General features: G+C 40.7%; 1 protein-coding gene across 7 annotated transcripts; it reads right to left on the bottom strand.

Annotated features, from left to right (window-relative positions):
* Positions 1-4,508: 4,508 nt before the first annotated feature.
* On the bottom strand, positions 4,509-98,341 carry arhgap23a (Rho GTPase activating protein 23a). 7 transcript variants are annotated; one of them, XM_053616018.1, is made up of 24 exons: positions 97,951-98,341; positions 47,177-47,374; positions 41,280-41,304; positions 38,618-38,710; positions 34,164-34,242; positions 33,856-33,910; positions 29,364-30,924; positions 19,804-19,962; positions 19,246-19,357; positions 17,764-17,803; positions 16,587-16,718; positions 15,855-16,163; positions 15,584-15,645; positions 15,103-15,215; positions 14,892-15,010; positions 14,611-14,763; positions 12,683-12,761; positions 12,484-12,557; positions 12,144-12,233; positions 10,173-10,298; positions 9,997-10,038; positions 9,712-9,805; positions 8,422-8,453; positions 4,509-7,660 (listed from the first exon to the last, which is right to left on the bottom strand). In XM_053616018.1, the coding sequence occupies exons 1-24, from the start codon at positions 97,957-97,959 to the stop codon at positions 6,227-6,229; spliced, it is 5,190 nt and encodes a 1,729-aa protein (XP_053471993.1). In that variant the 5' UTR covers positions 97,960-98,341; the 3' UTR covers positions 4,509-6,226. The 7 variants fall into 7 exon arrangements, with proteins under 7 accessions (XP_053471993.1, XP_053471985.1, XP_053471959.1 ...); XM_053616010.1 differs by lacking the exon at positions 97,951-98,341 and adding an exon at positions 80,330-80,607; XM_053615984.1 differs by lacking the exon at positions 97,951-98,341 and adding an exon at positions 53,997-54,267.
* Between the last annotated feature and the right edge of the window lie 10,881 nt (positions 98,342-109,222).

Genomic DNA, 109,222 nt, shown 5'->3' with positions numbered 1-109,222 from the left:
TTGAAAAGTGCCGGGTCAAATTCAAACTCACCCCTGGTGCTCCAGCGACCCTAAAACCAGGGATCCTGAAGTTGTGTGGTGACAACGCTACCCACTGTACATACTCCCCACCCCTATATTACTGTAGAACCAGGTTTGCCAAAAAAGTTGTTCAAAAATTTTAAAAACTATATTTAAAAAAAAGATTATTCTGGCAAAACACAATTACGCATGCATCGCTTTGGTTATATATAATTTATACTTGTGTAGCCTATTCATGTGTTCGTGTGCATTTATTTTTATGAATGTTATTATTTACTTGTGAAATTAGTATTCATGTTTTTTTTTTCCTTCTGAGGTTTTATACATTTTTTTAAAAAATTAGGTCTATTCGTTTCAGAACTTGTGTATTAATATATTTATTTTTGCATTCGCACAGCTCCTGACCTCAGGTTATTGTCTGTAGTCTATATGTGGAGGTTTTCTTCCTGGTTCTCTGGTTTCCTCCCACCTCCCAAAAACATGCTAACAGGTGGACTTGCTACTGGAAATTGGGTCTAGGTGTGAGTGAATGTGTGCATGGTGACCAGTGATGAACCGGCATCACATACAGAACAGGATGCATTCTTGTCCTTTGCCCAGTGTTCCTGGGGTAGGGCATAAATCGATGCAATCTGGCAACCCAACTCCAGAAAAGGACCTCCATGTGAGTGATGAAAATCACAGCAGTGTGTCTGAGAGTCTAAGCTCCCAGGCTGCCAGCTTGAATCTTATTTTTCTTTCTTCCCAATGCCCAGTCATAGTTTAAACCTTGCTTAATTAAGTACAAACATGCACAAATTGCACATGTGCTAAATTTTAATCCTTCAGCACAAGGCTGCTTGTAAAATGGTGCACTCTGGCAACACGCCGAAATGATTGTTAATCAACGTTTTTAATTTTTGCTTCTATGAAAATTATGGATATTTAATGATCATAATGTTGAACTCCAGACGAGGTATGCATAAAAGTACAGGTCTGAGACTTTTAGAAGAGCACATGGGGTTAATAACAGGCAGAAAAAATGCATTATGCAGAATTGTACGTGTTTTTTTTTTTAAATCTTATTTACGAGTGATAAAAAGAAAAGAAAAGAAAGAATGAAAAACAGTAGCCTATTGTTTTTCCTGGCGCGCCTCCTGCTGGTGACGTGAAGAATCACAAGCCGGCACTAGCGGTTACTTTAGAAGTTTACAACAGGGAGGCATAAAAGAAAGTAAATTACTGAGATTACTTCTTTTGTCTAACTTGAATTACTGTCCTCTATATTTGCTGTGTACTACAGTGTGAGAAACACAAAATACAAATCATTTTATAAGTGGGTTTTGCAGTGATTACAGTGCTATTACAGTTTTTCTCAGTTGCTTTGGCACACAGAATTCTTTCATTTCATTGCTTTCACATAGAATTCAGTTGTATGCATACAGCTGTCTTCCCCTGACCACGTGATGTAGTGAATAGATCCTGTATGGAGCTTGGAACCTAACAAAAGCACTAATTTCCTATATTTAATTATATACCCACCACCAGGGGTGTATTTACTGATTTTGGGGCCCTCTGCAAAATATAGGAATGGGGAAATCGTTTCAGTCTTTTAACACTGATATTTAAACAATTCTACATCTACATTTTTGTCCACTATTTGTCAACCAGGACATTTCAACTGTCATCTATGTGAGTGTGATGTTTATGCCCCAGTTATTCATCGCATATAATAACCATTTCTGCCTATATTGATATCTGTTGTAGTTGCATGCATTTTATGCTATCAATTCCCATAGGAACTACTAGATGGTGCATCACTCCATCACAATAGCAGATCAAGCCTTTCATTCACAATTGAAAGTTGAATACTTTGAGGTAAAGCAGATTTTTCCAGACAGCATTCATTACTGCAATACTTTCCTGGCAATTATGTAAGTATAGAGTTTTATTAAGTAGTGCTCATCGTAATTCACTATTCCACTGGCCATGTCATAATCTGCACAGGTTGTCCTAACAGTGTTGTTTATCCACCAAAAGCATGAGATTTCCTCCTCACTCTCACCCACACAGCATGCATCTTTACTAAGCCAATATACCGACTAGGTAGATTTCCAGTATAGAGCTGGATGTGGCTGTTTTCTGCAGCAGAACAGATACTGAATGAGGGTCTGGTAAGGACTTGAGCTGTTGAGATTGCAGAGAGCAGATGGAGGTTTCAGATCTAAAGGAGTAGTGTGCTGTTCAGACCTGCATGAGGCAGCAGGTGAAAGTAGACTCTTTATATATATGAGATTAGGCATTGGTTATTTGATATACGTGTAACATGGACAACATTCGTATAGTGGTCACATCAGTAGACGTGGTTTTATTTTGGCTTAATACATCTGCATTGATTTTGTTCTTGTGTCTATAACAGATATATTATCTCTCTTATCTCTGCATGGAGAACTTTGACCTGATTTAAAAAAAGGTTATGAAAGGTTATTTGAGTCCTTATTTGATTTTATGTTGTTTGTTCGTTTATTTAAATCTGTTTGCAAATGTACTATCTTATTACATATCCGAGAGGCATGTATATGGGTTGTGTTGTGTTAAATGAATGAATGAATGAATGAAGCATATTTATGTTCATTATATTCACAAAATAATTTTGTGCTGTGATCATAAATTTACACTGAAGGTGGAAAATGATTGAGAATCCCTGTTTTATAGTAAACACATCCTACAGACAGCAGACTGGGTGAATAAGCTGATGAAAAGCAGACAGGTAATTAAGATCAGAATGCGGCTGTGGCTCAGGCGCAGGTTGTCCGCTTTCTGCAGACGATTCAATGTCGGATTCGATCCTTGGCCCACATGCCTCCACATGCCGAAGTGTCCTTGGGCAAGACACTGAACCCCAAGTTGCTCCCAATGGCAAGCTAGCACCTTGCATGGTGTGTGTGTGAATGGGTGAATGAGAAACAGTGTGAAGCACTTTGTAGAACTGCTAAGGTTAAAAGGTGCTATATAAGTACAGAATATTTACCATTTAATAATGCATGGTCCCAGCAGATCTTGCATAGATTCATTTATCCATTTGTTCATTCATTTTTTTTTTCTTTTAAAGAATGATAGTGGTTACGGTTACTGTGGATCCAGAGAATGTCCCAGAAATGCTGGGTGCGAGGAGTACTAATCCACTTGCCATTATGTTTTTAGGAGGTGGAAGGAAACCAGAGAACCCAGAGGATCCCCACATGGACCCAAAGATGGACCTTGAGCCTAGGATTGAATGAGGAATCCTGGAGCATCGAGACAGCTACCCAATATACTACCATGCTACCCAATGTACAACATAAGGAAATAAAAAAAATATTTTTTTAATTTCATTGAAGTAAAACAATTTTAAAAAACGACACACATCTATATGTCAGTAAAATATTATATATATATATATATATATATATATATATATATATATATATATATATATAATAAAAAAGTTTTTAGCATTCCTAACTCTTTAAGTTGCTATTCTTTTATCAGGTGAAATCTGATTGGCTGATTGAACTGTCACGTGAATTGGAACTCTTGTTTCTTTGTTTCAAATCGCGTTTTCGTTAGCAACTGATTCGACTAAAAGACTCGTTGTCCATGAGAGGAAATGACTGTGAAAAGGGAGAGCAGTCGGTGTAAAAACGATTCGTTCCCCTTCAATACTACACAGTGGACTAAATAATTGTGTTGTGAGGAGTTTACACGACGTTTAGTTGTATTTCTAAAGCAACGCAGATTAGGGTAACGCTAGCTACTTCTGGATCAAATGTAAAGAGTCGACACCGGCGTGTGATGAGTCGACACCGGAGTGTGGTACAAAACTGCGGGTTAACATTGCAAGTGTTAAGGATGAGAAGCTCAGCATTGCAACAAAAAAAGAGAGAGAAAAAAACGTTAGACACATTTCTTTTAATTTACATGTAGTTTGAGTTTATATAGTCATACTGAACGCATCAGGGCATGAGCATGTCAGAATCGGACCTTTATTTTTATATTACTCCGAATCTTTCAGATAATGATGGGAGTCAGGCGGCCGCCAGAGGGCGCCATTTAGACAATCAGGATTTATACAACTCAAATTCTCATTCAGTACATTGTTATGATACTTGGCAAATTTATTATTCACAAATGCAAATTTTTGGGTAAGATCCCACTACTGTCAATTTTTCTGGTAGACTATAATTCCTTTTTTTTTTTTTTTTTTTAGCTTTGATGGGAATAAAAAACAAAAACATCTTTGAAAATTCAAAGAATGCATTCAATGTTTAACCTTGCATAATTTTATTAATTTATTTTTTTCTTCCCCTCTGGCTCTTGGTTATTTTATTTGTATAGTTTTCATCCACCGTAATGATAAAAGATGGCAGCGCAATTGCGGAATCAGCCATAATCTGTCCAAGGAAAGATGAATCAATATGCACTAAACAGTACTCAAATAAATAAAGCAAACCAACACGACAGCGCACTGCAATGCCCAGCAATAAGGAATTTATTATAGCACGTGACAGGCCGTTGGACAGACACTCTTCTGCAGGTTAAAGTTCTTTTCTTTGCATTGAGGTGTATGGAGTTCTGCATAGTACTGGTAAGTCACAGAGAAAAGGCCATTTACGAGGAAATAAACAACAGTCTATCAGAGGTTTAGTTCTGGTTGTTTTGTTTAAAACAAATAACACCCCAAACAAAAGTACTTATTATATTCATACAAAATATATAATATATATATTTTATGTATACTGTATACAAAACAAAAAGAAACTTTAAAGAAACGATTTCAAGTAAAATCTTAAAAGAAATGATCGTGCACCTATGTGCACGTTTTTGTAAACCATATAAAAAAAAAAACCCAACAAAAAAACAAATATGATATTATATGCATATTTACAAGATTAACTTAGCAAGGCTTTGTACAAATGTTACAAAATAGCTGAACGCACATACACACTATACACAAACCGTTTCAGACACACAAACATACACAGATGAAGAAATACTTAGAACGAGCAGTGTGTGCTCGGTGTGTGTTTGAGGGTTGTGAACATGCCACAATTTGTCTTGCGAGGTTATGGGGTCTAAGGTCAGTTCTCGACACATCTGATATCGGCAAACGCTGCCTCGCTAATACTGCATTAATACTTTGTTGAAGTCTGTAGTCGAGTAGACAAAAGAATGTGTGTATTTGTGTAAATGTTTGTGTAACCTTTGTAGGATCTGATGAGGCAGCATCGTCATGGTAACAAGAAAAAGGTAAAAAGCGGGTGAATTTAAAAAAATGTTTGTTTTTTTTTTCAATTTGGCATTCCCTCCATTGGACACAGTGAGAGAATGAGGACACGTCTTAAGGGAGGATACAGAAACACACAATGACCCCAGTGTGAGTGTGTGGCAAGAATCCTGGCAGTTCTTTAAAATGTTACATAGAGACCCTGCTGCTCTCTGGCGCTTTCGTAACACCGTGTTAAAAGAGCACTCGAAAGACTGAAGAAGAGAGAATAAAAACTTTGGCAACGTTTAAAAGAAGCCCTGTGCCGTGCAAGCAGAGCAGCTATGAATGAGAAAAAGGAAAACACAGTAAGCGAACCCGTTCATCGATACCCCTCTTCCACCAACTAGGTGCCGGTGCTGATTCCCGAGTGAGCGTATACTCTCAAAACAGTTGGGGAAATTGGTGTGGTTCCAGCACTAAAATGCTGCTTGTCTGGAACCAAAAATGGGTGATTTTAGGGCTTTGGGTTGGCGCCATTTCCTCGCCGTAACAACAACTTGTCGAGTTATTAACATGGCCAAGTTCTGAACAGAGGGATTTTTGAAGGAATGACGAGTTGCTGCTGTGACTCAGTGGTTTGACGAGAACCACTAAGAACCACTAAGCAACTAAATAGTAGCTACGTTGCTAAAGCTAATGCTAGCAAAACTGCAGACTATGTTGCTAAAGGTAAGGTGTCTTGGGTGTTATCGTGGTCTATGATGATGCCTCTGCTCAGTTCACAGACTTTGTTGACAAAACGAGGTAAGAGGTATAAACATTAGCTCTTACACCAGTGGAAATGTTGGTCGGCTGTTTACGAAAAGGTTCCCAGGCTCCCAGAACAAGCACCATGTTAATGGAAAATAGGGTATTGGTGTGAAACCTCCACATACACACTCTGTACTAAAGAATCCGATCAGTCCAATTCAAATGCTATCACAAGCATTCCTGGAACTGGGAGGTAGTATGGGCCCGGAGCGATGAAGAGGTGTCGACTGCAGAACGCTGGGGACCGGGGATAGGCTTATCCCCAGGACGTCGGATTAAAACGAAAGGTTTGGGGGGTGGAGCCGGGGGTTTGTTGTTGTTGTTAACGCCAGAGGAGACTTGAGCGCTTTTGTGCGAGGAGTCAGAAGGCGAGACCACCACTGTGTGTCTCCTCCAGGCCCGCCTACGGCGGCGGGTCTCAGGCGAGAGAGGTTTCCTCAGCCCCACAGAACGCATGTCCTCCGCTGAACCGAGCAGACGTGCACGCACCTGCTCTGCTAGTGATGCCTGACTTGTCGAGCCAGAGGTGGAGCCCAGGGCAGGGGGTGGAGCTAAGAGGTGACCACTGGATGGGGTGAGTTTGGGTGAGTGAGAAGCGGAGGATTCCGGAAGGCTGGTTCTTGTTCGCCCTTTGTTGGACTGTTGTTCCTCCTCGGTGGGTGAAGCGCTACAGACTTCTAAAGGATCTAGTGAACGAGCTTTGGCCTTATCTGCTTTTAGCCGCCGGCGCGCTAAAGTGTCACACTGAATGAGCCGATGGGAGTTGAAGGAGGGTCGGTTTTGGAGGCGCTGGGAGGCAGTGGAGGAGGAGGTGGATGGAGTGGAGGAGCGTGCTACACTTTCGGTTCCTCTTTCTACAGGCTCAGGGGTGGGGCGTTTGGACAGGATGGGAGGAGGTGCTGCTGTGGGAGCGGGAGCGGGAGTAGAAGTAGGTATGGAGGGTTTGCAGTACGTGTACAGGAAGCTGCGTGGTGTGGTCGGTTCTGGTGAGGTGTGTGTATTTGATGGAGGTGGCGTGCGTTTCTCAGGACGCTCCTGCGTGAGAGAGCGTGAAGCAAAGCCGCTTTCGTTGTCCGTCTCGCTCACCAGCTCGCTCCGCTCATCGTCTGCGTCGTCGCCCCGCCCCTCGGATGCTAAACTCCGCCCCAGCGTAGAGAGAGTGGAGTAACCCGAGACAATAGAACGTGCATCATCCCCTCTCCAGCCGCGACCTTTCATCTCTGACCTCTGGTCATCTTCCTCACTCAGGATCACTGAGTGTGCTTCTTCCTCACAAGGCATTCCGGGTTTGTCCTTACCCGGTGAGGCCACAGTCACTTCCACATTCCCTTCGTCGTCTTCTTCCTCTTCCTCATCTTCGTCCTCTTCTGCCTCTGCACGCGGAGCCGTGTCAGATTCACACCGCTCCATCTCCTTTCCCTCCCCCTCCCCCTCCACAGTGAGATCGGCTCTGATTGGCTCCTGTTCGGAGTCGTCGTCAGTGCTGCTGCCCAGGAGGCCGGCAACAGGACGTTTTCTGCGCCTCCGAGTCACAGCAGACATGATGGCCAGCGTTGTCAGGAAGTCCTTGGCTGTGAGGTCACGTTTCGACCCTCCGGAGCCCTGACAATGACAGAGGTCTGACCGTCATTACAGGATGTCAAACAGAATGATCAGAATAGTGTTTAAAGACGCATTACTTAAAAGGGTTTATTTTTGTTGTTGTTATACGGTGAACAGAAAGCCAGTTTGGTCTAACTGTGCACTGGGAAACCCCTTTATTTTATTTAGTATTTTTTTTATGCCTAATGTCCAATATAGCGCAAAGACAGCAACAATAAAACTTTACTATTAATAAAAAATTGTGCTGTGACATGAACATATAACATCCATCCATCCATTTTCTGTACCGCTTATCCTACACATGGTCGCGGGGAGCCTGGAGCCTATCCCAGGGAACTCGGGGCACAAGGCGGGGGACACCCTGGACAGGGTGCCAACCCATCACAGGGCACAGTCGCGCACACATTCACACACAGCGGACAATTTGGAAATGCCAATCAGCCTACAGTGCATGTCTTTGTTCTGGGGGAGGAAACTGGAGTACCTGGAGGAAACCCCCAGAGCACGGGGAGAACATGCAAGCTCTGCACACACAGGGCGAAGCAAACATGATAACCACTAAGCCACCGTGTCCCGTTCAATAATATATCCTTTAAGCAAATAAAATATGAATGCATTTTTACAGGACGTAATAACAGTCGCTCGCAGTTATTCCTGCCAGAGAGGTCTCCAAATCCTTAAAGTCTCAAATAGTATGTATACGTACAGCTTGAAAACAAATAACACAAGCGTTTGAACTGCAACTCTTACTCAAGCCTTACCTTAGATTTCGCTGAATCACTGTTGGTTGAGTCTAAAATCATAATAAAATAGAAAAAGAGAAAGAAGAGAGAAAGAGGCCAGGATGAATACGTATACAGACATGTTCCTAAGAAATGAGAGGCACAGAGGCAAGTAAGACACCTTCAAGCAATGAGCGAGAACTGTATCGTGTCTTCCTGACTCTGTGACTGTCATTCAATATGAAGCATCCCAACAAGAGACAATGTTCACACAAGAGTCAGACCAAGCAACATGTGCACGACGAATGGTTATTGATTGTCCTGCAGTGATGCTCAAATGTGAACAGGGTCTCCAAATCTGCAGCGTTAAAGAGGAACCGACACACAGTTGACATTACGTCACATACTGAGGACATCGACCCATCAGAGAAGCCATGTAGGAGGCGAGAGCAGGAAAGGGCATAAGGGCAGGGAGGATGATTTCAGAGACATGGGGTGAGGGAACATTGCATTGACATGAGTCACATAAGCACACCCAGTCACCATCAGAAAGTCGCTCACTCTCACACACACACACACACACACACACAGAGAGGCTACGCCAGGCGAAACCCATCCTACCGCAGTGGCTGCTCCACAGGCTCAGCTATGAGAAGGACGCAGAAACGTATAGAGAGAGAAATTGGAAGAGGAATACAAAAACAGAGGGAAAAAAAGATGAAAAATAAAAGAAAATGGAGAAGTACAGAGCACTCAACATGCAAGAAATCTAAACACACTTTTATAATCGTTTCTACAGCCTGTAGTGCCACATTCCGGGAACACCACTCATAATAAGGGTGGGCAATATAAGAAAACGATCATATCACGATTCTTGATTTCTACAGTACATGCTACAGTATGTATCACAATATATAGGTTTGTGTCACATATTGGAAGGAACTACAGTAGTGCTGCATTTTAAAAAAAATTGATTTTGATGCCATTTTATTTACCGTCTACAAAAATGTAACATCTTTGTTAATAAAAAAGAAAACAAATAAAATGGCGCACTTATATAAATAAATATTTTAACACTCACCATGTTTAGGATAAAATTGAATGTTCAAATTTGGCATGTCAATATAGATATTACGATATCCCCAAAGGACGTATTACATTATATACATTATATCGTCATATCGCTCAGGCCTAACTCAAAATATTTCAAAATCCTACTGGTGTAAAATCAGAGGAGCTCTTGAACGCAGCATCAGTCATTTAAAACAGACTTGAACAACTTCAGTGCGGTTTGTTCTTAGACAGTAGACAGGTTGGGAAGGCTCTCACCTGAGATCTCGCCCAGGACGCCAGCTCGGCCAATGTTCAATAAGAGGTGATCTATGTTGGGGGCGGGCTGAACGTCCTCTGTGTCCACCGGCGTCTGACAGAAACAAGAAACGAAAGAAAGAATAACTTCAATACACAGTAATTCTAGGGCTCATTCTAGGGCTTCTAACGACTCATATTTAATCATGATTTTTAGCTTCCCCAGTGAAATGATGTGATAAACATCACATAAAAATAATAATGACTATCAGAGTAATCATTGTTATCATTTCAGCTCTAACGTACCTTTTCATCCTTGTCGTGTTCCTCACTGAAGAACCAGGCGCACTGCACAAGCAGCGAGAGAGAAAAAAGAACGGGCAAATGTGTTTCGAATTCAAAGTTTAAAAAAAATAATTAAAAAAAACTGAAATAAAGATAATTAAAGTTTAGTTGTGGTGTTGAGCATGAGAAAGCTTTACGTGTTGGATGAGAGTCTCGATGATCTTGTAGCGGTCAGGCATGTGGGTCACCATGTCTGTCATGTTGTCCTCCGATGTTCTCACAAGAGTGGGCCCAAACACTAGCGCCAAGTTACGAGGCTGCATCTGCACGCACGCACACACACACACACACACACACACACACAATACATATCTCCGCAGGTAAATTTAACACTCCTACACAAATACAATATATCTTAAACCCCAATATAAGGCAGTATTTTTAACCTAATCTCTACACCATCTGTGTTTTATTTGATTTATTTATTCATAGGCCAGTGGTGGCTTATTGGTTAAGGCTCTGGATTACTGATCGGAAGGTCAGGGGTTCAAGCCACAGCACTGCTAAGCTGCCACTGTTGGGCCCTTGAGCAAGGCCCTTAACCCTCTCTGCTCCAGGGGTGCTGTATCATGGCTGACCCTGCGCTCTGACCCCAACTTCCTAACATGCTGGGGTATGTGAAGAAAAGAATGTCACTGTGCATTCGTATATGTGATCAATAAAGACTCATTATCATTATTTCATTCGTAATCTATCATTTAAACAGGATCCAAATGAGCAGTTTAAGATCAAGGGCCTCATTTAGGGACAAAACAGTGCCGACTTGATCGTATTGGGATTTGAACTCACAGGCCAAATCCTAAAGCCTTAACCACTGAGTGAATACCATGAACAAGAAAAAACAAAACTATATATCAACACTGTATGAAACTTGCATATAACAGAGGTCTAAGGGCAGTTCTTAGAGCATCAGTAAACATTATTGCACACGTTTGTAGAATGCGTTCATGAATTCTTCAGAACTGAAACATTAAATGTGTATAACACACTTTTGGAGATCTGACTACTATTTCAGAGGGGATAATTTGTGATGGACACATAGACTATGTTTACATGGACAGCAATAATCTAATTATTGACCTTACTCTGAGTAAGACAGTATTCTGATTAAGGTGTTTACATGAGTTGCTTCCAGAATATTCCTCTCATGTACCCGTTTTACACGTTATAGAACATAGTTCGATTAACGGCACGTCATTACATCACTGCGCCACGCCGTCCGACGTCCCTCCAGAATTTCACGTATCAACATACAGTTCGTCTTCGTTATGGAACCGTATACAGTTCTGGGTGTTTTTATTAAATTTTTTTTACGAACGCTTCAAGTGCGGTTAATTATTTGTCATGCTGTACGTGCAAATAGACGACTGGTTGAAGCCGTGGGCTGCGTCCCAAACCGTGTACTTACCTACTATAAGTAGTATAGCCGAGATACTACTACAGGCCTATAGTAGGCAAGTACACGGTTTGGGACGCAGCTGTGCTCTCTTGTTTGCCGTAAAACGGTTGAGCGCTGCCGTCTGTGATCGTGTCCCGTCGCAAAATGCGGTGAAAACTCTCACACGATGTTAATAGTGTGATTAAGGTGTGTACATGTCTGTAATACACATCTATAATGCGACTAAAACAGGAATACTCCACATGTCTTAATTCCATTTGTGTTTACATCGAGTATGACTTTACTCAGATTAAGGTAATTAAAAATTGCTGTTTACATGGTAATTTCTTAATCAGAGTATCGTCTTAATCGGGTTAAAAGTGGATTATTGTTGTCCATGTAAACGCACTGAAAGACACGGAAGTGCCTCAGCTGTTTTACCTGATGGTGCATGGACCCCACAAATTCTTCAAAAAAGTGTTTCCGGTAAAAATGTTCTCTCATTTCTGTCTCAAACTAAAAAAAAGATTTTCTATTCTTTCTTTTTTTTTTTTTTTCAGTACAAAGAAATGTAACAAAATTCCTGTCTGTGGTAATCACACCTGCAGTACAGTACGCTTGTGGTGAACAGAGATGGATGGAGTATTCTTTTAATAAAGGATTAATAACTCGCACTCTGTCCAGGTCAAAAAGTAACACAAGCAATATGTACACGTTAGACGGAACTGACCTTGTTCTTCTCCGAGTGATTGGCTACGGTCTTCAGATGACCGATTAGAAACTTCAGAGTGTGGAAGTAATGATCTGGCAAATCTTGGATCTGCAGAGAAATACGACGTGAGAGTCTTTAAGCAAAGCGGTGTAGGACGAGAGGGACAAAAACGCTCAGGTACCTGCTGATATCGGAAAATAATCAACAAGGCCACGTCGTATCACCCTGTTGTTGATTATTTTTCCATAACGGCACATATTCGAGTGTTTTTATTCCTTACATTAGGAACGTAGTAAAATAAATGTACAAGTTAAAGAGTGTGTAAGCGAATACACCATTAAAGACTGCACACTCGTACCAGTTTTTTCAAAGTCTTCAACCGGTCACTTGGATTCTCCATACGATTGGCGTCGATGAAGTCGTTGTACTTGTCTATCAGAGAAAACGAAAACAAGTAGACGCCAGCTAATTGTGTTAACGAGTTATTTCAACACTAATGACTTCAAATCTTTATAACAAAACGCCTCACAGTCTGTAGGTAATTACTAAAGTCTCACCATCAGTAAAGAGGGGCTCCGGGAGCTTGCGGAAGAAAGATTTGAGCAGGCTGCTCACCACGTTCAGGTCCTGCCACCGCTGGATCAGACAGAAATACAAGACACCACAAGATAAATAATCATAGATCATCTTTGTCATTCAGGATATTTACATATTGATGCTGACCTCAGATAAATGCAGCACTCGCTATAATATTTATCAGTTTGCATGTATCGGATTAGTTCGTATTCATGTATGAATGGTGAGAAACATTTTAATGTTAACAGTACGAGTGCGTAACTGAAATTTAATTTGACGCCAAAATAAAATAAAAATAGGGCATTCCGAAAGAAATAATCACATGACTACATACTGACATATACATACATGATTAAAAAAAACCTGTGAGAAATAATTCATTGTTTTGATGCTATAATGTCATTTACTCTTATCTTACATCACTTTGTCTGTCAATCAAATCTAGTGAGTGATCACTGATTGTCTAATATGATGTCAATAACATCTGGATACCAGCCCACTCATGAAATTTTCCAATCAGGCTCACCAAACCTGAGCAGATGAAAACTGTAAAAAGACCAGGTGATGTTTTTCTTCCCCCAATCATCAACCATCTAGGGGGCATAATGGCTTAGTGGTTAGCACGTTTGCCTCGCACCTCCAGGGTTGGGGGTTTGAATCCACCTTGTGTGCGCTGAGTTTCCACGTTCTCCTCGTGCTTTGGGGGTTTCCTCAGGGTACTCGGGTTTCCTCCAGTCCAAAAAGCATACACTGTAGGCTGACGGGCATTTCCAAATTGTCCGTAGTGTGTGATTGTGCCCTGCGATGCGTTGGCACCTCGTCCAGGGTGTCCCCAGCCTTGTGCCCTGAGTTCCCTGGGATAGGCTGCAGTTTTGATGAGTCTGTGCCCACTGTGGCCTCAGATTCCTGTTCTTGGCTGACAGGACTGGAACTCAGTGTTGTCCTGTACTGTTGTAGCTCTGACATGTTGTGCATTCTAAGGTGCTTTTTTTGCTCACCACGGTTGTACAGAGTGGCTGTTTGGGTTACCATCGCCTTCCTGTCAGCTCAGACCAGTCTGGCCATTCTCTGGCCTCTCTAATCAACAAGCCGATTCCGGCATAAGAACTAATGCTCAATGGAAGTTTTTTGTTTGTTTATTTGTGTTGCACCATTCTGTGTAAACTCTAGAGACTGCTGTGTGTGAAAATCCCAGCTCAGCAGTTTCTAAAATACTCAAACCAGCACATCTGGCACCAACAACAACGCGATGGTTAAAGTCACTGAGATCTCACATTTCCCCCCAATTCTGATGTTTAACGTTGGGCAGCTGTGGATCAGGTGGTAGAGCGGGTTGTCCACTAATCGTAGGGTTGGCGGTTCGATTCCCGGCCCACGTGACTCCATGTGCCGAAGTGTCCTTGGGCAAGACACTGAACCCCAGGTTGCTCCTGATGGCAAGTTAGTGCCTTGCATGGCAGCTCTGCTACCATTGGTGTGTGAGTGTGTGTGTGTGAATGGGTGAATGAGACACAGTGTAAAGCGCTTTGGATAAAAGCACTATATAAGTGCAGACCATTTAATATGAACAAAAGCAGAAACTCTTGATCTGTATGATTTTTTTATATGTATTTTTTGCATTGCTGACAAATGATTGGCTGATTGGACAATTGCACGTATATACCGTATAATCTATTTATGTACCATTTAATGCAATTAATAAAAAAATTATTTTATACAACGTGCCCTAGCACTTATGGTTACATAACAATCACTTAAAAAGTCACGTTATTTCTAGAGGTACTTAGTAAACGCTGCACAATAATAAAAAATCAATATCTTTCATTTATGATTCATGTGCCGATAATTCTTTTACAATATAATTTTAATTGTAATTTTTTTTTTTTATAGGAATGTGTGTGTGTCTCACCTCCTCCGCTGTGTTAATGTCGCAGCCCTTGTTGAGTTGATCCTGCAGGCTGGACACCACAGCGTTGTTACCTGGCACTCTGTAGATCCCAGTGTACTCCAGACCCATCTCCTCCACCAAGCCACAGCAGATCTCCACAATCAGAGGAACAAACTACACACACACACACACACACACACACACACACACACACACACACACACATACAGTACTAGTAAGCTGGGAGAGTCCTCATAATTATTCTCTAAAGAACCGATTCAGACCAGCGCTCCCATTCAGACCTTGTTATTGGAGGCGGGTTGGCAATCCTCCAGCCGGACTCCAAACGCTTTCGGGTCCGCCTTCTTCGTTTTCTTCATGAAGTTGATGCCCCATGGAGACTTGGGAGGACTGCTCTCCTCTGAGAGTGGGAAGGGAAATGATTACAAACGAAAACAAAGAGAAAAGATAGAAGACATTATGTTTGGCTGCGCGTGTGTAAAAGAAGCTGACCTTTGGCTTCGTGTTTGGGGGAGCGTGGGGGCGCGCTGCTGTTGTCGGCCTTGGGGAGCAAGAAGGTCATGCGTGGCACTCGGGGAGATGAGTCAGGCTTATTACCTGTCGGACTAAATGGAGCCACGGAGAGACAACAACAATGAGAAACCACTCTTTTCATGAAGAGCTTTTTATAGTGAAGAGTTCGTCACAAAATTGCACACATCAGTGTTCAAACATAAACACTGAACTATATCAAATATTATAACACACTGAATAACCCCATAAATAATATCGTCAATTCAACAAAATACATATGTGGAATTGTAGCTCATGCATTTCGAAGTGCGTCATACGACCTCTATATTAAATAATGTCATAAATAAACACTGACTTAATGCATGAGCCATGTTTAATACAACATAATCGACATAATGATGATTATTCGAAATGTTTCACGTCCAGCTCATATCAAATCCAGCATGTTATCTAGACTTACCTCTGCTTCCTGTAGTCATTCAGTTTCTTGTTGATGAGAGCTTGTCGAGAGAATCCCAACTCCTACAACACACACATGAGCAGTCTATCATCTTTATACAGCAAAAAACCCCGAAACAAACAGAAACCGGTACTATTTACCGAATTAATATCTCAGCAGACGGCCTAAAGAGAAAATAAAAGTACTTCACTGTACATCTGCCAGTGATTTTTTCTGTTGTCCATAACTACGTTTTTTAGTGTGTGTGTGTGTGTGTGTGTGTGTTCTTCACCTCGCTGTCAGTCTTGCTGCTTTCCCCGATCACTCTGATCCACTCCAGCATGTCGTCTCGGTCCTCAGCCTGCAGCAGGTACTCGCAGAAGTCCTGCGTGGTCAGTCGCAGAACGTTCTTGTGCTTCGTCTCGCTGTACGCGATGTCCACCAGGCAGCCACGGAGGCTGATTGGTTGCTCGTCTTCGGATCCGCCTCCCAGGGCGGCACCCTTCAGCAGCGCCTCCCGCTTGTCTTTATAGAGGTAGAGCGCACCGAAGCGCAGCACTGAGAAAACCCGCCTCCAGGGACGAATGGCACTGCCCACCTTCTGAAACGTCAACAGAGAGATGGCAGAAAAATGAAAAGAAGAGAACGAGAGAGAGAGAGAGACAGAGAGAGAAAGATGAGCGGAAAAGGGAATCCATCATGTAAAGACGGAGCTGAATATGAGAATTTAAAAAAAAAGAGGTAAAGCCATAATAATACTGCTAAATCATTGTATCTCACACAAAAATATGAGATTTAACAATCACAGTGAATATATTTAAACATTCTGTACAGTATCACAGAAATGACTCAAAGAGCCTGAGCTGCTCCGAGTGAAATCTCTGAGGCGTCATCACGTAAGTCACATTTAGATCCACAACACACGCGCACACATTTTTGCATGTGTAATCTGAATTGTTTTTAAAGCAGAGTGAATCTCTCCTGCATGTGTGATAATACTGTATGGCCCTACTTCCTGTCTCACCTTGCCCTTCTCAGTATGGATCTGTTTGTAGTGCAGCCATCCTTCTTTCCTTACGTCACTGTAGCTGATGCTGCCCAGCTCCGAGGCAGAGTGACGCTTCGAGCGAGCCTCATCAGCCAAGCTGTCCAGAGACTACACACACACACACACACACACACACACACATTAAATAAAATAAGTTATACCATGGTCCGTCTGAATACTCGATTCTGATTGGCTGGAAGGTGTGCATTCCAAAAGTTTCAGTCGGTTAAAACTACCGTTCTAAATTAATGCGCTGGCTATAAACAACTGTAACCATAGTAACATATAGTTACAGTTGCATACAGAGGTTAAACTCACAGCTTCATTATTAGTAGAGAAGCACAGACACGGGTAATTCACACACGCATAATCTCTCTCGCTCTCTCTAATAACTGTTTACTATAATTCATTCAAATAAATGTAATCTTATCGCACTACTTTATCTCTGGGAATGATTAGGAGCGGGCAGAATTCTAGATCTAACAACCCGTATATAAAATAACGAACAGAAATGAACCGTTATTTTGATCCTTTCTGTAAATTTTGCGCTGTAAACATTAACCAGAGCTTTAACTTGTCAGTGCTGGCGAGCGACGGTGGTATCAGCGGGATAATCCACGGCTAGGTGTGCGTTACATGATTCTAATGCACTCCGCCGAGTCAGGTGCTTCTTTGCCTCCATGTCATGCAGTAAAATCGTGTAACGCACACCTAGCCGTGGATTATCCCTTACATATAGAATCACAGCGCATTCATCTTCTATAATGGCACATATCTCTAAATGAAGCAGAAAAATATGTAAGGTTTCAAATGCCGGACTCTGATTGGTCAAAATTACATTCTTCCGTGCCAGTGTGTGAAGCTCACGTGTAAATTCCATTCAGACTCGTTTAACTGCTCTGTCATGCTATTGTCATTTTTTCACTCAAAGTAGAACTACTATTAAACATCTCTGTACTTAACTCACACTCTCAAACGGGGATAACTTTTAAAGCCGTGCTTACATTACAGATATTATATTCGGCTCATTTCGACCTGGAATTTACGAGGTGGAAAACAGTTTGCAGGAGGATCAGGAGGATCCTCTACTGGCTACTACTGGCTGGTTTTTTGGGGGTTTTTTTTGCATACTACTTTAGTGGGCTGTACTTACCCCATCACGGAAGATGCTTTTAACTCTCTTTGGCAACCTCCTGAAAGGAATTAAATAAACAATATGAGTCAGTAGGCATGCAAACAGATCATCTTGTAGCATAAATCATCAAACTGCAGCGCATCAGTCAGAGGAAATATCTTTGAAACAAAAACCATCTATGCATAGAATATTTGCCAATCTCTCTCAGCGGTTCTAATACGCGCTTTTTTCTCCCGTTATTAGCCCAATTACCAAATATTCAGCCTTTCCATATTGCTTTCATGCATAAATTATTTTATGTCTATCCAGATTCTTTCATTTTCTCTCTTTTTTTTCCCCTTTTACTTAAAATACAGTATACAAATTCTGATTGTGTTTAAATGTCAAATATTCAAAAGTAAATGGATTGTAAAGTTTTTTTTAAAAATCTTTGAATATCCAAAATGTTTAACATTCAGGTCAGAAATATGTAATGAAGACAAAGATTTTTAGAAAATATAATTTTGGACATATACAGCTTACACAGTTTGGGATTATTGCATGATGCATAGAGGTACAAAAAAAATAAAATAAATAATAATCCATCCACCTACACTAATTTAAAACAAACAATTTTTTTAAATGTACGGCATGCAGTGAAGTCTGACACACAAAAAAACATTTTTTACAGTAAATTTTTTTTTGGTTATTTATTTATTTAAAAAAAAAAAAAATTACATAGAAAGTTGTTGACGATAGAAATCGACAAATAGTCTAGAAACCTACAGAAGTTAACGTTAATTTACATTAATGATCTCAACCGATTTTGAGATGATTTAAATCTTATATTTTGCTAAAATGTAAAAAAAAAAAAAAAAGCCTTAAATGCATTGTTCATGAGTGTGGAAACTATGCATGAAAGGGTTAAAGAAGGTTTTTCCAGAATTCAGTTATGCTTTTTGTTTCATCTTCTTCTTCTTTTTAAAACACATGACAATAATGGAGATGACTATTGACTAGGATCAGGGTTATTATGGTTATTATTTAGTTATCATAGCTGGAAGCCTAACTGACAGGTCACTTGAAACGAACTGGACTAATCTAAACAATACTTTAGGGCTTTAATCTAACTCTAATCTTAAGTAAAGATGAATAAAATGTGTTGTTAATATGATACACCGTGTTTCAAATCTACATCTGGATGAGGGGAAAGTTCTGGAATAAAAATCTCTAATGGGTCGAATAAGTGTATATGATTATATGATCGATATTTCAGTTAAATCTATGCTGTGATCATGAGAGGGTCCTTAGAAATTATTTTACACTGAAAGGGATCGCTGGCTGCGAAACGTTTGCGAACCCCCGTCTTAAAAGTATATTTGAATTCAAATTCCTCACATTTAGAGGCAGAGCAATAAATATATACATATAATGCAGGAATCAACTCTGATCAGCAACACTGAATAATAATTCAGACGTCTGGTGTAAAGCCAAACGCTCTCATAAATCCACGGCACTCACGAGAAGACCCGGCCGTCGTCTCTGAGAGTGTGGAGTCCCTCGTCACATGACTTGGAGCGCTCGGTGGTGATGGCCAACAGGTAGGAACAGCGGCGACTGGACTTGATGCTGCCTGCTCAGAAAGATGAGAAGAGAAGAAGAGCTGATTTGTACTGAGTGAGGAGAAATGGGACGGCGTGAGACGGAGAGTGTTAAGCGACAGGATAAGACAGCGAGGAGGAGATGAGAGAATAGCGAGCGGGGTGAGAAGGGGATCTGTAGGAGGGATGCAGGGCGGATAGAGGGATGTTGTTCCAGAGCTTCTGGGTCTGCTGTAGATCGTTCGGTCCAGTTGTGGTTCGATCGTGTGCACATGCAGGACAGCATGCAGACACAGTCTATCGTTTCTGTCTCATGTTCTAATACATGCACGAGTTTAGATGTGGATGCAAGAACCAGTGGGATGCGTATGTGTCGTAAAACTCTCAAATGTACGTGTGTGCTTTTCAGTGGGGTGTGTCTGAGCATGCATCTCTCTCTCTCTCTCTCTCTCTCTCTCTCTCTCTGTGCGAGACTCACTGCAGTCATGGGACGAGAGGCGGCTGAGGGGGAAGGTGAAGGTTGGGGAGGCGGGGCTCGTCCCCACAGCGGTGGCGGACTTAAGGCCGCCACTGGACACGACGGATGAGGCGGGGACGTGACACGCCCGCAGATCTGCGCTCGGGCTGGTTGGCTCATCTGTTGGAGGAGCAAAAAGAAGGGAAGAAAGAAAGGAAAAGAGGATGGGAAAATGAAGGGAAGGTGAAGGATACAGAGGGGAGAGGAGAGGAATAGAAGGAAATCATTAGACAACAGGTAAAAGCAGGGATGAGCAGAAAGAAACGAGAGGGGTAAAGGAAGAGCAAAAACAGTGCTGCAGGGTTAACTCATTAAACATACGTGTTCTTCTCTCATCCACAGAAACACCGTACAAAACCGACTTCGTACAAGTGAAAAGAATGGAGGTTCGGAGAGGAAAAGAAAGTAAAGAAAAACCAGTTCGAATCGGAAGGACGTTTTAAAACCAGAAAACTAAAATAGCAAAAGAGAGAGAGAAAAAAAAGATGATATAAATCAACTCTGATCCTACCTGAATCTTTATCCTCCATGAGAAACGTGTTCAATGTGGAAATGAGACGGGTGAGACGTGTTTGTACTAAAAACAAAGTTTCAGTTCTTTTATGAACCTATGAATGTGTGCTTGTTTAGGTTTCTAAACGGTGCTTTACTTTATAGCAGTGTTTGTCAAGTTATAGATAAAGCCAAGGAACACGTCACGGGAGGAGTCCCGAGCGTGCCATTTTAAATTCACTAAAATAATCTGTGGTGATTGTTTAACGCCGCTAACGTCCATAAAACTGCTAAAGTGACATAGAATGGAACCATCTATACAGCTTTTACCTTTATTACAAATCCAGATACTGTCCAAAACATTTGCTAATTAAATATGCTTACAATATTACTAAATATGCACATAAACTAGCTGGGATTTCAGTATCATCGTCATATTCTTAGTGATTTATATTATAGTATACAAATGAGTCAAAATATACTATAACACCCGTCATAACGTTAGCTAAGTCAGCTAGCAAGCTCGAGTCATACAAAGGGTCTTTCCATGTACCACGTCGTCCTCTTCGAATGTTATTAGTTCAAACTACACACTACATGGCTGTTCATTTTGTTATGAAAGTGATGAAAATTCTCCAAAGACACAGCGTTCGCACTGTTGTGCCAATCTGATCCAAATTGTCCACCAATCTATATCTAAAGTTACTGTAAATCCTCGTTTAAATCCTGCACTTGATTATTAAATCAGTCTTCCACAATGCTAACTACCGCTATGAAACCCATTCCCCAACAACATAAATGATTTTTTTTTTGTATATAAAGTGACAATGCCCGCTTACAACACTTCTGCTTTCAGTTCCCTCGTGACCTCTGCAGCAGCAGAAACAAGCTCTGTGTGTTAATTATTTATCTCTGTGCATATTTCTTCTCAGCACCAGGCCTGACCTGACTGTGTGAAACTGCCAGTACTGGAAATCAGTCCCATCTGACACACTGCAATACTAACCCAAACCGCCAGATGGCAGCAGAACGCACTGCTACAAAAGCCAAGAAAGGATGGTGTTTTCCCATTAACCACATTTGATCTAAGATTTTATTTGAACCTTTTCTCGCTTCATCTCGTCATATATAAATCTATATTCACTAATCACGACAACCTCATTCATTTTTCATCCCTTTCACCCACCTTCTTTCGCTCTAGTTCCTTTTTTCATAATTTCCAACTCTGTCAGCTTTCTTACGCCCCATACAGCCGTTTTCCTCACGTCCCTTCTTGTCATCGTCAGCAGGTGTAAGTCAACTCATCTCAACCGGAACTCCATCATTCTTTGTTCTCTTCAATCCCTAATCATATCCCTTTTTTCCCCCCCGTTCTAAATTTCTGTTCCCGCTCTCGTACTTCCATGCCAGTACCGAGTTAACCGTTCTCTCATGCTCAGTTCTGGAGGTGGATGAGAAACCAAAGAGAGAGAGAAAGAGAGAGAGAGAGAGAGAGAGAGTGCAAACATTCCCAATCACTCTCTCACACAGAGAGAGAGAGAGAGAGAGAGAGACTGCGAGAGAGAGCGCAGGGGCGGAAACATTCCCAGTTTGGGATGCAGAATCTGGACTGGGCCTGTTTTCCAGCCACTGGCAGAAATAGCTGCACTGTGGGTTTAACAAAGGCGCTTATTACTGCAGGCCGAGCTCACACACGGAAAAGCAGCACCATTAACATACAGAACATACCCTTTCCATGAACACTGTGCATTCACAGTATAGACATCACAGACTGGTCAGGCGTCTATTTTTTACTGCTGCTCAGTAATGCAAAAAAAAACAAAAAACAAAAAAAACCACAACCAGAATTAAAAGAGAAACGCCAACATTTTCAACTTGCTTTTCTTTTTACTATACACAGTTTCCACGAGCAATGATTTCAAAACCTTTCCCTGTACTGAGAACAGATCAAATACATGTTTATACAAAACTCACTCATAATACTCTAAGGGCTGTTCTTGAAGTAGCCAGTAAACATCTTTACATCCCAGTGCTGCAGAAGTCTCAACTCTGATTGGTCAGATGGCGCTGCTTCATTTCCACAGGTTTATATTAATGCATTCGTTCTCATATGTTGTCATTTTCATAGTAACTTACAGTGCAACTTGTATGGCGAATGCTCTGTATAAACAAATTTAAACATGCGTATAATTCTGTGAGGAGACATTTCATTAAGCATTCCTGGAAGGAGTCTCCAGTGTCAGCCAAACGTAAAGCTGTTCCTTGAACTTTTCTGACATAGGAAAGTCTTCAGGACGGAAGGCGTGTTTCTTTGTCTTATTAATTCAAAAGAGAGAGAAATTCTATAGACTGAGTGCTATAACACAAGTGATAGGGATATAAACCTCAGGACTCTAATTGAAATGTGAGAACTTTAGATTTTGGGGTGGAAGTACCATAAGTTTGTGAATAATCACCTTGCAAAACCTTTTAAATATATCCATCTTTCCATCCATCCATCCATCCATCCATTTTCCACAGCGCTTATCCGACACAGGGTCTCGTGGCACAAGGTGGGGCACAAACATTCGCACACTACAGACGTTTTGGAAATGCATGTCTTTGGACTGGGGGAAGAAACCCCCAAAGCACAGAAAGAACACGCAAACTCCACGCACGCAGGGCGGAGGTGGGATTCGAACCCCCAACCCAGGTGGTGTGCGGTAAAACGGGCAGTGGTGGTTAAGGCTTGGTGGTTAAGGCTCTGGGTTACTGATCAGAAGGTTGGGGGTTCAAGCCACAGCACTGCTAAGCTGCCGCTATTGGGCCCTTGAGCAATGTCCTTAACCCTCTCTGCTCCAGGGGCGCTGTATCATGGCTGACCCTGCACTCTGACCCCAGCTTCCTCACATGCTGGGGTATGCGTAGAAAAGAATTTCACTGTGCTCTAATGTATATGTGATCAATAAAGACTCATTATCATTATAACCAGCATGCCTCCCACCTATTAAATCAGTTTTGCCTTTGAAATCGATGCACTGATCCAAATCGTCTTGATGCACCACTAGTAAGTAAAAACACGGACTAACTTGTTTCAGGGACATTCCACAGGATTAAATGTATCTATAATTGTTAGTGCTGACAAATTTCTGTTTTATAAGAGAAATAAAACTCTTCAGAACATGATTTAATGGCAAAATAATCAACTTTGGGAAGTGACCAATAATAATAATAATAATAATAATAATAATAATAATAATAATAATTCATTCCCTTTTTTGGGATAGTGTGTTACCAATGAAGCAGAGGTAGATCAAGGAAAAATGGTGTCTACATTTCTTCTTAATGCCACATGGATGCCACAAATGTAACCAAAATGATTTTTTACTGTATTGCTGCAGTGTTTTGGAAAAGAAAATAAAAAATGTAACAACCACTGTTATGGGGTAATGGTTGTAGTTTGACATTTCCATCATGTATTTTAAATCTTTCCTGCCCGAGTTCAACAACTGCCCTAAGACTTCTTTTATAAGTGAGTTTTCGAGTAAACATTTTCTTTTCGTTTCTCTTCTTTCATATCTGTGTAGTCCCCCCAAAAATAAAATAAATAAATAATTAAAAAAGCTTCTGTGCGGTGGACAGAGATTCGTTTGAAAAACGTTGGTGTATTGATCGAACTTCTACATGCCTTCTTACGACCAGATCCATCTACACACTTTCTCTAACCGCGATCCATCCAAGTAAGAAGACACCAAACACAGAGGAACTCTCTGGAAACTGAAATCAGGCGAGAAACAGCAGAGGGGTGATCTCAGACAGGAAGTACACAAGAACAAGGGGACATCAGAAGTTTCTGAGAGATGTTCACAGGTCCTACTGTTGTGTGTGTGTGTGCGCTTGTGCCCTTGAAGACCCCTCCTCTTTGCAGACATGACACAATGGTACCATTGAGGGTAGAAAGAGCTGAGTGTGCTGATTGTGTCCGATTAAGAGTGTGTCTCACCCCCTCACTCCAAAACCCCTGAGCTCCCTACCCCTTTATTCCATCCTTCCGAGTCCCATGCATCTGTGCCACACCACCGCAGTGTACCCTGAATGCACCAGATCCAACAGTACTGTGTGAGCTCCATAATAACCAAAAATAGAGGTATAACTTTGGACCGATTTAGTCAATAATGTTGCTTCTATGACTTTAAATAATACACTGATGACCACATGCAAACACAGTAAACCCCTAAAATTTGTCTGAGAGTGTCTCTGCTCACCCTGACAACACCACCGGCAGTGGCTGGAAGCTGACACGTTGTTGTGAATTTATTGTCTTGTTTGACTTGGTTCAACATAAATCAATTGTAATTTTTCATGGACGTCACATTCATAGTTTACAGTGGATCTGGTCACCAGTGATGTAGTGTGGATTTCATCAGCGTTGCCAAAGACTGTCTACTTTCACAACTTGGTTTAAACCATGGTTTAGTTTGGCGCAGTGGAGGTTGAGGAATGCTGTGTTGTTAATGCCAAAGAAATTTTTGTATAAATATTGTTAACAATCCAGTAAGTATGAGTGTCTCTGAAACGTTTAAAAAAAAAAGCTGCCTCTGAGTTGAAATCCTGATGATGCCACAGCCATTCATTGCCAAAATTGGTCAGAATCTTTGGATAGGGGAGATGGCATACTCTCTTTCCCCTGTCAATCACAGCAACACTGGCCAATTGTGAGCATCTTTGAGCTCATGTATGCGGAAGAAGGCAGAAAGTGTTTTCCTCTAAGTGTGTTACGCTGCTTTGTGACACAGAATAGCCAAATGTGGTGGGATGACTTCATGAGTCTTGCAATCACCAGCTTTAGCTGATGTATAGTAGGGGAGAGCTGGCTGATGGGTCGCTTTTTGGAATTGTTTTGAATTACTCGGTGTAGGCACAGAATATTTGTTGTACTTTATATTCCAGCATGTCGAAAAGACTTTTGGGGCTAGTGACCATCGGTGTATAGTGTATATAAGGGTTCTTAACCCGGGAGTCGACCCTGGGGAGTCATGAGAGTAGCACTAAAATAGATAAACAAAATCATTTTCAGTCCGTACAGGATTTCGTAAAAGTTATTTTGGGATTATTGCGGCCAAAAATGCTTGATTTCGCTGAGTTCTTTGTGCTTCTGTTGTGGGAAAACTACTTGAATTGGCGAAATTGCACTCGCATGAAAACGTTTTGCGTGGTCTTTCACCATGATGTTTGTTGGTAAATGAGACCTTTTAGCTGTACTCATGTCCGACGCACGTGAATCGACCAGGGCTTTGGCTGAATGCGCGTTCTGATGACGTCACATGACACGTCTTGGCCCGAATCTGTGGTAATTTTGAAAAATTGCGAGCGCCTCCAAATACTGCAGAGTTTGCTTGATTGTGCGAAATCCTGGAGGGACGGCATTTTGATGGGTGTATGCAAGGCCTGGCTAAAGGCACCATCTAAAAGAAGGCACCACAGACTAATGTCTACTGTCCATTAACAGACAAACATGATCAGCTGTTGCAACACAGCAAAGTTCCATAGCTGTCCTGGGGTAACATACCGAGTTGCCTTTATGAGGGGGGTGAGAGTCGTGACATATTTTTAACCCCAAAAGGGGGTTGCACTGGGAAAAAGGTTAAGAACCCCTGGTGTATATCAATATCATAGCAACACTGTGATGTATTGCTGGGTCTGAAGTGTGTCTTGGGTCCTAAGGTCCTGTCTTCTAAAACACTGTACTATGAGACACCGACAGCAAGCCTATGTATTACTACATATTACATGAACCATAGCCATGTGACACAATGAGCTTTTCAGAGAAAGATATAGTCATTTGACTGAAAAAATTACAACAGTGGTGACTAAATGCCACTAGTTTCACTCAGTGAAAATAGGCAGCCATGCTATTTATCAAAATGAATTAGAATCTCATTGAGAAACGTTGAGGATTGGTCTACAACATAACTGCAGCTGAGACTACCGGTGATAAAACATTAACCAGTACAGTAAACTAGATCTAACGTGTGGCAGTTCTTATTCACAAAGGAATTCATAAAGGAAGCGATAATCTTTAAAGGTTGACTCTGGGTCAGGCCGTGTTTCTGACATTTTAAACAGACCGAGGGAACAGTCCAGGCTGGAAAGCTCCGAATAATGGCTTGACATCTATTAAACTGGCCTGATGACCTTAATCAGTGCTCAGGGTCAGAACCAGAAACATGGACCTGATTTATCTGCGAACGAATATAATCGAAGTAAATAAACGTGACCGCTCAGTGGCAGCTGCTAGGGCCGTGCTCCTGTCACTTCCTGCTTTCTGTGAAATGTTTCATTCAAACCCACAGCAAAGGCTCCAACTGAAAGTTGCTGATGGCATGCAAACAAGTTCTGGGTCTGTATTAATGAAATTCACCACACCCAGAAGGAGCAGTTATTTCTATTCACTGGTTTCTATTTTATACTAAATAATAAAATAATAATAATAATAATAATAATAAAAAACCCACAAGACCCAGTATCATCTCAATACTGAATAGCTAATCGAGTCCAAATAGTAAACCAGTCACCAGTGTCAGTGTATGTCAGAGCCTTAAAAGAACAAACCGTGAAAAAATGAAACCGGAACGTGTTCGACTTGTTATGCGGATTCATGCAAAACAGTGATTCGAACTGACATGACATCTAGAGATCTACATATGCTCCTGACCTGACATTTACCTAAAAAAGTACCGATTATACACACATGCTGTCTCAATAGTGGCGCTGAAGTTAAGCACACTTCACACACACCCTCACATACACACGTCTCGATCGATGTGCACTTCTCTTTCATTTTAACCGTACATGGAATTTACACAGATGATCTCTTTAACAGGATAATTAGGCTTTTTAGTTGGTTTTTTTTTATTATTAAAAAACCCTCCATGAATGTGGCACTAATGTAGACACTAACAAAACAGCTTACTAACACTGCCACGAATCCACATACTCTCAAGTCTGATGTTTACATAAAGACTCGAGCACTGGTTCACCTTTGTTTCCACATATTCTGAATGGATAAACTTGACTTTCTGACTCATCTAGAAAGACTTCCTCGGCGGCTTACACACAACAAAAAGCACTAGAACTGGATGCCTGGATGCAAAACACAGTTTTCCAACTGCCCAGAGATCTGATTAGCTTGTGGGTGTGCATTCTGTCATTTCATTTTCAGTGCCCCGGCATGTCCCGGCTTGCAAACGTGAAAGCACGTAGATGGTTGTACATTATCTATGTACCTGTCCTTCTAACCTCAGTTACTTGTCCTTTAACACACACAAACACACACAGATTTGAATTGATTTATTATAAATAAGTAAGTAAGTAAGTAAGTAAATAAATAAATAAACACAAGTCGTTGTCACTGCTATCTCTAGGTTGTGCAGATGAGTGTTTAGCTATTACCAGCAGTGTGACTATTGCTGCTGGGCATTCTAGGCTTTCATACATATTTGTGTGGAATTGAGGGTGTGTTGTTTTATGCAAAACAGGTTGTACTCCTGTCAGGCTGAAACTCTTCACTCAGTTGTACACTTTTCGTTCCCAGGTTCTTACACTTCTTTCTCCAGCTGAGTCTTAGCAAGCGAGTCGTATTTATCTGTTCGGATTATGTGCATTCATAACATTGTGTCCGAAAAAGAAAAGAGAGATTTTTATATAAAGCTCTGTAGGTAGCATGCCCAGAATGTGTGTATGTGCGTGTGTGTGTGTGTGATGCAACGTGTATATACACTGCTTTTATCTCCTTTGCTTGGCATGCCTCACATTTCGTCGGCCATTTTATTTCAAAATCTCCTTTACTCTTGCACTCTTCCCCAGTAGCAGGCAAGCCGGGACACGATACAGGATAAAATGCACTCACACACACATGTTATTCTGTCCCTCTCTCTATTCACATGCTTGGATTGATTAGTCAAATGAATGTATTATTAGTAAAGATCCTATCTCACAAGTTCCTCTCGCGTCATCAGTCATCAGTAATCAGCTCCTGTCTGGTAGTACACAATCAGGATGTACCAGTCATCTTTAGCTCCTGATAATGAAGTATTTCACCAGAAGTTCTTAATGTTTGATTCAGACACACATGGTTAATAGTGTCTACATGATTGTAGAACAGCCCACACTACTCAAGCAAACGTGCAAACACACACACATCAGACAGAGGAAATGAATGGCAATACCAGTGGGTTTGCAAGTTCTTATGACAGACAGTCCAACATTCCCGTCAGTTTATTAAGTGTCTGGCCACTTCATTTTTCTGCTTCCTTAACAACTAGCCTATGAGCCAGAACAATACATGCCTCTGAGTGCATATGTGCATTTATGAATGTTTTATTAGAGGCTTACTGCTTAAGTAAGCCCTGACATAGCCTCACTAACCAAGACTTCTAGCTTTCAGTAAAGAGTCTGATATGTTTTATCATTAAATATGGTCAAGACCCGTCTACATTCAAACACTTTTTCCGGAGACTGTCAAACGAATAACTTTTAAAGATTGGCTACGTTGATTTTTTTTTTCCCATAAAGTAACTCTTATCTTGTTTTTAATCTCAATTAGGTCATTGAGTCACGGTGTTCCAAAGTATGTTTTCACATCTGAACACAGCACATTGAACTGTATATACACGGAAGTGTGGAGAGCAAATCAGATTGCAATCTTCAATATCCTGAAGCTTGTGACCGGTGCTAAAAAGATATCAGATGATACATGGCCCATGGGCGGAGCATTTGAGGTTAAGTTTAATGTATCTGACACGCAACAAAACACACCAAAAGAAAAACTTAAACTGCGGCCTGGATAAGTTAACACGAAAATTGTAAGAAAAGTGAAAACAAACGAGAACAATAGTTACAATAGTAGAGATATAAAAATATGGATGAACATAACAGGACCTGTATCATGGGCAAGAGGCCAAAACAGAGAAAAAGACACAAGCAAAACAACAAAAATGGAGGATGACTTTAAGCAGAAAGGCAGCACCCAAGGAAAAAGAGAAGCTCACCAATGAAGGGAATAGAGGCCAGCGAGTCATCCTCCACAGAGAGCGGTGCTAGATTACCATTCGGATGCCGTTTGGAGGAAGAACCCTCTGACTTGAGCAGGGCTTCCTCAGGGTCCGAGGTGAAAAGTAGAGGGTCACTGTCGTCAAGCGCCAGAGGGAGTCGGTGAACATGGCCAGCCCTTCGGCCCATGGGTGGCTTTTGTCTTAGAACCACCTCTTGGACCTGCGCTTGGATCTCCGGCTCTGTCTCCCCGCCCTCTCTTTCATGGTTAGTCGGACGATGAGTTCCATCCTGTCCTTCGCCAGACACTGAGCAAGTAGGAGGGGCAGGTGATGGAGCAGGAGATGGAGCCATGCCCTCTGGAAGACTGGTCCAGCTGAGGCGCGGGCCAGTGTAGGATGGGTCCCGGAATGATTGAGCATGCTGCAGGATTCGTCCACTCTTGCGGTTAAATGACGGACTGTAGCTGCGGTAGCCAATCTGCTCCTGATCCACACTCTGGCACGAGGTCAAACGGCGGCTCTGTGGTGGATGTTGTGATGAATGCATTTGATTTTGATGCTTTGGTGAGTGTTGGTGCTGTTGGGGAGGGTGTTGCTGACAACGGTGCTGCTCTGAAGATTGGGATTGCTGTTGGCGATGAACTTGCACATGACGGACACCAGGTGGCATCTGTGCCGAGCTAAAATGGCTTACCTGCCTCTGGGGCTGTTGCTGCCAGGCTTGTCTCTCGTGGTGTGGAGACAGGGGACAAAGTACCTGGTCTAGAGCCTCTAATGAGCGACCCGAGTGCCCGAAGCGACTGCGGAGAAGGTTCTCGGAGCGAGAGCGGTTCTGGCAGGCAGAAGGCAGGACCTGCATCCAATGAGGATGCTGCCCAGGGTACAGCAACGTGTCCTGAGAGGCACTCTGGGGAAAATTAGTCCTATTCGCCCGTCTGGTTCGGCTTAGCTCTCCCAAACGGTCGTGAGAGAAACTGCGTTGTCGATGATGTAAAGATTGGACATTTGAGCGTTCCCGCTCCCGTTCCCGTTCTGACACCTGGTTGTAGTACCAGTTAGTGAGGGCTTGTTGGGTGTGTTCGCTGCGGCTTGAACTTGCCACTGGCGCAGGTTTTGGCGGACTGCCCCATGACAAATTGTCCTTGCTGTTGTTCCCGTGGTGAGTTTGGTGCGGTGGACTTGTGGAAATCGAGGAAGAGAATGATCGTCCTCTCTCAGTCATACCATACCGGATTTCCTCTGTGCGATGGGCGGGGCTGCTGTGGCCGACACCCCCTGCTTCACGGCCCTCTGATGCCCAGGCCATACTGGTTGTGGTAGGTGCGCCTGTCCGGTTGTCAAGTGGTGGGGATGGGCTGGAGGCGGAGCCGGGCCAGCGGCTCCAGTTGTCCAGCTGGTTCTGTCCCATATGGGGGGACAGAGAAGGGGCAGGGCAGGAGGTGTGGCTTGGATGAGGCTGGGAACGTGGTGGGTAGCAGAGAGGGGGTGGCGTAGGAAGATTTTGGGCCTCTCCTGTGAATGGCGCGTTCCCTTTCAGGTAGGCATCATGAGAGTATGCCTGTGACAGAAAGCAAAGAAAGAAGAGATCAGGAAATGGCTTGTAAATGATTAAGTTATAGTTTTTAAGACTAGTAGTTTGGGTGATTTGGTGAGACCCAGCAAGTGTGTATCACTCACACTGAACCTGATATGCATGAACGTGACCGTATAAGGCATGTCTCAATTCAAATACATTTTATTTGTATATCACGTTTAACAATATATCTCACGACAAAGCAGCTACACATCTCACCTGTTCTCACAAAATACTCTCAATAATTCTACGATACTATGGCATATACACATGGTGACACCAATAGTGAATTTTTTCACACAGAGTAGCACACCTAGCCTCTTATTGGTTATACAATCTTAAATAAGCCATTCATGCTGTTAACACACAATACCATCAATACAAATGGCACTACAACATTTCACGTAAAGGACATAAAGCCAAAGTAAGCCAAATTCCACAATCAAAATGTACACACAATATTGACTGCTTCAGACAACATTCAGTTAACATTCAGTTACGCTGGAAGTTGTTATTTTCAATGCGATCAATACGGTAACTTGTCCCATAGCTCAGTATCACATATTGTCAATAGAGACAAATGAACGAGAAGCAGAAAAAAAAAAACTGTTCAAATCGAATGTTCACACAATCCATGGCTCATGACAACAAATCACATGGCAATATCTCGTCCCAAGGCAAAACAATCAACTGAAGGTTATAGTGATGTTCCTAACTAACGATATTATTTTTACGCATATGAAGGACAGGAAGCTAAGGAAATGCACCAGCACACCATTTATGCAAAACCACAGAACAGTCCAACTGTCTGTGAGCAAGAACAACAACAGCTACCGACTTGCCCAGTGGATGATCTGATTCACTTCGAATTGGCAAAAAAAAGCTGAGTGATATCTTATACATTAGACAGGAAGATCAATACACAAACTCAAGTCCACGAATATTTCATGCACATGCATGCACACACGTAGCCGAGTGCATGTAAACAGACCAACACTCACACAGTGTGAAGAATTCCCAAAGAATTCTCTTAGTTTGCTGAGAGCACCTCAGTTTCTTTCTCACTCCTCTTCTCCCGAGCTTGTCGTTCTCTATTTGTCCTTTCGTGCTGTCCTTTTCCTGGTCCTTGACTTAGTCTTTCTAATCACTGCCCCTTTTTCTTTAGGCTGTTTCTCACTGTGTTTCTTCTCTATCTGGTATGGTGTGTTGAGAAGAACCCAACCCAGCACTTCTGAACTCCCTCCCTTCCTCATCTCTCTCTCTCTCTTTCTCTCTATCCACCCTTTGAGAGTGTGGGAGGGGCCACACCACTGGTGATGTCATCTCTGGAATGCAGATGATGCGGGTGTAAGGAGGGGTGTCTGGCGCAGCGAAACAGAGCAACAGATACAGAAAGAGCGATATGAATAGAGGAAAAGAGACAGACCGGGGAGCTGAGTGAAATAATATTTCCTAGAATAAGTAGATAAAAGTGTCTAGCTAATGTGTTCTAAATTGAACTAGTGTGTGTTGTGTGCGTGTGTAAGTATATGTGTGTTTTCCAGTCTCTCGGTACTGAGTGCTCTTGCATGTCTCATCATGTGAACGACAGGGTAATTAAGGACCGATATGAATATGGGAACTCTGGCAAGTCTGAGTGGGTGCTGTTCAAGAGGAATGTGTTTTAGTGTTTGTGAGCATTTATCATGTGACAGTTTTGTAATCTCTAAAGAAACTGACAAATCTCTGTGTAAAGCCTGAAGTAATTCGATGAGTCACTGAAACACTGTTTATACCAGCATCGTCCGTGTCTTCCCGTGTTTATAATTTTTAAAAATAGTTTCTTCGATTTTAATATACTTTCATTCTTGTTTTCTTTTACAAACTATCTTAGATTGTTTCTTCAGAGTTTATTTATTCTTGTTTTTCTTATGTTTCTGCTCATATTATGTCCATATTTCGTTCACATTTTTTGTTCAGTCTCTTTTATTGTCTATTTGTTAGTTTATTAGTTTTTTATTCTTATTAGTCTGTTTGACTAGTCACGTGAATTGAATTGAGTTTAATCCAAACCTCAGCAACTCAAAAAGAATTGTTTACAGTCAACGTTAAAGAGTGGAAAGTTCAGCACTAAACGCTCTATGGCTTCAATAAATAGTCAAAATGTTTCAAGAATGAGCCTATTTGAACAAATCTGTGTTGAAGGGATCCATTGTATTTATTTCAAAGTTAAAGGGCTCCCTGGCTACCAAAAGTTTGAGAACTCCTGGTATAACCCACAGAAGGAAGGTAAAAATTGTGTCACAAAAAAATTACATTTTAAAATGTTTATCACATGAATTTTAATGTTTCAGATTCTTTTTGGTCTGTTTGTTTTACCCACATTAATATTTTCTCCCTGCAGATTTTGCATCACAGCAGAGACCAATCCTCTGGTTCTCTACAGGACATACTATATGTGCTTACTGCATAGGGTATGATAACTGTAGAGTACACTATATTTTACATTTTGATGGTATTTGGCAGACGCCCTTATCCAGAGCGACTTACATTTATCTAATTTTTTTATACAACTGAGCAATTGAGGGTTAAGGGCCTTGCTCAAGGGCCCAACAGTGGTTGCTTGGCAGTGCTGGGGCTTGAACACCTGACCTTCTGACCAGTAACCCAGAACCTTTAACCACTGAGCCACCACTGTACATCCAAGAAAACTTCATTTGAGATTCAGGCACAGAAAAAGAGCCATTCTAACAGGTTTCATCTTGTTTTGATAGATTAACATTAGGTGAAGGCATGTTTCTTCATATTAGAATATGGATTTTTAAAACGTTTGATTACATAAATATTATTAAGCAACATTTCAATATTCAAATGTTTTGACCGCCCTAGTGTGTGTGTGGTGTGTGTGTGTGTGTGTGTTAGGCATGTAACACTTACCAGCTGCAGTACATCCTCATCCTTTGGCATTATGGAGAGCTCCAACACACTCTCACTAGAGTAAGAGAAAAAATGCAAAGACTATATTTTATTTTACATGGACTAAGCTAGGACATGACCATTTTTACATTCCATGCACATATTAAACAGGATCTGGAATGGGATTACAGTAATGACCTCAGATATTCAGCCCTTATATTAAAGTATGATCCCTGTAGCATCAATCAAGTTTAACAAATTATAAGTAATTCTACAGATGAAGCAATGCAAAACCTAATTCATTAGAAATCCTTATAATAATGACTCACCTGTTCTGAATTAGTGCTATCACCTGGGAGTATGTCTTACCCAACACACTCTCCCCATTCACCTTTACTAATCTGTCACCTACAACACACACACACACACACACACACACAAAGCTGATAAAGACATCAAAAGACATCACAAACAGATTACAAAATAAATGGTAGTAATACTGTATGACAAATAAGAACAAAGATATGAATTAAGAATGCCACAAACGGCTCCTTCTTTGAAGGCATAATAATGCCCATTTGATATATAGAGCAGTCAAGTAAAATAAAGTGAATTCAAATATACAGTAGCAAATGACCACTCTGGAGTATAGCTAGATCTTTTAGACACTTTCTCCTTAAAAGATACTAAATCCTAGCCTAGTTTTGGCATTTATGTCAAAGAATGTAACATGAAAAACGTCTGGGTTACGCATGTAACCCTGTTCCCTGAGAAGGGAACTAGACATTGCGTGTGCTTCACGCTGTGGGAAGGCGAGTGACCAGTATCTGAAGTTTGTGTAACATCATACCTATTTATAGGCCTGCCGTGATCAGGTGACGTGGCAATTAAGCGTGTCGCGTGATATAAAAACGGTACCTGTGAACCGCGCCATCAGCCTCTATTATCTGAAGCAAAGGCGCAATTCACAGGCATGCCCCGATATGACAAAACTACGCAACGTCTCGTTCCCTTCTCAGGGAAGCAGGTTACATGCGCAACCCAGACGTTCCCTTTCAAAGGGAACTCAACGCTGCATGAGCTCCACGCTGTGGGAACGAGAATACCCACTCCGTTATATTGAGGGTACGGCCTGTTTAAAAGATCCGAGCCAGAGGGTCAATGCAGGATACTTGAGCCCGTTATGGAGCACATATCCAGCTTGTAATATTGAATGAATGTGTGCGGCGTAGACCACTCCACCTCAGCACACACATCCTGTAAGGGTACCACTTTCCACCACTTTTCTACCACAACCACCTTCGAGGAGATGACCCCCCCATAGTGGAATGAGCCCTTATGCCCAGAGGCGTAGCGAGACCGCGTGCCTCATAAGCAACAGACACAGCATCACCTCTACCGTCACCGCCAAAGCAGACTAGCAGCTGCTCCGACTTACGCCACTGGCCGGAATGGTGGACTTAGGTACTGGACACAGGAGGTGCAATTTCTCTTGCTCCAGTGTGAGGAACAAAGGAGGGCAGAAAGCCTGCAGGACTACCGGCTGAGCAGCAGACGTAGGCACTTTAGGAATATAATCCGGCCTAGGATATAGGAAGGCCTTGGCCAATCAAGGGTCAGGAATTCAAGACAGGAAGGGGCAACAGAGAACACTTGCAGCTCTCCTACCCACTGTAAGGGCCAGCAGAAGAGCTACCTTTAGAGTAAGAAGCTTCTCTGAGGCTGACTATAAGGGCTTGAATGGGGCACCTGACAGACCTTCCAGGACCACAGAAATGTCCAAGGAAGGTAGTCGTGGTCTGCAGATGGGCCTCAGCCACTTGACACCACACATAAACCTTGATGTTAGAGGATGTTGCCCCACAGAGGCTCCACCATTAGGGGCGTGATTGGCCAACATAGCAGCCACGTAGACCCTGATTGTACCGTAGAAGGAGCCAACCCTGCTGAGAAACATCCTAGTAAGAACTCCAGGACTGTAGCTATTGCGCAGTTCATTCCTCTAGCTGACATTCCTCACGCCACGAGACAATCTTACTTCCTGTACTAAAGTGGGGCTCTGCTCTGTGTGACTACTGTGTTGAACACACCTCTGAACTGGGGGAGTTGAGCTCTGAACTGGACCTGGTAACCCTTTTCTATAGCATACAGAACCCATGGAGACACATTTGGCAGTAGTTTCCACACTGCCAGATGGTCTTTTAGTGATGATAACTTCTCCACATTATGTTGGCGGGAAAACATCAGATTTTCGTTTCCTTATGACAAATCGCTGACCAGAGAAGACCGATAACTTGGGATGGCCTTATTTAGGGGAGGCCCTACAGTAGTACTGGAGGATAACCACCCAAACAACCTCATGTCCCCTGATACGTCCCTCCGCGGTCCTACAGGACCACTCCTTCTTTGTCTGCGTTGCTTTTATTATCATTCTCAGATCAGGCCTATTAGCAGGCTGTCTGGTCCCCCTGGACTCTCCATGGTGGGCCGCCACACTCGCCTTCTGTGCCTCCCTCGCACTAGCACTGGCCTGGGCTCCACTCGTGGATGCCCGGTCGAACTCGACACGACGGGGAAGGAACTGGCTGAACACCACTGTTTGCTGTTTTTCCTCATGAAACCTGTCGTGATGACATTAAGCGTGCCGCCAAACAGGCAGGAAGGTTCGACAGGGGCATTCAGCAGGGATACCTTATCTTTGTCCCCATCCCTGAGAGGTTGAGCATAAGGTGCGTCTCTGCCACAACAAGCTACCCACTGAACGGCCGATGATGGGCCATCTGCTTGGGAGTTTTCTGCTGTGTGAGGGGGATTTATTTTCACTGGGGAGACAGCAATCTTCCAGGCTGCTACAAGCCACTTACTCTTCCCCGGGCCAGTCTAAATTTAGTTTTTCAACTGCCCTAGTAATCACTTCAAGCAGCTCTTTATATTCTTGAGAGCTGCTCTCCATTTTAGGTGCAACGGCACCCCCTACTGGCTCCTCCAGGTAAGAGAGGGTGTTTTTGCTTTCCATAGCGGAAGTAGTCGCCGTGACGCAAGCTCCAAAATCCGGCAGAGACACGGACCCGGAAGACAGAGTGAGGGATAGAGCAGCGCTCATCTCTGGCTCCTCTTCCAGATCCATACGAGATCCCCAGGACCTGAGGCTCTGAAACCCAACTCCCTTCAGCCAAGCAGAGAGTGAGCCGCAAGCGGAGCTGCCAGATTGTAAGGCGTCCACAATGCACGCAGTCAGACCACCCAAGTTGGAGCATGCCCTGGCATGCTCCAACCCTAGACACTTCACACAGAAAGTGTGTTCGCCCCCCCCCCACCCCGACATGAAGCGGTAGGAAAGCGTGACATACTTCCTGAATTCTCTCTCTCTTACTTTTCTATTTTTTTAAAGAAACATAAAAGTTAAGAGAGTTTTCTTTCTTTCTTTTTTTTAAAAGATAGAGCGTAAATTTTAGGAGTGTTATACAAATGACCGACATGCAGTCTCGGTGAAGATAATAAGGTTGATGGCACGGTTCACAGGTGCCATTTTTATATCACGCGACTCGCTTAATTGCCATGTCACCTGATCACAGCAGGCCTATAAATAAGCACGATGTTACACAGCTTCAGATACCGGTCCCGCGCGAAGACACTTCCCACAGCGTGGAGCTCACGCAACGTTGAGTTCCCTTTGAAAGGGAACCCAAAATATCTATTGAACAAGATGAGTTGGATTTGTTCGGATAGTGTCTGCAATTTTCTCCTTTCAAATGTAACGATTATTATAATGGATATAGATATTGACGGAACCCTGAGACACACCCGTGCATATGTTCATACTTTCATCCATACTTTCAGCACATCAATTTACAGGCATTCTAAACATCTAATCCTTTACCAGGAAGCCAGGAAGATGTCCCTTAATGCAGTGGTCAACTGGACCAAAGTCAACCACAGGTCAATAAAAAGAGCAAGACAGAATTTCCTGAGGTTGAGATTTTAAGTAATATCTATTCTTACCTTAACACTAAGAAGTCTGTGCCTGCCTGCTGTGCCCTTGATGATCATATGCCCTTCAAGTTAAACAGTCAATAAAAGCTGTTGCATTTTGGTGTTTTATACTTTTTTAGGGCGTAGTTATGTGTGTCAGGTGATTCAAAATGACCAAGCACTATGTAAGCTCTTTCACTACTGTGTACTACGCAGCTTTCTGAAACTTCACTGGTATTCAGATAAAATGCCATTACATGTGAGAAACTCCTCCGGTTGCTCACTAACCAGTTTTTCTAGACATGGACTACAGTTATTAGCTATGGTTGCATAAGTTGTTTTTGTTTTTTTTTTAAGTAACGACTACATACTCACATTTCCTCATCTTTGGCATTTCAGTTTGTGCGCATGTGAACATGATCATGATTAGTACGACTGTGAACGCAATTTTAAAGTTAATCCTTTGGCTTACCAAACAGAATGAGTTAAAGCAGATAGTGCTAGGATAACCTGTGTGTTTGCATACACACCAACACATTAATTCTTTTTATGCTTCAACATGCCTGCATTTGCAGGAGTTGCGTCCATATATAGGGCAGATAGGACACCTGCACATGTGGAGGTGTAAACATTTAAATGTAACCCAGAGTATCAACACTGTGTCACCTCGAACCCTGTCTCTCTTTTCCATAACATCCAAATGCCAACAGGCCAATCATCTTCAAGGGTAATGCAAAGTGATTTCCATGGCAGCATACCCAGACTCACACTCCCTGCCCAAATACACTGTGTCTTCTGTTTTCTTTCTCACCTGTACACAGACCAGCCTGGTGAGCAGGGCCTTTCTCCCTCACATTCTTAACAAATATGGTGTCCATTGGTTCCAGCCGACTTTGCTGTAGACCTGTGTTAGCACACAGCATAAACATACAATCATTGCAGCATCAATTAAGACTAGGGATACAGAGATAGCATTTTTCCAAACCTAATATAACTATGAGTACAACTGAGGTAATAAGTTTACCTGAAAACATTCACTGATGCTCAACACACAACACACAACGCACATTAAGAGCCAGGGGGGTGTAAACTTTTGTACAGGATGATCGGTTTATATTGTTATAATTTTGTTTAAAGATCTTTTTTTTTTTCATTTAGTACTGCCATTCAGAACATTTACATGTTTCCCAAGTGACAAAATAATAACAATTCACACCAATCATCCTGTTCAAAAGTTTACACACCCTGGCTCTTATTGTATCATGTTGCCTTCTTGGGAATCAGTGAATGTTTGCACCTTTTGTCAAAATCATATATTGGAAAGGGATCAAATATGCAGAAGATGCTGGAAAAACAACTGATGTGCAGGACCTGTAGGATTTTTCTGAGGAAATGTGGGCAGCAACTATTCAGGAAAGGCCGTTGATCATCCAGGTAAGGACATTCAGTATTAAGAATCGAGCATATATAAACATTTCAACTGGTTCATTTGTGTAAATTTAGTTATTATTGTGTCATGTGGATTATTTAAAAAAAAAAAATTATTAACATTTTGTAGATTCTGCAAGGCGTATATACAACTGTACATGTTTTGTTTTGGTAATCGTCAATACTTTGATACTGATACTGAAAAGAGTAAGCTGATTAATAATTTATTCAGTACTGTTTATGCCAGTGATGCTGGCAATGAACTCGATTACTCTTGTTTTTGCTTATTTTCAACATATACTATGCTTACTTAGTGCATTCTCATATCAGAAGAGGAATATGTAAATGATCACGGTATCGAACTGACATCCAAAAGCAGTACTGGTATCGATGCATGCTTAATCAAGCCACATGCACTCTATCTTGTAAAATAAAGAACAAGGACAAGAACGAAAAGCATAGAGTTCACATTCTTACTAAAAAGTTACTATTAGGATAGGTCGAAATGGAGGATTGACATGACCCGCCTTAAATGTGGCCAATTCCATGTACTCACCTCCGTCTAGATTTACTGCACATCGCAGGTGTGGGGATTTACAGCACATTACAGGTATGTACAGTATATGAGTGCAAATTCCTATACAAGGACTCACAGTGGTACTGATGCAGTGGGGTCTTTTATTTGAATTTACACACATATTTGTTAAATATATATTGTTTTGTGAGATCTACATCCCCTTGTAGAATGTCTAGTTCAACCCTAATCCAACACACCCACTCCTGATGATTATCGATGAGCTGTGATTGGCCACTGTTCCAGTGCTCCCCTAGCACATTTGAGTGTTTTCTCTAAACAGTAAACAGTGATGCTGTGTAGCGAAGAATTGAAGCACATGCCGGGAAAGTGCAGCACTTTCAGGTGAAGCTCTGTATCGATTCTTGTTTGGTTTTCCCGTAATGACATCATTGAGGAAGACCTGAGGCCTTGTTTAGGAGCTGCTTCAAGCAAGAATGATTCGAGTACTCTACGTTCTGAGCATGTACAAGCATATTCAATCTCAAAGCCCTGTTCGCTTAAAGAAACACCATCACTGTCCAGGTGAAGCACATTTTACTCGTTTGTAGATTTTAATCTTAAACACATGAATGTAAGTTACATACCGCTTGAAGAATCTGCAAAATGCTAATCTTTTTTTTTTTTTAAATAAGAGGGATCATAAAAAATAGCATTTTGTTTTTTATTTAGTTCTGTCCTGATGAAGCTATTTCACATAACAGGTGTTTACATATAGTCCACAAGACACAATAATAACTGCATTTACACAAATGAACCAGTTCAAAAGTTTACGTACCCTTGATTCTTAATACCATGTGTCGTTACCTGGATGATGAACGACTCATGTTTTGTTTTGTGAGAGTTGTTCATGAGTCCATTGTCTGTCCTGCCCACTGTTCTACAGAAAAATCCTCCAGGTCCTGCACATTCTTTGCTTTTCCAGCATCTTCTGCATATTTGACCCGTTTCCAACAGCGGCTATACAATGTCGAGATCCATCTTTTCACACCGAGGACGACTGAGGGACTCGTACACGACTATTACATAAGATGCAAACGTTCACTGATGCTCACGAAGGCAACACAATACATAAAGAGCCGGGGGGTGGGGGGGGGGGGGTGGTGTACATTTTTTAACAGGATGATCGGTGTAAATTGTTATTATTTCATTTAGTACTGCCCTTCAGAAGCTACATAAGATATTTACATGTTTCCCAGAAGACTACGTAATAAACAACTATCACAAAACATAAAAAACAGTCGTTGATCATCCAGGTAACAACATGTAGTATTAAGAACCAAGGGTGTGTAAACTTTTGAACTGCTTCATGTGTGTAAATTCAGTTATTATTGTGTCGTGTGGATTATATGTAAACATCTGTTATGTGAAATAGCTTCTTCAGGGCAGGACTAAATAAAAACAAAATGCATTCTTATGACCCCTCTTAGTTTTTTTTTTTTTTTAATTATAAAAAAAAAAAGTGACTCACCCTTCCCGTTTCCATTTTCATCATCCTAGTAAAAAAAAAAGAAAGAAATGAAAATGAAAGAAAGTTTAAAAATGTAGTTGAGACATAGAATCACAACGGTATGTGACGGCATTCAATGACCATTCAAACAACATTCAATGACCGAATTAAAGTTTGCTATAAATACATGGAATAGTGTCCAAAGCTAACTGATAAAATGTAACCAAAAAAAGCGTGATCAAACCAATCAATCCAACGATGAATGATTTTTTTTTTTTTAAATCTATCAAATGATGAATGATCTCTTCTTAACGCTCAGTATTAAAGTATATACGTTTCTAAATATCTAACACGTTTGTACCCATAATGATCACTGCATACTATCCTCAAAATCTCCTCAAAACTGTAGCACCATGGCTGCTTTATCAGCTTCAAACTGTAGAAATCTACCATTTGGTTCAAATGTTTCTGTATTTGTATTTGATATCTAACATGAGATGAGATGACTGGAGGAACTTTTTACAGGACTGATTTGTTACTTTCTTTCACTTGAACTCAGATGAAGCCTTTTTTTTAAAAAAAAAAACCTAAACTAGCTTGATTTACAAATGGGGTCATGGGAGAAAATCACAATCTCCTCTGGTTTTGTTCATTTATTTTACAAACGAATAGTAAACTATAAAGTAGAGATGCACCGATGTAAAGGCTACTTTTCCCAATATGGGCCATCGGCCGAAAGTTGAAAAACATCCGATGATCAGGGCGGGTTATAACCTGTCAATCAAAAGAGGGCGGGAAAACACATTGATTTCGTGCTGTGTGTAAAGAAGATGTCTCTTGTGTGGAACGACGACAGAACTGCAGTTTGTAATCTCTGTAATCTCTGCACTGATCAAATTTTACACCGGACGCTGCAGCAGTGAAGCGGGAGTTTCAGCGTCGAGTCTAATTTTGTTTTTCTTTTGCCGCGCTGCTCGTGCTGAATTAAAGCACCAGTACACTGTTGAAAGATTTAAATGAAGATGAGTTGATAAAAAAGTATATATATAGCACGGAAAAATATATTTGTAGAGTAGTATATTTCATATCCAGTTAATGTTAATATATAAAAAGTTGATATTATATATTAGCAGTTTGCTGTTCAGTGATGAAGTAGAAATGCTTGTGTTTGTGCTGAGTGAATGTGAGACTAATAACATTCAATAAGTTAATAATCTTACTTTAATCTTCAGAATGGAGTTCATGTGTTCATGTTAATTAGAGTAATGTGTGTTCTGTTTATGAGACCAGTTACTGTGAAACAACTTGCTGAAATGGAGAGAATAAAGTTTTTATTTGCATTTCCTTCAGATTTGTGGAATTAATTATTATTCATTTAAAAGAAGTTATAAAAGGCAGAACTATCGGTATCGGTTATCAGTATCGGCCAATATCACTCTGAATAATCGGTTATCGGTATCGGCCGATATCGCTCTGAATAATCGGTTATCCATATCGGCTGAGAAACTTAGTATCGGTGCGTCTCTACTGTAAAGTGATTTTGTGCGCTACTATTTTGAAATCTTCCCCTGGAGTCACATTCAAACAAGCCCCATTTAAATGAAGACTACACATGCTTTTTCACTGTACTGACATGCTGCACTAGTAATAAACATGGGAACATTGACCTCTGCTAGTTCCTCGACAACACGGAGTGACTCTTGACTGAGAGGAACGACAGAAGTCAAGCAAACGAACACGAAAATATACAGAAACATTTACTGAATATGGATTTTCGAGCAGGATGGCAAATAATGAGGGATAAAAAGGAAAGTCCCCACATTTCTTTGCAGGTACTCAAAATGATGGGCCCCTTTACAAGCTCCTATGTGTGTGAAGCTAGATTCAGAGCATTTTCTATGGTGAGAATGTGACGTTCCCAGTCAAACACTCCTCCTGACTTTGTGAAGCCGTGTCAAGAAATGCAGATCAGTAAGTCAGTGCAAGGAATATTCCTCCGTTGTAGTTGTCACTTATGTTACATATGTTAATGACATACACTCTTAGAATTTTTTTTTTAAATAAATATATAATTGGCCCAGTCCCGAAATGGCAAAGTATTAACAACAAATCATTGGTCAGGAAATTATCAATTAAGTCTATTAAACAAATAGATAGAGCGGCTTATTATGGGAAAGCTTTCTCCTTTGATTTCTTTAAATGTTTAAGCCTTGTGGGTAAACTTTTTTTAAAAGATAGCTACACCCATACATGTGTTAGTTTTAGATTTTACACCAAACATTTGAATCATTATCATGATTTTACATGATTTTACTTTTTCGTTTCTAGTTCACTGCAGCAAAAGTAAACGAGCAAATATGTGGCACAGGAGGTCTCAGGAGTGCATTTGTTCAATACTTGCTAATTTTCTGACCAATGATTTGTTGTTAAGACCATTAAAAGCTTAATATTTTTGCCATTTGAGGCTTGGCCCATTTGGGTTTGTTTTTTTGTTGTTGTTCTTTTCTTTCCAGGAGTGTATAATAAAATGTTCAAATGTTACAGTAGTCCAAAATTATAAACCTGGAAAAAGATATGTAGAGGCTCAAATCTTGGGGTCACAGAAAAATCATAATGTCCATTTAGGCAAAATCTTTTGGCAATTCGAATGCTTGTTCAACCTTATCAAAGTACTGCAGTGTCTTTATGAAACACTAGAGGGCAGCATTAAGCAAAGAACACCAAGCTGAAGCAAACAAAACGTTCAGTTAATGCTATCACTATCTGACAGCTATATTATACCAGGATCCTTGCTAACAAACACAACTCCTCAATCAGTAGGCCAAATCAGTGAGGCCACATTGATACACTCGCTCACTCACACACACACACACACACAGGATGCTGATCAGGCAGTTCGAGGTGAGTGTGTAGTGCTGACAGCGCTCATTCCGCACACACACTCTCACAATACTGAGGCTTTACCATTCCGGATGCAGACTTTATGTCCAAATACAGACCTTACTTAATACACCGTGCACTAATGAAAGAGTTTTGCAGCCAAATGCTATAGAGAGGTTGATTCCACACGTATAAACACACCTATCAGGGTTAATATAATTATTTTAATTATATTCCGTTAGCTAAATTTGTTTAAACCAGGCGTCACGTTTTTATTTTCAGATCCAGAGCACCCATAATTACAGATGCAGGTATGGATTAGAATCATAGTGTTATTGGCACTGGATCAATGCATACATGTGATCAACATGTGAGTTCTGATATTTGATGACGCAGTTACCGTATTCTGGAAAATCAAAAGGTTTCGCGTAACAGGAAGTGTTATTGAAGTACAGGAAGTGCATTTAAAGTTATGGACCAGGCAGAGAGTGAGACATGCTTGCTTTATCTGGAACGTTTTAACGATTGGTCTTCGATTCAGTTGCATCCCATTTTCTATATTCTATAAGTTGGTGTGTAAGCATCAACATCAGTTTTGGCATCTATAGTGTATTAATTCATTACTAATATCCCATTAAAGTCATGATCATCTGCTCACATTCTCTTTCACGTCATCCTGACTCGTGCAGGCAACCTGTATGCAGTGACACTTACTGTAACTAGACCAACCTTTCTGGGATAAAATTGGATTGGCATGTTGTTGAGATGTACCAGCTTTAGTGGTACCTGGTGGTTTAGGTTCGACTGATCAGTTCACGTCAAACCATCCTCAAGATCTAACAACTGTTTTATTTTCTAGCGAAGACAATCATATGACCTGCCAGGACACTGAACAAAAGAAAGCACACAGGAGTGGGTCGGGACTTGGTACAGCCCGACCCTGTGTGTGTGTGGTACCAGTCAAACACAACACAGGCCTTTTCACGGAGGGAAAAAACTGGATCTACTCAGGAATGGCACACACAGGGATAATAATAGGACTTTGTTTCACTGTGCATACGCAAACACACTTCACTTTAACATCTGCAGCTTGTTATCATCACTTCACACAGCGGGAGATACACTCTTTTACAATTATGCTGACACAGTACCATACCATGCGCCTAGATAACTGGATAATCACACTTGAAAGGTATATTCTTTTTCTTAACAATATCAAGGATGTAACATCCTTGGAAAGTTTGTTAGTCTGTTGAAGAAATCATAAGGAAGCATGTGGCAGTGCAGAGGTCTCTGTAGCACAATGAACTTTTTTTAAGCAGAGTCTTCACATTTCCTGCAATGTCAGGATTCTCGTTCTACTTATTCTTTTATTTCTCACTTCCTCCCTTTTACTTTCACAGAACCACTTATTTATTCTTCATTTTTTTTCTCTTTCTGCTGACTTGTCTTAAAATATTAAGCTCATAGTGTTCATAAGCAGTACACCACTACTCACTTTCTTTTGCTGACAAACCAATCAATCAAACCAAACACCAGTCCTAGAAATGTTAAGCCCTCTGTGTTTATAAGCATTACGTCTCCACTCTTTTTTTTTTTCAGACAACCAAACCAACCACCAAAAAAAAAAACAAATAAAAAAAATCAAGAGACGTAAACAAATCATCCATCCATCCATTTTCTGTACCTCTTATCCTACACAGGGTCATGGGAGAGTCTGGAGCCTATCCCAGGGAACTCCGTGGACTGGATGCCAACCCATCGCATCTCACACTCACTCACACACAACGGACAATTTAGAGATGCCAATGAGCCTACAATGCATGTCTCTGGACTGGGGGAGGAAACCGGAGTACCTTGAGGAAACCCCTGAAGCACGGGGAGAACATGCAAGCATTACACACACAGGGAGGCAGGAATAGAACCCCTAACCCTGGAGGAGCGAAGCAACCTAAGGCAATATGCGAGGCTACATGCTAACCAATAAGCCACTCTGCTCCTCTACCAAACAAACCAAGCAAACAAAATCAAACAATCAACCAGTGCACCAACCAAACCAAACAAATAAACCAACCGTCCTAAAAAAAAACAACCTACAAAAATAATCAATCAACCAACTATTCCAATCCCAACAAACCAACTAACTGACCAAACTACCAAGCAGACCAATCAAACCAAAAGAAATCAACCAACCAATAGTAACCCCTTCAAACCCCTAGCAAAGCTCACAGAGTTAACCTAACAACCTAGGAAAGCTCACAAAGTTAAGCTAACATTCTCCTTTTGGTAGGTCCAGACTAGTAGACTAACTTCTGCTGACTGATGAGAAACTCAGCATAGCTTTTTGCTGCATTCACCCTCCTGATATTTATCAGAAACCTTTTTTTTTTTGCTGTAAATTAGGCATAGTGTTGACTATAATTTATTTTTATACAACTGGCTGAATATTCGTATTTGTTTTGGTACTAAAACTGTTAAGATACTGGATCTCATTAATAACCTTTTACTTAATATACTGTATCTACACATGATATATGTAACCCCAGTGGTTCCAAGGGCTTGAGTGTTTGATATTATTTGACAAGTTTTTCAAAAATCAATTAAGCCGCCCTAGTTTTCTATTCATTTTCCTTCCCAATATGGGCGATGAGGATTGGATATTTATCAGCCATATCTGATATCCGATTACACTGTGTTATTGCCAAGCTCTAGTGCTCACAGAACACACCTGTCTTGTGGTTTCCCCCATTTCCACTTTCCTATCTTTATCTTTCCAGATGCTAAAAACCTTAATTGCTTAGGTTGAGCTGAGGTTGCAGTGCCTCCTAATGCTTCCTGTCAGCTACCAACTTGCTATTATGATTCCTGGAAACCTCAAAACCCACATCAGTGGTGCCAACACTTAAAGCATGACAGACAGTGGGAATCCACTGATCGTGACTAATGCCATAACAAACCATGTGTGCATTTTGTCTATGTAAATATTGGCTTCTATTTCCTAGTTGCTATGAGGGTGTTTACAGTAATTGGCAGTTTACCTTGAGGCTAGTGTGCAACGCAGACTCAGGCGGATATACAATGAAGTGCCGCAGCGTGAAGCCGAAGCCCTGAGAGTTCTTATGGAGCACCAGCGTCCGCGGGCCCTGGCAGGACACAACTCTGCCTTCAGCTCCGCCCCCCAGGACCGGCCGTGGGTTATCACTGGACGACGAGACCCCATCTCTTCGCCCCTTTGTCTAGAACAAACAGAAAACAGAAATGAAGATCTGGTAAACAAACATGCACTCACATACCAGGAAGCAAGTTGTTTAATCTATACCAGAGATAAGACCTTTCTCAAGAAATGTATTCGCTGTCATTGACTGCATCTTGAAAATGGAATGCGATGAAAATATGAAATGGGATATGTATTAAGCAGAAAAAAAGGGAGTATCTAAAATAGTTTGAAGACCTTAGTGTAGAGCTCAACTTATTTTTAGTGCTTTAAAATTCTAGACTTTTTCAGTGTTTCCAATCCTGTGTAGGAACCCTGTAACATGTGAGTTATCAGTGCTGGTTATTCCTGAACTTTCCACTAAGCAAAATCGTCAACGTGTCACAGACTCCCTCATTGCGTAGGCGTTCCCAATGGAGACAAGCACCATATGTTGCTCGTGTTTGTTTTTGTTTCTGTTTCGATCCTGTCCTGTCCTGTCCTGCTTGTTATCTTACTGTGTTCATCTGTTTTGTGTTAGTTCTGAATTTGTTTGAACATTTATAACATTTATGTTTTGTGAAATCTATTTGTGCCTTTTGTCCATTAAATCTAAACCTCGTTAGATGTTTCCTTGTTTCCTGGTTTTGACCTTGCTCGTGTTTTCGTTTTCGAATGACAGATTATCCTTGTGTGATGTTGCCGCCTGTGTTCTGACCCGTGCTATGGACTTTTCATAGTGAATATTGGATTTACCCAATTAAACAACATGCCAAGTATACGGTCCAAACTGATCTTATTTAAAAGCCGGATTGTTTTTGAGTTATTGAGGTTCGGATTAAACTCATTCGATTCAAGTGATCAGGATAATAGCTCTGAAAACTAAATAGCAAATATAATAACTTAAATAACTTTGGTGGGTTTGTGCTTGCTTCCACTGTAACAAAATTCATAATTCACTAGCGCCCTAGCTATGCTTCACGGGCACGGTCAATTTTATCAGACCATTCAACCATTCTGTGAGACCTTGGATTATTAAAAGAAAAGATAAACTCCAAAACTGTACGTTAACATGCAGTCTAAATGACTATAATGAATAATACAAACAAAGCAAGCAACACTGCCAGTTTCTCAGACACAAAATAATACCCACTTTCTTTGTTTGCCCAACAAACATGTCCCATTTCAGCTCAAGACTGCGAATACTTTTTCTCAGACATACACAAGAAGCAACAGCCGACCATTCTCTACGCTTTGTCCCACATCTGTCAATCAATCAGCCGGCACCACCTGAGCAAACAGAGCTCCAGTGGAGAAGGAAGAGGGGGAGGAGGGGTCTGGGATATTCTCAACATGGCCATGAAGGCACATTTTTGCCACCAACCAGGCACTGTTCCTCTGGGAATATCTGCTCAAAGGCAGCTTGGGAAAAATGTCTGGAATCACAAAAAAAAAAAAGGGGGAAAAACAGGAAAATCCCTCATTCCAGTCAGGTCATATTTGATTTGGGTTCAGACAAGGCTCTGACTCTGTATCAGTGTACCACAGAACCGCTTACGAAGTACGTGGAACAGAAGAAGAGTTCTGGAATAACATAAAAATCTACTCTTTGCTAAGCTAATTGTATAGAATTAAGTTAAAATTATGCTGTAATCATGCCTGAACCCTAACCCCATGGAGAAGCATGGAGAAAATCAAAGCCACACATGTGCTATTCTTCGTGTACGGTGTATGTGTTGTCTTGCTATATATAGGATAATGAGGTGAATGTTACTATGTTTCTGTAAGTGGGCACAAAATCCCCCTTTCCTACCACACAAAAACAAGAAGTCTGTGCTTGGTTTGTGGCAGGAAGTGTGGTGAGATGAGGATTACACCAGCTGTTCAACCGAAATATATATAAATATATCTCATGTACACATGAGAGACATGAGGAAAACTTTTTTGGGTATTTTACTGAAAGTGAAAAGTGCCCCTTCTTTTATGTGTTCTCGCTATTCTGTGATCCAACATCCCTAAACTCGGCCACCTCTTCATTCCCTTACACACACACACACACGCACACACACACACACACACGGTTGTCATCTCTCTCTTCTTGCATTTCTCTCCATTTCTGCCTCACGTCATGTTCCATTTATTACGCTTCCGTCTGATCTCACCCCTTTCGCTTGCCTCTGGCTCACTCACACACTTTCGTTCTGTCTCTTTCTCTTCAACAAACCTGAATACTGTCCCGGATGATGTAATCCTGTTTTCCCATTCCACAATTCCCTGACTTCTTTCTAACCTTTCAAACTGGCATGGATGGAAATGCTAGCGAACGCAAGGAACAGAAAGTGATACAAAGAGCTCCAAGTGACAGCGAAAGAGCCGGACGCAGACATGGGCTGAGTGATGTGATAGGACGATATCATTATTGCGATATTTGAACGTTATAAAAACTGTTCTGAGGTGTAGGTGAATTTAAGGCTCCGTTGTTAACGTACGTTCACGCATACAGTGACTCGCAGCTACAAAGCGACCGGAGACCGTTCATTTTCAACGAGAGATGGTAGGAGAGTTGGTGACCAGTTTAACAATACACAATGCACCGCCGCTGGACGTGGGCGTGTCCAGTGACGCAACAAAGTTGGGAAAAGTTTAACTCTAGGCAAATTTGGAGCGACTCGGTGTAGCGACCACCAATGTGAGTGAAGACGGTAGGGCGCACGCGATCCGTGACGCTGCCTGCAAGTCCGAATTGTTTCGTGATTTTCGTGAATGCGGAAACGAACACAAAAGCAAGCAAACTCTGTAATATTCGGAGGGGTTTGCGATTTTTCAAAATTACAGCGGATTTTCCGCGCATTCAGCCGAAGCCCTCTTCGATTCACGTGCATCGTGCATGAGTACAGCTAAAATGTCTCGTTTACCAACAGACATCATTGCGAATGGCCGCGCATAACAATTTCATGCAATTCTCCAATTCGAGTAGTTTTCCGCAAAAATAAATAAATAAATTAGGAAGATGCATCGCAAATTTTTAAAAAGCCGCAGCAACGTCGAGCATTTTGGCCGCAACAATAAAAAAAAAAAACCTCTGCGAAATCCTGTACGGACTGATTATATGAAAATATGCTTTTCTCAATATATTACGGATGAATATCGGCGTGTCTTCAGGGTGGTTACATTAACACCACCCCATCTTTTATTATTTTCCTACAGCAGCACACCTCCGAGTGTTTTATTCCTTACTCGTGATTTTTTTTTTTTTTTATGAATAGATTTTAAATAAAAAAGTCCATTGAAACTGTAGTTTTTGAAATGTGGTTCAAGTGTTTTGATTCTTGTGAAAATGCCTTCAAATATGATATGTTTTACCACTAGTAAATACTGTGATATATAATATATAACGTATTCTAAAGTTTTTAAGCATTGCCGTATGAATTGTTTGCCCTATCGCCCACCCATAACCTGGGCATGAAGGTTTAAGGAGATCTAATGGTAGAGAAAGATAGAAAGAAGCGAAGACAGAAGTGGGAATCAATGAATGAAGGTAGGCAACAATAACGGTAAATTCCATAGAGCTCACTGCTAGGTCTGGGCATGCTCAGATAAGACGACAGACAAGTGAATGCTTAAAAAAAAATGAGTAAAAGACAGAAAAGAGTTCAGCGTGCTAGAGCATGCCAAGTTTCGACCACAAGGTTCCTCCCGTTGCTGAGAATACCAAAGCCCTGTTATTACCCCCAAAACACACATACACACACCCCTGCAGGCTCAAAAACTCCTCCGACCCTGTCCCGCTCCAGCAACATCTCTCTATCTATCCATTCAAGTCCTTCTTAACGCTGCTACTCCTTACAATGTTTTCAAACCGCGACATGTTCAAGTTCGAATGTGTGTATGTGTGTGGGATGTGAGCAAAGCCTTCTGCAAAATGATGTTGTTTCTCTTTATCCTTACTGAGCACACTCAATGCTGTGGATTTTCTCATAATCTCACAGGAAAGTGACATCATTTATTACTGACACTGATGATGAATCGCACAATACCACAAAGCGATTATAATGTCGCAATGGATTCTCTTCGCACTGTGTGCAAGTTCATAACAGCACTGTGGTATCATAGGATCACTGTGGTGGAGATAACTTTCACCTCAGCGGAGTTCACGGCGTCTTTCCTGTAGTCGCCTGGGGCACGTCTCGGCTTGTAGCTCAGCCACATCCGCAAAGGTTTCCCTTAAAATGCGTAATCAATTTTAAATAGACAGACTTGGCGAAAGAAAATATGGATTCCGTTAATCCTCTTATGTGAAGAATAAAGCTAAGACAGACTGATTTATTTATTGACAGGAGCTTTATCCTGTTCAGGGTTGAGGTGGATCCAGAGCCTACCCCTGGAACACAGGGTATGAGGTGGGAATACACCCTGCATGTTATGCCAGTCCATTACCGTAAATTTAACATCACCAATCCATTTACTGACATGTTTTTGGGTGGTAGAAGGAAACCAGAGAACCTGGGAGAACATGTGAACATCCATGCAGAACAGTACAGGAGTGCTCAGGATTGAACTGTAGACCCTGGAGCTGTGAGGTGGCAACACTACCTGCTAAACCACAATACCACCCAACATCCAATCAGCTACCAATCATAGTTTGTTCTCAGTGGCTGGTCCAGTGGCATTTAATATCGCAAACCCCAGTTTCCAGCATGCTGAGGAAATAAAACCATGGTAGATTCTCTTCAAGAGATGGCCTAAAGCCTCAACCGAGCTGATAGTAGTGAGAAAAAAAGTCAAAACGTGCATATTGTGATTATACTGCTACACATTGTGAAGGCAATCCGTCTTAAATTATATAGTAAAGCTGTAGTGGTTCATTGAAGATTTTGAGTTCAAATCCCAGGAGTCAGAACCTTCAGCTTCAGGTCCCATTACAGCCTGGCTACTCTGATCTAGCCATGACTCAAAAGTGAGGTTTTATTAGTCCTGACCAGACACACACATACACACAAAGGACACAACAGACACCCTTACAGCTTTAAAACAGGCACCTGCAACTCTACAGCAAAAATAAAGTTGTCCATTTTACTCACTTGTAAACAGGCACGAACGTATGAAGATCCAAGAGTGGATCACATCGACCTGTTTTTCTGTTCTTTCGGTTGAGCGCGAGACCGTTGAACTGGGTTTTCCACTTGTCCAACAGTATTTGTAATGCAGAATTAAAATAATGAAACTAGAAGTACCAAAGGATGAGATAAGGAAAGTGTCATCACAGGTATGTACAGAACCTGCTCCCTGAGCTGTTAGCAATTAAACAAACAAAGCCGTTTCTTGAGCGCCTTTGGTGCTTGGAGCCCTAAAACCATAGCAGTGCATTGTGTATTGTTAAACCAAATGCACTAGGTGTCTGTATGTGCAGCTGTGTGTCTGAGGATGCACACAGTTTTCTCAAAAGGCTTACCACCTGCTCACCCTCTAAAACATGGCAACTCCTTCACAGTTAACCTAATATATAACTCAAGATCTAAAGAGCAGGCAAGCTTTTAAGATGAAGCTATAGCTTAATTCAATACAGCTCGGAAACGACATTTATAGCCTTCTCCACGGATGATGATGATGATGATGATGATTTTAAAAACATTTTAGATCCAAGTAACAAAACAGCACCATTTTGGAACGGAAAAAAAGAGCATGTCATTTTGGTTTGGCCCAGTGGGGCACCACAGAGAGCTGTGGTCATGAGGAATCATAAAACCCATGTGGATTTTAGGGAACCTGATATGGGAACACCATAAGGACAAAACACAGAGTCTAGATAGGAGCTCTAGAGCCATAGTAATGGCTTTGTGTCTGTGTGTGTACAAGCTGCGTCTGTGTTTAGAGTTGTGAAACTGAGTCCCTCCCAAACTGCCATGTCCTGCATTCCACATGCATACTGTTCAGGTTTGCCGAACTATATTTTTGAGGAACTTCCATCGCCATAATTATTAATGCAGGTAATTAATGCCATGCTGCTCTTAAATCGAACTCTAACCTTAAGGTCATTGACTAAAAGGAAACCTTTTAGCTCTTTTCAATAAAAGCTGCATTTTTTTGCCTGTTTTTATGGAGAGGAGGCCAGCAAAATGTCCTCAATTTCTGGGGAGATTTGGTGACCACCATGATATAAGGAACATGCCCACACAGAGACTCATTAGAAGCATAAATTTCGACCCCTTCACTTATTAATTAGCCTCTTCAACCCATCATTAGGGTTGCCATACTGGAACGTTCAATACATAAACCAGTCCAAAGCATAACTTATTACATACTATATCTGTGTTCCTTTATAGATATCTGTCTCATTGGACAATATTTCAACTTAGGAAGTGCCTTCTGACTGGAACATAATACATACTTAACTTCCATAAGCCAGAATCCAGCCATCAATTTCCGGTGTGGTAGGGTGATATACGCTTATCTGGCAACATTAGTCATCACTTTTCAGTGAGAGCAACTACGCAATACACTACACTGGTCCTTTCCCAAGAATTCAATTCAGCCGGATTTACTGTCATTCATTGTGTTTCAAAGTTGGTGCAAGTGTGTATGAATGAAGGGTACACCAAGATACTGGAGCAGGTACTAACACACACACACGCGCACACACACACACACACACACACACGGCTTACCCTGTTCTCACACGAAGCTGTTCTTGGTCGAGTCGGTGCAGACTCGGTGTTGGGAGTGTGTGTGATGAGCGAGTCGTCCCTGAACACGGCCACCCAGATGCAGCGTGGCTCAGGAGCGCTACAGTCCACCCCCACCACATCCCAAAAACTCCACTCTCTAGCATCGAGTCGTGAACACGCAGTGGCAGCAGGCATTACCAGAGGCAACCCGCCCGCTGTCAACATCGCAGAGCTACACACCTAACGCTATTCACACTCACACACACGCACATACACGCTTCCACGAGGACGCGCTTGTTGGAGTGTCAGTCATAGAGAGCTCGTCCCAGACTGCCAGACTCCAGACTGAGCAGAAACGAAAATGAACGGCCTCAAAAAGCCAAAAGCATCACCGAAGGAAGGAAAGAATTCCAAACTCTTCGACTCGTTCCACCATATTCCACGGTTTTCCTGGACGGGAGTCGCTCAGCATTCCACGGTTAATCCGACAAGTTCCATGTCACTCTGAAAGACTCACAAAACACACACACACACACACACCAGACGTAGACGTGTTCTGACTGTGGTGGCACATCCGGAGATGAAAGCAGATCCAGCCTTCAGATCAGAGAATCCAAGCTGGCAGACGGCGTTTATGCGGGCGCGAACGTGCGTGCTTGTGTGCGTCTGTGCTAGTGTGTGTGTGCGCCTGTGGCGTGTGATGGTATAGTAAATCCAAAAGAGCCGTTCATCAGCTGGAAAAGCTGGTCATCCAAGTTAAACTAAATGAATCAGACTCACTGACTGGATTAGGATAGCATCACACACTAACTGCCTCTCTCTCTCTCTCTCTCTCTCTCTCACTTTCTTTGTTTCATTCTTTTCCTCTTACTCTCGTCAGTCTTCTGAACCTCCTCTTTCCTTCTCTCCTGACATACTGAGTCACTCAGTCAGCTCTACTGTGTCAACGCAGGACCGACCCCCACCCCCTTCTCTCTCTCTGTCTCTCTCTCTCTGTCTCTCTCTCTCTCTCTCTCGCTGTTTTGTTTCTCTTTCAGTGTAGAAAACTCAGAACTGCTAATTATACACCAAGCTGTAAAGAAATTATGATGCACAACTGCAGTTTGACTGGAAGGCATCTGAGTGGCAGCTGACCACTGTGTGTGTGTGTGTGACTGTATGTGGGAAAATAGACAGCGTGGCACAGCTGCTATCCGTACACTCCAAAAACTCCACATAAGAAGCTAGGACTAGGTTTAAACACGACAGAGGAAACAAACAGGGCTTGGTGTTGTGATGTCATGATATTGATACTGCAGTTGTTACTCAGAGAAACCAGTTGCTGAGCATGTTTCAGTCTTTTTTGGCAACCCCCCCCCGCTCCTGTAATATACTAGACACAGGAAAATAATTGTTTGCTTCATCTTTTAAAAAAATGTGCTGATTTAGAACAATCATAGATAAATAAATCACTTTTATAATAAGTTTTCCACCACAGGAAAGTCTTCAGGATTTCTCAGTAACATGACGTGTGGTTTTGTGTGTGTGTGTGTGTGTGTGTATGTGTCTTATTGACTTTAAAAGAGAGGTAAAAGAGACATTGGTGAAGGAACATCTGTTTTGCAGATGTTCCACTACATTAAATGTAACGATAAACGGATAAAAAGTATGATGTGTCATTGTATAATAAGTACGTAATTGTTGGCTTTGACAAACTGCTGTGATGTAAGAGGAATAAAACACTTCAGGATGCACGTTAATGGGAAATAATCAACTTTTTGGGTGGTAACAGTACGTCTGTTTCATTTCAAGCCACAGCACACCACCCTATTGTTGGTTATTTTCCTATAACAGCACGCTCGGCTGTGTTTTATTCCTTACTTCAATGCTGCAAGGGAAAATAATGAGGAAAAAGAGTGTATTAGATGAGATGTATTCATATACATATAGGAATGGATTTATAATCACAGTGACATCCTGCATCTAAATGGAATTAATTATAAATTAAATTTAAGGGGAAACGTCCCATTTTTTCAAAATTCTGCACTGATGTTTCGCTCGTGAGCTTCACATAATGTGATTTTTTTTTTTTTTTACCCACATTACACATTCCTAAAAGCAAATCTTTCATTCTCTATTCTCTTTAGGTCTCTGTCTCAGCGCATTCCTCGTGTCAAAAAGACAGAGAACGAAGAGGATCTGCCAGGTAAGCAAACACAGACGCGGCCGCAGACAGACGCCGAAACGAAAAGGGAAAAAAAGAGAGAGAGAGACAGAGAAAAACTCAGGGTAGAATGAGTACCGCAAAGAACTTGTACCAAACAAACACATCCTTATAGCTGCTCACTCTACTGGCCAACATCTGCAGCAGACCATCTCACACATTACACACATGTATAAACACACACACACACACACACACACACACAAGTCTATAGAAAGGTCTGTAAAACGCATGAACACGCACGGACAAAAAGGTTTGTGGAAAATCTCACCAAACCGTCATGTCTCAGGTGTGTGTGAGAGACAGACAGGCAGGTGGCCATGGCAGAGCTCCAGTGCCTCTCAAGAGGGCGAACGGGTTTCACCGGCCGCACAACTGGACAAGCGGCAACACGAAAAACAGCAAGCCAGAAAAACGTGTGCTAAAGAACTGAAATCAATGTCTCTCTCTCTCTCTCACACACACACACACACACACACACACACACACACACACACACACACCATAACGCATCCACATTTCATGAACACACCAATGCCCTGTGTATTCCCTGTGAACATAGCAGTAGAAGCATCACTGCAATTCAAAGGATTATTCTGGAAAAAAAAAAGCATTGATGGTTAAACTGTGAGTCACTAAACTGGCAATATGACTCAACCGCAAAACAGGTTTGAGATATAAAAAGTACAAATCGACTGCTTTCTATTACTCGTCTGCACTTTAAAGGATAAGAAGGTTCCGTCTGGGATCCTAAAGGTTCTTCCTAAAGGTTTGTCCCTCTCAGGAATACTAGGAAAGATCAGGAAAAGCTCCAAGCAGAACCGTTAAACATCCAAAGAACCCTTGAAAAGATCTTTATTATATATTCCTCGAGTGTGACGCGTATAAGGTTGGGAATACGGCACTGATCAAAGCCTTCGACAGTCACTACAATTTTATGCTGATTATTCATCACTTACAATTATTATTCTGAATCCATCCATCCATCCATTTTCCATACGGCTTATTCCACACAGGGTCGCGGGGATGCCTGGAGTCTATTCCATGGAACTCAGGGCACAAGGCGGAGGACACCCTGGACAGGGTGCCAACCCATCACATACCCATTCACACACTATGGACAATTTAGAAATGCCAGTCAACCTACAGCACATGTCTTTGGACTGGGGGAGGAAACCGGAGTACCTGGAGGAAACCCCCTAATCACGTGGGGAACAAACAAGCTCAGCGCACACTGGGCAGACATGAGATTTGAGCCACCAACCCGGGAGGTGCGAAGCAAAAGTGCTACCCACCCAACTAAGCCACCGTGCCCTCTATTATTTTGAATATGAAGTCATTTTGTTTAACATTATTGCTTGATCATTTTTCTGATATCAGAGAATATTAATAAGAGAACCACAGTTATTTCTAAATATTATATAAATACTGTTTTGCAGGTGCTTAGAATTATTTTCTGTAGTACATCAGTACTATAACATACAGTATAATTATAACGTTGAACTTTATTATTAACCCAAATGTTATGAGTGTTTTTGGAAAATTAAATAATATTGATAAAGGTACCTACAGTAATATAGTAACAAACAAGCATGAGTCAAGAGTCAAATGTCTCTCTCTCTCTCTCTCTCTCTCTCTCTCACACGCGCACACACACACACACACACACACACACACACAGCATGTTGAATTCCTCACATGTAGTTATAAAGAAGCCTGACCCCTGCTGGAGACTGTAATCATTCCTCTCTCTCACACACACACAAGTCCTGATCAGTCCGAGACACATCAGTGTCATGCTCACATGCCAGTATGATTTCTTTTTTCAGTGTAAACAGAGATGCCTGCAGAGCCATAAAACATCAGCAAAATGCAAAAAATTTTATCTGACTCCACTGAGTGGGTGGAAGAAACAGTGTGTAGTTACTCAGCTGGTTCATTTTAGCTGTAATCCTCAGAAAGCACTGACCCGCAGAGGGCCGAGTTGGATTCAACACAATCACAACAATAATAAATAATAAAAAAAAAAGTATGAACATGTATTTAGGAGCTTAAAATGATAAGATGGTGTCAAATCTCCTCGCACTCACCAAAAAAATACACCAAAAAAGAAAAAACCCTAAAAGAGCCTTCATATTTCCTTCTGGTTAGACTTAGGGTCAGGTGTAGACAGTGCATTAATTAGACAATAAACAAGGTGGGACCGAAGAAGGATTCAAATATCTGAAAATGTTGACACTGTGAGGACATCTGGCTTGTCCCCAAGATCCTCTCGAGAGTAGTAAGACGTACATCATCGATGCTCCATGCTAAACGACAAAACTTGCTTGCAACTCTAGATTTAAGAAGGACCGTTTCTTCATGCACTTTTAATCCTTTTCATGCATCGTGTTATGTTTTCCACTCCATTTCTGATTAACAGCTTTAGACACAAGGCACTCAATTATAACAAAGTTTGAAAAGGAAAAGTACTTACTCATCTTCCCAGAGTGTTAACAGACTGTAGCAACATGGGATGTAGCCAAGCAACGGCTGTTAATGGGAGGCAATGTAACGGTGCTCGAGCGGGTAAAAAGTAAGTGTTTACACCTGTGTGTGTGTGTGTGTGTGTGTGTGTGTGTGTTTAATGAGAATATTAGATATCTGCTCTTGTTTTTCATAACAGAAAGCTGGCACTGCACCAAGTGCTTTCCTACATTGGACAATGTTAAGTAGATTTCTTAAACCGTTCAGTGGATTCAGAGTTAAATTCCTCACACCTGCAGATACAGTGATAAAATACTAGACTTCCTGCAAGTGTAATTCATCTTTAAACTGGCGTTATACATGATGGATAACTGAAATAATTCCACTTGTGCTCATTTCCTTTCAGGTCTAGCACTTATTTCTAGTCAGTACTGTCCTTGGACTGGAGTCAACCTCACTTTCTTCCTTTTTTTTTGTGCTCTGGCTAAAATGAATAAATGTTAAAGTGCACCTATTATGGTTTTGAAACAAAAGGTCTCAGACAATAGATTTACATGCATCGAAGCTCAAGAAACACTTTAACGCGCTCATAATTTAAACTGCAGCATAACCTTTTTTCCCCCCCGAGTGTCACAAACGACTCGTTAAATGATCCGTTCTAAAGGATTCAACTCCACCTTTCAGAGAGAATACTCTGCTCTGATTGGTCAGATATCCCAGTCTGTTGTGATTGGTCTACAGCTGTCAGCGTGTGTAGAAAAGGAAACGCCCACTACCAATGAAGACCAGAGGCGGGGCTTTTTGTTACAAACCTACGTCGGTTAGTACAGGAAGTAAAGTCTGGAATCACTAACGACTCATTTCAGCTGTTCAGAATCGATTCCTTCTTTTGGGAATCGATAACCCTGTTTGTCGTGCGCTTTGATTTTGGAAACTTTGCAGACTTTTTTACATTCACAAACAGCTCCATAACTACACTACATGAAAGGTAATATTTGGAAAACCATAATAGGTGCACTTTAATGCATAAAAAGGAGCACGCATTACCACGTCACCTTAAACAATGCTGCTTCCTCAGCAATGTTTTACCTGCACTCCAGCCAAACAAAGTCACCGCGTGCTAAACAAGCAGTTGGAAACGACAGAAGGCACGAATTATCCAGCCGAATGTTGAGAAAAGAGAAGGGAGAAGAAATGACTATGATCTAAAGCAGAAACCAAAAAGTTTCCAGATGGGGCAAACACACAAAACACCCCACATTACAACAAGCAACACATGCACACATATACTAGGCATGCTCTCATAATCAGGTATAGGATATACAGCGATAAAAAACAAGCACAGTAGTATAATTAACCCCCCGTTTAGATTAAACGTGTCCTTCTTAGACAGAACAATCCCAGAATTCAGTTCAGATGAGATGAGGTTTTTTTGGGAGGAAGCTACCTAACTGTGCTCCAGATTATAAAGTCTGTCCCGCACTTAAATTAAGTGTCTTAATTTAAAGAAGCATAAGAACATTTCTCCTCCTGGAAACATGAGCAGAGTAGGACTGTAAAAATGTACAAGTCTACAGTGTGTTGACGTTCTACACGCAGTGTGTGAGTGTTTTATAGCCCGGGTTTGTTCAAGGTGGGGTAGCTCTGCACTGATTACGTTCTATTAGGATCGTTGATCTTTTTCTGAGTAGCTGCATGTACGTGCACGCGTGTCCGTACCGATGATGTCATCCATATATGGAGCAATATCACAATCATAATCAGGGCTGTAAACATTACCACGCTAGACTAGCCTTGATTTCCACATGGACATGAAACCCCCGATGGAATCCACCGAGTCGCTGTGTCTTTGTTTGTTTTAAATACACTTTAACCACTTGCAACTGCAAAACCACAGAAACGTGACAACACGGGATCTACTGCAGAATAAACCACTGTAACTTCTCAGTAACAGCGCCGGGGGGGGGTTTTCTTTAAAAATTCAGACTGGCTTCAATTTTGCTCAACTTTATTCTACAATAAAACTGTATCTGTATCTCGTTGTATGTAGTGTAATATCCACATCCAGTGCTTCACTTCCTCTCTCCGCTGCAGTGAAACATGAGACTTTCCTCTTTGTGTTTTTTTTTTCTATTCTGTCCATTCTGTTTTGGTCCATGTGACACTGCCACCTACTGCCCATGTTCACATAAAGAAATGTTGGCAGACACGTCTGCAAACGTCTATGCATGACACGTTTACACATTCGCAGAAGGATCTCAGACGAATAAACCAGCTCGAATAGTCCCGGAGGGGGAAAAAAAAGCAGTAATTACACCCCCGGTTGAAATGAATTCATTAACCTTGTTCAAACATTCGTAGGGTGAACGATCCTTCACACACTACAAAATTCTAGCTACTAACTGAAACTCATTACAGAGTAATTATTATACACATCATGATCAGTTAAAGCTCTGAAGATGGAAAACGGCTGAAGCTCTCCCCTAGACAGGCAACGCAGCATATTCCCTCGTCATAGCCTTGCGATTTCTTTTCTTCTATTAATCCCTCCATCTTCTTCCTCTGCACGGAGTTTCCATCTCGCCGTCTGTACCGCTCCACTCCGCTCGGCCTCTGTATAATTAGCAGCGTTTAAATTATAATGTTGGGCTGCAGGGATGACGTTCTTCTTTCCTTCTCTGTGTGCAGGACTGCGGTGGCTGGAATGCTTGTCATTCGAGAGTGATGTGAGGAAAAGGTTGACGAGCCAAAGAAAAGAGGGCACAAAGAGAGATAAAATAGAAAAAGGAGGAGAATTCTGACGTTGAAAGGCAGTTTGGGAAAGCCCAGAGCATTCTCTGGTCAGTCAGACCACCTAAGTATCCACTGGATATGACTCTAAAAGAGCTTCATATACACACACACACACACACACACACACAGTGCCAGGCCTTGGGAATGTTTAGCTCTTTGGGTTTGCCTAATCTTGTGATCCCTCTTCCCAAATCATTAAAGTGACCGTGAAAGAGAGATAAATCATGCATATGTCCGTTTACATCCCAGACACGGGGGTCATTCTTGGTGGTGAAAAGAGACAAGACTATCTAAGACAACGTTTGCTCATTAAGCCATAGCCGTCACACACACACACACACACACACAGATATATACACAGCTATGGGAATGTTTTAGAACCACAGCCATAACCATCATTTCATCTCTACTGTTTCCTGTTGATACTCCTTACTGAACAGAGCCAACTTGTGTGTGTGCGTGTGTGTCTGTGTGTGTGTGTGTGTGTGTGTGTGTGTGTGTGTGTGTGTGTGTGTGCATATCATCTCAACCCAGGGTTAAACCAAGTCATAAGACATAAGATCTTGTCGAGTGGACAAACGATTCTGCTTCTTTCCTGCTCACTAACCCCCCCCCCCCCCCCCCCCCACGGAAGTATTTGGTTGCTGCAATTCTGTGATTTTACACAGATACACTTTTAGCTATCATTCAGTCAGCTGGCTAACACTGTGCTAGCCTGACAGAATATACTGTGTAGGCTATATGGGTATTTTCCACATTCTGTTAGCTACCATGAGCTAGCCTTACAGGATTACTGACAGGACTTTCATCTTAAACGCTCATGATAATCACTAATAACACTGGCTAGATAGCTAGTATGACCTTACTTGCCAGGATATCTTAGAGGATTGTTAACAAATTCTCATAAATATTTATTATCTTTACTGTTAACACTGGTTAGCTAACCTGAAAGAATTCTGAGCGGACTTTTCAGTCACATTCATTAAAGTTTATAATACTAGCTAGCTTTTTAACCTAGCCCTAACTTGACAGGATTTTCGGGACAATTCTTTATATTTATACAGTTCTGTATAAACAGTGCCCACCATCCTGATTTGTTATAGTTTTGTGTATATCTCATTCTAAATAGTTTTAGGTCTTCAAACGAAGTACAACATAAAACAAAGACAACCTGAGTAAACACACAATACAGTTTTTATTTATTTATTTATTTTTATTGAAGCAAAATTATTAGTATTAGTATTATCCAACACATATCACCCATGTGAAAAACTAAGTGCCCTCTTAAACTTAAAATCTGGTTGTGCCACTTTTAGCAGCAATCACTACAACCAAACGCTTCTGATAACTGGAGATCAGTCTTTCACTTACTTCTAGGACTAGGATTTACTCCTATGCTTTGGATCGTTATCTTGCAGCAGAATCCAGTTGCGCTTGAGTTTCCACTTACAGACTGAAGACTGGATATTCTCCTTTAGGATTTTCTGGCAGAGAGCAGAATTCATGTTTCCCTCAATTATTGCAAGTTGCACAGGCCCTGATGCAGCAGAGCATCCCCACACCATCACACTTCCACCACCATGCTTGACCGTAGCGATGATGTTCTTTTTGTGAATCCTGTGTTTGGTTTACACCAGAGTTAATGGGACCACTGTCTGCCAAACAGTTCCACTTTCGACTGATCAACCCACAGAACATTCTCATCAAGGTGTGGTTTGGCGAAATTCAGACGAGCGTTAATGTTCTTCTGTGTTAGCAGTGGTTTTCACCTCACCTCACCACTCTTCCATGGATGCCATTTTTGCCCAGTGTCTTTCTGATAGTGTAGTCATGAACAGTGACCTTTATTGATGTAAGAGAGGCCGGTAGGTCCTTTGATGTTGTCCTTGGCTCTTTTGTGACTTCCTGGATGAGTCGTTGCTGTGCTCTTGGAGGAATTTGGAAAGTCGGCCACTTTTGGTAAGGTTCACTACTGTGCCGAGTTTTTCCATTTGGAGATAACCTTATCATTTAAAAACTGTATTTCGTGTTTACTCAGATTGCCTTTGTATTATCTTAGAGTTTGTTTTAATTTCTGAAACAAGTTAGTATGAGAGATACACAGGAACACAAGAAATCAGGATGGGGCAAATACATTTTCATAGCACTGTATTCATTACTACTCATACTGATCGTGTTTACAGTAATGCTAGCTAGCTGGCTAACATGAGCTGACGGGGTTTCTGAGGGAATTTTTCCTCATATACATTAATCATTAATGTTCAAAAGCTAACGTGAGATAACGACAGAATTTCTGAGGGAATTGTAGTCGTATTCAGTAATCGTTAATGTTCAGAAGCTAACGTGAGATAACGACAGAATTTCTCAGGGAATTGTAGTCATATTCAGTAATCGTTAATGTTCAGAAGCTAGCGTGAGATAACGACAGAATTTCTGAGGGAATTTATGTCATATTCAGTAATCATTAATGTTCAGAAGCTAACGTGAGATAACGACAGAATTTCTGAGGGAATTGAAGTCATATTCATAATCGTTAATGTTCAGAAGCTAACGTGAGATAACGACAGAATTTCTGAGGGAATTGAAGTCATATTCAGTAATCGTTAATGTTCAGAAGCTAGCCCGAGCTAACCTGACAGGATTTCTGAAGGAATTTTGAAGTCATATTCATTCATCCTTATTGTTCAGAAGTTAATATGACCTAAACTGACAAATATATCCAAATGAAATCGTAAAACAAAGACATAGAGACACAATGCTTCTAGGTGACTTAAAGTGTTTGTTTTCCCTCATTAATTTGCTCATCAAATTTATGTGGGAACGACAAACATCAGCCTTGTGATTAGTGAGAAGAAAGCTTTGGTAAGGTTCACCAAAGAAAGTCTACAATTTCATTTCAAGCAGACGTAAAAAAGTCACCAATTTTTTTTTTATAGTTTTATAGTCACCAATACTGTGCCCCCAATGGTTACAGCATAGCACTATCACTCACAGAAAGAATGTAAAAAAGATCACATCCTCACACACTCAAATCATCCCTGACGAAAAACATTTAGGTGAAAAGTTCAAGACTGTGGAGTTGTGGAATGTTTAAGCGACTGAGTCTAGCAGCATTATAATAACCTGATGCGAAACCCACAAAGAGAGTGAGTGCAAAAGACCCTCAGATCTCCATGCATGCGTTCATTATCAGTGATACAAGGTGAAGATATGGTTTATGCGGGAACCGAGCAAATAGAGGTAGACGTGGCGTGACGTATTGCTTATGATAACTTCACAGGGTCTTGTGCTAGAGTAGGGGTGGATGATATGGCAGAAAAACAATATACAACACATATTTGATACACTACATAAAAAACAATAAATTCAATGGGTTTTTTTTGTGTTTTTTTTAAAAACCCTACAAATAATGTTTTGAAAGCGTAACAAGAGGCGAAAAAAAGTTAGTGTTGAATCCAGTATTTGTTACTCCAAGCAACAAAACTCAGTACTGTCAGTTTAATAAACAAAGCTGGCAGGACTGCAAGAGAGAGAAAGAGAGAGAGAGAAATAGTAAGGGAGAGAGTAAAGCCTTTTCACTTGACCAAATAAGGCAGAGGCTCAAAAGACAAAAAAAAAAACAGAGAGGAGGAAAAATGCTGAAGGGGACACAACGAGACAAAAAAGGTTAGGAAGTACCAGAGATTCTGAAACCTACGCACAAACACTGCGCACAATAAAACGCACAACGGGACAAGATGAGGGAAAAGCCCGAACACAGATAACGAAGGTTCACGTGCAGTGAAACAAAAACAAAATGGAATGCTGGCTTTCAGAAAGAGAAGAAAAAAAGAATCCCATGGAGGGATAAGAAGGAGATGAGAATAGAGATGCAGAGTAATAACTGAAGTCCTCCCTGCCCCCAGGAGACTTCGCTCTCTTCCCAGCCCAGTTATCTGTGTATCAGCCTGCCTGGACACGATCCTCAGAGAAACTGAACACACCCGCTCTGATCATTACACACACACACACAACAATGTGATCACAAATAAAGCCTTGTCAATTGATCTTAAAGTATCAGTAATGGAAATGAATTCTATAGGTAAGGCTTTTTTTATTGCAAGTTTGAGTATTCTGCGCATCAATCCATTCCTCTTAGGACAGCAGACCTGGTTTTATTTTAACCGGCACACACGTATTGCACTAAGTCAGGCCAAGAGAGCACCTCATGCTGGGAAAATGTGAAGCTTGGCTGTATTTTGACAAGTCAGAGGAACCGAGATGCCGTTCGCCAACGTTCAGTTTCATGCAACACTACCAACCTGTGAGATTATTTCACTTCCTGTCTCTCTTCCTCAAGCTCAGAGGTTAAGACGTTGAACTACTGTTCAGAAGGTTGTGAGTTCAAATCACACTATGGCCAAGCTGCCACTGTTGGGCCCTCGAGCAACGCCTTTAACCCTCAACTACTCAGTCGTATAAAATGAGATAAATGTAAGTCGCTCTGGATAAGGGGCGTCTGCCAAACGCCATCAAAAATAAGGGAATCGGTTAAGTTCAATTCTACCACAATGCTGTTCAATTCTCTAATCTGATTGGTCAAAAAAGACGTTCGTTAACTCCCTATAGCAGCTCTGACAATACTTCCAGAAGCAAGACAAATCCCAGGTTTATTTTAATGGGCTCGTTCTACTATGTTATTGCAAGAGCTTGTATGGCTGACCCTCCACATAAGTGGATTAAAAACATGTGTAACCACTGATAAAATCGAAAACGTTTTCAGAGAGGATGTGTTTATTTAAATAAAGCTGTAGCTCTACGGTTTCAGACATGGGAAAGTTTTGCTGTTTCTTTTTCTGTAACAGTACAAGCTGCAAGTAAGGTTGGTGATAAGTGGTAACAGGAACTAACTTGTTTTGCAGCCATCATTCAACATGTATCTGTAAATGGATAAATAAATAATTTAAAAAAACCACAATGTGCTGTTCTTTAACTAATGAAAAAATAATAACTGGCAAATTGCTCTGGTAAGAGGAAAACAGTGTTAAAGGGTGTCCTCTAACAGTCTGTTCACAGCGCATCAACCCGTTGTTGATTATTTTCCCGTAACAACACGCCCCTTTCACAGCCAAATATGTATGCAAGAAGTATGTATGCGACACACAAGCACACACAAACATGATCATTCCACGAACACACATGCACACATATGCGTGCAAATCCGTCCAATTGACTGAGAGCAAGAGACCAATGAAGAAAGTAGGCTAACTAAAGAAGAGTTTTAATAGAGGGCATACACACTCAATGCAAGCACACACACTCGTGTATGTATGATGCCTCCTCCTCCAGGACCCGGACCACTGGCCTACCCTTTCTGAACTGATCAAAGTCCACATACATCCAGCACACAGAGGAAGAGTGTGAAGGTGTGGAAGTGTGTTTGCGCTTTCCTCTACTTTCGGGACGAGTACAGAGTGTCAGTCCTCATCCCTGTACTGCATCCAGAATAACACAAAACACCACCCCTGCTTGACCCTGTGCCCAAGCTTCCAAAATACTTCCCTCCCTCTCTCTCTCCCACACTCCAACTATCTCTGTTTCTGTTTTTTCCCTCTGTTATGGTCGCTTCTTCGGCAGCGGAGGAATTCTGCCACTGTGGGTTGACTGGCATCTCACTCTTTTAAAGAATATTGCCCCCTTAACCCTCCCATCCACTCAGAATCCTGACCTTATTTACTCTCTGCATAGAAAATCTCAGAAAAAAAGCCTCAGAAAAAGTCGCTTTGCTTATAAATGAGTCAAACTCTAAAGTATGCACATACTCATTTTTGGGTCAGTAACTTAAGTTATGTCAATATTTACATGGAGAAACTTCTCCATACTCAGAGCTGCACTAAGCAGATACTTGACGTGTTAAAATGACGTGTGCAGCTCACACCATCAAGGCAGGTTTTATGTATAGCAGTGTGGGCTGCATGGCAAATCCAAGGTTTATATTAATGTGCACGTTCTAATATTTAATCATTTGTGTAGTAACGACTTGTATTGTACACGTGGACTTGTATGGCAGGCATAAATAAATATGTGTAATTGCTGATTATTGCGATGTTTACTGTACGTAGATGTTTATTTAGTATTTATGCAAGGGAGCCCCCAGTGTCCGCAGTCAGAGTTATGTTCTCTGAAATGTCTTCAGAATGAAGAGTTTTGTGGTTTCTCCGTAACATGACAAGTTGAATTTATGCCTTATTAATTTCAAGAGAGAGAAAAAGAGGCTGGTGAAAGAATGGCTGTTTATGTCTGATATGACTTCAGTGATAAGTGTGGAGTAACACAAGACAGACCATTCTGTTGTACTAAAACAATACGCACAGAGGGGGTGTAATGCGAAACAATGTGCAAGCGGAGTGCTGCCACTAGAGGTCGACCGATAGTGGAGTTTACCGATACCGATAACTAAGTTGAGCAGTACCTGACGATAGACGATTAATCGACCGGTACTGATTGAAAACACAACACTCAAAGTAAAATACTGTTGAACCTTATTACAAAAATAAACAGTACGGATTGTACCGTGAAAACGTACTATAATACAAATGCAAATATATATGAACTATTAATAAACATTAAAGTAAATAAAAGATACACGTACAAATTAAACCAAAAAGTAACACTCCATATAACAAATAAAAATAGAGACGTCCAAAATGAATCAAATAACACAACAAAATTCGTCAGTTTTTATTTTGCCTCTAGAGGCCGCTCTCGTACTGTATAACGACAGCTCCTGCAACGGACGCAACCGGGAAAAACTATCGGTGTGGATTTTTGCCAATAACTGATAGTTCCAGCAATCTGTTACCGTGCCGATTAATCTGAAAACCGGTCAATCGGTCGACCTTAGGCCGCTACACCCTGAAGTGCATTTTTTTTTTTTTTTTTCATTTTAGAACTGAACCGTCTGGAATGTGTTAGTCCACTTATATCACATCGATTTGCCAATTAAACATTGTTTAATCTATTAATGAATGACATGTCGCATTTTAATTGTTCCTAGTTAAGATTTAATGTTGAGGAACGTCCGAGAGACAAGATAGTTCCTGTTATCCCCTACCTTATAGCTGTGATAAACAATCATTCCATCACCAGCTTCTCTATCTCGCTCTTTCGCTCGCTCGATCTGATTGCTCTGTCTGCCTCGCTCACACGCAAAAAGCACAGCCTGTCATTTTTCTTACAAAAAAGGAGAAAACAGAAAGTATAACCGACACTGGGAGCGCGTACAACCGAAACTCCTTCCATAAATGTTAAATAAATGTCTCCTAAGTAGAGCTGCAACAACTAATCGATAAAATCGATAACAATCGATTATGAAAATCGTTGTCAACGAATCTCATTATCGAATAGTCGGTCTGCGCGCGGCAGGAGGCACGTATACTCATTGTGTTATTCTGTTCCGAAAACACGCACTGCAGAGTACAGACCAAAGTTGTGTCCCAAATGACGTACTATACACTTACACTATGCACTATGTACTCTACTGTCTAGTGTGTGAATTTAGATGGGTAGTATCCTCTCAGATGGAACACTAGCGGGTTTTTTTATACTAACCGGAAATATAAGCCGTTTGGTACGTGACGGCAAACGCACATAATGCGATGCCACTAGCTTTAGCCTAATACCCAGAGTCAACGAAAATCAGTTTCTTCAGTTTACTGTTTATGTCAACGTTACCCTTTATATCCCAAGAATAATCATACGGAGACATAGTCGTCAATTGACAGCGGAAAAAAAGTGTGCGACCCAAGTCCTCTAAAGCAGGGGAGCATTTTATATTAAACGCAGTGAAGAAGACTGTAACCTGCAAACTTGTGTAGCACGGAAGCACGACAGTGATGCACGAACACAAACTTGTGTTTATATCCGAAATGCTCCACTGTGTGCAACAGGTTGGGGTAACTGGTACGAGTTGCTTAAAAGGTTTTGTTTAATTCATGTTAATTGTCATTATATGCTGTATTTGAGCGTTTGCAGTGCAAAATCTGTTGTTCATTATAACGGGAGTGATCTATTAGTAACGAGGCCGTGTTGCTCCTCATTCACAATGTAGACTCCATGATAAACAGTGGGAGCGGTGATAAACAGTGGTTTTAGTCTGAAGTTTATATTTGTAACACTCAGTTTGTGTATTTTATTTTAAAAAATTTAAAAATGGCATTGAAATTTTGCCCCCATCTGATTAATCGACGAAGAAAATAATTGTCCGATTAATCGATTATGAAAATAATCGTTCGTTGCAGCCCTACTGCTACAAAAAAAACTTCACCACATCAACGATTATAACAATTACTTTCGTAAGCAACAAGTTTTTAAATCTGTTTAGTATTAGTCTTTATTATGCAAGGCCCTGTATCTGTTACTACAGAAACGATAACGTATTAGAACAAGCGCATTTATCACTCATGTAACAGCCAGAACTACCTTGTACTGTTATACGAATATAATGCACACCTTCTGACCAATCAGATTTGAGCATTCAACCGCGCTGAGGTATAACAGGAACTAACATTTTTCATGGGTGTTCCACAACATTAGACATAACTATAAACTGATATAACGTGTGATGTCATTCTTTAATAAAGAAAAAAACTGTTGGGGGGGGGCACGGTGGCTTAGTGGTTAGCAGGTTTGCCTCACACCTCTGGGGTTGGGGGCTTGAATCCTGCTTCTGGCCTGTGTACACACAGCTTGCAATTTTTCCCTGTGGTTTCCTCCAGGTACTCCAGTTTCCTCCCCCAGTCCAAAGACATGAGCTGTAGGCTGACTGGCACTTCCCAGTTGTCCGTAGTGTATGAAGTTGTGTGCGACTTGTGCCCTGTGATACGTTGTCAACCCATGCATGGGGTCCCCTGCCTTGTCCCCTGCCTTAACCCTGTATAGGATAAGCGGTATGGAAAATGGATGGATGGATGGATGGATGTTAGTGTTGGCAATGTGCTATGGCATAGGAGGAATAAAACACTTCAAGATGTGCTTTTATTGGAAAATAATCAACTTTGAGGTGATAAGAGCATCACACCAACACATCACTACATCACATTTCTGTTCTTTACATAAAAAAAGACATGTGGCACTGCACTTAATATTTTTCTCACACAAGTTGATATCACACAAGAAAAAAATGTACGTATGTTCAAGGTCAAAATCATGCAAAACTAAAACGTTTGTTTTTTTCTTTCTTCAAACTCCTCCTCAAATCGCAAGGAGCTGTGGAGCTCACTGTTCCTGTCGATGCTCGACTCTACAATATCAGACGTTTCTGGGAAATAAGAGCGCTTGAGTAATGTAACAGAGATCAGGCAGAGAAAAGAACAAGAGGGCCGGAGAGAAAATGGATGAAGGAGCGAGCGGATCAATAAACAGCCATTATCTGTGTATGTTCCCAGTCCTGTGGGGAAACTGCCTCAGGCCAACGCCCCTTCAGAGTCATACCAGACCGCACATCACTTCAGCCCTTTGAACTGTTACAGAGATCTGTTCATCGTTAAAGGTATAACCCTCACACTGTGATCCAATACGTGATCTAAATGCGGAATAATTACACTTACACCAGGGGTATCGTTTTGGTTTTAGGATTGGGGAGAGTTAGGAAGTTGGAGCCAACCACTTTAGCCTCTCCAAAACACACATGTTTAATAAATCTGAAAGCTGTTCAGTTCAATATTCTATGCATTTTAATGTATATTAACGGGATCTAAGTAAGGCAGACATTTCACTGTTTATCTGTTAACATGTGGCTAATGTCTAGATCATTCCAATTGATTCAGCCGGTAATGGTGTTTTTCTTTATAGCCACTTGGCCTAAAGTGCCCTACTAGAATAACCTTAGAAGTGGGTGTAGTCCATCAATCCATATATCAGCGGTGTGCATTACTCCAGATGGATTTCTATTCATCGACCCAGATTATAATTATATAGGCTGGCTCCGAGGTCTGCGTTTTCAAAGGCTGCATTTGATAATAAGAGTTTAAGATGACTTGCAAAGTCAGAATGCTGCCTTCCCCATTGGTTAACCCCCCCCCCCCCCACCCACCCCCACTGGCTACGTACCAGTGACGATAATAGAACAAATATACCATGGGGGGAAACAGATGAAAAATGACTAATTTCGGACATGACTCGTTGGTTTCCTGCCTTTGACTACGTTGCCTGAGTAGGCAGGAGTTTTCTAAAGCTTCGGACACACCTTGTGTCTATCATGACCGATAGTCATTACGGTCGAGTTTATTCACACGCATCATATCTAATTCATATGTATTGTATTCATGCGTATAATGTATCATTCACTCTACTCTATTTATGTTCAAAGATCAAATCAGGTAAAGCGTCAGATTTCCAATGTCTACCTTTCCTTTTGTTCAGAAACTCTTCAGAAAGCCATGACTCGCATTTGTGAATCAGACTTATTTTTAACTTGCTGGAAAACTAATGCTCCTGAGTCAACCGAATGTGGAATTTTACACTGAAGCTAGTTTTTTCACATGCCATCTCCATTTCAGCCTCAGTGCTTCCTGAAAAGATGATACGAATATTGCATGAAAGGAGTACAGAGACAGAGAAACAGGCTTTTCGTTTTTTTGTTTCTGTTTCCTTTCGTATGTTCGGAGTCTCCGCACTGCTGTAAAGATTCACTGATCCAAATCTGAGCAGTTGGGCTGAACGTTTACGATACGAGCGCACAAATTGAAACGGCGTGTGTCGGGGAAAAGTTGGGAGAACACTGTAACTGGACTGATCTGGTCTTTGTAACATCTGCTGTTTGTTAAACATTCCTTATAACAAATGAGATTTTAAAGAGGGTTTAAACTCGCTGTAATGTATCCTATACTGAGGTGCACAAATTCCTGACTCAAGTTTAGTAAAAGGGAAAGCAAAACTCTGGTACATTTAAAAATACAGCCTGAAATGTATAACTCGTTACAGTGCAAAAGCTTCTAAAAATATTTAAAGTGTTATGGTAAATGTATACCAAATGGAAATCAGCTTAAGCAAACAACGGCTATGTCATCATCTCTCAAATGTTAGCATGGATATGGATACGCCTATTTTTCCCTGTTTAATCCTTGCAATTTGATGGGAACAGGCAGCTTGTCATATGTTAAATGTAAAACGTAGAAACTGACTAATATCGGGCTGTATTTATAGTTGAGTTGCATGCACACGGTCAGGATTTAATCCAGAAATTGTGTACATCCTTATTAAGACCTCAGGCGTAATTCCGGATTTAAGCGATATTTAGAAGTGACGCAAGAGTTATGCATGCAGGGTGGAGTTTGCCTAAAACATAAACATAAGACTTTTCTTGCTTACACATGAATCTGAACTTGTACTTAAGTGCATTTGTCTTGCATGATGTTGGCTCGAGTGAGGAGCAATATTTAAATCGGAAAAACTTACAACTCACTCGGACTAACATCGGCAACTTAAAGGCGCATTAGGTAGGATTTGTGAATAAAAAGCCCGCCCCCTTTTCCACCCATGTTCACAAAGCTCTGGCCTCAAAACTTACGGTGGTTCAACTCGAGTTAGCATTCTAACTAGAGTTCCTATTAGCAAGGACTGTCATAACAACTTTCAAGCACACTCGGACATTCAACTGCTTGAAAGCCAGGTTACAACGCTATAAACATGCAGGATTCTCCTTGTGGTGATTTTAAAGGATGTGGAGGGGTGGAGGGGTGTTGGGGGCGTGTCTATAAAATGACTGACAAGAGGCCAATCCAAATACAAATAAACATTCCGGACAAAAAAAAGCGAGGTTTTCGATCTGTGTAATACACTTGCTCTGGCTTAAATGTTTTTTTTTTTTTTTTTTTAAATCATTTCTACATAATTTTCTGTATTATTTGTACGAGCAGGAAATGAAAAATAGTGATAATGACTACTGCACCTTTAATTAAGCAACTTTGTATACAACGGCCCTTGTCCTTTTTGTCAACGCCATTAAGCCTTAGATTAGTTAGCAATATTAACTACCTGCTTAACGTTATCTAATACAGAAAGTCAACTTACGACCTTCAGAATTGTAGATTATAGACCTGTTTTGAAATGTAGAAAGTAGAAAGTCAAATATCTTAAGTTGGAAATACAAATTCAAATGGAAAATGAAAAAAAGGAAAATTACAGCTACTTGAAATAACAGGTATTTGGGTATTTATGTGCAGTAACTTCACTACTTCCCACCTCTGAACCTACATAATTCTCATTACAATCAATTACATGTACGAGCCTTTTTCCCAACCAGTTCCAACAGTCAAAACTATGTCCCAGTGTCACTGCCTACACCAAAGTGTTGCATCAAAACAAGGCTGAATCATATTGTATCGATTCAAAATATACTGAATTATTGATCACATATCGAGATCTGTATAATATATGTCTCAAAGTTCTTTAGAGAACCATCTAAATGCTGGTGCTTTAAAGAACACAGAAATGGTTCTTCATAACAGTGCCACAGGGAACCATGTTATTATCAAGTTCTCTAAAAAACTTAGTTAGTGCTTTAAGGAACCAAAGTACTGTTCTTAAGCATGATGCCAGGAGAACCTTATCCAGTCCCACAAAGAACCTTATAGAGTTCACTTTAACGTGTTCTCTGAAGAACCTATAATGAAACATAAAGAACTTCTTTAATGTCCAAAGAACCTTATCGCTCAACTCAAGAACCCTATTGCAATGAAAAATGGTTCTTGACAAGAACCTATGGTGCTGTAAAGAACCGTTGAAGAACCTTTGTTTTTAAGAGTGTATAGTTCATTTTAACACAAAATATATATATATATTTTTTTCAAACAATTTTCTAAACAGTACCAGCCTAACCTTCACTGGTGAAGTAACAGAAGGTCATTTGCATATGGAAACTTGATTGGCTCTGATATTTTTTGATGCAATAACACTCAACTATCATATTCTCAATAACAACTCAAGACATCCTTTCTTAAGAAGATGCTGCAAACCTGCACTGTGGTGTTTTTTTTTTGCACTTTCATCTGACTGAAAACGCAAATTCATCTATAAAAACAAAGTTCTATGAAGGCTCGAGTGATTTAAGCTTCTTGCTCTATGTAACTAATAGAAATCGGGACATCTGTATTCATGCTTTTTGTACTCTGACAATATTACCTAGTTTATCTTATTAATTAACTTATGGAAAGTAAAAGCATGGTTTCATCTTAGACCCTTTTTTTTGGAAGTAGGCCAAATGACCCACCCAAGCACTCCTTCCCCCAGTCTACTGTAATGTGCTCTCATTCTTCCAACCTCACTCTATTACTCTGTCCTTCACACACACAAACATGTGCACTGGTTTTCATTTATAGCACAACCGCTATCCTGGCCAGACCTCCGACTCATCTCATCCGTTCAAACTTCCTCTTTCTTTTCCTGTGCCCGCATATCTCTCCATCCACCGAAAGCAGCTCATTATCGAAATCAGAACCAGCAGGCGCTGTCAGAGGCGATGTGTGGATTTGAAGTATAATAAACATGTCTGTTTTTAAACGTTCGGTTTTCATTCACAATATGAAGTCTTTTTTTTGTCCAATCGAGCAGCTTTGACAGGTTGGTGTTCACGCATACAGTATCTGAACAGATTTGTAAATTGGACACCACTTTTCTTCTCTCTCTCACTCTCTTTCTGTAAGTCTTTTTTTTTAGGTAATTGAATATAGTTTCAATTAGGCATGGAAAAGTGTGTGTGTGTGTGTGTGAGAGCGAGAGAGAGAGAGAGAGAGAGGATGAGGAAATGGAGAGAGGCTAACATTATAATGCACACCACGTAAAAAAAAAAAAAAAAAAAAACATTCAACATTTTTGAAAACAGTTTGAGACACTTCCTCGTCCTTTGGGAGAAAATGCTGTCTTTCCAGTTCACCCTTCTTACCTTCATCATTTTTCCAACCTCCTCTCTCTCTCTCTCTCTCTCTCTCTCTCTCTCTCTCTCCCTCACTCTGATTAGGTCAGGGGCTTTCACTTAGACCCATGTGATGTTTAATACCATTAATGCACATACCATTTCTGAACACACTCACGCTCACAGTCACAAGGACTTGAGTAATGTATGACTGCTTTGAAAACAGGCACGAATCTGATTTTCCGGCTCTGGAATCACAGAATGGAAGTGTGCTCTAGTTTTCCAGTGAGCGCTAAGAAAATGACGGCTACGCTGTAAGGCATGTACAGTACAGGCCTTGCATTACTCTGACCTCGGCTCCGTGGAAGCGCTATTACTGAGCAATTAATCCACGTTGCAAGACAGCTTCCCGAAACGCTTTCCTGAAAGCCAAAGGTTCAAACTGCTGAAGCTGAGGATGTTCAAACTGCTGACTCTGCATTGTGTTTGTACTCTGAGTCTGTGGTTTACCCAAGTACTTTACCAAAAAAGCAGCTTCGTACCTCGGGCATACTTTTACATTTATTGCACGTTTAATAAATTGTTTCGAAATGAATTTATATGTAACAAACAGACTGTTACGGTGTAGATTTACGGAAATCCTGGTCCGGATCCTGAAGGATAAAAATACAAAAATCCTTAAAAACTTTCGAACAAAACCTTGAAAGGAACCGAGTTTTAAAACGAGAACTAGGAATGCACTGAAATGTCCGAAATCAACAAATAGGAAGTTCGATTGTATAAACCGACTCTTTTAAAAAGTGCCAAAAGGGCTATTTGGACGGGACTAGTTTTATATGGGGGGGGGTATTTGGGGTTGGTTTGGGGGTTAATGCCGTGCAGACTTTTTCCGGACTGCGTGTTCCCATGCCGGTAGACTTCTCTAAAACGGCCTGTAAAAATAACCCCAGGTTAAACTAATCCCGTGTGAATGCACTCTCTGTAATTTTTATTAGGTAGTCGATTCGTTCGCGACATTTAGTCCAGTCGCCAAACGTCACTTTAACAGAGGGACATTCATCGCAAACTGAATGATTGCGTACCATTTGTCCAAACAGCATTTCATAACGTCGTTCTCCCCTAACTGAAACTAAACCTGAGCTTTCAGCTCTCGTAGAGCACGCTGAGGTGCGGCACCGTGTTACGTATGACGTACGAGGCTGCTGTGATGGTTCGGCAGCACGTAAACGACGAAGACACGCCCATCTCGACAGAAATATCGTGCGAACTGATGATAAATATCACAGATGTACGCAGTAACAATTACTTTACAGCCATATGTAATGAAAACTAATCCCGTCCGAATAGGGCTAAAGCCAGTAAAACTCCCTGAGATACTACAGGGACTATAGCATACAGAATCACGACACTATTCTCATTACTCAGTGACTATCCTCAGGGGATGCTCTGGTCTAATCAGGGGATATGACGATGTTTCCCAACTTCCTGTTCCTGTCCAAAATGGTGGCCTGCTCCCTATACGCTGCAAAAGACAGCATGCATTGTGGGTATTGTGTAGCCTCTATTGTACACTGTATTGACCTAATGTAGTACAGCGTGGAATTTCATGAGCATACTGCATCTTTGGTACACTTCTGGAAAAAATACAATGAATCGAACAGCAGTGCTATATACGGTGAAAACGGGGTGCAATTTGGGACATACAGACTGATTTGCTTCCATAGTCGGGGTGGAAAAATCAGCAGCCCAGGCTGGTTTATAACTCTGCTAGCACAATCATCTCATGTGTAAACATGTTTGGAGGGGGAAAAAATGCAGCCAAACTCAAATAATACCTTTTACGTGCGATGGGAGGGCAGAACACCAGTGACCAGTGACTTGCTGAGTTTCTGTTGAGCTCACATGCACGCCGTGTTACTTCAAAATATTTGTTAGAAGGGGATAATCATACGCTCGTTTTCATATTTTTCCTTAATGTGTAATAATGCATGTAAATATCTAACTAGCCTGACATACATTATTACATGTTAGCGACTACTTTTTTTTAGACTAATCGGTTACGTTTCTGGGCAACAAAACACAGGACTGTGCAGCACACAGGAGTTTTTACTAGCTCATAAATACATGATTTGTTCACCCCTGACAGTTATTAGGAAGCCTCTATAAACAGACAAACACAGTCCTTTTTTCATTACCAGGCCCTCAATTGGTTGCAGAATTGCTGAGGAAAAGTAAGCGATAAATGAGACGCATATGTGTGACAAAAAGGGGGGAAAAAAAAGGGGTGAAACAGAAATGAGGAGAAAAGGGAAATAAAAAGAACAGGGATTTATCAGTTGCAGGTGAAGTGATGTGATGTCACAGCAACATCCAGATGCTGACAAACATGTGGCGCCTCTTTGGGGTGCGATGACTCCTTTTAACCGCTGAAGAAACGCAGACTGAGGAAAGACAGACAGAAAGAGAGAGAGAGGGAGAGAGAGCGAGAGAGAGAGAGAGAGAGAGATAGGGAGAGAGAGACAGAGAGGGAGAGAGAGAGAGAAAGAGACAGACAGAAAGAGAGAGAGAGCGAGAGAGAGAGATAGGGAGAGAGAGACAGAGAGAGAGAGCGTGAAAGAGACAGACAGAAAGAGAGAGCGAGCGAAAGAGACAGACAGAAAGAGAGAGAGAGAGAGACAGAGCGAGAGAGAGAGGGAGAGAGAGAGAAAGAGACAGACTGAAAAAGAGAGAGAGAGATAGGGAGAGAGAGACAGAGAGAGAGAGAGAGCGAAAGAGACAGACAGAAAGAGAGAGAGAGAGACAGAGCGAGAGAGAGCAATATCTATCTACTGTGCAGACTCCAAACTAACTCCGAGTGGTATTGCGGATTGGTAGTTTTCATTGATACGCTCTGACATAACTAGGGATGAACCGATCCGATACTGGAAATCGATATCAGGCCTGATACTGGACTGAAACCTAGGATCGACACATATTCTGATCCACTGACATATTTTATGCCATTTATACATGTAATGTGATAATTACTGCAATAATGTCAGTCCTGGAACAGTGTAGAGCATCGCATGATACCTTCATATCTACATCGTATTGAAAATGAAAAAAAAAAGGACGTTCAATGCAATGAGGAAAAGAAGGACATCCAGATTGCTCGCAGTAGATTTCGATCTAAACACAGAAATATACGCATGTAGGGTTAGACAGGGTTGGGCGATATATCGATAGAATATCGATACCGTAATAAATGATGATGTGATACACCTTTCTGAGATATCGTTGTCATGGTGATGTCTTTTTACATTTTTAATCATTACAAAAGAAATGGTTCTGAACGGACGCCGCTGACTTGATGCAATTTTTATTTTTTTGCAATTTGTTGTAGGCATTAAAGAAAAGTATCGTCAAACTCAGTTTAACGTGTTTTTTTTTTTTTTGGTTTATTTTACTACTGTTTTGCAGACAGTTTGTTATCTAAATTATATTTCGTGATACGCATCGTGTATCGTAGAAACGTCCTCAAGTATGGTGATATGATATGATATTTTTATCAGATCGCCCAGGCCTAGTCCCAGAGTTGACATGCCGAACTGAATAAATAAGATCAAGTGCAACTTCAGAGATTTCTGATTTCATATCTACGAAGTAATGAGACGTGACGTGGAGTCCTGCATCCAAAACTGCCTAGCCGACCTCCACTGTCAAATCTGTGCGTCACTATGTTCAGGGGTACCAAAACTATTACTGTTCACTATTACGTTCATTCATGATTAGGATTGAAGTGGATCTGGAGCTTATACTGGGTATACTAAGCATGAGGCAGGACCACACCCTGGATGGGACACAGGTACCTGGATCACAGGGCACCATGCCCACACACACATTACCACACTCACTCACACATAGCGGCAATTTTTATAGACTTATCTACCTACTGACGAGGAACCCGGAAGCCTCCTGGAAAGCCACACAGAGACAGTGAGAACATGGAGAACTCCAAACAACACAGTACAAACCAGGGACTGTGGAGCTGTAAGGCAGCAACGCTACCCTCTGCACCACCATGACACCTCCATCCATCTATTTTCCATACCGTGTATCCTACAAAGGGGCCCAGGGATGCCTGGAGCCTATCCCAGGGAACTCTGGGCACAAGGTTGGGAACCCGTCGCGCACACAATCACACACTACGGAGAATTTGAAAACGCCAGTCTAATACGCATGTCGTTGGACTGGAGGAGGAAACCAGAGTACCCGGAGGAAACCAGTAAAGCACGGCGAGAACATCCAAACTCCATACACTCAGGGCGGAGGCGGGATTCGAACCCCCATCCCTGGAGATAGAGGAAGCAGAAAACACTCAGCAGTCTCGAACCCCTTCTGGATCCATAACGTACACGTCACTGATAAGTAACCACTAGTTAGTAACATTGTAACACTCCAGTTACAGTGTGGCACAATGCGCACTTGGCACGCGGCCATACAAACAGAACTAAACGGCGGGACGCGCCTTGGCTGCAAGCAGCACTGCGTTTTCTTTTGGCGCACTATCTAGTGCTGTAGTGTAGTTTGGGACGTTACCTATACTCCAACACTGATTACACGAGTCTGACACTTTCTAGCCGCCTGTGCGATCAGAAATGCGCTTCATTGTATCCACACACACTCACACACACACACTCAGGCGGAGCAGCTGCGCAATCGATTAAACCGATTTGAGGAGGTGTTGTAAATCAGCGGCAAAATAAGTGCAGGAAAGGCGCTAATGAAGCCAAGCTGCTCTCTACACTGTGTGTAAACGCGCGCGCACGCACACACACACACACACACACACCATGGCGATTTAATCCTCTTAGGAAAGAAATCACGCTCTGCAACCAAACCGCAACCTCTGTTCATTCTCAGGATCTCTCCGGAACTCGGACTCGGCATGAGCTGAACATGAGCGCGTGCGTTCAGGAGAAACTGAACATCAGGACTTACTTCGCTTTCTGAACACGGCGGAATTCCAACCAGACAAAACGCCACTCCATTCATTGGACAGCTGGACTCCTGAGGACCTGGGTAGCTGAGAAGGCGCGGTATGCAAACTGAACAGCGTTAATGTTCAACCGCAATAACAACAACAATAATAAAGTTTAGAGGTCCGCATTCGGCTCGCCGAGTTCCGTCCCGGTCCGCTCTTTCCCGTTGTTTGGTTTGTTGGCGCTCGTGTCCGTCCCTCCCTCCTCCCCCGCGTTGTAAATCCTCGGCTCCACAGCTCAGATCTGAGCAGGCATGAGGAGACTCATAGGCTCAAATCTGCGCAGAAATAAAAGCCCCCCCCCTCCCCCTCACCTCTCTCTCTCTCTCTCTCTCTCCCCCCCTCCCTCTCTTCCTCCCTTTTTACGTCCTCTAGTGGCTTGCCGTAGTTCAGCTGTCCTGTGTGCGGAGAGCAGAGCGCTCGCAGCGCCCCCTAGTGGTAACGCGAGAACTGCGCATTCCTGCTTTCACTTCAGAGGTTCTCAGACCCTGTCACTCCAGAGGTTCTCAGACCCTGTCACTCCAGAGGTTCTCATACACTGTTACTCCAAAGGTTCTCAGACCCTGTCACTTCAAATGTTCTCATACACTATCAATCCAGAGGTTCTCAGACCCTGTCACTCCAGAGCTTCTCAGACCCGGTCACTTCAGAGGTTCTCAGACCCTGTCACTTCAAATGTTCTCAGACCCTGTCACTCCAGAGGTTCTCAGACCATATCACTTCAAAGGTTCTCATACCCTGTCACGCCAGAGCTTCTCAGACCATATCACTCCAGAGGTTCTCAGACCATATCACTCCAGAGGTTCTCAGACCCTGTCACTCCAGAGCTTCTCAGACCCCGTCACTCCAGAGCTTCTCAAACCCGGTCACTTCAGAGCTTCTCAGACCCTGTCACTTCAGAGGTTCTCAGACCCTGTCACTTCAGAGGTTCTCATACCCTGTCACTCTAGAGCTTCTCATACCCTGTCACTCCAGAGCTTCTGAGACCCTGTCACTTCAGAGGTTCTCAGACCCTGTCCTTTCAAAGGTTCTCAGACCCTGTCACTCCAGAGTTTCTCAGACCCTGTCACTCCAGAGCTTCTCATACCCTGTCACTCCAGAGCTTCTCAGACCCTGCCACTCCAGCGATTCTGAAGAAGGGTCTGTGTGTGTCTCAATCATCTCCCTAAGATGTGAATCAGTATATGGTGTACAGGAGTTCGAGCACTGATAAGGACCCTGGCTCACTAAACATTGGGACACTGATGACTCAATTTCCAGCGACACGACTACATTTCTTTTCAGGCAGAAATGTTCCACGAACCTGTGTACCAGTACAGGCTTTTTCTAACGTTTCTGTACTCAGTGCCGTCCACTTAACAATCAGATCACCCAGGATGCATGTTAATGCCAGGTATGAACGGGGCCTCATACTTTTTCCAGCCAGGGTTTCCATTTAGCTGTAAACCATTAGCTGTATAGCTGACTCTTAATTATTAACTATTATTATTAAAAGCCATAGAGCTTTTTATTCCTGGAATTTCTGGAATCCAAGGTCCATGTTGACTTTATTTATAGGCTTACTGTTTTGTTATTTCCCCAATTTTCCACCCAGTGTGCTACTGCCAATTCCCACCCACCAGCTAACTCTCCCCATCCCACTCCGAAACATGCGAACACATACTCTGCATCTCTTCGAACTGCTGATCAGACAATAATTATACATATATAACTCGTTTAAAACATTTTGCATATGCATAAACGTGAATGTTTATTTTTTCTTTTTGTTCGTCAGTCCAAATATCCAGAATACCTCACATTTCTGTGGTACTACAGCTCTGTCCATTGGTTCAGTTTGTCTCTTTCAGCTCAGTTTAGCAGCTCACGTTGAGAATAAAAGCCCAATTCCAAAAAAGTTGGGACGCTGTGTAAAATGTAAATAAATGTAAATATAAACAGAATGCAATGATTTGCAAATCTCATAAACCCATATGTTATACACAATGGAACCTAGAAAACATGTCAATTGTTTTCTGATGAAATTTACCAATTTAGAAAAAAAATAAGAAAATGTTCAATTTCAAGGCCACAACACATGTCAAAAAAGTTGCAACAAAAGGCTGGAAAAGTAAGTGTTATTAAAAAGAAACAGCTGGAGGTTAATTGGCAACAGGTCAGTAACATGATTGGGTATAAAAAGAGTATCTTAGAGAGGCAGAGACTTTCACAAGTAAAGATGGATTATTGTAGACTTTTGTGGTTACATCTAGAGGTCGACCAATTGATTGGTTTTGGCAATTAATTGGCAACGATAACAAATTGCTGATTGGTTATTGGCAAAAATCCACACCGATCACCAACCGGTGATCGGTGAGCAGCATCTAGAGGCAGCATCTAGAGGCGAGAGCAGCATCTATAGGCGAATCTAGAGCAGCATCTAGAGGCGAAATAAAAACTATCACTGACAAATTTTGTTGTGTTATTTGAAGTGTTTTTTTTATTATTCATTTTGGATATTTAGCATTTGGAGTGTTACTTTTTGTTTCAGTTTGGCTGTATATTAATATTTGTATATTTATTACATTTTTTAAAAAAGTACAGTATATTTTCATGGTATAGTCAGTCCTGTTTTTTTTTTTTTTGTAATAAAGTTCAGCAATATTTTACTTTGAGTGTTGTGTTTTCATTCAGTAACAATTTTAAAAACTCCACTATCGGTCGACCTCTAATTACAACTATTCTGTCGATACAGTGTTTGTTATTCAGAAGACACAAAGCTTGAACCCAGTATAGCGTTATGGACTTGAAACGCTTAAAATAATTGAAATCACAAATATAGCTGTCTATCTCCCTTTAAGTGTGTTTAGTAATTTTCCCCACAATATTCTTATTATGCCATGAAAGAGATCTTGTGATATAATTCATCGTTCAACCTTAATAGGTTCTTCGTCAAGCTATCGATAGCTATTAGCGTTTAGCGCTCCAATCTACTATCACAGCCAGCCATCACTGTGATATTAAACTCAGTGAGCATAAGTGTGTTTACTAACTGTAGAAGAAAGACAGGAACAGTTTGGGCTCTAGTGTTCTACATGCTTTAATTTCAGTGTATATGCACCATTCAGAAGGTAAAAAGCCTTAGTTTGTGGCTGTGAAACACAAAGAGCTCTTTGTGTCCGGACAAAGAGGTAGGTAGGGAGTAAATACATAACAGTGGAGCGAAAAAGGGAAAAGGGTGAAAAGCAAAGGGGGTGCAGAACTGCAAAGACAGAAGGAAGGAGCTCAGTATTTCCATCCTGAGTCAGACTGCATGTGGTGATGTGGCGAAAATGCTGTACGTATTAACACACACACAGCAGATTCTCTGAGCGAGTGACACAAGCCTGAAGAGTGCTGAATGCTCATGAATTAGTCTCTTAAGGCTTTTAAAGACTGAACTGGATGTAATTATTTTTACACCACAGATCGCTGAAAATAAGGAGCAGTCACCCTAAGGTCAAAATAATACAGTGAATTCCATCTCTATAATATGCATAATACTGACATGCAGCACAGCATAGGGGGTCTGTTATGCTTTTTATTTAGTTACAGCGATGCAAATCGTTATCAAAGTTATTCCATTTATTATTAGCCTGTTTGACTTGTCACTTGAATTGAATGGGTTTTATCCAAACCTCATTAACTCAAAAAAACAAACAAACAACTAGTCGGCTTATAAATAATGACCATCAACTTGGTGGAAATACTCCTGTCACATTTAAATAATGCTCAAAAATAAATCTGTCAAGTCGTTCAGAATTTCACAGAGTTTTTTTTTTTTTTGTGATTGTTGCCTTTGCTGTGGCGTTTTTGAAAATTTGCAAGTTTTTTTGTGCTTTTTTTTCGCAGAAAACTACTTGAATTGGCGAAATTGCCGGTTAACATGTTCGCCTCACACCTCCAGGGTTGGGGGTTTGATTCCTGTCGCTGCCATGTGTGTGTGGAGTTTGCATGTTCTCCCCGAGCTGCGGGGGTTTCCTCTAGGTACTCCGGTTTCCTCCTCCAGTCCGAAGACATGCATGGTAGGCTGATTGGCGTGTCTAAAGTGTCCGTAGTGTATGAATGGGTGTGTGAATGTGTATGTGCCCTGCGATGAATTGGCACCCCGTCCAGGGTGTGCCCCGCCTTGTGTACTATGCTCCCTCGGATGGGCTCCAGGTTCACCGCGACCCAGTAGGATAAGGGATATAGAAAATAGACGGATGGATGGATGCATTGCATGGTCTTTCACAGTGATGGTTGTTGGAAAAGATTCCTTTTAGCTGTACTCATGTTTGACGCACGTGAATGGAAGACGGCTTTGGCTGAATGTGTGTCACATGACGTGTCTTGGCAAAATCTGCGGAAAATCTGATGGAATTTTGAAAAATCGCAAGCTCCTCCAAATATTGCGGCGTTTGTTTTGATTTTGCGTTCATTTCTGCGATCGTAAAATGCTTGAGGGACTGATCTGTGCTGAGGGGCTCATTGGGATTTACTTGACAAAAAGTTACAAAACGTTTAAGAACTCTTCACGTAAATACCTATATTTAGGATTGGAAATACCTGGTTTTTAACCTACAAAAATGTTATTTGATTCTTAAAAAAAAAAAAAAAATTAAGTATGCTGGCACAGGATGTCATATTTTTTAAACATTGCATAGAGTAGTGCATTTTTGTTTGGAATTTCGGTCACACAAATTTCAATAACGCAGCCTATGTGCAAGGGCCTTCATATCAGCAGTGCCACAAATTAGGTAAAGTTTAAGCAAACAGCAGATCAATCTTTCCCAGCAGGACTGTAAATGACTTTAACTCAATGGCGATTACTGCTGCTCAAGTTCAAGCAATTTTACTCAGCCTTATCACTGCAATACTAGAAACCAAAATAATGGCAGACTTCAGTATGAAAGTATAACCGTAATTATGCTAATTACATTCCAAGCAGGTATTACAGTACAATATACACCACTTATCAAAACTATGGTTCCTTCTAGGAATGGCTCCCAGATGCAGACTTTGGTTTAGGATTACACATAATTTGTGTTATGATGGCAACAAAATTTTTTGTATGAATCACTTGTTTCTATTTATTGTAATTCGTCGTCTTGTTTTTGTGGGACGTTTTCCAGTTGACTGTGGTACCATTAAGGGATTATTATTGTAGTTGGCAGAATGGTTTATATGAGGCAAAGCATGGCTACACAAACATGCTATTAGAGTGCAAATGAAGCCAGGAACCCAAAATACTCCAGGGTATAACATTATAGACAGAGAAGTCGTGATAATAATGATAATATAAATCTGTTAGACTAATTGAGTTGCACTGTCTTAACTGGATTGCACTGTTGCGTTGAATTGAATTAAACGAATTGTAGAAGAGTGTGATGGGGTCCATAGGGGGAAAAAGAGTGCTGAAACATCTGCAGAGTGAGAGAGAGAGAGAGAGAGAGAAGGGGAATGGAGGGCAAACATAGCATTCAAGGCCTTTACTAACTAAATTTACTCAGCCCATGTGCATCCCGTTAGACATGGAGAGAGAGAGAAAAGAGAGAAAACAAGGTAGGAGATGTAAACAAACATCTTCTCGGCCCATGTCTATTCTACAAGCCCCTTGAAAGGCCAGTGATGTCATGAGGTAATAACATGTTCGTTACATGTGACCCACATGACCCAAATATAATGGGGGATTTCAAGGGAACTAATGGACTAGCCATAGCTAGACACACACACACACACACACACACACACACACACACACACTATACAGCTGATATTACCATTGAATATGCATTCAAGCAATTCATAAAATACGGTGTGAACCAATAAAATGGGAGTTATGGGTGTCTAAGTGTGTGTGAGAGTTCTAGAGATGGAGAACACATTAAGGTCGAACTAATGTAGGACTGACAGATGTTGAAAAAAAGTGTGAGGTAAAGTGAGGCTTTACTTACAGTTAGGGACACCTGTACACAGTCCCTGTGTGTGTGTGTGTGTGTGTGTGTGTGTGTGTGTGTGTGTGTGTGTGTGTATCAGAGATAAAACAGAAGGCTACACTAGTATAACCACACAAGCCATTATTTTCAGCTCTTTAAAAAATAAATAAATAAATAAAATTTCATTCCGTACAGCATTTGTGTAACATTATTATAGACCAAGGATATATTAAGATAGTATTTTAATTGGCACGTGTGTAAACAGATACATATACACAGACATAACCCCCAGACACTCCCCCCCCCCCGCCCCACCGCGGTATTGGATACAACAACCTGTTATAAATCTGTACTGCCCTTTATCACCTCTACTGACAGCTGTGGACACTGTGAACACACACCCGTCCTTGGTCTGAAGACTATTTAAAGCTCTCTGCATTACTGTAGTTCAAACAGATTTGTTTCTTTTTCCAAATCACTAAAGTATAGTACATTACCTTCCTACAACTGACTAACACATAATTCATCAGTCTGCATACAAAGTTAATCAAGGGGAATATTTAAGGCTCCCGAGCAACAACTAGGTAACAGCTAGGTTAGAGAAAGGACAGGCAGTCATGGCGAGAGTTGCAAACATAAATGTCAATGTTATTAATGTTATAGGATGCACTGCATTCGTTTCTCCGCTTTTGATCACAGTGGCTATGATGACACGTATAAGACCACGTCCACGCTAATGTGCGTAATTCCAAATACACCGTTGTTGTGTTTAGGACACACTAGTGTTTTCCGTCCACTTCTGAAGTCTCCAAAAACTCAAAAACAACAGCTGGGGATGTGCACCTGGTGTCTTTACATCATTTCCATTATTTTCATTTGCACAGAGAGTAACACAAGGTCAGGATCAAAATGATGACGCTGGAGCTGTGAGGTGGCAATATTACCTGTTCAAAGTACTGTACATAATACAGAAAATGGTATCGAATCAATCAAATTGACGCATGTTACTCCGGGCTAGGCCTTGGACGCTGCATGGGAAGCATTTAGGAAACAAGAGGTGACATGTGGTGGCTTCATGTTAGCCAGAGGAAGCACCAGTGTGGTAGATGTAATATAAGGGAGTCTACAGAGTGCTGTAAAAATGTACCAACCTAACACCCGGAAATGAGTTAGCATTTTAGCACTTCCAGTTCCATCGTCCTGAAGTCAATGGGGTTTTTTTAAAATGAGTTTTTGATTAAATGCCTGAAATAAGGTCTGTGGTGAACACAAGCTCAAGATACTTTCATGTTTAATTCTACAACATTAAACGCATCAGTAATACCCCACTCGTGATTTTTTAAAAGCTTTTGTCTTGAAACGTGTCTTGAAAAAGGCAGTTGCTAACAAGTGGCTAAATGGGACTACAGAGGGGGTCGAGGATATTAAACATCATCACGCCGAACAGAAAAACTCATCTACTACAGTGTTTAAACTCGCTTTCTTGCAAACTATTCCGACTCAGACTTTTTAATTTGAAGATTAGCAGTGGTGACTTAGCCAAGCTGCCACTGTTGGTACTGGCAAGGCCCTTAACCCTCTCTGCTCCAGGGGGCGCTGTATCATGGCTGACCCTGCACTCTGACCCCAGCTTCCTAACATGCTGGGGTATGTGAAGAAGAATTTCACTGAACTGTAATGTATATGTGACAAATAAAGGCTCATTATCAATTTATAGTATTTTCCAATTGTAGTGTTTTTTTCTAATTGTAGTGCTAGAAAGCTTAGTGGTAATGACGTTAAAGTCATGCGGCAATGGTGTAGTTCGTTTATAACTGTTAGCTTTTAACTTTAGTTTTTACTTCTGGTGATTGTATTTCAGCTTGACAATTCGTAAGAATTGTATTCATTAGTGAAGATTATCTTGATGAACAAAACGTGTAAGAATCATAAACGTTTGCTGGTCACAGAGTTTATTTTCTGCAATAATCCAAAAGCCAATGGAAAAATCCTATTGGCTTTTTGTCAAGGGAACCAGGGTGATGCTGACTTTTGGGTTGGCCTTCATAAATATGTAATTTTTGCAGCACTCTATTAGATTTCAACTAAAGTGGGACAAAATTGTTTTTGTTTTTTTTAGTATAGCAGATATTTGAATTCCGTGACTAAATTTAAATGTGACATTATTGGACACTGTTTCTGATTTTCTATGTATGAGGATCCTTGGTTTGAGGATCCTGATACAAACAAATAGGTAAGACCCCATAGTTTGTTTCCTGGTTTTTGCTGTGTACATATTTCCCATAACCTCTGACCTACAGAGGGCCACATAACACATACCACCATTTCTCCATTTCTCCCCTGTTTACATCACTGCCTTTTAAAGTTGAGAGACAAGAGGGAAGGCAGCTGACCTCTAACCCCCTAACCGACCTCCTGAAAAATTCACAGCAAGCACCAAATTCTCATTATACTCATTATGTCCTACTATCAGAAATAGCTTATTTACCAAGGACACTACAAAAAAGACTACTAGCAGTGATAATGCTAGCATATTATTTAGTCACTGCCCGCTGCTCTATTGGGGTCAAAGATCATGTCGCATCACAACACATTTCCACTCCTGTGAAATTCAATGGCAGACATTTACCAGGAAATGCCAGTCAGACATTCTCATTTCCTGTAGACTCCAGACACCAGACACCAATCAGAATGGATTAGATGCCGACAAGAGGCTGTTAAAGAAATCGCAAGCTGAAATCTAATCTATATAACATATGTGGGCTATGCATGAAGCCTGTGGAATGAACTGTACTGAATGCAATCTCCAGACAAACTGGATTTATACTGTGTATGATTCACACAGCTTTCTGCTAGTGTAACAGAACTGAAACTTTGTGGAAACGGTCATATGTTTGCAAGAATGCAGAATTACAGGAAATACAGACTGTTTTTCTGAGCAGCCTTTTAGCATTTTTCTGATGTCCTGACAAAATCACCGGATTTTTTGTTTATTTTACAGTCTTTACAACTTTGTGAATGTAATCATTCTTTTTCTATATATATATGCATGATGATGATGCATTCATAAAAAGCTTGCAGCACACATTTAACCCTCCACTACATGAATTATTACATTTACATTAAAAAAATGTTTTATGGGTTACTTCAATTGATAAAAATATATGTGAAATTAATGTGAAATTGTGGAAAGTATCATATAGTCAAAAATAACACAAAATGTATGAGATTACAATTCCAATTATTGCATTTTCCAAACTATAAGTTATTGAGTTTTTTTTTTTTCTTTTTCTTTTTTTTTTTACCACTTAGTAAACATGTAAACATGATATCTTCCAGAAAGTATTTACAGCTATGAAAAGTATTTTGATGCATTTACATACATACAAAATACATACAAAAATCAGATCCAAACATGTTTTGGGTGAAATATCTTCTTAATTCTTTCTCTTGAACCATAAAATTTAGAACATAAGGTGCAATTTGCAAGTTCAAAATGTCTGAAATTGCAACCATTTTTCTTAAGTTGAATGTGAAAAAATGGTAAATATACTATTAGAGAAGCCCAGTGTCTTTTTGCTATGTAGGCCTGTTTCAGTTCATGAATGCACACAGTTCCATTAGCGCATGTTGTTGCCTTATGGCAACAATTACATTTTACCATTTAACAGAATACTCAAAATATATAAACTTGTTTAAATGACAAAAAAAAAAAAATGTTAGCTTAGGTCAGGTAGTGTTTGATTTTTTTTCCTTTAAGTAATTTTGCCTAAATATTGAAAAATGAATGAAGTTTTGAGAGCCCTCCGATGATAACCTTTACCATGCCATTTGATGGTAAACAGCACTTCCTGGTCATGTGACATGGCTTTTTTTTATGATGTCATTGTTAAACTACCCCTTTTTCCAGTTACATTAGGAAAATAGTAGTTTTTTTATTATTTCCTATCAAAAAATGGCAGAAAAATGAATTGTTGCCATGCAGTAAAGGGTAAAGTGTCAGTGCCTCATCTAACTGCATGTTACACATGGCATATCATTTATATCATTTTCATCCTCATCAAACCATTCAGTGAACCGTCATGCTAAACTCACCATAAACTGAACATTTGCATTTTTCCACACAAAAGACCTCATGATGCTGAGTGTATTAAAAATGGCACAGAAGCAGAGCTGTGTGACTGAACCGATTGTAAGATGATATGATAATAGATGCACTGCAGTGAAAGAAAAGATCTATTTCAATGAGACAAACAGCAGACAGCCAGACCTAGATAAACAGAAACCAGGGCATGCAGTGCCTATTAGACTAATACAACCTGACGTGCTCTGAGTAAATGCTGAATGTATTCAAATACATCACAGAACATACAGTAGACACACAACCAAAAACAAACCTCGTTTCTTTATCTGGAAGGTTCTCTGTTTTATCTATTATTGTCAAAATTAGGATGATAATATCATATCCATTACTACAAATAGTGACAATTTCCCTCCTACACTAAATGTCAATCAGCTGAGACGTGTTTTGCAAGGAGCGATGAGGCAAAAACAAGCTAAACCCTGGGAAATTTACAGCTAGCAATTTAGCATCAGGGAACACTTGCTAGAACCAGAAGATACGACCACATCACCCCAATCTTATCCACACTGCATTGGCTCCCAGTTAAATCTCGCATTGATTATAAAATACTTTTATTAACTTAAAAAGTACTAAACGGTCTCGCACCACAGTATATAATCGACCTTTTGGTTTTCTATGATCCGCCATGCCTACTTAGATCAAAAGATCCAGGCTATTTGACGGTACCTAGAATAGTGAAGGCTACAGCAGGGGGAAGAGCTTTCTCTTATAAAGCCCCACAGTTATGGAACAGTCTTCCAATTAGTGTTCGGGACTCAGACACAGTCTCAGTGTTTAAGTCTAGGCTTAAAACGTATTTGTTTACTCACGCCTACCCTCACTAGTCTCTCTATTATGCTAATTCCCAGTCCTAATAATCTTTTCTCTCCTCTCTCCTTCTGCCGAGCCACACACGATTTTATGGAGATACTAGAGATCCTGAACCTTTCTGATCTCCGGACCTGCCTGATCCGTTTCGGATGTCCTGTCTCTGGATGGAGCTCTAATCTACTCCAATTCCAGACTGCTGGACTATGGCTGCTTCTATGGCCATACAGAATTCATATAAGTCAATAATGAACTTTTTCACAATATCTGTTGTTACCCAGATGAGGATGGGTTCCCTTCTGAGTCTGGTTCCAAGGTTTCTTCCTCTTAAAACATCTTAGGGAGTTTTTCCTTGCCACTGTCGCCACTCAGTGGCTTGCACAGTTGGGATAAATTCGCACCTTTAATATCTGTATACCGTGTTGATATTTCTGTAAAGCTGCTTGGAGACAATGTCTATTGTAAAAAGCGCTATACAAATAAAATTGAATTGAATTGAATTGAACTTGCCTCAAGGCATGTCAGGTTATTCAGTATCACATATAGACATGTAGTTGCTGACACATTGATATCTCCCAAACCAAACAACAGTCTTTTAGCTAATCACAGTAGCGGCAGCCATACTGAAGTTGAATCACTTTGCAGCAATAAGGCATCATGTACAGAGGGTAGGTTCCCTTTCGAGCCTACTTCTTATCAAGGGTTCCTCATCATTTTGTCCCCCTTCTGCTTTGTGACAATGACTTTTAACTTATTTAAAAGGCATAACTTATTTAATATTAATACTGGTTTATGAAACTGTTTATACTGTATGCAAACGGTTTTACTGAGCCAAATGTTTTTTGAGGCATGTGTGGTTCAGGCAGGCAGTTTTCAAGATGCTAATCTTGATGCTTCTCATTGTTTAGCAACGTTAAACTTGTAGCTCCAGGGCAAATCTAAAGAAGCAAACTTCAGAGAGCAAACATGTCTTGGCTGATCACCTATGTTTGGGATAAGGCAGAGAAAAGAATGCGGTTTCTTTTTTGGCTGAAGTGTTGCTGTAAATAATGAAATAACGATAGCCATCTTGATTTATCTCGAGTTTGCATGTGTATACTAAATACAAATAGTAAAAACCAAATTCAAATTCATTGTACAGTACTATGGCAGGCTCGAATCAGGGTAACAATTTGCGTAGTTCCTGTTTGTGGTAACGATTTAAGCAGGAACCCTCAATTGATCAAACTGACTTCTGTACCATTAACTGAATTCTTTATTATAAAATATGATTATGTCTATAGCTGTTTTCAGCACTTTCTGAGAGTCTGCAGTGGAAGACAGAAATGTACAGTAGCTGTAGCTCTGAGTAAAGCAGGACTGCAGCAGCTACTGTTACGGTCCTGATCAATGAGATGACCTTCGAATGCACATTTATTTATACGCATATATGCGCAGACATCACATACCCAAGACATACAGTATGTTTCATTAGCAAGTGCGAGTAAATAAAAAAAGATGTTGTTATCAAGGTTGGAACTATTACAACCGCCTACACTACAGCTGAGTGTATTTCCTTTATTCGTGCTGTTCTTTTCAATGTTTCATTATGTACAAGCTCTTTTATAGGCACAAGATTATACAAGTGGAGTCTTGCTGAACTATCAACACTACAGCATTTTAGTGTCAGTGGAACAGGATATTAACCCTTGTGCATCAATTTAAAAAAGTTACACATAGGTCCATAGAGGACAAAAATGAAGGTCATAAAAAGATTATATATTAATATTTTCCCCCCACTTTCACTGACGTCAATTCATAATTACCAAACATTCATTCATTTTGAGAATTTTAACCGTTTAAACACTGGTTTGTTTACATAATGCCACAGATGTTTTTTATGAACAAAAGAAAAATAGTCATTATTTTCCATATACTAAATGCTAAGTAGAATATTTTTCTTTGATTATTACAGTCTTTGATATGTCAATGATTAACAACAACATTCATTTTGATGCATTCAAATTGTTTTCTGCAGTGTCCGATTTAAAAAAAAAAAAAAAAAAAAAAACCAACAAAAAAAAAACACCCTACCACTCAGGTGCATAAAGGAGAAAAATGTCCATGTCAAAAAACTGTCATAGAAATATTATATATTAATATTTTTTCCACTTTCACTGATTTAGATTTTTTACCAGCATCAGTTCTGATCATAATTACCAAACATTCATTCATTTTCAGAATTGTAACCCATTAAATGTCTGTTTCTTTACATAATGCAAAAATCTTCAAAACTCAGTAACCTTCTTTGTCCAATATACATGGGGAAGGATTTGCGATTTCCGGTACAATATAATTTCTTTCTTTCAAACTGTTCACACACATACATAAAATTTTCAGTACACACATACAAACCACAACTCTGATATTGATACAAACACACACACCCACACAATTATAGCTGCATCATTTATTCAGTTGGTCTGCAGTGCTGTATAATACAGCAGAATCAGGCTTTGTTTGGTTTGCTCGTTGCCATTACAACAATATTGTTTTGTCTGTTACTCACGCTGTGGGGGAGACAAGGGACAGCAGGGGACAAAATCAGTTAACAAATTTCAGGTAGAACATATGTCTACCATGACTAGTCTGCAGCCTTCTACCATCCTGGGCAGAATTATGTGAAGAGAAACAGACACAGATACTCGACCAGGCTATGGATAGTTCTGTGTTCGGATTAGCAATCATGCCATGCTGTACAAGTGGAAAAGCACGATGTCACATTTCAGTCCGTACTGTCCTTGATTTCAGGGGTTTTTTTTTATTGTTGTCGCCAAAAAATGCTTGATTTTGCTGCAATTTTTTTTCAAAATTTGCGATGCAACTTGCAGAGGGTTTTTTTGTTGTTGCAGAAACTACTTGAGTTGGTGAAATTGAACGTGCACAAAATTGTTTTGCACAGTGATGTTTGTTGGTAAATGAGACCTTTTAACTGTGCTCGTTCGACGCACGTGAATCGAAGAAGGCTTTGGCTGAATGCGTGTTGTGATGATGTCACATGACGCGTCTTGGCCCAAATCTCAGGAAAATCTGTGGAAATCTTTAAAAATTGCAACCTCTTCCAAATAATGAGGAGTTTGCTTGATTTTGAGTTCATTTCTGCAATCGGAAAATCGCTAAATCCTCGAGAGACTGACATTTCTTTGGATTTGGTAATGACCATTGTTAAGGAAATTAAGTAAACAAAACCAAACCATATCATACAGTATAAAGTATGTTTTTGTCGAAGTGATCAATTTGAAATCGCTGTTTGTTAAAGTTCTGTCAAACTAAGCATATACTGTAGACATTGTAAAGTCTTCTAATACTTCCATTTGACTGGCTAGTTTAATTAATCTAAATTGTTCATGCTTAACAATCTCTGTACCAGCATCTGATACATATATACCATTGTGCTCCATGGAGATCTATTAGGCAACACCCCCTTGACCTTTCAACTCTTCACCTCTGGCTTTGTGAAGCCTTTGTGACAACACCAGAGACACTACTCTGTGTGTGTGTGTGAGTGTGTGTGTGTGTGCGCATGTCTGTAATGAGTATCGATTTGCTGCCTGCCTGATATTTGCCAATAGGTAGAATACTGTCAGTAGACAAACACACACACACACACACACACACACACACACACACACACAGAAACAAGTTTGCTGCAGAGTGCTAATGTGTGCATTATAAGTGGATTGTTTTGTAAAGCAGTTTCTGCCGCTAACTGAATGTCAGAAATTAACCATTGAATATTGGTTAAGTGAGAAATAATACACTTGGGGGTGTTGTTAAATAATTATGTTATTAGTAAGTAAATGTTCATGTGCGTAACGCCATGTTTAACCACATTGATTGCTATCTTTTTCATTTTTAACCACATGAAACTATGTTAGTTAATATTATTGTAAGTTTTAGCTTGAAATTTTCATTTCAGCGCGCTACCGCCTAGCTGTTTGTATCCACATCCAGTCGCATCAATTTTAATGGCTCACTTCATAAGCCACAATCGGAAAACTCCAAAGCCAGGTCTCATACACGCCCAGACACACAATCCCCATAATGACAATGACATCACTGTTGTTCCTGGGAGTTAATGTCACCCTAACGGAGCAGCCGTGGACGTGACGCTCCCCCGTGAAGGATTCCATGAATCATTTATAACCAGGGGAATATAACGGGAGGAAAAAAAACATCAGCATGTGATGTGCTATAAGACAGAAAAGAGGGAAAGATGGAAGGAGTAGCACACAGGGAGCAAGAGAATAAAAAGATGAGTGTTGCAGAGTGGCATTGTGACAGATGGAGAGATGCAGAAGAGTAAGGGGAATACATGAGAGGAGACACAAATACATGTACAGGGAACTGCATGGTCATGGTCTCAGCAGCACACAGACATTCAGTTGAATATTAGGGTATATCATTATGAACTGGGGCATGCAGTAACATGAACTTCATGGCAGCTTTGTTATTATCGGTGGGTTTTCATACTTAATTGAATTAAGAAAGGTGAAAGGAAAATTCTTTTCTAGCTCAGGCTTGTTCCCAGTAATTCTGCCAACCAACTTCACATGCAATATTCCGGGCACTGAGACTGTGTTGTATCCTGTTAAAGACAGGGAGGCTATTTTCAAAACAATTGATTAGACCTGATATTCATATGAACCTCTAGAGTCAAAACACTCCTCAGAAAGCCTTATTACCATGCAAATGTGAACAATAGGACTTGGCTTGGGACTCTGACTGTACAGCTTGGTACCCTCAATTCTGACTAGCCTGGTACCCACAACTTAGCTTGGTACCCTTGACTCTTACTCTACAAAATGGTACCCTTTAATGGGTTTGGAATTATAGACTTGATTTCCACTCTATAGCTTGGTATCTTTAACTCAAAACTCTTCAGCTTGGTACCCACAACTCAGACTCCACAGATGGGTACCCTTGACTCAGACTCTACAGCTTGGTACCATTGACTCAAAGTCTACAACTAGGTACCTCCAACTCTACAGCTTTGAACCTTGGACTCTTACTCAACCGATTGGTCCCTATGGTTTGAAATTATTGACTTGATTTCCACTCTACAGCTTGGTAACTGTAACTCAGACTCCATAGCTTGCTGCCCACAACTCAGAATTAGGCTTGGAACTCTGCAGCTTGGTACCCTTGACTCAGATTCTACAGGTACATACCCTTGAGTCAGACTCTGCAGTTTGGTACCCTTGAGTCAGACTCTGCAGTTTGGTACCCTTGACTCAGACTCTACAGGTATGTACCCTTGACTCAGACTCTGCAGTTTGGTACCCTTGACTCAGACTCTACAGGTACGTACCCTTGACTCAGACTCTGCAGTTTGGTACCCTTGACTCAGACTTTACAGGTATGTACCCTTGACTCAGACTCTGCAGTTTGGTACCCTTGACTCAGACTCTACAGGTATGTACCCTTGACTCAGACTCTGCAGTTTGGTACCCTTGACTCAAACGATAATATCTTGGTACCCTCAAGTAATAATCCACTATCAAATCAGAATGAGGCTTCAGACTCTGGACTTGAATCGATGGACTCTGAAATTGACTCACTGGTACCCTCAACTTGGACTCAAGTGGCTTGGGGGAAGGGGAACTGTCTCAGTGGTTAAAGCTTTGATAGGGAGTTTGTGAGTTCAAATCCCAGCACTTGCTTTGTTTCCGCCCAGTGAGCAAATGTAAACCAGGGAAGGACAAAGAGGGACAAATAACAAATTAAGTTATTAACCAGAAAGGTCAGAGATATGCACTTACAAAGTGTGTGTTCTTGCTTTTTTGCTGTATTTCTTTATAATAGCATTACTTTATCCAAATGTTTCTTTCTAGGCTTTGGGAGAGAGATTTTATATTCAGTCCCCTAGCTAGTTAACAGTGTTGCTAGACAACTGAAAAATATGGATGCCGAGAATAACGTAGCTAATAACTAAAGGTAATGATTTAATTTGATACCAAATAGCCATTCAGTCTTTCAAGTTAACATTATTTATACTTTGTTGAGGTTTACACTGGGATATCTAAATATTTAATTCAAGTGAAGAGTTAACTAGGACTATAACAACTTTGATACAGAGACAGAGAGGCACTCTGGGTGTCTCTCTAAAGATGTAGCATTGATGATTCCACCCCAGTGGCAAACGTTTGTACTTATAGCTACATTTCTTTCATGATAATTATTCACACTTGGACATTTCCCATACAGGCAGTCCACCATGCATGCACCTGCCTACCTATTTGTGGTAGTAACAAACTCAAAAATGCTAAAAGAACCTTTAAAAACTGTCCTACATACGTGATCTACGATATAATGTATCTATGTCTGTGTCCGTCATCATCTCCCCAGTGTCTGACTTTTCTTTTATATGACATCATCGCTTCACTCTATTATCGTATACATCACCTAATTGAGCTTGCAACATGATGTAACATATGCACGTAGTGAGAAATGCTAGCCAGGCGAAGGCAGTGTGAGAAACCACAGAACCATGCTGTGTTTTGCAGGAATGTGTGAAATGATTGAGTGTGTGCATCCAAGTCTCTCACTCAGCATCATAGTGGCATGATGGGGTTTTTTTTTAAAATTGAAATTGAAATTCTGTACCCTATATTTTTCATTGGGTGTCTATAGGGGTGTGTTATTTCTTCTGCCTCACCTGCTCCATGCTTCAGCGGTCCTCCTCCTGTCTCCTGATCCTGTTCATCATCATCTTCCAGCTCCTGTATTCCCAAAGCTGCGTTCGTAAATCCAAAATGCACGAATACATCCACAGATCTCCACACACCTTTGAGGTTTTCATCAAGATTTAAGAGACACAGTCTATCCTATACCCTATTCAGTCACACCCTCCATTCTCCATCCTCATGCCTCTGTTTCTCGGTCTCCTGTTTATTCCTGAGCAAGCAGAAACAATAGGTATATGCGATTGTGTTAATGATATCACCTCTCTCTCTGGTTCCTCTTCAGCACCGATAGAGGACTCTCTCTCTCTCTCTCTCTCTCTCTCTCACACACACACACACATACACACACTCACACTAAATACAACTCATACTCTCCGTTCCTTTTCTGTTCTCTCTCACACTGGCTCTTTGCCTTTCCTCTCCTCCCTAATTCACCCCTCCCTGTTTTCTTCCCTCCTCTCTGCCCTCCCCCTTTGTGTGTATACATTGTGAGGAGGACAAGAGAGGACAGGAAGAAGGGGGTTGGGCAGAGAGATGCCATGAGACAGCTGCTTGGCTCCATGCTTCAGCTCAAACCTCCGTCGTTATTGACAACCACTGCCATGGAGCACAGGATTCAGGATGAAATGGGGCAAAGCCATTGGTTGGTTGGATGTCCATGGTGCATGTAGGGGCCTGTAGTTTAAAAGCTATGCTGTGATGAAAAGATCACAGAGTGAGTGAGAGTGTTTGCATGTGTATGTTTCAGGGTTCCCTGGGCCTCTGAGAGGAATGTGAATTTTCCATAGTTAGCCACAGATGAGATAAAGGCCTCCAGCATCCAACTGCAAGTTTATTCTACCCTTCAAATACACCAGCTTTGTTTCATTCAAACTCTTAATCATTTTTAAACATATATGGTTTATGGAAAGACAAAAATATGAAAACTGATCAACTTACAACTCTGCTACATATTCCACCCTTATACACACCAGTACAACATACTGTACTTCCAAACCTGAGAGTAGAACAGGCGACACCAAAAGTATCCAAATTACTACAATTTCCCACTGTGCAACATTGCTTTGATGCATACACTTTGTTTTAAAGCTTAAATGCTTGCTTACAACATAAACATTGTAATAACCAAGTAGGTTACTTTGGAAATCATTTCAGACATATCGCCCATCTCAAAAAAACACACCCACTCTTGCTTTTGGAATTATCGGCTTGAACTCAATCCAACGTTAGCACACTTTAGTGTGGCCTCCAGTCACTTTTCACTGTTGTTAGTGAATACTACAGCAGCTGGTGATGTTTATTAATAAACCCAAAGAGTATCCAGTAGATGCTGGTGTTCATTATTACACCCAAATTTAAACCCAGATTACTCATCTGATACGACAACCTAGATTATCCTGTGGTTGTTAAAACCCAAAATTATGCAGCTGATTGTGTTCATTAATGAACTCAAAATGATCCCGATAATTAATCAACGCGAAAAGCTCTAGCAGCTGTTGATCATTAATAAACCAAGGTTATCCGACAGTTGTTGAGTCATTGTTCATTTATATACCCAAAATTATTCAACAGCTGCTGAAGTTAATTGATAAAGCCAAAATGATCAAGCTCCTGATACAGCTAATTCATAAACCCAAAATTATACATTAGCTGCAATTGGTTTTTATTAAACTCAAATCAAATCTTTCAGTAGCTGTTGACGTTCATTAATAAACTCAAATTAATTAGCTACTGTTGATGTTCATTAATGAATCTAAATTATTCATTTGATGTGAATTAACAAGCCTTGATTATCCAGCAGTTGTTGATATTCATTAATCATTATTATAATATTCAACATTATCCAGCGAATTAATAAACCCAAAGTTATCCAGCAACTGCTGTTGTTCATTAATTACACCAAAATTATCTAGCAGCTGTTGAATGAAGCAAAGTTGATTGGCTACTGTTGATATTCGATGTTAAACCCAAATTATCCATAAGCAATTTATGTTTATTAATAAACACAGATTATCTGATATGATTTAAAATACATAATTATCCCACAGGGGGGCACAGTAGCTTAGTGGTTAGCTTCAGGGGTTTCCTCCTGGTGCTCTGGTTTCCTCCCCCAGTCCAAAGACATGTGTTGTAGGCTGATTGGCATTTCCAAAGTATGAAAATGGATGGAGGGATTATACTGCACTTGTTGATGTTCATTAATAACCCAATATGATGCAGCATTAATCATTTCAAAATGATCCAGCAACTGTTGAATAAACAGTGAGACCTAAAATCCTGTGAGTGATTAGACTAACCTTAGTGTAAATCAAAGTAACAAAGGGGATTATTTGAGCTCACCTTGATTTAAAAAGTTTTGTTTTTTTTCAAGTTCAGTGTCAGTTTTAGTCATGACTGGACTTCCCTTACTGAGGTGAAATATGTCTGCTTGTCAAATGTTGGCCCCGGAGTTGGCTATAACTAGCTTAATACTTGTACCTCACAAATATAAATATCCATTAATTGGTTTTCAGGTGCACTTTTGAGAGCGTCCTGATGATGGCAGCAGAATCCAAACATCCAACAACTGACTTTGACTGTATAAAAGAACTGAAAGTCAATAAGTTGTTGTTGTTTTAAATAGCATCCCTAGCATACATTTTTTAGCTACTAATATTCTGCTTGAGCTTGAGACAACTTCATTTTAATAATTTGCACATTAAAGTAATTTGGTAAAAAATAAATAAATAAATAAATAAAACAATTAAAATTGACTCAGGGTGTCAGTCATAGCGTTACAGGGTATGAGTCATTCGTGTTTTAACTTTATACATTGGAAATTAAGTAATGGCGATGGGGATAATATGGAAAACCTCTACTTTAACTTGAGAATGTTTGCATCTAGGGCGCACGGAGGATTAGTGGTTAGCACGTTCGACGTTCGAGTCCTGCCGGGGCCATGTGTGTGCGGAGTTTGCATGTTCTCCCCGTGTTGCGGGGGTTTCCTCCGGGTACTCCGGTTTCCTCCCCCAGTCCAAAGACATGCATGGTAGGCTGATTGGCATGTCCAAAGTGTCCATAGTGTATGAATGGGTGTGTGAGTGTGTATGTGATTGTGCCCTGCAATGGACTGGCACCCTGTCCAGGGTGTACCCTGTCTTGTGCCCGATGCTCCCTGGGATAGGCTCCAGGTCTCCCATGACGCTCAAAATGAGTATGCGGTAGAAGATGGATGGATGGATGGATGTTTGCATCTATAGTGGCTGAACAATATAATAATCACAGACAGTTTGTTCATAATGGCTCGTTTTCAGGGGACTAGTTAAGGAATTAAACTTAACAAAAGGTCTAAATGTGAAATTAGATGTGGCATCTACAAGTGGACACTAATATTGATTCTACACTTTAACTTCAGCCATTTTACCTTGGGATTTATGAATAGGTAAAAGAGATTCAGATATCAGATATTGATTATCAGTATCAGACTGATGTTGCACTGACTTCACTGACTCTATATCTGATTGGACTTTGCATATTTTATGACCTAAACCATTAACATATTTTAGGCAGTAAAGGCTTAGACAAGGGTTCAGAGTTAATAGAACATGAAAAGGAAATTTTTCCTTTTCAAAGTTTTGTTAAGAGACGCTAACAAAAGGTCGGGCGATTGGCAAACAGGCATAAACGGGGCAAGGCAGGAAACAATGTCGTGGTCACGGAATACAGGGTCGATATACAAAACATGAAACATAAGCTATGACTACTAACTGGGAGCAGAAAAACCAGCTTGACTTAAGCATACAAATCTAAACATGAAACGTGACATGGACAATAACTAAGACTATGACTGTGGTTCACTATATATCTAATCTAATCTAATCTAATCTAATCTAAGAATCTTATACTAATACAATATTCCGCACCGTGTGCTCGGACGCGCGGTGTATATATAGAAACATAATCAGCGTGTTAATTGCTGACGGCTGACAGCACTTCAGACACACGTGAAATAACAGCCAATGACAGAACAGAGAGGAGACTTAACAGAAACATAAGCACGTGTCCAATATACACAATGTCACGATTGTCAACAATCCAGAAGCAGGTGCTAGCGCACCTTGCTCGTGCACGCGCGCCCACGTGCTCTCCCGCGCGCTGCTTAAAGGGGAAACCGTGACAAAGTGGAGACGGAAGGGAGAAACCCCCCTGACACAAACAATAACTGAGAGAAGCTGAGGTAAAAGCCTGGAAAAGCATTTTGTGATATCAGTGAGCCACAGGCTTGATGCAGTTATTGCAAGCAAGGGATATGCAACAAAATACTATAAATAATATTTACAAAATATTTGTTCCTATACTTTTGCTTACCTAAAACTGTGTGGTCTGATACAGAAGGTTTTATGTTTTATATTCTTGAACACATCTAGATGTAAATACCAGTAAATAAAGGCTGAAACCCTAAACTCTCATCTCGCAGCCATCTGTTGATCTCAAACCCAAATGTCTTTGGTGTACAGCAGCACAAACAACTGAACTGGCCTTGTTCCAATAGTTTCAGAGGGGACTGTATTAGGCATGTATGAGTTTCTGTAAGACTGATGTTGATGAGATCTAATTTCATTAATATGGCTAATGATATCAAGCTCAGGATCCAAGATAACACCAAGGTTTCTGATTTTATGATTCCAGGAATCTGGAAGTCAAGTCCATTTTGGATGTGAATAAAATTGTCTCTGTTTTGTCTTCATTGTCTTCAGATTTATCGAGTTGTTTATCTCCTCAGTGCATTTACTAAGGAATTTAGATATTAGATTTGATAGATGATAGAAACAAATATAAAATGTAAAATGCAAAATAATAGCATGTGCTCACTTTCTTCTCATTCATATATCATCATATTGGTGTTTTCTTGTTTTAAAATAGTCTTTTATGTTACAGTACATACGATAAACGGTAAATGTTTACATCACATTACATCTGAAAGCAAAAAATATCTATATATATTTCTGCATGTATCTAGTTTCGTTTGCATTTTCTATCCTGATTTTTTCAGGTTTAATGGTGAGTGCTTGTGTTTAAAAGTGGTGTTGCAAAACACCACTTTAGGGCATTTCTATTCAAGAAAAAATTGTTCAACTTCAGAGGCATTTAAATTATACACAGGTAATTTGACAATCTGAATGGTGCACCCAGAAATTCCACTCTCAGCAATCATGCAATCCATATCTGAATATGCTGAAACTTTCCTCACTTAAAAATGTATGTATTTTTTGGACTTTTGGCAACATAAATAGGCAGCCCTGTGCTATTTTCTAAAGCAAGGGGTGCAAGAATGGGGCTCTGAGGGGGAATGAGTCACCTGGCTGTAATAACTGCTACATTCATACCTAAATGCTGTAAAACTCCTTCACATGAATTTCTCAGGGTTATATATGTCTGTAACATGCAGTATGACACAAATGTAAGGTTGTAACTGCTGATTTTATATGAGTCAAATCAAGTTCTACACTCATATTTTCCATCTAGCACATTAACCCTCCTATTCTGTTATGGGTCAATTTAACCAATTTCCACATTTGAGGTGTCTGAAATACTGTTTAATAGCTCTTTTTCACTTCGAAATTCTTTGACTTTTCCCCATTTAGGGTCATGAACTTATGTGCAAATATATACGGACAAGCCATAATAAAGGTTTACTGTTTTAAGTTGTTCTTTGCTGTTTTTTGTGTGTATTTAAACCGTGCAAGTCATTTTGACCCATAACATAATGGATGTATCTTTCTTTTCCAACATAATAGAAGGGTTAAACAGTTCTTTGGTTTGTCCATCTGGGAAAATATAAGGATTGTAAAATTGGGTTGAAAATGTAAGGATTCCTTCCAGAAAATTCCAAGTAAAACTCTTAGGGTTGGCAACTCAGCGTGAAATTAAAGTTAATAAGATAAAAACGTCTGGGTTACGCATGTAACCCTGGTCCCTGATAAGGGAACAAGACGTTGCGTGAGCTCCACGCTGTGGGAAACGCCCTCGTGCATGACTGGTATCTGAACCCTGTGTAACATCATGCCTGTTTATAGGCTTGCCATGATCAGGTGGATGTGGCAATTAAGCACGTTGTGTGATATAAAGACAGCACCTGTGAACCGTGCTGTCAGCCTCTATTATCTGAAGCGAAGATGCAATTCACAGGCATGCCCCAGTATGACAACACTCTGCAACGTCTCGTTCCCTAATCAAGGAACAGGGTTAACCCAGATGTTAACCCAGGCGTACACCACCCCGCCTCAGCACACACATCCTGTAAGGATACCCCTTTGGACAAAGCCTTCGAGGAGGCAACCCCCCTAGTGGAATGAGCCCTTATGCCCAGAGGCGTAGCAAGACAATGCGCCTCACAAGCGATAGAGATTGCTTCCACTATTCAAATAGAGATGCGCTGCTTCAACACAGCATCACCCCTACTGTCGCTGCCAAAGCAGACCAGCAGCTGCTCTGACATACTCCACTGGCCGGAGCGGTGGACATAAGTACATAAGCCCTTACTGGACACAGTAGGTATAATTTCTCTTGTTCCGGTGTGAGAAAAAGAGGAGGGCAGAATGGCTGCAACACTACTGGCTGGGCAGCAGACATAGGCACTTTAGGAATATAATCTGGCCTAGGATATAGGAAGGCCTTGGCTAATCCAGGAGCAAAGTCAAGGCAGGAAGGGGCAACAGAGAGAGCTTCTAGATCTCCTACTTGCTTTAGAGATGTCAGGACCAGCAGAAGAGATACTTTTAGAGTCAGAAGCTTCTCTGAGGCTGACTCTAAGGCCTCAGATGGGGCACCGGACCACAGAAAGGTCCCAGGAAGGTATACATGGTCTGCAGATGGGCCTCAGCTGCCTAACACCACACATAAACCTCGAAGTTAGAGGATGTTGCCCCACAGAAGCTCCATTAATAGTGGTGTGGCTGGCCAAAATGGTGGCCACATAGACCCTGATTATAGGAGGAGCCAACCCTGCTGAGAAATGTGCTTGTAAGAACTCCAGGACTGTTGCTATTGTGCAGTTCACTGGGTCTAGCTGACATTCCTCACACCATGAGACAAAAGGTTGCCACTTGAGTGCATAAAATTTCTTTGTGGATGGTGTTCAACATGTTCTCTACAACCTCAATTGTAAGACAAGAATCTATGAGCTGGTGCCCCTCAGGGGTCAGACCCAGAGTTTCCATAGTTCTGGCCAAGGGTGATAAATCAGCCCTCCGGGCTGAGAAAGTAGATCTCTGCGAACGAGAATCTTCCAAGGAGTGCCGTCTAGCAGGGACATTATCTCTGAGAAGAATATTTGGGCTGGCCAATAAGGTGCTACTAGCAGCAGACATAGACGGTCTTGGCGAACTCTCGCTAGAACTTTTGGGAGCAGAGCGATTGGGGGAAAAATATAAAGATGTGACCTCGGCCACATATGCACCATGTCATCCAGCCCCAATGGTGCGGGAGGAGTGAGGGCGAGCCACAGCGGACAGTGTGTTGTCTCCTCAGAGGCAAACACATCCACTTCCGCTTGGCTGAACCTCCACCATACGGACTTCATCACTTGAGAGTAAAGATTAATAAATCTGCTATCTGGTGTCACCTGGTGTTATTTCCTCATGTCATCACAAGGACTTTTTCCTTTGTTCTTTAGGGATCTAAAGCTACATCTGGACCTGGATAAACCTATTTTGTGAATATTTCTATTGTTAAAACTGCTATTAAGAATAATACATTCGTTTAATTTTTTAAAATGTATATGTTTCATTATTTTCATTCATTGTATTACATATTACATTAGTTAATATGTGCTTGTTTTTGGTCCTTACATTAAGGAGTTACCATAATTAAACAAACAAACAAACAAACAAATAAATGTGTTAACATGGTAAACATTTTCGAAAGTCTTGTCTCATGTCAATTAAATTAACCCTCCTGATTAAACTTTTTAACCCCACAAAATTCTAAATTATTTTGTGTAAATTTAGTTTAACATTTCCACAAGATGCTAAACTGACTTCAAATTGATTTCATTCATACTGACAATTTTCTATATTTTCATTAATATATATGATTATGCTCACATTTTGGTTAATTTGTGCTTCTTGACTCCAAACCATCATCATTTTGGTGATGGAACTGAAATTATTTTGCTGGCCTGCGAACCAACTCCTTTTCAGAAATGTGATTAAGCCGCGGCCCGAGAACCAATGTGGGCAGTGTGTTTTTTCACAGGGTGAAATAGGTTTATCAGGGACATTGAGTATTGTGGAACACCTAAACTCTGTTGTTTATTTATTTTATTTTCCAATCACAGTTAGGGACAAATTAAACAGGAAGCACCCCAGCAAACCTGACATAAAGTTGTGACAAGATTGAGGATAAGGATAGATTTATCTTTTTAAAAAAACAGTACAGATATTTGTTATTGAATTGTGTTTGTAACATATTCATACAAAAATGTGTATTAAGTTTTTCTTGTCCCACTTTATCAAGTTTTAAATTTGGGAGAACATACTTTGGAACATGTTTGGACCTTCTTGGAAAGTCATATAAACTGTCACTGATTCCATATAACCTTCTATAGGCTAACAAATTCTGATGAACTTATACTGTACATAACTTTGCCGTATTGAAATATTTTGCAGAGTACAATAGCAACCAAAGAGATGGTGACAGAAATCAAGGAAGCAATGTAGAGGGCTTGCTTTCATGAAATATTTTCTTAGTAGAGAGGGTTAATTCTAATATTTATCCTGGTTCTAATGCACAGCAGTTTTTATAAAATACAATATTATCATTTTTGTAAACATGAACTAATATTAAAAGCACCTAACACTGTTATGCGGATTCACAGCATCTATGTTAAAATTTAAAATAATTTTTGAATAGAATAGAATTCCAATGAGGCTGAAAGTTAAAAATGTTCATTAGAAATTTACATTTGCTTTTCCTAGATAGAGAAACCTGTCCTGCAGTAATATGGGTAATTTAGACTTTTTGAACCATGTGACTTTTATGATTATGTCCCAGATATATATATATATATATATATATATATATATATATATATATATATATATATATATATATATATATATATAATTAGTAACAAATCATTAACAAAAAGTCTAAATTACTCAAATTTCATGAGGTTACTGTGGTTTTGGGAACACTCAAAGCATTAGAAATTGTTTTATATTCTTTCCCTGATCTATGCACTGCCACTATTTTATGTATTTAGGTATTTTAGACCCTGCTGTGTGCCGTTCCAAACTATGTCTGCTATGTTTTCACTTCATCATTATGGCCAATTAAATGTAGATAGATGGGTACAAATGGCAATTATATTCATTCAAAATCAAATCCACAACACAATAAAGTGTGCAACAAGTAAAAAGTTTAGTATAAGCAAACCCAAAACAAACACTGGACATTTTTTGTCATAGTCATAGTCAAAGTCATAGTGACAAAACCAGCTTGACTTGTAACCTAAGCCAGCATGCCTTAACAAACCGTTTAGGTGGAAATACCCATTGAATCCCTTCAGCTTAGAATGAAGTGTGCTTTAAGAACATCTTTTGAAATTCTGTGCGTTTAGTATATTTTTAGGTGCATAAGCTTAGGCACAACGGGTACGACTGGTTTGTTCATGTCAAAGCCACAAACACGCCTTATTTGGTGTGAATAACATTATACAGTGTAGTTTAAAGGTTAGCTTATGACTCAAGTTGGTTTTAAAAGGTACACTGAACAATTTGATGTGTTTTTTAATTAAAACTTTGAGGTTTGAATAAAATCCTGTGCAGCCTGTTTCATTTTTACCGTAACACTGACAGGTCCTGGAGGTTTACACTGATGATGATGATGATGATGATGATGATGATGATGTCTTCCTTGTTTTTACTTGCCACATAGTCAGTATCAATAAAGAAAAAACATTAATGATAAAAAGGGATGTGGAAGATATTAAAAATATGAAGAACAACATTAAATGAAATGAATCAAATAAATGTAAATAAAATAAAATAAAATAAAATTAAATTAAATTAAATTAAAAATGAATGCCTGAAACTTACCTTTTAAAGAGGAACCAGTTGTGGCAGATCTTAGGTTAACTGCAAAATACAGTATTTCAATAAGAGAAAAGAATAAAGTCTTACTCCTTCATTTTTATAAATTGTACTTCAGAGAACAAACACTACAATAAGGTGTGTTGACAATTCTTCATTCCATAATTTCTTTATTATGATTATGATTATGATTACTATATTATGATATACCAATACCACACATATCCTTCCTGTTATACTGTGTCTGTCTTAACACTTCAATGTTGCCCGACCAGTCTTTACAATAATTATGCTGACTGTTCGTTGTAAAAGGTTGATTGTAGCAGCATCAATCTTTTAAACTTAACTGTCCAAACACAGTCTTTCTGCATAGACTGTCCCATAAAAACGACAAGATTTAACAAATTTAGTGCATCTGAATGAGCGTAAGTGGGAAAGAAATATTATAAATACATAAGCTAGGGTGTTATAGGTTACAAAGGATATCACATTGTGGAGGACGAGGGTTTCGATTCAGTAATGTAGAATCACGGCCACTCTGGACTTTTATTCGCCAATAAACCTGCTGGTTAAAAGACCCCAATGCAGAAAGGAAAAACCTTCCGTGGTGTCTCCTGTAAAGTGCCAGTGCTGCAGTCCATCTGCAGTTCAAAGGAACTTAGATACCTTCAGGACTGTACATTTACATGTGAGTGATGGAATGTGGGATATTTTTTCGTATATTATGAAAACCATGGATAGACGGGGATCATAAAGTGACCTTAAGGTATGAGGCGCAATCTGTCAGGTTTCTGTAAATCTGTCAGCCAAACGCCCTGTTGGGTATTTGTTAAATATGGTTAAGTAAATTAATAATTGGACTGGATTAGTTTCATCATCAACGGGTAAGCATTCTTAGTGCAATCATCGCAATGTCATAAATAATTATTAATCGTAAATAATTTTGAAAACATTTCCTTGCACTGTTTTGGAGAAATGTTCTAAACAGCCCTAAAAGTAAAAAAAAAAAAAATAAATAAAATACAGTAAACAATTCCAATGGCACCACAAAAAGTATGCATACAATCTTAGAAAGAAAGAAAAATCCTAAAACCATTTTTACCGTAGGTTCCCAGAACCCAGTTCACAATGGAACTTATTTTCTTTTTGGGTTTTTTATTAAACTAAAATT

This window comes from Ictalurus furcatus, chromosome 2, assembly GCF_023375685.1.
Source record: "Ictalurus furcatus strain D&B chromosome 2, Billie_1.0, whole genome shotgun sequence".
Taxonomy (NCBI): domain Eukaryota; kingdom Metazoa; phylum Chordata; class Actinopteri; order Siluriformes; family Ictaluridae; genus Ictalurus; species Ictalurus furcatus.
Note: the sequence above shows the minus strand (reverse complement) of the source record. Positions and strands in the feature narration are given on the sequence as shown.

Excerpts from the sequence above, each read along its gene's own strand:
- arhgap23a (XM_053615984.1), bottom strand. The coding sequence starts at position 54,221 with ATGTTGACAGCGGGCGGGTTGCCTCTGGTAATGCCTGCTGCCACTGCG. Across the intron at positions 41,305-47,176 it reads CGTTGCACACTAGCCTCAAG|GATGATGAAAATGGAAACGG; the intron begins GTAAACTGCCAA and ends TTTTTTTACTAG. Across the intron at positions 12,762-14,610 it reads ACATTAACACAGCGGAGGAG|CGGTGGCAGGACCTGAACGT; the intron begins GTGAGACACACA and ends TGTCTGATCCAG.